General features: G+C 39.3%; 6 protein-coding genes across 10 annotated transcripts in view; 4 read left to right on the top strand and 2 right to left on the bottom strand.

The window, feature by feature from the left end:
- LOC137658566 (mucin-2-like) overlaps nt 1–1,220 on the top strand; it is a 17,287-nt gene extending 16,067 nt beyond the window's left edge. Inside the window, exons 9-10 of the mRNA XM_068393461.1 lie at nt 136–241; nt 1,036–1,220. Coding sequence (XP_068249562.1) covers nt 136–241; nt 1,036–1,148 — 219 coding nt within the window. The 3' untranslated portion in view covers nt 1,149–1,220. The remainder of the gene's footprint in view (nt 1–135; nt 242–1,035) is intronic.
- A 6,257-nt stretch (nt 1,221–7,477) lies between these two features.
- Nucleotides 7,478–18,257, top strand: LOC137658187 (uncharacterized). Its single transcript, XM_068392865.1, has 3 exons — nt 7,478–7,530; nt 16,400–17,192; nt 18,094–18,257. Exons 1-3 carry the CDS (start codon nt 7,509–7,511, stop codon nt 18,173–18,175), a joined length of 897 nt encoding a protein of 298 aa, XP_068248966.1. The 5' UTR covers nt 7,478–7,508; the 3' UTR covers nt 18,176–18,257.
- A 13,935-nt stretch (nt 18,258–32,192) lies between these two features.
- Nucleotides 32,193–35,337, bottom strand: LOC137658941 (uncharacterized). Its single transcript, XM_068394054.1, has 4 exons — nt 35,234–35,337; nt 33,636–33,743; nt 32,730–32,843; nt 32,193–32,347 (listed from the first exon to the last, which is right to left on the bottom strand). The coding sequence occupies exons 2-4, from the start codon at nt 33,730–33,732 to the stop codon at nt 32,193–32,195; spliced, it is 366 nt and encodes a 121-aa protein (XP_068250155.1). The 5' UTR covers nt 33,733–33,743; nt 35,234–35,337.
- A 13,741-nt stretch (nt 35,338–49,078) lies between these two features.
- On the top strand, nt 49,079–106,129 carry LOC137658565 (CXXC-type zinc finger protein 1-like). 2 transcript variants are annotated; one of them, XM_068393460.1, is made up of 12 exons: nt 49,079–49,232; nt 55,634–55,764; nt 56,289–56,379; nt 65,475–65,667; nt 71,717–71,889; nt 72,233–72,481; nt 84,159–84,368; nt 84,525–84,662; nt 92,828–92,995; nt 97,942–98,100; nt 98,229–98,366; nt 105,499–106,129. In XM_068393460.1, exons 2-12 carry the CDS (start codon nt 55,688–55,690, stop codon nt 105,985–105,987), a joined length of 2,085 nt encoding a protein of 694 aa, XP_068249561.1. In that variant the 5' UTR covers nt 49,079–49,232; nt 55,634–55,687; the 3' UTR covers nt 105,988–106,129. The 2 variants fall into 2 exon arrangements, with proteins under 2 accessions (XP_068249561.1, XP_068249559.1); XM_068393458.1 differs by lacking the exon at nt 49,079–49,232 and adding an exon at nt 50,288–50,441.
- A 142-nt stretch (nt 106,130–106,271) lies between these two features.
- Nucleotides 106,272–107,964, top strand: LOC137658940 (serine/arginine-rich splicing factor 7-like). Its single transcript, XM_068394053.1, has 2 exons — nt 106,272–106,308; nt 106,844–107,964. Exons 1-2 carry the CDS (start codon nt 106,272–106,274, stop codon nt 107,962–107,964), a joined length of 1,158 nt encoding a protein of 385 aa, XP_068250154.1.
- A 10,232-nt stretch (nt 107,965–118,196) lies between these two features.
- TrpA1 (Transient receptor potential cation channel A1) overlaps nt 118,197–144,179 on the bottom strand; it is a 279,964-nt gene continuing 253,981 nt past the window's right edge. For all 4 annotated transcript variants that reach the window (XM_068393457.1, XM_068393455.1, XM_068393454.1 and 1 more), the window contains one exon: nt 118,197–121,771. The gene's annotated coding sequence lies outside the window, so the exon portion shown is untranslated. The remainder of the gene's footprint in view (nt 121,772–144,179) is intronic.

Here is a 144,179-nt window from a genome sequence, read left to right as displayed (position 1 = left end):
ATAAAAAATCAAGAGGAAACTGAAGACTTTCTTATTCCGTGAGTCTTTTGACAGTGACGATTTAACGGTAAATGAGCAATACGTGATATGAAACTTTTAATGCACTGAAGAAAAGAAAATGTATTTTCCCTCCAGACTGACCCTTGTGAGGCTAGCCAGAGTAGAAGAGACTTCTTCGACGCCTTATGTAGAGAGCCACTGAGACACCTGGAGAAGACGAAGGACTTCGAACAATACATGGGTAAGTTTGTATTGGCTTATCAGGTTTTGCGTAGGGAAATCTTAAATGTTTGACGTATCGTAGCTTTGTATTGTAGTGTTGAAGTTTAACGTAGCGTAGCTAGATTGTCTAGTCTTTTGAAGTTTTACGCATCGTAGCACGGTATTGTAGTGTTTTAAGATTAACGTATCGTAGCACAGTATTGTAGTGTTTTTAAGTTTTACGTATCGTAGCACGGTACTGTAGAGTTGAAGTTTAACGTAGCGTAGCTCAGCATTGTAGTATTTGAAGTTTTACGTATCGTAATTCGGTATTGTAGTGTTTGAAATATTACACATCGTAACTGTGTATCGTAGTGTTTGAGGTTTCACGAATCTTAATTCGGTATTGTAGTGTTTGAAGTTATACGTATCATAGCTCAGCATTGTGTATCGCTTGGTGTATCGTAGCAAAGCACTGTAGTGTTTGAAGTTTACGTATCGTAATTCGGTAATGTAGTGTTTGCAATATTACGTAACGTAATTCGGTATTGTAGTGTTTTTGAAATATTACGTATCGTAGCTCGGTATTGTAGTGTTTGAAGTTTTACGCATCGTAGCTCGGTATTGTAATGCTTGAGTTTTACGCATCAGTTAGAGAAATAATCAGCAGTTCTGTATTATAGCGTTTGAAGTTTATCGTATCAATGTAAACTTGCGATTTTCTTATAAAGTAAAGCAAAAGCTGTCAGATTGTAAGTGATCATCTTTATTAGTACATGAGCACCATTAATCCCTATTTGAAAATCAGCTCCATTAATCCCTATTTCTTTGCAGAAACATGTGCTTTCGACCTGTGTGCCATCTACCAGTACGGTGGCACAGATACAGACGCCAGAGAATGGGTTCGAGAAGTGGGGAGATTGGTGGAAGTAGTCAAGGATTTCTGATTTAAGTTATAACGCCAGCAGAAACCTAAGCGGCGGCTAAAATAAGAAAATTAAAACAGATAATAAATAATTTTCAAGTTTCTTAAACCTAAAAATACTAGTTTTACCCTATACAGGTTTAAATTCCAAGTAAAGTTTATTTACCAAATCGATACTCTCAAATAGTCAATAGACAAAAGCTATGAAAATAAGAATAATTAGTATACAGATTTTTCCCAAATTATATAAATGAAATATGCATAAATGAAATATGCACATAAGAGGAATATATTTTTCAAAACCGGTGAACTACGCATATTTGAAAATTGATGAAAATGTATTTAAAAGACCTTAACATTGCTGCAAAGGATTATTTTCTGAACGCTGAATATAATCCCTCTTAAATTTTCCCAATGATCAATTTCCTAACCTTTTGAAAGTTTACAAATTTACTTTTAAAATTTTCATGTGTTGAGCACCCATGCCAAAAATAAAGTATAACGACTTAACTTCTATTTCATTCTGGCCTTGGGCCTTACCCTGCGCATCCCATGCACTTTGTAGGGTCCTAACTGCACCCACTCTTCATCCTTCGGACGAACCTAGTTTCCTCTTACTCTTCTTATCAAAAATCTTTCGCTGAATGGATTTGATGACCCCAGGCCCCAATTCTAAATTTATAAACCCATCCACAATTTGGCGCACAAATGGTTTTTTGTCTATGCTATCAAGGTGATTAGGTTATGCAATCCAAACAAATTCTTAGTTAAAAAATTAAGATCAAACTTCAATTTCTCAGACCTTGTCAATCTCTCAGACCTTGTTCATCTTGAAAGGTCAGTAGTTAGAATAACCATATTCCTACTTGTTGGAAATATACTCGGAATCCACTGATCTTTGTCTGAGGACCAGGTTATTAGTTGGTGTCTAAACGTCTGTAATAGTTTAAAGATAGATCATGAATGATAGAGGCAAGAACAATGTCCTAGACTGACCAAATATATGATCAGCGTCCAAGCCCACTCTCCTAGGACCAGGGAGGCTCGGGAAACAGCTGCTGATAAGACAGGTAGAGCTGTAAGCCCCCCCCCCCCCCCCCCCCCCGCGCCCCCACCCCCACCCCACAAAGCCCCATCCTTAGCTCGCAAGGATGGTGTTGTTAGGCACTGGTAGTAACAATCGAGCTTGAGCGAAACTCCCGTCCAACAGACTGCTAAGCAGGGACGTTTCCAATAGGCGATTAGTTTAGTTTCTATATTTCATTTAGGTTAGGTTTAGGCCCTAAATTCCACTGGCTTTACCAATGCTGGCGAGGAAGCCCATACTAAAACCATTCTAATGAAAATTAAATCAATCTGGTTTGATAAACTTCGACTAGTTGTTATGACACGGTTTGCAGGATGATGTGGTTGACGACAACGGATCAGATTCAACCTCGTGAGTAACCATAAACTGATTAACATTGCTGTAACGGGTGACTTTTAACTAAGGTTAATAAAATTACAAACTACCATTTAAAATTGTCAGTTGTGCTAAGATATCATGGAATGGAAGAGTAAAGCAAAAAAAAAAAAAAACGGTAACGAGCTAAAACTTTTAAGAACCTTTCAATAGACTATAGACTATTTCAAGCAGGTCAACGAACTTTGTTTCACAGTCAGAAGCGTATAAGCAGCGAACAAATTTTTGTATAGTTTTAGCATGATTACTGAAGTAACGTGAGCTGTACTCGTTGGTGGTTAAAGATTTGGGAGAAGTCGTTGCCTGATGTGCTTAGTTAAGTTTTTAACTACCGCCTATGGATGTACTTTATCATTTCTGCATCCTCCTCTTAACTTTTAACATCAACAAATTTTATTGGTCCCGTAGACAACTTTACTTTACATTACTTTGATGGCTGCCTTTCCGGTCCCATACGGCAGGGGAACCCCACTCTTTACAAGGCATCCAGTGTCGTTTTACCTTGTTCGTTCAGAGTATTTAACGTTTCATATCGCGTGTTGTTCATTTACTGTTAAATCGTCACTGCTGTATGACTGTTGAAATAAGTCAATTTAGCTTCCTCTTGAAAACCTTTGAACTGGAGTTTTATAAACATCCATTCAGCCTTTGGGATTTGAGGGTCTATGTTTATAGTGATCGCCATGTCAGGGTTGCAGAAATTTCTGTAGTAACTTGGGACCTTAATATTAATAATGTTATTTTAGAGGTGAAGCAAAAATTAGCACTAATCAGCAGTCTATATTGACAAGAAATGCAGCAAATTAGCAAGTCTTAGAAATCTCTTAAGACTAAATAATTTCTGAAAGTTTAGTGTATAATTTAGGTATCAGAAAGTTTCGTGTATAATTTAGATTTCTGAAAGTTTCGTGTATAATTTTATACTAATTCTGCTTGGAAATCCTTGATAGGGGTTAAGAGTTTACTGGTTTCAGTTTAATTAGATTAGATGCTCTCCAAACAGTCAGCTGGACGAGCCCCACACTCCCTCCCCCCAACTCTGTGGTACCCAACCACAACTGTGGCCTCTCCAGTAAACAAGGTAAACTCACGGTCCCTGGTGGGGATCGATCTTCTGCCCTGCGAATGCTAGGCAAACACTTTACCACTGTACTAGTTGATAGCTAAAGTAATGTTGCCTGTAATAGGAGTCCAGCAGAAAAAAATCTTATACAATTATTGTTCGTTCGTTACACATTGCCCAGAGCTTGCGCTCCGGAGAATACTATTAGGTGACTATAGGTTCCAGTTTTGAGTTAAGATTGTAAAATTTATTTGCACCCAATCATGTAATTTATGAAATCTAGTTCTGATTTGCTTTGCAACTCCCATGCTAGTGTAACGTAACTTGCCAAATCTTCTTGCTTTGCATCAGATCATCTTTTTTTCTAGCACACACAGCAGTAACAATACACGATAATTTTTTTATGCGTAGGACTGTCCATTTTCTCGTCTCTTGTACATCAATCATTCTTGCTGTTGTCACCAGACTCTTAATAGTCAACTGTCATCGTTTGGACGCATGCATAAAGACCTTTACCGAACACTGTTCGGTGAGAAACAAAGCTCGCCTAATGTTCTGTCTTGTGGACGGAGCCTTGCATGCCTTGACTACTGCAAATCATAAAAGGCAAGGAATATGGCAAATCGCGCCGGTATTAGACAACACTAACACCAGATTCCTTTAGGCCCTGGCTACATAAACTTTACTCTACTCCTTCCTTTTTTGATGCCAGAAAACTCTCTAATCAATTCTCCCTTTCTATCCTTCAACCATAACTCCACTAAATAGACTTGGTAGTGCAATTAAGGGGGTCCCCCTCCTCAATTTATTTGGAGGCTGATTGACCTTCCAGGCTCTAACGATGGGATACAAAGCTCAAATTCTGGAATCAACCCATCCATATGCGAAAAGTTATCTGAATTAATCCGCCCTCTACAGTGTTTTCTACCTCTTACCACATCTTTTACAGTATATGCATACCATATATAAAAGTATATTTTATGTCTTCCATTTCCAAAGGATAGTTCTTGATATATTAATCCATATACAAATTAATGACTTGGACACCTTGCACGTCTAAAATGTCGACCTAACCACGCCAGGACTTCTCGCTGCTGGGAGGAAGGATGCCGGTGACTTAAGATATACGCATATATTTTTTTAGACTTTGGTGACTGATACATCACATCACAATACGCTACCGAGTCTAAGCGAAGTCGGGCAGGACACCCGATCGGGACTACGGTCTACCCCAAAAGACAAACCAAAGCCAAGTTCTTCCAAAGAAGGCAAACGTGCTTACCTCGTGCAAATGGGGAAAAAGCACTTTAATATAAGAATGACCTTGAATGTATGAATCATAAGTCTTCATAAGCTCCAGGAATTGTTAAAGTAATTTAGATGTAACCATATCACCGATGGAGTAAATTTGAATATAAGTGAAACTTTTTCTTTTTCCTAAAGAGACTTTTCAGAATTGGCTCGTAACAAGAGGTTTAAGAATGATAAAACAAACTGAAAATTACACAAACGTTGGATATGTACTACTCATTCTCAAACGAATGGGTTCAAAGTGCTCATGAACTACAGGGGCAAGGGTACCACCAAAAATTCGTACAAATCCAAAAAACCCTTCTCCACTCAAGTTAGGCCCAGGGAAGACCAGGTTATGGCACGAAAGCCTATCGGTTCAAAACCAACCACTAACAATCTCCGCTTGAATGTGTAAGATTTCAATGATTTGTCAGCAACAATATACATATAAAATTGGCCCAAAAAATCATGCTTAAAAGTTATCTTCAGATCAAATGTAAAATTAAAACTACTCTCCCTGGCATCTCAACATATTTCATTGGCATTGAATAATAATTCTCTTAATCCTATAGAAATTAAGAATTCTGGTAATGCCGTTTGATAAATTTACTCGAACTTTACATTTTCGTTGTTTAAAAGAAAGAACTTCAATGTTACAATCTTATATCCATAATTGAAATTCATAATCCAACACAGTATTTTGGGCTTCTAATCACCAATTTACAATTGCAACTGCAACAAATCGCAATTAAACTGCAATTTAGCAACATTGCAAGCAAAAATTTTTTTGCCAAAATTCCTAAGAACACGACCATTTTTATAAGAACTGAACCTCAATGGCTGACTAAATGCAAATTCGATGACCGTGACACAGTATGAAGTTGTGTAGACTGACATTAGATTAGATACATATTCAAAGGCCACCCAGAAAGAGATTAAAATAAAAAATTTTCCTAAAAGTATAACCACAACTAGACACCATCGGCTAACTTAATAAATATTATAATCTAACGCATGTGAAATGTTCTCTAATCTAACAGACGACTCGGAAACTGGATTATAGGCCACAAACAATACAAACTAGAGTCTTGAGGGGCACTCGGTAGAGCGCAGACTTCCGCCGCGGCATTTTTTCTCGACCTTTTGCTCGACCTTGACCTTTGACCTTAGCATGTATTAACTGGCATGGATTTTCATATACTCGAATATGAACAGAGTTTTAAGTCTCTGTGATAACGATGTCCAAACTTATGGCTGATTACGTGAATTGGACATTTTGCTTGACCGTGAGCTTTGACATTGACCTTCCAAAATTCAATCATTTCCAGCATTTTACATGAGTTAATCTTTGCCAATTTTCATTACAATTGATATTGTGGCCAGGAAGCTGTTCACAAACAAACACACAAACAGGGGCGAGAACATTACCTCCTTCACACTTCGTTGGCGGAGGTAAATGTGCCATAAGGGTCGTAATCCTTAAAAGCAAGTTTAGAAGCTCCATAACCGACATAGAGACTGCATATTATCAAGTAAATTAATCTGAAAGCAATTTGGAAAAAAAAAATGCCACAAAAAGAATTATTCTCTCGATATTTTTCCTTATTGAAGTATAAATGACAAAGGTTACAATACAATCTCTTGAAAGCAGTTGATTAAACTTTTATGAAACTTTAACGGAACTAGATTTTCTTAGATTAATTCATGTGAATGTTGAATCAACATTTATATATATATATATATATATATATATATATATATATATATATATATATATATATATATATATATAATATATATATATATATATGTGTGTGTGTGTGTGTGTGTGTATATATATACACACACACACACACACACACACATATATATATATATATATATATATATATATATATATATATATATATATATATATATATATATATATATTCTAATTCTTCCTCTCAGGTCTGTAACTGTAACCCTAGTACTAGAAAAGGTCACCTTCATAAAAGAGAGAGAGAGAGAGAGAGAGAGAGAGAGAGAGAGAGAGAGAGAGAGAGAGAGAGAGAGAGAGAGAATTCCATTGAAGTTATGTAAGCAAACCAGGAAACATCTGAACCCAAAACCTAACCACCGACTCAAATGATACGAACCCCATAAAAAATCTATTAATTTTCCAGTTTTGTATGACTGAGATAATACACAGTAAGGACATTTCCCAACAAGGTTAGGCTTTTAGTAATCAAAAAAGGAACTACTATCCAAAACAGCCATCTTATAGATCTAAAGACCATGGCTTAGGATTATCCCAAAAGAATTTGAACCAGATAAAACGCAAAAGAGCCCTGGCATACAAAAAAAAAAAAAAAAAAAAATATTGGTTCGTGGGTATCCTTACCCATAATAAAAAATAATAATAATAATCAACCAATAGGAGACGTCGTAGCATCAAGATGACCAATAGGAACAGCCCTACCATTGCAGGATTGGTTAGCAACATTTAACCTTGGCTTCATCGGGGCCTGAAAAGCTGACTGAAGCCAGAGAAGACGTCACTTCGCTTCCAGAACTCGACAACGATGGAGATTCGCACTATGCTCGGTAAGTCAAGGCAATCTTCCTCTTTTTGATGATCCCTTGTTGTGACTTAATGAGATTCCCTTTTTAAGTTCTTTATATATTCCTTGCATTGAGGATTGTGTTTTTTACTGATATTTATTTATAAACAATGCAAGCTATTATTGTTTTTTCATCAGTGCGATCCATGATATTGTTCGTAATATGTACTTAAAATTACGTAATGCATTTCTATGGAATTAATATACCCAGAACAAACTAAGGCATTCTAGGGGTCTCCATGAGTAAGTGCCCAACGTGTAGAGTGATTTAAATCTCCTGGCGTGACACAAAACTACACACCAGGAAAATTAGTTAATATTACCTTCCACTAAAGGAATAAAATTTCATTCTCTCGGATAAAGTTAGAATTGTTGTTGTTGTTGTCGGCTCATGTGAAACAACACTGAAGCAGGGAAGGCTATTTATAACCGAGTTCCAACTCTGAGTCAAACCTACTTGCAATATAATGTAGAATTTAAGTAGCAGCACATAAATAAATCTTATTTTATCAATCACACTAAAATAAAGAGAGCTCGCAAAAGATGGGTCACTACTTATATCAACTTCTCCACTAATGTACTTGACCCCTTCACTGTAACTATTACTAAACACTTAGTTTCATCTAATTATATTATGCAAGGAAAGGATCAGTTAAATATGCGAAGTCTACTCGATCTGCAAAACAGAGTGCTCTTATATGATACAAGACGTAAAATAATTATTATCATACAAGACGTAAAATACACTTATTACAGCAAATAGTAAAAGCTCCTTTAGTAAGCAGATGAAATTATGAAACTTTGTTAGCAAAAATACGAAAATTCCTCAGTCCTCCACAACATTCAAAACGAACTCGTCACCGTAATGGGTATTGCAATCAATGCACTGTATGAATTACATTACGACATACGCAATCTCCCTTCAGTTCCAAATTGAATTAAAATTGTTTAGCCTTATTAACCACTATCCTATCTTTCCCCGTAGGTGGGCAGTGCTTTCAGTGCAGGCATGACTATTGTGTCTTTAGTCTTTAGTGTTCTTAGTCCTCTATCTGCATTAATTCTATATCGTTCTGCTTTATTTCTGTTCCTGCTTCATTTTCCTTTCTTGCTGCCCATCCTCTTCTAAACTTCTACACTATTACTTCTATTTGGGTGCTGAATGGCCTCAAGGTCCCAGCACCTGGTTATATAGACCAAAACTACAAATGCAAGCCATCCCTTTTCCTTCCTTTCATTTTTCTGTTCAACAATATCAAACTTCTACTAAATATTGCAACTGCGGTGTCCCCACCAGTCACGCTGTACCTCCTGACCCAAAATCAGAGATCCGACCTTCCCCAAAGGTCAAACCACACCACACTGATAAAGGCAATCTTTTAAGAAACAAGAACTTGTTCTTACTTTCATTTATACAGGTATCTCTACTATAGCATTGCCAGCTCCAGTTCAACTTTTTCCCCTATTTATCACGTCCTTCATCTGTTGTTCTTAACTTACTTCTTGACCTTCCCGTCCACAACAACAACCATTTGGCATACACAAAAAACATGGTCAATTTGAGTCATTCAACAATGGGTGTTTCATTGCAGGTCTAGCTTAATTCTAAGGCAGAAAATCCATAGTAAATTAGTTTTTTTTTTTTTTTTTTGGTGGAATTACCACATAATACACTACAATGGTTTCCCCTTTATTTGGTAAAATCATATCTGGTCTGTTCAATGTTTCAAGAATATATTAATCTTTTCTTTTTTCCTAAAGGTATTGCATTGATCATCTTTAGCTTTTTTTAGTTTTTCTAACTGGTATTACATTTTGTACATACAATAAATAAAACATCACAAACATTATTTGAAACATAATCAAACAGAAGGTCCTTAACTTACAAACTTAACTGATTCCAAGAAGCTGTTTGTAAGTCGAATTGTTTGTAAGTTGAATTGTGTTAAATTTTGTCCTAGGAGAGGCCTTACTTGACTCCCACGCCTATGATTTCCAGCTACAAAAGTAACAAATAGTCGGGTTTCATATGAAATAGATATCAAGTTATAAGAAATATTGTTTTTCTACTGTATTAAATGATATAATATTAAGTTATTACAGGATTTCTTTATATTATCTTCGTTATTTTCAGTTGGATTTGTATTTATATCTCTGAATGTTTGTAAGTTGAGGACCTCCTTTTTTTCAAGTTAATAACTTTTATAAATTAACAAACGTCTTAAAAAATGTTTCCAATTCTTTTCTTTCTTTATCTTCACTTTCCCGGACCCTTAGATTTTAGGCCTTTGAAACCGTATGCCCAGCCTAAGGTAATTACATACAAGAAACTTGACCTTGTGTGCGTATTGATAATTAAGATTAAAAAAAGGACACTTCATTCATTTTTCTATGCAATTCTCATTTTGGATCTTCGCATAAGAATTTATTTATAAAGTTTTTTTATAAGATTAAAATTAGTTTTTGTAATATTCATACCTAGTTTTCACATAATTATTTTTTATATCTATAGTTAGTTTTTTTAATATATCTAATTAGTTTTTATATTTATAATTAGTTTTTATAATCTTCATAATTAATATCTATAATTATAATTATATTCATAATAATATAATTAATTACGGACCACTCTTGTTGATAACAGACAACGCACATACATTGTATAGGTTAAAATGACTCTTCATTGTCGGAAGGTATTGCCATAAGTGTACTCCAGGCGGTGCACTGTAAGCATTACTAACAAGTCTTTAAAAGAGGCTTTCTTTTGGCCCCTAGCTGCACTCACTTTTTAGCCTCTCAATATACCCCGTCCCTTTTCTTTCATTTTAGCTTTTCCCACCTATTCACGTGTTTCAATGTTTAAAGGCCGCTCATGAATGGCAGAGGCAAGGGAAAGTGACATTGTCCTATCAAGCAGAACAATGCCCTAGAGACTGACTATATATACTTATGATCAGCGCCCAAGCCCCCTTTCCACCTAAGCTATGGCTGCTGATGACTCAGCAGGTAAACCTATAGGCTCCCCCAAACCTCCCCAACCTTAGCTCACAAGGATGGTGAGGTTGCAGCGACCAAAGGACCTAACGAGTTTGGGCGGGACTCGAACCCCAATCTGGCAATTACCAGGCAAGGACGCTACCACCAGGCCACCATGCCCTGTGACGGACCATTGTGGTCCAAATTTGTAAATCAATCGTAAATACAAAATTACGAAATATGGTATTTATACCTCGTCAATTAAATAAAAACACTTAGTCAATGAAAACATATATGATCGTAATATATGAATCAACATAAAAGTGATAACAGCTAAGATTATTGTTTTATGGATTAGAAATAAGTACCCTCCCTCCATATCGCATAATAATAAGTTATAAAAACACATACGAAAGTACTACAGGAACCACTGAAAACTATATTAGGATATATACGAACCTACTACAGGAATCAAGCAACAGCCAATATTATTGTTTTCTGGATTAGATATAAATAAGCAGCATAATATAAAAAAGTTATAACTCCAATTCTAGGTGAACAAGTTTCCTATCGCCACACATCTACTTTCCCAGCCTAAATAGATTATTTATTACGTCCATTTTTATAGTAAGAACTCATACACCTTTCATTTTAATCATCTGATTGCCTTGCCTCGCCCATGTGCGAGCAGGGTAGGGCAGGGGAGGGACACAGTTTCAGTTCGTTTCGTCATGGTATGCAACAAGTTGGTATTTATTAACCTAGCCACGCACGGGTGAGAGAGAGAGAGAGAGAGAGAGAGAGAGAGAGAGAGAGAGAGAGAGAGAGAGAGAGAATAATTCAGGTTTCAATCTGCTGATAACTATCACTCGGTCACTCACAATGCACTGAATGCTTACAACACCCATACAAGTGTTTTGCAACAAGCATGGTTTATATATATATATATATATATATATATATATATATATATATATATATATATATATATATAATATATAATTTATATTTATATATGTATATATTACAAGCTAAGCTACAACCCTAGTTGGAAAAGCAACATGCTATAAGCCTAAGGGCTCCACCAGGGAAAATAGCCCAGCGAGGATAGGATATAAGGAAATAAATAAACGATATGGAAAGTAATAAACAATCAAAATAAAATATTTTACAAACAGTAGTAACATTAAAATAGATATTTTATATATAAACTATAAAAAAGACCTATTTGAACCTGTTGAACAGAGTAACATTAAACAGAATGGAACCCAAAATAGTTAAAAAAAAAAAAAAAAAGGAATAAAGTTCTTTCCTCTATATAATTTCACACCAATCCCCCTCTTAAGTATAACAACCCATCAATTTCCTTCAATATGAAGTCCACATCAGTAACTTTATAAAAAAAAAAACATATTCCAGATGATAGGCCACTCTTACCAAAGGCAAAAGAAAAGAGGAAGAAAAGTATGCCATTCATTCAACACAAGACGATACTAAGGATATTCTAATATATATATATATATATATATATATATATATATATATATATATATATATATATATATATATATATATATATATATATACATATGTATATATATAGATAGATAGATAGATATATATATATATATATATATATATATATATATATATATATATATATATATATATACAGTATATATATATGTATATATACAGAAATAGATATATAGATATATATATATATATATATATATATTTATATATATATATATATATATTTATATATATATATATATATATATATATATATATATATATATATATATATATTTATATATATATATATATTTATATATATATATATATATATATATATATTATATATATATATATATATATATATATATATATATATATATATATATATATATATATATATATATATATATATATATATAGATATAAATGTGTGTGTATTTATGTATGTATAGATATATACTTTTCATACAAAAGTATATACATATATATATATAATATATATATATATATATATATATATATATATATATATATATATATATATATATATATATATATACTGTATATATACATAATGTATATCCCAAACCATACAAACATATAAATAACCAAAACACTAAGTACAAAGATGAACTATGAACTATACACTAACATTTGTTATATAAATGCATGAAAGTTCGAAAGTTCAAAGGAAAAATAAATTAATTCTGAAATAAACTTTGATCAGTTTTTGTGGTCTTGCAAGTCCCAAAGCGACTGCAAACCACAAATTACAAACCAGACCACTTTTTTTGGGAATATATTAGACCAAATGTTGAAAGATTATATCATTTTCAAAATATTATTCATTAAATAATAAATACAAATATTTATTTACATGTAGCCGTATGTATGAAAAATATATAGAGAATACCTAAGCATACATATATACATAAATAAACATATACATACATATATATAAATATATATATTATAATATATATATATATATATATATATATATATATATATATATATATATATATATATATATATATATATATATATATATATATATATATATATATATATATATATATATATATATATATATATATATATATATAGACTGCATATACATATTTCCTAAACATATTTATGTTTAGGAAAGTTTTTATTTACATATCGATGCCCTTTGTACCCTGCTTCATTCAAGGCTTCATAAAAAATAACAACAGGCACCCAAAATCACCCGTGCACAAGGTCACTATACCCTTTTTTATGTCTACAGATGACAGTTCGAAAAAACTAGTTCATCTTGTTGCAAATTGATATTTCTCTGACCTTTCCTCCTAAATGCTGACGCCATCTATTGGCAGAAAAAACAATTATATCATGAGGCTTTGGCGATAGTTTGTCGGGCGAAATGACTTAGTTGATCTTATTCAGTTTGATTTCACGTAGAAGATGAAGACATTTTTATATTGATTATTTAAAGGTGAATGTAAACTGGCAACATTACAAAAATGTCTTGTCTTAATCCAAACAGACGGATAGTCAGTCCTGAGAAGGACAGGAATGTAATATCTATTGGCCGGACTTTTGATAACATCGTGATCGTAATTCTTATAGTAAAACACTGTCCTTTAAAACTTCAGACATAATAGAATCACATCGAACTGATCTAAGATATTAAAAACATAGAAGTTATATTTCCTGATTACCTCGACGAGTATAATTTGGTCATATTATAACCATTTCAGTTGATTTCACAGCAAAGAAGCCCCTGGACCCAACGCCCTATGAGAAGTTGAACATTTTTCAGTGTTCTTTACTTTACGATAGCAAACATAATTGGATCTTTTCCTTAAAGACTCATTAAAAGTTGAACTTGACTGATTCCAATAAAAACATATATGGTTCTTTCCCTATATGAATAGGTATAAATGTGACTTTGTCCCAAGTTTCTTATGTGGCACTCTCGTGTTTTTTTTAATAATTTGACTCGAATATTTCCTACTTATGTGGCACTCTCCTCATTCAATATAAATAATGCCTCTTTCCCATATTTCTTACTTATGCGACACTCTCCACATTTGAAAAAAAAAAAATAATATGACTTTCTATATTTCTTACTCATGTGGCTCTACATTTTCTTAAATAAACATACGCGGTCTTTATCCCTACAGCAATACGAACGTATGTGACACTCCCTCTCGGAATATGAACACAAAACGAAAATACGTGGCTCTTTCAATACGAACATGACATATAGATCACATATTTTGAAAATTATTATTATTATTACTATCATTATTATTATTATTAGCCAAGCTACAACCCTAGTTGGAAAAGCAAGATGCTATAAACCCAAGGGCTCCAATGGGGAAAAATAGCCCAGTGAGGAAAGGAAATAAATAAATGATGAGAACAAATTAACAATAAATCATTCTAAAAACAGTAACAACGTCAAAATAGATATGTCATATATAAACTATAAAAACTCATGTCAGCCTGGTCAACATAAAAACATTTGCTCCAAATTTGAACTTTTGAAGTTCTACAGATATGGGACGAAATACCCCACAAAACAATACAATCTATTACGGAACGGCCAGTTGGAAAGGTCAATGCAAATAAAACGGATGAATTCACCCTTTAAAACAAAATAAATAAATAAATAAATAAATAAAAAAGTCTGGGTCAATGGCCTAGACAACTGACGTTACATTTTCCTTGTACAAGGAAAAGGCTTCGAAAATCTCATGAGGAGAAGCAACATTTTCATTTATTTTCACTTTTCAAATTTAATTTTAGTATGTAAATAAAATTACATTATTGTTGTGAGTACCAATAAGGTATAAGTTTATCATCATCATCATCATCATAATAATAATAATAATAATAATAATAATAATAATAATAATAATAATAATAATAATAATAATAATTAGTTATAATCTTGTACATTTCAAGTATAATTTGGTTAACTTGCATCCAAATAAAACAAAATCGATAAACACAAAACACTGAAAAATTTAACACAAGTTGACCTTGAGTTACGTAAACAGTTGAGTGGAATCCAGAAATACATTTCCAGTATAAAAAGTATATAACACGTATAGTCTTCCTGTTTTGGATAATCCAACTCAGCTCTTACGTACCTGGTGCACACCTAACCTTTTTCAGTCAAAAAGTAATTGATTTATCCTTCAAAACAAAGTTAGCCAGGTGGTGACTAGGTCTCTCTCTCTCTCTCTCTCTCTCTCTCTCTCTCTCTCTCTCTCTCTCTCTCTCTCTCTCTCGTTTGACTGGTATGAATATGAATACATTTGAAACATTAATGCCTTTACTTCTAAATACTGAACGGTGTGAAAATTTAGTAGAAGCTATTTTGACATATATATATATATATATATATATATATATATATATATATATATATATATATATATATATATGTATATATATATATATATATATATATATATATATATATATATATATATATATATATATATATATATATATATCTCAGTCCCTTAATATAAAAAAACAGCGAAAAGGTTTTATCAGGTATGACGACATATGCAACGCGTAAAAAAAAAAACTTGCAAGGTTACCCACGTCAAGGTTACGTAACCTCAAACACAATAAGGAAAACTGGGCAGAAATTAGAGAAACAGAGGGCGGTTTTTTTTGTTTTTTTTTTTTATTATTACCTGCTGGAGATGATATAATGGATGTGCATGTTAATCTATAAGAAACCATTAAAATAATCCTGTATTGGATTTTGAGGTTTGAATATCGAATGCGCTGAGTATATCCACGATATATATTTTTTCTTTTATATTTATTTATATTTATATATATATATATGTGTGTGTTTATATCTAAACAAATGTATACAGTATATATATATATATATATATATATATATATATATATATATATATATATATATATAACACACACACATATATATATATATATGTGTGTGTGTGTGTGTGTGTGTGTGTGTATGTGTGTATATGTGAGTGCACATTACACCCACCCACACGCCCACACTCACTCACACACACGCATATATATATATATATATATATATATATATATATATATATATATATATATATATATGTATATATATATGTATATATATGTATATATATATATATATATATATATATATATATATATATATACATATATATATATATATATATATATATATATATATATATATATATATATATATATATTTCACGTCCATGTTTAGTTTATGTTTACCACATAGGCGTAAATGGATGCTGAGTTCGTTACAATTTTGAAACCTTCCAATATATCCAACCTACAATTTTTTTTTTCCATTACAGTTCTCTTGCTGGGATGCTGCTCATCAGCTGTTCTGACAGAGGGACAGTCAATTCCAGGAGATTTTGAAATTGCATCGTTGCCAGCGTACGAGGAAGGCTATTACCTCAACAGGCAATTCCAAGAGAAACCGGCTACTGATTTGCTGAGATCAGCAGGAGCCTCTGAACAAAACAGCGAGCGGAAAGTAGTCGATTCCAGAGGCCGCGAGTGGGTCGTTGCAGAGCCGGTGGCCCACCAACCTGGATTTTACTATAACCGCCATGTGCAGAAGGACTCGCAACAGAAGCCAAAGAAAAACCTGAACAGGGTCTTCCTCGTTAAAAAGAACATAGAGACTAACGATAAAAAAATCATCGAAGTGGAGCCTGTAACAAAAAAATTACCAGATGCTATGCCCAACATCTTCAAGGTCTTCCCTGGGCTGGCCGATACGCGCCAGGCGCCAGTACAGGCAGGACTCACCATAGGAGACGTGAAGAATGTTTTTGTTTCTACGGTTACAAGAACTGAATCTCCATCATCCGCAGATGGTCAGACAGTTACCAATACAAAAGATACAGTAGAACCAAGTGCTACATATGATAAAGTAACAAACCCTATCACTGTAATCGGACATCCACCACAGGTACAGCCATCATCAAACCAGAAAACTGACGAACAAGTCGGAGGCGCGTTCTCCTGTGATGGGAAAGAGTTTGGCTACTATTCCGATATAGAGAGTAACTGTCAACAGTACCACGTTTGTAATCCAGTTAGCTTCGGAAACGGTTTCGTCAAATATTATAAATACAGGTAAGCTTTCAAATATCGACAGAAAGTTGCTATGACAAAACAAAACAATTTAATATTCATTTTAACAATTTTTTTTTTTTTTAAGAATTTAAGGATTTGGGTTACCCTTTAAATCTCGTCAGTGGTATCACACTGGATCATATTACAAATTTAATCAAGTTTATAGAGTAATTAACGCCTTTTTATCAGTATTTATCAAGCAAATATGGTCAAGGTCATTATACTGTATGTTGACTAACTGCTCCGTATAATAACTCATGACACAATTTATTGATTATTTAAGCCTCCTTTATTGTAAGTATAATATGCAACGTTAACTCATTACCTTTATCCATATCTTCAAGTCACTAAATATGATCACCCTGCAATTACTCGTACAATTTGTAGTCTCTTATCGAAGTCTAACCCCTTTATTACGAATACAGTTGGACACAGGAATTTCTGGTACACCTCGCTCTGAAGAAGTGCACCCAGGAACACCCTTGCTGCACGGCAAGTTCCTGCGTTAAGCCCCGCCCAACAATTCTACCATCAAATAAGGGTGGTAGAGGGTATACTTCTTCGGAGCAAAGTGTGCTACGTTTTTCTGTGTCCAACTGTACACAAAGAATCAACATATCACAATTACCCGACCCTCTTATAATAACTAAATCAAGTATTACTCTCTATCTATTACCTTTTTCCCCATGGAGTTATTTATCCCATCAGTGAATCTTATATTTCAACCATTTAACCGTTAGCAGCACCCACTTTTTACCCTTTCATTCCACCTACGTTCCCCTTTCTCTAATTTCATCTAGTAGTCCAACCTCTTAACTTTGATTTCCCCAAGCCACATTCTGTAACTGAATGACCCTCCCCGACCCCAACGCCGGACCTAATTCGTGTATTATCTTTCCAGCTTCACCTGCGGCCAGAACACGCGTTGGGATGCCGTCTCGAAGATCTGCGCTCCCCTGGCTATGAACTTGCCATGCCAGTAGTTCCACGGGGTGCCAGGAAAATAACGCAAATATTTTTCTTGCAACATATTATGTTCAACTCCCAAAAGGACTATCGGCGTCGTAAGTTTGGCGTTACTTAAATAAAAAAAATGTGTTGCTTAAAAAAAGTAAAAGTTATTAACATAATGCTACACAGTACGCAACGTTATGGAATATGAATAGTAGAATATTGGTAACGAGGCCGTAACACAAAACAATATCCACCGGGAATAAAATCTATGACAGTAGCTATTGTTTTCATTCCTGTAATCAAATTGTTTAAGGTAGCACTGGCTGACTTATGAAAACTGACGTACCAACATCTATTTTTTTTTTCATTAATACCGATATTGTTATATCTCCCGTAAATAAACAAATAAATTCACCATAGATAAAATCTAGATTAATAAAAAGGGTGTTTACATTTCCATCCATACAAATATAGTACAATACATAAATGTACCAACTATCATGCAAAATGTAATATTGCTCGGCTTACAGAAAACAAAAAGAGATGAACCATCTTAGTGAAAATCAAATCTTTAAGGGGAAATATATTAAACGTTTATATGATTATCGAAAAGATTTAAAAATGAAATGCAAATGGTAGCAGGAATTTCCCCCCTACGAAAATCCCCAAATCATACTTCTAAAATAATTTTGTTATGGCATACTGCACATTTTTAAAATAATTTTATAACGTACTGTGTGTTTTTTAAATCATGTTATGACATACTGCGAGCTATTAAAGTCATGTTATGGCATACTGCGTTTTTAAAACAATGTTTTGACATACTGGGTGTTTTTAATTCATGTTATGACATACTGCGTGTTTTTATTATGTTATAACACACTGCGTGTTTTTAAAATCATGTTATGACATACTGCGTGTTTTTCAATTATGTTATAACATGCGTGTTTTCAAATCATGTTATGACACACTACGTGTTTTTATAAATGTCCAGCTAAGCAAAAGGTAAAGTAACTTGATGGCAATATACAAAATGTATATCAATGTGTCAATGAATATACCGACATATTTCTGTTAACAGAATTTTGAACAATGAAACAATGACAAAGCAATATGTAAAAAGAACAATATACGTCAAAAACACAATGAAATTGAATGTGCAGAACAAAATAACGGAAATAATTGTTAAAGAACACTGGCTTTATATACATGAAAATGGCGAGTTTCAAGACAAAAAAAAAATTCTTATAAACATAGATGAAAACAGAATTAATAAACTCGCAAACAAAAACATTAATAAACAATAATTACTTCGAACACCAATATCAAACTAAAAATTCTACTTCAATTGTGCTTATATGATTCATAGATATGGCAGGTAAACAGAAAATTTCATAGTAAATAAACATCTTATTGAAACAACCAAGACCTTACCTGTAAGGTGGAGTTTTAGTATTGTGTTGTCTTCAATTCGAGAATATCAGCTCCACCCAAACGACCTTTGCCATTTTCTTTCCACGAAGATAACGCCGCTCTCCTCCGTTAATAAAAGTTACTTTCACGCCTCCGTTGAATAATGCAAAAACCTTATCACAGTCGAATGAATAATACCGGTTTTGTAATTCATTAATCGCGTCTATAACGCAGCAAATGCGTACCTTGTATATGTGGATTCAAGATCTTTAGATTTCGGTTGGATTCTGGTCTGTAATGGCGGCGGCCGAAAGCAATACTTATGTCTATCGTGTCATTATCTTAGACATCAATCATTCCACAAATTGCTATTGGTCATTTATTTCATCTCGTCAACAGTTCTTCAGATTGAGATTATGACACCAGGTAAATGAATGAATGAATCATCTAACCGAGCTTCACATTTTATATCATGGTGCAATATTAGGTACAAAGCGCTAACCATCCCCTTGTCAATCCCTTGTTTCACATCCGACGTTAGTTACATCCTGAATCTTGTTCTTGTTTCTTTTTCACAACTGGGAAGATTTGACTCTTGTTGTGATCAGCCATTCTTTTTTTTTTCATAATTCATACAATTAACATGACGAGCTGTTTTTACAACATAAAATTACACCTCTGACAAGATAGGTCCGGCGAACTGTAACTTATAGATCTCGTATGTCAAACAGCAGAAGTCCAAATATTCCAATACATTTCCTAATCTAAATTTGAAAATCAAATTTCAGTGACGACACCGTAAATGTATAATAGAATCATGTTAGCTTTGTCACCAAATAACACATGCTTTTAAGCCTACGCATAAATGTCTACATATTCGATAAGCAATCACATAAAACCTAATACCTAATAGAATGGTTACTCAGACCTGCCTACAAAAACAAATTTTGTTCAAGAGCTACTTAATATTATTAAAATACCATGAATTAACTTACCATAATCGTAAAAGAAAATGATAACTCCTATGTAAACCACACATTATAAAAATGTTAGAATAGATTCTTTTACAAACAAAAACCTGTTCTACAACGCAAAATAATCATATGAATCAATCAATTCAACGTTGAAAACACGACGCCATCTCTTAATTAGAATGGGAGCCTTGGCGTTGTTGCACCTGTTAATTGGGACTTGGCACTTACCTTTCCTCCTTGGGGAATACCTGAAAGAGAAGAATATACCAGATCAGAATCATGATAAAAATAATTTTAACTTGAGAGAGAGAGAGAGAGAGAGAGAGAGAGAGAGAGAGAGAGAGAGAGAGAGAGAGAGAGAGAGAGAGAGAGAGAGAGAGAGAGACCATGGAGCAATGAACTGATGAAAATTTGATATGTTAAAAGTAAAGGGCTGGTTTAGATTCGTAAATATCTTGGGGCTCTCTATGCTCTCCCATTACCTCTTTCTATTCCTCAAAATTACAACTTTTCAATTGAAAACAAAATAATAATGTAAACATCTATGCAAAAAATAAGCTGCAATCTTCCCATATGAATGAATGAAATAATTGCTCCATCGAACATTACTGGCCACGGTGTGCGAGCAACTTGGTCACCCAACCGGAATCGAATGGGTACTATCGTATCTCGCTCTCCTAATGACCATTAAACTAAGGACTATTATCATGATCATTATTACTAGCTAAGCTACAACCCTAGTTGGAAAAGCAGGCTATTATCCCAAGGGCTCCACTTCCTTGGGTTAGAGTTCTCTTGCTTGAGGGTACACTCTGGCACACTATTCTATCGTATTTCTCTTCCTCTTGTTTTGTTAAAGTTTTTATAGTTTATATAGGAGATATTTATTCTAATATTGTTACTTTTATTAAAATATTTAAATTTCCTTTTTTCCTTTTCTCACTGGGCTATTTTCCCTGTTGGAGCCCTTAGGTTTATAGCATCTTGCTTTTCCAACTAGGGTTGTAGCTTAACAAGTAATAATAATAGTAATAATAATAATAATAATAATAACAGGGAAAAATAGCCCAGTGAGGAAAGGAAATAATGAAATAAATAACCTATATGAGAAGTAAAGAACAATTAAAATAGAATATTTTAAGAGCAGTAACAACATTAAAACAGATTTTTTCATACATAAACTATAAAAAGAGACTTATGTCAGAAAGTTCAACATACAAACATTTGCTGCAAGTTTAAACTTTCGAAGTTCTATCGATTCAACTACCCCATTAGGAAGATCACACCAAATGCAATTTACCAAGAGTTTTAGAGATCAGCAAGATGAATTGTGACAGCAAACATGGGAACCGAGCTTTAATAAATTTCATCATAGTAAACTCTTAGGATGTCCAGATCTAAGGACAGAAATTTTAGTAACTTCAACTAAATAACACATAAAATTCTCAAGTTCTTGACCCAACCAGAAGCTTTGATCTTCAGTGTATTATTATTATCATTATTACTAGCTAAGCTACAACACTATTTGGAAAACCAAGTCGCTCTAAACCCAAAGGGATCCAACAGGGAAAAATAGCCCAGTGAGTAAATGAAATAGGGAAATAAATAAACTACAACAGAATAATGAACAATATAAAATGTTTTAAGAACAGTAATAAGATTAAAATAGATCTTTCATATTTAACTATAAAAACTTAAAATAACAAGAGGAAGAGAAATAAGGCAGAAAGTGTGCCCCAGTGTAACCTCAAGCAAGAGAACTGTAACCCAAGACCGTGCAAGACCATGGTACAGAGGCTATGGCACTACCCAAGACTAGAGAATATAGGTTGGATTTTGGAGTGCCCTCCTAGAAGAGCTGCTTACCATAGCTAAAGAGTCTCTTCTACCCTTACCAAAGTAATCATCACCCATACCGTGTGGAACCAGATAGATCTGGAACATATCCTTACTTTGAAAATACTTGTGAGAACCTAGAGTAACCCATAATACGGTACCATAATCATTCATTTGAAATAAAGCCCTTTAACATCATTTCCATATGCTTCCACACCCATGGTAGTTTTTTATCACCTTAGATTAAATAAATAAACCATGAATCTATCATGATGAATTTAGAAATAAGCAAACCCTTGTGATTAGCCCATGAGACTTTAATAAGGAACTAAAAGTATATGATCACTTGACTATTTAAAGAAGCTAACTAATCTAGTTCATTCTCTATTAGTGAATAAATAAAAAAAAATAAAGAAAGAACCCAATAATTGTCATAAAACTCAAAATGACTATCTTGAACAAAGACAAGAATATCTGATGGAAATAGGGAATCAAGCCATCATGAATGACAAAGATCTTCAATTCTAATCAATTCATGAAAGAAGGCTATAATCTGAAACTAAGATAAAAGATCCTTAAAGATATCATCACTGTATTAGATTACAATTTAATTGAAGTATCTTTGGAGAAAAAATATTATGAGTCTAAAACTGATTTTTAAGATGCACCCAAAAATATTACCTTTAATGTTTGCAGCAACATGAGATGCCCTAAGCCCCTGCCTCCTCATCAATATTTTTATAATTTCAAAAACTCACTCTTTGAAGATAATATTATTATTATTATTATTGTTGTTGTTGTTGTTGTTACTAGCTAAGCTACTACCGTAGGTGGAAAAGAAAGGTGTGATAAGCCCAAGGGCTCCAACAGGGAAAATAGTTCAATGAGATGAGGAGAGGAAATAAGCAAAGTGAAGTAGTAAAGAATTAAAATACAATATTCTAAGAACAGTAACAACATTAAAATAGATCTTTCATATAAAAAACTATAAAACTTCAAAAAAAAAAAACATGACGAGAAAGAAGATAGAATAGTGTGCCTGAGTGTACCCTCAAGCAAGAGAACTCTAACAAAAGATAGTGGAAGACCATGGTACAGAGGCTATGGCACTATCCAAAACTATTATTATTATTACTTGCTAAGCTACTACCCTAATTGGAAAAGCAGGATGCTATAACCCAAGGGGGCCCAACAGGGGAAAAATAGCTCAGTGAGGAAAGGAAACGAGGAAAAACCAAAATATTTTACGAGCAGTAACATTAAAATAAATATTTCCTATATAAACTATAAAAATTTTAATAAAACAAGAGGAAGAGAAATTAGATAGAATAGTGTGCCCAAGTGTACTCTCAAGCAAGACAACTAACCCTAACCCAAGACAGTGGAAGACCATGGTACAGAGGCTATGCCACTACCCAAGACTAGAGAACAATGATTTGATTTTGGAGTATCCTCCTCCTAGAAGAGCTGCTTACCATAGCTAAAGTCTCTCTTCTACCCTTACCAAGAGAAAAGTAGCCACCGAACAATTACAGTGCAGTCGTTAACACCTTGGGTGAAGAACTGATTGGTAATCTCAGTGTTGTCAGGTGTATGAGGACAGAGGAGAATATGTAAAGAATAGGCCAGACTATTCGGTGCATGTAGGCAAAGGGAAAGTGAACCATAACCAGAGAGATTAGACAAAGGGAAAGTGAACCATAACCAGAGAGAAGGATCCAATGTAGTATTGTCTGGTCAGTCAAGGGACCCAATAACTCTCTAGCCATAGTATCTCAACGGGTGGCTGGTGCCCTGGCCAACCTACTACTCGTTTGTTCAGCCCTGTTAACTTATCATACAAACTTCTAATGTACATACTGTATTTAGTCTCAGACTACCTTACCAGAAGAGTTACTGATAATGCACGAAAAGGTAATTCAGAATAGTGGTACTAACGCAGTACAACAACTATGAATAAAAATTAACTTTACCTGTTCAACAGAATGAAAAATAGTTACTGTATGATAAGAGTTAAAGACACAATCAGATCATGATCTCCTATAATGATGGAGTCAGTCATGTTCTTGCAGGGTAATTATTGTGGTGTATACTAGAGGTGTTTGGTTTCATTTCAAGTTTCATAAGAAAAGATGCTCACCAGAACGTCAGCCTGGCAAGCCAAACCCCCACTGTGGTACCTAACCTCAGTCGTTGCCTGCCCAGTAAATAGTTTAAACTCAGGGTCCCGGGCGGGGATCAATCTGCTGCCATGAAATTGCTACACGAACAGGTTACTACTGTACTAGCCAGGAAACTAGTACAGTGCAATTATTCTAAAAATGGATTAATTTACTTGAAAAAAGGACACAAAAACAATCACGAAATCCTCGGAGTAAGCTTAGTTCTTCCAAGAATTAGCACGGGTCAGAAATTTCATCGAATGTGTTCACAACTTACAATAGACGTAGGTTTACTTTAAAGACTAACTACAACTGTACTGTCATAGGATATACAAAGGATCAAATTTTAGCCTATTCATCATCAGCATCATCCTCTCCTCCTACGCCTATTGATGCAAAAGGCCTCAGAGGATTCATTGGCTGGGTTCATCAAAAGATAGCCAGTTCCTTGTGATGAGCAGTGCCTATCTAACTATGGCAAGTGACCCCCTCTGGTCCATACTAATTCCAGTAAGATCATCTGCCAGGCATAAGGAGTAGAAACCGAAGAGACAGCTTGTCTATTATATCACAAATAAAGTTTTTTTTTACTCTACAGTATACCAAGGTAGAGAATAAAATACCAATATAGATTATTTTATAATAATGTAAATAAATAAAAGATTATAAAATAGCATAATAAAAAAATAAGGTCAAGTGCTTTACATAATGCTTAATGTTTATACTATATTCCAATTATAATCAGAACATTGGCCATTCAGTTGTAACACTAAAATAAGTACAGGTACTGTATTAAAATAAATCAATATGTAAACATATACATGCCTACTTTACCTATCATTTAACATGTATTTCATATATGATTATAAAAAAAGGGGATGTAAAGTATTGTATCTTGAAAAATACCATGTAAAATAATAACACCAAAAGTAATAATTTCTCTACAGTATTACTATACAAAAGGTGAAAATAGAATACTGTACTGTACAGTATATCATTATACAGTAGATGCATTAAAAAAAATTTCCAAACTATAGCAAATTATGCTATTTCACACCACCACAACTATGGCAATTGCTATCAAAAAACAATTTACATTACAAAAAACATAAACTCAACTTGAAATCAATTTCATATCATACCATGCGAGCTCTGCAAGCCTAATTTATCAAATCTAACGATGGGAAAATTGAAAGTACAAATTTAATTATTCTCAGTACTGTACATTACAGAATTTACAGTACCAGTACAGTAGAGAAAATGTGGTCATCTATCTTCTTACATACCAACGGGCGAGGAATTGTATTAATTCGCAACAAGAAAGGATACACCAATAACCCACTTTTCATCAACCCCCGTCATGATGCAAAGTATCCTATCACATAGAAATGTGCGTAGTTCATTATTATCTTAATAGATTGCTAATCGGTACATTTTTTAATGATATAAGGGAAATAAATCATAACAAATACTATTCCAAGGTACAAATATGCCCTAGAGACTGACCATATACACATATGATCAGTATCCACGTCCTCTCTCCATCCAAGCTAGGACCAACCTTAGCTCCCAAGGATGGTGAGGTTCCAGCAACCAATGGAACTAACGAGTTTGAGCGGGCCTCAAACACAAGTCTGGCGATCACCAGTCAGGGACATTACCAAATAGGACCACCACAACCCTAAACCTAGTAAGACTCACACAGATGACCATGACCAGCGCAACGGACTTCAGTTACGAGAAATGACAGAAGCAGATTATTTTATAGTTGAGCAGTATACCAATTTTCCAAGAGGACTTGGCAGGTAATTCTAAAACTAAGCTTCACTGGAATGATATCAACATCCTTTGACATGGATGGGTAACAGTTTTCATTTATGCACTATACAGGTAACTGCTGGAGTTTTCCAATAAAAATTAACAGAATATTGTATTAAGCATAAGTTTGTAACCTACAGTAGCTTATAAAATGTTGAACTTATCACTAAAAAGTTAGATAAAAGCCATTTAGAACAATAATGGTGTAAAAACACTAGCTGATATGACTTTTAGTCAAAATAGCCCCAGTCTAGAAGCAACCTCTACGTTGTAATTGTTGTTGAAGATTGCTTGGCACTTGCGGCCAAGCAGAACTCTTGCAACAATGCACCCCAAAAAGCTCTGCACAATCTTCAACAAATGAGCAGGTTATTCCTCAACATTTGGTGCTAAAAGACCTTGTGGCAAACCAAACAAAATTATAACTCGCTTTACGTGGCTTAAGCTAACCTAACATAGGGTGCTGAATCATATCTGTCAAATAGGCAAATGGTTGCTCCTACTGTTTCTCTTTACCACTACCTTTTAATTGTTACTACTGTTGCACCGTTACTACAGCTATAAAAACTTGCTTAACAACTAATAGCCTAAATAATTAGCTTAAATACCAGCTTATCTATAGGATATACTGCAGCCTATTTGCTATGGCCTAAAACAATTAAAAAACACCCAAACCTGTAACAGTTCAATTAATGTATTACAAACAGAAAGAATGGAATTTGAAACCCCCTTAAGAAAACCGTGTAATCTCACTACATACCTAGACAGGCCTATGGCATTATGCTTCATTTACAAACCCGGTGCACGGGTAAAGGTATCTCAAAATTCCCGTCTTATAGACTAGGCTAGTTAAGATTTAAATGACGGGTAGGGTTACGCTAGTTCGTAATATAGGAACTTTATATACTTTAGCTTTTGTAAATTTTATTTAACCTTATTGTCCACGTCTCACATGAAATACACTACTGCATAATGTTTCCGATACTCAATACGATTCCACTCATCTCAAGCTATAGGCCTAGCTTACTTGATTAAACATATTTAATAAAAAAAATAATTTCCAAACTAACCTGCATGACATGAGTGGCCGTAAAACCTAGAAATCAACGATAAATTAAACGACGTTAAATAACATTGCACTAAAACCGTACATAACGACACATAATTAACAGACCAAGACACTATGACTCTATTCACAATCAGGCAGAAAACGTACACTAAACAAACAACTCAATTTACTCAACTCAAAGAAAACATTACCCCAGTGCATGTTCTCGATAGGTTACATAACTATCAATTTCATTCTAAAGGGGCATCATCAACATATTCAGACAATATTCTATGAAATATAATAAATTGATAAACTCAAACATTTGTATACGATTATGTTAGAAAAATTTGATTTTTTTTTCTTTTGCCACTGACTTGAAGCAATGTTTTGACGATAAAGGAAAACACATTAAGAATATTTCTTTCTCGACCAACCACACGTTTAATTGTGTACATAATCATGACTATTACATATTAGAAAAGTTTTCACAGAGAAAATAACTTGGGTCCAGTTTATTTTCTTTTTTTTCTACCAAGTGGCCATTCTATTTGGATTCCCCTTTTTGTGTAATGTCTAAACCAGCATCACTTATGCATTCATTGAACCAATATCTGCTGTTATTTCCTGTTTTAAAATAAGTCACAGATGGCAAAGGCAAGGGGCAGGACAATGTCCTAGACCTAGGGACTGACAATATATACATATAATCAGCGCCTAAGCATCCTCTCCATCAAGTAGGACCAGGAAGGTCCGGGCAATGGCTGCTGATGACTCAGCAGGTAGATCTACAGCCTCCGCCAAACCACCCATCCCTAGCTAACAAGGATGTTTAGGCACTACTACAAACTATCAAAGCTTGGGTGGGTCTCGAACTCTCATCTAGCAGGTTGACAGGCGGGGACATTTCAAATTAGTTACCACAACTAGTTGGCTGTTACATTTGTGGTGGATATTTTGTACAAGAGTGAATGTCACATCACACTTTGTCTAATAAAATTAATGACTTAAACTGAAGATACTTGCGAATTCAAATGTAGATCTCATGGCCAGTCTTAACCATAGGGTTGACTGCAGTATTCAATGTCTATGGACCTTGACAGTATTGTTTGGAGATTATAGCCCAAGTATGAATGATAGAAGTAAGGGATAGATCAAAACGAATGAATACACAGTCTACAATCAGTAGCTCCCACCATACCCATACAAAATAGGACCAGGAAGGACTTTGAGAAATTGAGTGGGACAAGGCTATGGTTTTAGATTCAACAGGTAGACTTAGCGGTCCCCTATAATATGTTCTGATTAAAAGAAGAGTTAAACCATTTCACGGACTCGCAACTTTTCTATTCATTAGCAAAATATTCAAAACGCTGCCTTTAATTAAAAGGATCGTCAAGACGCCTTTCAATCTTTCAACCAAGAAAATATATAGTCTTTTACTAACGCACCAATATCATTCATAAATCTTAATCTGCCTCTAACTTCACCATCTTTATATTGCCAAATATTGATATGCACTTCTTTAGTGAAACATTTTCAGACGAACCTTACCAAATTCAAGCTAAGTCACAATAACCCAAAAGTGCCCTCAGGAACACTAGATCAACTACAGTAGTGTTCTTCTCATACGATCTTTGCAATTAAAGACCCAAGGTGTGTGTGTGTGTGTGTGTGTGTGTGTGTGTGTGTGTGTGTGTGTGTGTGTGTGTGTGTGTGTGTGTGTGTGATTTTTGTAAGTTTTCATGAAATGAGTCTGGTAACCTTACAAACACTTGAATCAGATCACAATTTTTACTTCTTAATATCTATTAGCTGGTATATCCCCACACACAAGCTTTCTTTTAAGCTTGTCAATACACCGTTTAGATAAAAAAAAAAATACATGATGCAAAACAAACTGACAGAACAGTGGGCTTGACCGCAGTAAAAGAACTCTAACCGAAGAAAGTGGTATAGAAGCTTAAGCCCTTAAAACACAAAGAGACTACTGGTTTGATTTCATTGATTTTCTCATAGAAGACCCGCTTGTCCTTAGATAAAGAATCTCTTCTACCTTTTCTATGTAGGAAAATGGCTCCTGAACACTTACAGCAGCTCCAGAACCAAAGAATTTCTTCTACTTTTATCACGTAGAAAATAGTCTCTGGACACTTACAGGAGCTTCAGAGCCAAAAAAATCTCTTCTACCTTTGCCACGTAGAAAATAGTCCCTGAACACTTACAACAACTACCCACTTAAAGGGGAAATGCTAAATTATCCTCTACGACCTGAAATAGAGATCTCACTTTCTTCTCCCGACGAGAGAGGCAATTAAGTCCTGCTCCTTTCCCACTAGAGGTAATCCATGGACGTTCGTATTGTTGTTTTCGAGAATGGAGGTCACATTGGACAGGGCTTCGACTAGGCAATACGTATATGGAAAAGCCTGTAAAATATTATTATTATTATTATTATTATTATTATTATTATTATTATTATTATTATTATTATTATTATTATTATTATTATAATTATTATTATTATTATTAGCTATGCTACAATCCTAGTTAGAAAAGCAGGATGCTATAAGCCCAAAGGGCTCTAACAGGGAGAAATAGCCCAGTGATGAAGGGAAATAATGAAACAAATAAACTACGAGAGAAGTAATGAACAATTAACATAAAATATTCTAAGAACAGTAACAACATTAAAATAGATCTTTCATATATAACCTATAAAAACTTAAAAAAAAAAATAACAAGGAGATAAGATAGAAAAGTGTGTACAAGGATACCCTAAACCAAGAGAACTTAACCCAAGATAGTGGAAGAGCATGGTACAGAAGCTATGGCACTTGGCACTACCTAAGACTAGAGAACAACAGTTTAATATAATAGTTTTTGCCCACACTGCCAAAATCCACACTCTCTTCCAATGTATTTTCCGCCTTAGGCTGAGCCCCTACACCAGCCCCAGATCCTAAATAATATATGAAACATTTTGACATAATTAAAATGCCTAAAAACCCATAGTATCCTATAATTACAAAGTATGTTAAGAACCACACATTTAACATCAGTTACATCCCTGGCTACAAGAGGTCATCTTCCTTATGGCAATCTATTATTGTTTTTTAACACGTGACTCTCCTTAATAAGAAACACGTTGTAATCAGTTAGCAAAATGGGTTGCAATTACAGAAAACGAATATTGAACTATGAATATATTTCTAAATTACATGGTTATTAAAAAAAAAAACCGTGACTGACAAAAAAGAATAAAGAAGTAATTGATAAACGGCATTGAAGACGCTGTATGACTTAAGCGGGGTTTACACGATCGAACGGTTCGTCGAACCCGGTAGACGAACCTGCTTGTTAAACGGATTGAAGAGGTGGAGTCAACCATAAATGCATAAGGTTTGTGGACAATGAAGCCCCGCCCACAAGAGCCAAGCGAGAACAGACTTTCTTCGAACCACTTGTCTGTCAAACCGCGTTCGACGAACCGTTCAACCGAGTAAACCCGCCTTCACACTATACAATAAGCCCTGTAATTACTGGAAAAACTTCTCAAGATTTTCTTTTTACCACAAAATAATGTAGAAAAGGCTCTAACCCAAAATCGAGAGAAGAACTACCAAAAAAAATTCAAAGATCAACAAGACGGGTATGTTTTTGAAATGGCAAAGCTATGCAAAATGAAATACCACAACTGGCAACTTACCTTAAAGTCTTTAGATTCGGTTGGACAGGATACCAAAGACTTTATTAATATATCTCTGATCCACTCTTGGTTTTTAAAGGGAAAAGCTGCAACGATGGTTCTGATGAGGAAATTCCTCAATCCAGCAACATTCCATTGCTCAGTTCCGTTTACCTGCAAGTTGAATTATTTCAACATATATAATCTATCATGAGATGGCTTTCAAATGTTCAAGGCAAAATTCATAAAAATTGTATCATCAAATATAATTTACTAATTAAATATTTAGATACTGTAGATATCCACACACCACCCATGCACACACAATGCCCTCCCCCTTTCTTAACTACAATTGGCTGGTTCGGAAATTTGTGGGAGAGTGTAATTTTCGAGTGTATCTCATAGGGCCCGGCCAGACCAAGCGCGGCTAGCGGCGAGGTTAGCGGCAAGAGGTTCCCGCGGTAAATTGAAACCTTAGGTATCTTATGTAGATGGCCAGATAGGAGACGCGGGAAGCCTCAAGCCGCTGCTTGCCGCCCGAGTCATGCCGTTAACCTCGCCGCTCATCGCGCTTGGTCTGGCCGAGTCCTTAGGGTAACCCTTCTCACCAGGGTATGACAACTCCCTATCCTCGTGCGTGACAATATATATATATATATATATATATATATATATATATATATATATATATATATATATATATATATATATATATATATATATATATATAAAGAGAGAGAGAGAGAGAGAGAGAGAGAGAGAGAGAGAGAGAGAGACGTGCTCTTTATTTCATAGGGATTATGGGATGGCTGTTAAATATTCAAGACACGATTCATACAAATCAAGATGATAAAACATCATGTAAAGACTCATATCAGAATATTTCATTTTTGTTTTTATGGGAGAAGTTCACTTTGGTAAAAAAATCATACGTAACCTTTACACCTTCTCTTGTACAGGTTAAGGTAAGCCATGACTATAAAAGTAATATCATATGGAACGTACAGATAAGATCATACAATATTCAGTCTATGAAAAGGGTATTTCTATGTAAATATTTCTAAAAGCCATGTTCGTGCTTTTTATAGTGTATGCCTCAAGATCACACTAACAACTACGCTGAAGAACACCAGAACGTTCGAAATAACTTACTGTTATTACGTGACCAGCTTTCCTGCCAACGCACTTCAACAACTCTTCGTTGTTGATATTATGAACGCGGTAGAGGAGGCATACTTCGTCGTCGATTGGTGAGGTGGCTCCTGTTGATAACAATAATAGTACATTTAATTCACATCTCCTTTTTAATTGTATCATTAGTTTTATTATCAATTACACATTCTTTCTAACTCTAACTAAGAATGAAGGTTGTCCTAGGCCTGCTCTCAACTATTAGCCTCAACCAACATTAATATCATGACATTCTTCTTCTTCTTCTTCTTCTTCTTAGTGTTATTTATTAATAATATTACATTTTTTCTAACTCTAACTAGAGTGAAGGCTACCCTAGATCCAAACTTAACTACTAGCCTACTACCAATATGAATATCATTATATTAACTACATAAAAAATAAAAATGTATTATCAATCTTTCAAGTATGCACCATTAGCAAACACTACCAATGATGACTTGAACAACATACCTTCAGAAAAGTCGTGAGTGATTCCGAATTCGCTAATACATTGCGTTATTCGCTTGGCTGCTCTGTACACGAATTCATTAAATACAGATTTGCATTCGCACAGACGTCCGTCATCTGTAAATAGATATATATTTGAAATCTTATATTCAGAGTAGTTTTCCTGCTTAATTTGCATCGTAAAGTAAGAGACATCTTTCTGTAATAAGAGAAAGGATGAGATGAATTGTCTAGAATAAATTTAAAAGTTTAGAGGTTACAAGTGACTGCAGAAGCATGCGGGCTACTTTGATAGCAATATTCGTGCTGATTTAAAGACCAGCTACACTGAATCCCTTTCTATTTGCGGCTCATTTTTTACTTTGCCCATACATACACCAAATAGTCTGACCTGGTCTTTACACATTAATATTTCCTCATATACCTGACAACACAAAGATAATAAGAAAAAATTCTTTTTCACTCAAGGGGTTAACTACTGCACTGTAATTGTTCAGTGGCTTCTTTCCTCATATACCTGACAACACAAAGATGATAAAAAAAATTCTTGTACACTCAAGGGGTTAACTACTGCACTGTAATTGTTCAGTGGCTTCTTTCCTCTTGGTTAGGGTAGAAGAGACTCTTTATCTATGATAAGCAGCTCTTCTAGGAGAACACCCCAAAAATCAAACCACTGTTTTCTAATCTTAGGTAGTGCCATAGCCTCTGTACCATGGTCTTCCACTGTCTTGAGTTAAAGTTCTTTTGCTTGAGGGTACACCCAGGCACACTATTCTATCAGTTTTCTTACTTCCTTTCCTCGATGGGCTATTTTCCCTGTTGGAGCCCTTAGTCTTATAGTATCCTGCTTTTCCAACTAAGGTTGTAGCTTGGAAAATAATAATAATAATAATAATAAGTACTTACGACAAGGTTCTTCTTCTTGACCGTCAGCACTAGGCCTAACCAAAGGCAGGAGAAGAACTACTAATATGACGGCCAATGACATAATTTTCATCGTCATGTATGGATTCCCTGCAGAGAAGGAACGAAAACTATATATAAATAAAAAAGATAGTTCTACAGTGTAACAAACTATTTTCTTTTTCTATATAATTTTCTTCTTAAAACAGAAATAAAGAATTGTACAATAATTTTAAAATGAGATTAGATTTGAAATTATTCGTATTTTTTTTTAACAGGGTAATGAATAAACGTTTGTTTTAATTATGGTGCCCTTTAATATATGGAAATATTTAGAATCTTCTGACCTCATAATTAAAGAGAGAGTGTTATTAAACAATGGTACTAAGTTCTGACATTCTAAAGATCTATTACTATTCTTGGTTTTCATATAAACAAAGACAGGGAATCTCCCAAAGAGAAAACATTTCATGAATTTTAATGATTAAATTTTTAATGAATTTTAATGAATAAACTTTTCATGAATTTTAATGAATGAACTTTCCATGAATTTTGATTAATTAAATTTTCATGGAATAAACTTTTCATGATTTTTATTGAATAAACTTTTCATGATTTTTATTAACTAAATTTTCATGATTTTCATTGAATAAACTTTCCATGAATTTTAAAAAATTGAATTTTCATGATTTTCATTGAATAAACTTTTCATGATTTTTTTATTAATGGCCAGATACAAAGCTAAAATTGAACATGAAAAAATATAGGTTTCTTCGTTTAATTAAACATTATTTTTTGCATAACAGAACTGTCAATAAATTGTAAGAAAAAAAAAAGAACTGTAAAAATAAATAATTGTATTTGTGCTGATTTTCAACAAACACACACACACACACACACACACACACACACACACACACACACATATATATATATATATATATATATATATATATATATATATATATATATATATATATATATATATGCATATATATGTATATACACACACAAATAGTGCATGCGACCTGTCAAAATTAACAGCTAAATATTTAGATAGATATGCACACCACACACATGCAACCCATTCCCCCAGGGTATGACTACTCTCTCTCCCTCATACCCGAGAGATGGGAAACATGAGCATGACCGTTATATATATATATATATATATATATATATATATATATATATATATATATATATATATATATATATATATGCACACACTTATTATATTTACTCCTAAACATCTAGACAAATTGTTTGTTATTCTTCAACAAACCACAGGTATAAAAACACTCCCGAGCTCACACATATATTGATATGTATACAGTATACTGTATTATAATGAGAAATGAATGTAAATGAATTGTCTAAGAGCTGTTATGCATACACTATGCCACTGATATCTGTCTTTCGAATGACAGCGCAAGTCTTAACAAATCAAAACTCCTTTGACGTTGATTAAATAACATATTAAACCAATTTCCTAAAAAGAAAAAAAAATATTAACACTAAACATTACAATTATGACAGCTCTGTATTTTATAATTCAATCACTGAGTACAATATTAATGGAAAATTAAGATAAAACTTACCCCAAACTATTGTTAGAAGATGGATTTGGCTAACTGATGCAATTTGCTAAGGCAAAACAAAACAACAGAGCTACAGTGCGCTCCTCCTGGCCAGGGAAGTGGCCGGTCAGCTCGGAGTCAAGATCAGCTTCTGTGAAGAACTTCTGGTTGTCTGACAAAATGTCTGTCATTTCGAGTGTTTTATATACTCATAAAGACATCCTGGTGATATGAACGAACGTCCAAGATGTATGCTGTCCCCCTCGGCCGTTACGGGGAACGGGTTGGGTAATTTTGTAGGTTGCTGAAGCAAGTCGTAATTGTAAACAAATGTAGTCACATGCACTCTTTTCGGGGATTTCCCGTCCAGAGACCAGTGCACGGTCTAGTGAATACCTAGAAAGTTGATAAGAGACGTTTTTATTTGACTATTTTCGTAACAATGCCTATATCCACCTCTCCACCCAAGCTAGGCCTAGGGAGGACTAGGCAGTGGCTACTGATGACTCGACAGGTAGATCTATAGGCTCCTCCAAAACCCCTATCCTTAGCTCACAAGGATGGTGAGGTTGCAGGCACTGCAAAAAACTATCGGACTTGAGCGGAGCTCGAACCCCAGTCCGGCGGATTGCCAGGCAATGACGTTTCCAAATAGGCCACCGCTAACAGTAACCAGTAGCAACAAGTTCTCAAGTACGACCGATATCAATTGGCAAGGGTCACGTGTCATTATGAATTAATATGTCCGATAAGAATATTAAAAAATGCAAGAAATATGAAATAAATAAAATGATTAAATCCTTTTAAAGAAGCTAAAACGAACTAAGCAATTATCCTTCTAGTTCATTCTTCATAAAATTGCTGAATCTTAAGGCGGGTTTATGCGGTCGAACGGCTCGTCGAACGCAGTTCGACAGACAAGTGTTTGAAGTGATATTCGAACGTGTAATTTGGTTGCTGAACACGTTCGTCGAACGGTTTGAAGAAAGTCTGTTCTCACCTGACTTGTGTAGGCGGGGCTTCATTGTCCACAAACCTTATGCATTTGTGGCTAATTCCACCTCTTCGAACCGTTCGACAAGCAGGTTCGTCAACCGAGTTCGACGAACCGTTCCATCGTGTAAACCCCGCTTTAGACTGCAAATTACATGCATTAAATGTCGTCATAGCTCACACATTTTGGCTCCTACTTCCTAAAGCTTCCTAAAGACATTTCCTTCTTCTTCTTCTTCTTCTTAGCGTAAACCCATCAAGCAGAACAGAGGAAGCCAGCGGAAGAAGACGAGAATCAAGTGGAGGTGGGTGGCTATTGCGCGAGGTGGTGAAATTTCGGGAACGTCCCTCAGGAACGAGCTGACCATAGGGTAAATTTTGCGTATTTGATACAGATGTGTGTGTATAACACAGTATCTGTGTACACGGCTCAGTGAATATTACTTTCATTATTTTCAGTTTAAAGTCGCTCATGAATAACAGAAACAATGGACAGTGACCATGCCCTAGCAGTACAATACCCTAGAGACTGACCATATTTGTATATGATCAATGCCCAAGCCCCTTTTTAGTGAGGCAAAACTACACAACAATTGCGGGAGTGTCGTTCTAGCTCGGATAGGTTTCTTAATAGCAAATTGGTCGGAAAAAGTACTTCCGACCAATCAGCTGTTGGGAAACTTTTCCGAGCAAAACGGGTACCCATATGAGCCGGTGCAAATCTGCCTCACTAAAAATAATTGACTATAGGACCTTGGAAGGTCAGGTAATGGCTGCTAATGGCTAAGCAGGTAGACTGGTTTCTTCTGACCTGGGTTGGAAAAAGACATTGGGTTCACCGTCATATTGTTCTTTGTTCTTTGCGGAAAAAGATAAATGGGAGACTTGCAGCTGCTTCTAACTATACAATGCAAGAGAATTATACAGGGGTTCATTTCATATGGGACCATACAGACGACTCTCTCTCTCTCTCTCTCTCTCTCTCTCTCTCTCTCTCTCTCTCTCTCTCTCTCTCTCTCTCCATTTATATATGAAATGAGAAACCTGTGCCATTTACTATTTCATTTACCAACAAAGGACCAAGATATAAAGTGGATCAAAGTGTTAGTGTAAGAAAGTAAAATCTTATCTTTGGCACATGATAAAAACACCTTTGCCTATGGTCGTTTCAAGATGTAATTTGAATAAAATGGAGTTTACCACAACAATAAGAAAATTCCCCAGAATTTCCCTTCAATGCTCAACAGAACAAAAAATTGACAGGAAGATCGTATTACATTGCAACTAATTTACGGGTGTTTCCCCGAGGCGTGTCAAATCAGCCCCTCGACTAACTAGCCTCCAGAAGAAGGGGAATTGCATGGATGGCCAATGTTGTGAAAACTATGAATTTAACGAAGATGGACAATAGTTTCCCAAAGTTATCATGAAATGTATTCACTTGAAAGAAGTTTGTCTGAGCCGAATCGATGCTAAGAATTTATGAATAACGTATCATCTTTCATGAATTTTGGGATATTTATAACCGGATCGCCTTACATCGATGCCAGATAGTGTTCGACGACTTTAGCGGTATCAACGATGCCAGCAGGGTTGCTAGATTATTTTGACTGGATTATCGTACATAAGACTTAAAATTGTCGTATTTTAACCAAAATTATCGTACTCAGTTTCAATACAATTATTAAGGAGTTACATGATTGACTTATTTCAAAATATTTTAGTATAATTGTTTAATTAAACACACACATTTATATACCTAAGGTATGTATCGTACATCGTACTGGACCTAAAATAATCGTACATGTACGATAATTATCGTACGAATGGCACCCCTGGATGCCAGTTAGTGTTTTTTGGCGGGAAGCCGGGAACACGATATAGATGTCTATATTGTTCGCCGTTTTTAATGGAGAATAGCGTCAAAGCATAAATGGATTTGAATCGATGGTGAGTCTTATTCAGTTTTTTTTTTCATAAGCGAATACAAATTCTAATACATACCAAATAAACCATTAGGATCTACATCTCCATAAGTATCAAGGTCCATTAATAGAGCTTTAATTTCACGAGATCGAAAAGCTAAGCTAATTAGTTTAGTCTCAGGAAAACAGGAATGAGGAAGTTCAAGTTTCTCATTACTCTGTTTACTGTCAAACACATCAGCCAAAAGGGTTGCCTTTTCCTTTGGACAGTGAGTGACTGAGCCATCTGGTTTAAGTAAAGAAGAAACTGTTGCCTCTACACCAAAGAGTACAGATTTAAGGGTAGACCACCACTTATGTTCCTGAGTTGTACCAGAGAGGGTTTCTTTTATGATTGAATTGTATTCCTTTTCAGTTGAAGCATAAATTCTCTGAGCAAAAGCTCTAAGCTGAGTATAGTTATTCCAGGTCAAATCTGATCTGTTACCCTTCCAAAGATGATAGGCCTCCTGCTTCTCCAAATAAGCACGTCTACAATCATCATTGAACCACGGTTTGTCCTTCACTCGGTACCTTAGCACACAAGAAGGGATACGCCTACCAATTATGTTAACTAGATTCTCATTCAAGGGGACAACACGATTAACACTACTATATAATTGTGACCAATTCAAGCCCAAAAGATCATGCAAAATCCCATTCCAGTATGCTTGAGTTTTCATATAAATTTTACATGAGTATGACACATCAGGGACAGACTGCTCATTCTTCACTACTAATGAAATCAAGGCATGATTAGATGTCCCAACTGGAGAACCAACCTTACTTGTTATAACGCCAGGGGAATCAGTGTATACGAGGTCCAAGCAATTACCAGACCTGTGAGTAGCTTCACTTATGACTTACTCACAGCCTGATTCAGAGGCAAAGTCTAAAGCTCTTAAGCCATGGCGATCGGTAGGAGAAACAGAACTTAACCACTCCCTATGGTGAGCAGTGAAATCACCAACAAAGACAAAAGAAGCCTTTCTATCATCTTGTATCTTAGCCATAATGGTAAGAAGACAATAGAAGATAGAATCCTCCATGTCTGGATTCCGGTAGATCGAACACAAATAGAAGTTGTTATGCCTGCCACAAACTTTTATTACCTGAATCTCATGACATCCACATTGATAGCAGGACTTATGAGAAGCAGGGTACTCAGTCATAATATACACCGCCATTCCCCTGGCCCTAGGGATGGCATCACGTTTCAACATTATGCCTTCTTAAAACCAGTTATAAGGAGCTCAGATGAGTGCCTCATATCAAAAACCAAAGTTTCTGAGCACAAAAGAATATAATGCTCTCTGGACGCAACTGTAAGGTCTTGAATATTTGTATGAAGACCACGAATATTGCAATACAGTAGACGACATTGACGAAATCTAGGACGTACTGGTCCCAGATTACGCTCAATGTCTCCAGAGAGCATAAGAATTAATTATAATAAAAAGAGACATCATACTTATAAAAACTAGAGTAACAAGAATCATAACAAAAACAATATGTACAGAAATATAAATAAAGTGATTGATCAAACCCATAGACTATAAAAAAAAGTCAGAAAAACTGGTCAACATGGAGGAGCCGATACAACATGCAAGGCTAAATACCATCCAGGATAGCCACTCAATTGAAGGGAGTACAGTAATGATGGTTTTTAGAAGAAAAAAAATCAGCTAGGGAAGAGACAACCTCTTGATAAACTACCAGGCATCCATGACCCTTCTATTAAGCCTGCCCAACAAACCACTTAAAAAACAAGAGGAAGAAAAAAAGAAATAAGATAGAATAGTGTGGCCGAGTGTGCCCTCAAGCAAGAGAACTCTGACCCCAGATAGTGGAAGACCATGGTACAGAGGCCATGGCACTACCCAAGACGAGAGAACAACGGTTTGATTTTGGAGTGTCCTTCTCCTAGAAGAGCTGCTCACCATAGCTAAAGAGTCTCTTCTACCTTTACCAAGAGGAACTGAACTGAACAATTACAGTACAGTAATTAGCCCCTTGAACGAAGAAGTGTTTGGTAATCTCAGTGTTGTCAAGTGTATGAGGAAAGACGAGAATCTGTAAAGAATATGCCAGACTATTCGGTGTATGTGTAGGCAAAGAAAAAATGAGCCGTAACCAGAGAGAGGGATCCAATGCATTAATGTCTGGCCAGTCAAAGGATCCAATAACTCTCTAACAGGTAGTATCTCAATGGGCCAACCTCCTACCTGTTCAGTTCAGTTCCTCTTGGTAAAGGTAGAAGAGACTCTTTAGCTATGGTGAGCAGCTCTTCTAGGAGAAGGACACTCCAAAATCAAACCGTTGTTCTCTCGTCTTGGGTAGTGCCATGGCCTCTGTACCATGGTCTTCCACTATCTGGGGTCAGAGTTCTCTTGCTTGAGGGCACACTCGGCCACACTATTCTATCTTATTTCTTTTTTTCTTCCTCTTGTTTTTTAAGTGGTTTGTTGGGCAGGCTTAATAGAAGGGTCATGGATGCCTGGTAGTTTATCAAGAGGTTGTCTCTTCCCTAGCTGATTTTTTTTCTTCTAAAAACCATCATTACTGTACTCCCTTCAATTGAGTGGCTATCCTGGATGGTATTTAGCCTTGCATGTTGTATCGGCTCCTCCATGTTGACCAGTTTTTCTGACTTTTTTTTATAGTCTATGGGTTTGATCAATCACTTTATTTATATTTCTGTACATATTGTTTTTGTTATGATTCTTGTTACTCTAGTTTTTATAAGTATGATGTCTCTTTTTATTATAATTAATTCTTATGCTCTCTGGAGACATTGAGCGTAATCTGGGACCAGTACGTCCTAGATTTCGTCAATGTCGTCTACTGTATTGCAATATTCGTGGTCTTCATACAAATATTCAAGACCTTACAGTTGCGTCCAGAGAGCATTATATTCTTTTGTGCTCAGAAACTTTGGTTTTTGATATGAGGCACTCATCTGAGCTCCTTATAACTGGTTTTAAGAAGGCATAATGTTGAAACGTGATGCCATCCCTAGGGCCAGGGGAATGGCGGTGTATATTATGACTGAGTACCCTGCTTCTCATAAGTCCTGCTATCAATGTGGATGTCATGAGATTCAGGTAATAAAAGTTTGTGGCAGGCATAACAACTTCTATTTGTGTTCGATCTACCGGAATCCAGACATGGAGGATTCTATCTTCTATTGTCTTCTTACCATTATGGCTAAGATACAAGATGATAGAAAGGCTTCTTTTGTCTTTGTTGGTGATTTCACTGCTCACCATAGGGAGTGGTTAAGTTCTGTTTCTCCTACCGATCGCCATGGCTTAAGAGCTTTAGACTTTGCCTCTGAATCAGGCTGTGAGTAAGTCATAAGTGAAGCTACTCACAGGTCTGGTAATTGCTTGGACCTCGTATACACTGATTCCCCTGGCGTTATAACAAGTAAGGTTGGTTCTCCAGTTGGGACATCTAATCATGCCTTGATTTCATTAGTAGTGAAGAATGAGCAGTCTGTCCCTGATGTGTCATACTCATGTAAAATTTATATGAAAACTCAAGCATACTGGAATGGGATTTTGCATGATCTTTTGGGCTTGAATTGGTCACAATTATATAGTAGTGTTAATCGTGTTGTCCCCTTGAATGAGAATCTAGTTAACATAATTGGTAGGCGTATCCCTTCTTGTGTGCTAAGGTACCGAGTGAAGGACAAACCGTGGTTCAATGATGATTGTAGACGTGCTTATTTGGAGAAGCAGGAGGCCTATCATCTTTGGAAGGGTAACAGATCAGATTTGACCTGGAATAACTATACTCAGCTTAGAGCTTTTGCTCAGAGAATTTATGCTTCAACTGAAAAGGAATACAATTCAATCATAAAAGAAACCCTCTCTGGTACAACTCAGGAACATAAGTGGTGGTCTACCCTTAAATCTGTACTCTTTGGTGTAGAGGCAACAGTTTCTTCTTTACTTAAACCAGATGGCTCAGTCACTCACTGTCCAAAGGAAAAGGCAACCCTTTTGGCTGATGTGTTTGACAGTAAACAGAGTAATGAGAAACTTGAACTTCCTCATTCCTGTTTTCCTGAGACTAAACTAATTAGCTTAGCTTTTCGATCTCGTGAAATTAAAGCTCTATTAATGGACCTTGATACTTATGGAGATGTAGATCCTAATGGTATTTTTCCTTTGTTTTTTATAAACACTGCAGATTTCTTAGCTCCAAAGTTATCTGTTATTTTGCGCTAATTAGCAAGAAGAGGAACTTTTAGCACTTGTTGGAGAATTGGTAATGTTACTCCTCTATGTAAATGTGTTTGTGGTAGCTCAAGTCCAACTGATTACCACCCAATTTCCATAACTCCCATATTATCTAAAGTTTTTGAACGTCTTCTGGCAAAACGTCTTAATAGGTTTGCTGAAAGTAATCATCTATTCCCTGGTTTGCAATTTGGTTATCGTAAAGGCCTTGGAGCATGTGATGCTCTTCTTACAATCTCCAATGCTGTTCAGAAATCCCTTGATTGTGGTCAGGAAGTTCGTATGATTGGCCTTGATTTTAGTGCTGCCTTTGACCGTGTTAATCATGAGGCCCTTATTTTCAAACTCAAAGTTAGGAGTGGCTGGGTCGTTTCTTAGCATTATTATTGAATTTTTAAGTAAAAGATCTCAAAGAATTGTTGTTGGTGGGCACCATAGTGAGTATAGGAATGAGATACCTGGTGTTCCACAGAGTAGTGTTTTTGGCCCATTACTTTTCATACTATATACACATGACATGTGGTTTGGCCTAGAAAACAAGTTTGTTGCATATGTAGATGATGCTACTCTCTTTGCATCAATTCCATATCCTGAATGTAGACCTTAGGTTGCTGAATCCCCAAAAAGAGATCTAACTAAAATTAGTGCATGGTGCAAATTATGGGGTATGAAGTTGAATCCTAATAAAACTCAAAGTATGATTGTAAGTAGGTCAATAACAGTGGCTCCTCAACATCCGTATCTCAGCATTGATGATGTTTCTTTAACTTTGTATGACTTAAAATTTTAGGTATGATTCTTGACAGCAAATTTACTTTTGAGAAACACGTTAGGTCTTTGTCTTCTTCAATTGCACAAAAAATTGGCTTATTGAGAAAGTCTTTTAAAATTTTCGGTGATCAATCTATTCTGAAGAAGTGTTTTAATTATTTCATTCTACCTTGTTTCGAGTATTGCTCTCCTGTCTGGTCTTCAGCTGCTGATTCTCGTCTTAATTTGTTGGACAGAAACTTACGGTGTATTAAATTTCTTATTCCTGATCTAGATATCAATCTCTGGCACAGTCGTTCAATTAGTTCATTATGCATGTTGCATAAGATTTTTCATAACTCTGACCATCCTTTACATTCAGATCTTCCTGGACAGTTCCATCCTGTTCGTAATACTAGGCAGGCAGTTAATTCTAATAGTCAGGCCTTCTCCATCATGAGGCTCAATACTATAAAGTATTCTAGAAGTTTTATTCCAGCTGTGACCAAGTTATGGAATGATCTTCCTAATCGGGTAGTTGAATCAGTAGAACTTCAAAAGTTCAAAGTTTCAGCAAATGTTTTTATGTTGAACAGGCTGACATAAGTCTTTTTATAGTTTATATGACGTATCTGTTTTGATGTTGTTACTGGTTTTTAGAATGATTTGTTGTTAATTATTTCTCATCGTTTATTTATTTCCTTATTTCCTTTCCTTACTGAGCTATTTTTCCTTGTTGGACCCCTTGGGCTTATAGCATCTTGTTTTTCCAACTAGGTTTGTAGCTTGGCTAGTAATAATAATAATAATAATAATAATAATAATAATATATGCATACATACACATATTGTGCGTAAATATGTATGCATAAATTTCAAGTACGGTCATTCACAACTATCCGTCTATTCTTTGTGCTATAGATAGCAGTAATCACCAGGATAAAATGATACTAAAAGTTCCAGTTGGTCTGCTAATGCCGTCAGCTGCGGTTTGTCTCGGAAACGTGGGCCATGTTGCAAGTTTAGATATAGATTATGGTGAGTTGGATCTAATACAATATTTTAGTCTTATAGTTTATATACACATGCGAGGTATATAATTTCATAAATATTTGTTTTTGTTTAGATGAAAGCCTAAAGCTACTAAATTTTCTTCTGTTGAAAACCAAACAATTATAAATTTTCTTCTGTGCTAAAATCGGTAAGCTATATCACAAATGTTTTTTTTGGGCGGAGGGGGTGGGTTGAAGTATGTTTATACATCTGCAAACCTTAAACAGTTGTACCCACGTGTCTACGTTATTATTATTATCACTAGCCAAGCTACAACCAGATTGGTAACGTCTCTGCCTGGTGATCGCCATACGGGGCTTCAAATCCCGCTCAGACTCGTTAGTTGGTGGGTTTGGGGGAGCCTTTAGGTCTATCTGCTGAGTCATCAGCAGCCATTGCTTGGCCCTCTCTGGTCCTAGCTTGGCACTGACCATATGATATATGGTCACCTCTAGGGCATTGTCCTGCTTACTATGACAATGTTACTGTCCCTTATTCGGCCATTCATGAGTGGCCTTTAAACCTTTAAAAGCAGAATGCTAAAAGCCCAAGAACTTAAACGGGGAAAGTAGCCTTGTTATTAAAAAAAAGTAATTAAATGGCAAGTGAAATAGCGTACATATAAGTAATAAAAGAAAAATACAGAATATTGTAAGATCAGTAACAACATTAATATAGGAAGGTCTTGGATAGCGCCATAGCCTTTGTACCATGGTCTTCTACTGTTTTCTTGCTTGGGAGTACACTCAGGCACACTATTCGGTTTTTCCTATTTCCTTTCCTCGCTGCGGTATTTTGCCTGTTGGAGCCAATGAGCTTATAGCACCCAGCTTTTCCAACTATGGTTGTAGCTTGGCTAATAATAATACTAATAATAATAATAATAATAATAATAATATGATCGTCTCCATTCATCAAAGCAACGAGAATGATACGCTTAAAGGAATTCATTCTGGGCGAGGAGACTGATTTTCCTTCGGTCATGCTGAGGCTTGGGGTGTGTGTGGGGGGGGGGGGGGGGGGCGCCTCTATGACAAAACTGTAATTTAACGACTTGTTTCTTTGTATATGTTTCTCCCTTTACAGATACAGTATATCGAAGTGAATGTTTTACCGTTTTTTAAACATTTTAAATCATGATTTATATAAAGACATCCTTGTGTGAATAATGACAATAATAATTTTCCTCCGGTCATGCTGAGGCTTGTGGGGGTGGGGTGTGGGGGGTGGCTCTATGATAAAACTGCAATTTAACGATTTTTTTTCTTTGTATATATTCCTCCCTTTACAGATACAGTATATCGAAGTGAATGTTTTACCGTTTTTTAAACATTTTAAATCATGATTTATATAAAGACATCCTTGTGTGAATAATGACAATAATAATTTTCCTCCGGTCATGCTGAGGCTTGTGGGGGTGGGGTGTGGGGGGTGGCTCTATGATAAAACTGCAATTTAACGATTTTTTTTCTTTGTATATATTCCTCCCTTTACAGATACAGTATATCGAAGTGAATGTTTTACCGTTTTTTAAACATTTTAAATCATGATTTTTATAAAGACATCCTTGTGTGAATAATGACAATAATAACGTTGATAAAAATTATGATAGCAAAAATAATTCTGTTGTGTAGTTAAAATACACATGTGATTACATCAAACATAAACAAGAAACCCCAGAGCAGCATAATGCGACTGTTGATATACGAGAGGCAACTATGAAATGATTGAAGTACAAGTATAATTATTGACATGCCAGATACAATTATAATAATAACTTCTACCACGTACCAGTTATGCTTCTGCACTCCATATCAAGCTTTGATGGCCAGGCTATCCAACGAGCCATCAGTCACACTGCAATAAATTAAAACTGTTATTACTACAAACCAAGTTTCTCTAATATGAATAAACAGGAGAATGTGAAATATAATATAGGCCTAAAAGCGAAATCATGAAATTATAACGACGATTTTGAAAATGAAAAACATAGATGAAGGTAAAGAAAAAAAAAAGATAAGGAAAAGGCAAATCTTGATATACCAACAGTCATCTATTACGCCCGTCCAATATATTGTTTAGAAAATAAAATAGGAATGAAGAGCATATTGGTACAAAGAAATACGCGTGAATGTACAGTACTTTCAAACAATTCTTCACCCAATGGGTTAACTACTGCACTGTAATTGTTCAGTGGCCACTTTCCTCTTGGTAAGAGTAGAAGAGACTCTTTAGCTATGATAAGCAGCTCTTCTAAGAGAAGGTCACTCCAAAATCAAACCATTGTTCTCTAGTCTTGGGTAGTGCCATAGCCTTTGTACCATGGTCTGCCACTGTCTTGGATTAGAGTTCTCTTACTTGAGGATACACTCGGGCACACTGTTCTGTCTAGTTTCTCTTCCTCTTGTTTTGCTAAAGTTTTTATAGTTTATATAGGAAATATTTATTTTAATGTTACTATTCTTAAGATATTTTATTCTTCCTTGTTTCCTTTCCTCACTGGGCTATTTTCCATGTTGATGCCCCTGGGCTTATAGCATCCTGCTTTTCCAACTAGGGTTGTAGCTCAGCATTTAATACTAATAATAATAATAATAATAATGATAATAATAATATGAGGTTTATGTAAATTACTTTGTGTAAATTCGAAATTATTTATGTCGAATGTGTTTTCATTTGTAAAAACTTGTAACTAAATGTATTTTAATGGTTTATATAAATTATTACTGGGTTTTACCTTTGTACTTACCTTTTGTTCATTTATGTAAATTAAAGAAAGAGTGGGCTGTCTAGCAAAGCTAACAGCTCCTCTTGACGTCCCCCCCCCCTTTTCCCTTTTTTTTTCGTCCATAAATTGTTTGCATTTGAATATTAGATCCAAGATGTAGTACTTCAGTCGTAAGTTCGAGAGCTTTGAAATATGAGACCCAAGCCTATATAACAAGCTCCAACTAGACATCCGAAAAAGACTGAAGATAATTAGGCTTTCAAAAGGAAACTGAAGATTTTCTTGTTCTCTAAGTACTTTGATAATGTGGATCTGACAATTAACGTTATTTGATACTCTAAATCCATAAGAATGTTTATAAAAAAAAAAAAAAAAAAAAAAAAAAAAAAAAAAAAAAAAAAAAAAAAAAAAAACTCGCCAGATTATTTGGTGCAGTGTATGCCTTGTCGAAGTAAAGATTTATTTGACCCCATAGCTCCTAAATCAAACTACCTGCCATTAAAAGATCCAGTAACTTTCAACCCACTAATAGGGCAAATATTTACTAGTGCAGTAGGCCTACTAGCCAATAGGCATTACTTCTAACTAAAAGTATTGATCAGAAAACGCATTGAATATAAAACTGATCACAACAACAACGATAAACTTATTAACAATAGTAACTAAAACCTAAAATACAATTTATGTGAAATATAGAGGCCCATGTTGTAAGCAGTGCAGTTGATTAACTACATCCAAAATTGTTTTAAAATAATCTCAATACCTACCAAAATTATGTCTGTGCCTAGAAGTACAGCCTGGGTATAACAACCTTTACTCACCTCCACTAGTTAAATGTTCACGTGGCATTTTACCATGCTTTTCCGGTCCTCACAGCAGGGGAACCCCGCTCTCTACAGTACATCCACTGTCGTTTTACCCTTTTCGTTCAGAGTATTTAACGTTTGATATCTCGTATTGTTCATTTACTGTTAAATCGTCACTGTCAAAGGACTCATGAAATAAGAAAGTCTTCAGTTTCCTCTTGAAAGCCTTAATGTCTTCAATCATTCGAATGTTTCGTGTAAGCTTGTTATATAGTCTCGGGGCCGCATATTTAAAGGCTCTGGAGCCTAAAGTAGACATAAATCTAGGCTCCAACAGTTTGAAGCCATCTGTAACTATTCTCGTGTCGACACGATTTGTTGGCTGCGCAATATGTAGCAATTCTCTTAAGTATTTTGGACGCCCGGTTCTGATAACTTGGTGGGTTATTGTACACATTTTAAATTTGATTCTCGCTTTAATAGGCAGCCAGTGTAAATCGATTAGTATAGGGGTGATCCTTTCTGTAGGTGGGACACCTTTTATCAGTCTTGCTCCTCAGTTTATTCTGTTTTGTAAGTTCTTAAGTTGTACTTTCGGTTAATTGTAATAAATAGAGTTGTAGTAGTCAATCTTGTAATAACACAGTTTATCACAAGTTACCTTACAGGATGTTTCTTTCAGGCACTTTTTTTTTATAAACGTTATATTTCTTAGATGATAACCAGCAGTTTATATTACATTATTTATTTTGGGCATTTAGAGACAGGTTGCAGTCAATAAATACACCTACAGTAGATCTCGAACTTTACTAGATATCGGCACCGAGGGATTATTTATGTTCATTTGAATATCACCTAAGTTTCTCACGCTGTTTCTCTTGCCCACCACCATGAATTCAGTTTTGTTCTCATTTAATTTTAGTTGCTTAAATGTCATCCATTCTCTAACACGATCAAGGATTCGGTTTAGAGTTTCAGTAGTGTCATGTATATCATTTATGGAGAAGTAAAATTGTGTGTCATCTGCAAATAGTTTGAACTTCACGCCACGCCTTTGTAGTATTTTCGATAGACCAGTAGTATAGATGCAGAATAAGATTGTGCCAAGTACACTCCCCTGGAGTACCCCTCCGTATAAGGGTTCATATGATGAATAAGTTTCCGATTTGTACCGAAATTTCTACCAACTACCAGCATATCCCAAGGCTTTGCGAAGCCCGTTTATTAGATTTACCGCTAGATATCATGCAAGACGTGGGCAAATCGTCAAGTAAATAAATAATACAAAAAAAAAAAAAAATGCTGAGTAACACCTGTAAACAAAACAAAGATTGTGTGTTCGGGTATCATGCTCAAGCAGCTGATCAGCTCAAGCGTAGTGAGCCAGTGTGTGTAGTACTGTACATGCCTGCCAGGACTATCAACTGCTTGACTTCGTAGGAAGATTTCGTAACTTTACTAAGAGTTGCTATTATTGGTGAGTAGCGTATAAATTGAATATAGTAGTGATTATAACGCTTTTCATATTTTCCTTCATTTACCTCATTGCAATCCATAGTAAATTCGCTTTGTTTGTGTATGAAGGCAATCGCGTGGCTTAGTTTGAAGTAAACATTGTGTTTAACTTTATACACACAGTATACACCATGTTCACTGTGACAGAAGTGTGTGGGTTTAGCCGTGTAGTTACACATTACATTATGTTTCTGTACAATCAACAGTAAAGTTGGTGTCTTATTGATCGTGTACTTAATTACCTCCACGGATTTAAATTATGTAAAAGAAGCATGTCTGGTTAAGAATAAAAGGTCAATTTAGACCATAACGTTGTCTGTGTCTGTCTACTAAGTCTCAGTCTAAAGATTTTTATTTATGTTTATGTTCAAACTTTTTATCTTTCCTGGTAAGTCTTTTAATCATTAGATTCTGCAAGTTTTATCCTGATTACAGTATGAGTAATTTTCTTTCATTGTTGCAATTTCTTGAAATGCTTTCAGCCTTGCCTATATATTTCAAGGGAAAGCCCTTAGAAATGAGCCATAATATCGTGACGCAGAAATATAAATTTGTATATCATTAGGTAAAATATTGTCGGTAAAAATGATTGCCACGAATTTTTCCTTGATTATGCCACGTAACTTGCTACAAAAGATGTCTATTTTACTCTTTAAATAGACTTAAGATGCCCTCTTATTTTAGCTATCTTTTATCACAGATCTAAATGGAAGGTAGTCTACATATATTTCATTTTCAATATTAAAATCGAACAAATAGACAAGACCCTAAATTTTTAATTCAAGGTGCTTCTCTTGAAGCTCTTGTCGTAATGTTTGGAAAGACATGGTAACAACACCTTCACAAATCCATTGATATTGCTATTTCTACTCAACCATTAATATCTTTTATTGTAGTCATAAAGATGATAAATATGTCCCAATATATTTAGAACACATTACAGCTTAATATCAAAGAGAATATTCTTCTAGTTTATTTACATCATTTGATAAGAGTAGTTCCTGAAACTTGGCTGACATTCAACAGTGATGCTGCTGTGTTTTGTGGTGTTGTTTACATTTTGCTGGTGACGTTATTATTACCTCGGGATTTGATTTATCGATGCTGAGGAGATAATTGTTTATTTCATCTTGAATACCGAGGCTATTGTGTGTATTTCAGGATGTCAAAAGTAAGTCGTGTTTAAATGATGACAGTAAAATAGGCATAATAAATATGCTTAATCTGTAGCCATTTTTGGTCGGCCCTACTACTATCCTTTTCTTTTAAAGGAATATGTGATACTATAGTTTCTCGCTAAGTACATGGAATGGGTTTAAAGAGAGTCTATCGGATAGTACAGCTTTAGGCTTATGTGATAATAATGATGGCCTACCAGTTATCAAAAAAACTATTAATCTATGGTAGGCTTTTCATTTATCTTTTGACAGCAAATCACCAGGTCTAAGGTTAGGTTAGGTCTAGACACTCTTCTTAATACTTAGATAAATCAAATGTGAAGCCTCAGAGTGGCTTAGATGATTCCACTATGGCAGGCTTGTAGGTTGACAGAAATTTATGGAAAAATCATGAGGCATACCAACCCGTACCGTTTTGCTTTGCGGGCAAACATTGTGGAGCCTGTCTATGTCAGCAGCCAGTTCCTCATGAGTTCATTAAAAATAGACGAACTAACCTAAACTTTTCCCCCCTAACCTAACCTACAAGGCGTGACCTTACCTACTTACCTAAGGGGGGGAGCGCTGCGACACCCCTACACAGCCGTATTCCAAGTTAGCCATAATAGTACATACAGGTGGCTGCTATCATACATACACCCCAGCAGTGTTCTAGAATTCCTGTGAAGGTTTGTTTGCCTGAGATCAATGGTAGACTTAGGGGGTGAATGTAGTTCGTTGGGATAGAGTAAGCTACGAATACGGTCGTGTAAGGAGGGGTTGCAGGGGGTGTAGCCCCCTGGCAGGTAAAGGTATGGCTCCTAGGTTAGGTTAGGTGGTGTTTTTGTGTCTGGTTACCTTGTAAAATATGGTTTTACATTCTGCCCCAACAGAGTACAAAGTCTCCAGCCTTTGTAGTTTGTTGGGACTGACCGTGGGTAAAATTTCAAAAGTGTTGACTGACAAACCACACTTTAAAATGGAAACAAACACAAGAAGCTCGGATAACATAAGGTTTTCCACCTCACCTAACGTAGAAGCTGCATCCTTATTATGAACCCCCCCCCCTTCAGACTGCCACCTTCTTGACTTACCCTAATATTAAGTATTAACAATGTGTTTGCTTCTCAAAGGGCTTCACTCATGGCAAGGTAACACTGAATCATAAAACTAACTTCATATCATATTTCAGACCAAGATAAACAACAATTTCCTCTTAAATAAAACCAGTTTGACAAGTAATAAGAAAGTTTATGTCTGTCCCAGTCAGCTACATTCACCTCTAGAAATAGGTAACAAGAATTTTAATCCTATTTTCTACAGTATATTGTCTATGGTTGCTCCTGCGTATGTTTAATGAAACCAAAGAGTCATATCCCAACCTAAGGTGGCCTCCTAGCCTTACTTATGCTGGTGGTGATTAACAGTGTGTGACTGCCCCCCCCCCCCTTTAGTTCCTCTACTGTGACTTCAAATATCATGGTCATTGTTGCATGTGCTATGGCCTTCATAAAAGTAAATCACAGGGATGTGGGCCAAATCTAAGGTACCCCCACCTAAGGCAAGTTAGCAGGTGAGTGCAATTGTACAAAATTCCAAACTCCTCCACCAATAGGTTATCATGCAATTTATGCTTTTGTTACCATTATTGTTGGTGCAATAATGGAAGAATACCTGTAGCCAACTGTGTTTTTGAGTGGAGAAACTGGAAAAAAAAACAAGATTGTTATTCTATGAATGGAAAACAGATGCGCATAAATCTCACCTAAACCAGTTGGAAAAATACATAGCCTTTGTGTATTTCATGGGAAAGTGTAGTTTTTGACAAAGAATACATAGAACAAGTGGAATACAAGGATACATCTTGATCTAATACCTAAATCAAAATAAGTACTTTGTCTTCATTTCTTACTTATGGAAGCGTCTTAGACCCTCCTATGATACTCCCATGTTTACTAATCTAATTTGTGGTGCCTTATCACTTAATGAACCTTTATTGAGATATATCTGTAATTTCCTTTTACCTTAAACAGTATACCCTAATAGATTCTGGAACTTCAGCTTAAATATTTTGAAAGTTTTAATTGTTTCAAAATGTTTGGTAATTATTATTATTATTGCTGGTACAGTATTATTATTGCTACTACTACTACCATTTTCTAACTACCTGTATATAGGTTGTCTTACAATAGTTCTTGCTCAAACATGAAATAAAATGTTTATTACTTTATCTTGTTACCAGTAAAGATGCAACAATGCATAATGAAGGACATGGCTTCAAAATTTACTGTAGGGTAAGTTAAGAAACACAAGTTTTGATGCTATCGATGGCCGGTGAAAGGGCAAATATTTACTCTGCAATCAGGTGAAGTATATATACTTAGCTATTTTCCCTACAATTTTTCTTGTTTATGTTGTGGAACTTTTTTGGGGCATGAACTTACCATTGCATTCAACATATAATTTATCTATAATGTAACTAACATTTATTTGTTAGTCAGAGAAAGTCATTGCTCTTATTTTGAGGTTGTTACATGCCTACTGCGACCCTTAGAATTTTCACATGATCTCGTCATATTTTAAATCCTTTTATTCATGCTACAACATTTAATATTCCTTAGCCCTATTAATATTGAATTAGGAGGAACCCTTCTGGCAATTTTTTTTTATGCCTCCGACAATTTTTTTATGCCTCTGACAATTAGCCTAATGTGGTTATCAGCTGTCGGTAATTCTTTTGTCAACTCATGTTCCTTGGTTATATTTTTTTTTATTTAAGATTAAATTTGATGATGATAAGTAATGAAATGAGAATTATGTAAACCTACTTTACAAAAAGTGGTAGTACCATGCTCAAAATTCTGAACTTCCGGCGATTCAACTATGTTAATAAGAAAATTCCAGGTCATATCTTGGGTTTGCAGAAATCAGTGTCATAGAGCTGTTAACAATCTTGCTTTGAGATTAGTTAGGGTTTAACTTTATCCTTCATAATTTGAGCTATGTACAAATTTTAGCAATATCTCCTTTAAGAGATTCTTTCGATTGATTGATTGAGAGTTTTCTGGCATCCTGACATTTAAGGTCATTGATGCCGATCTACACTGAAGAAAATAACATCATGTGCATAAGTAACATTCTTGTTTTCAAGGCCAAAACACACGTTTATACTGTATAAGAAATAAAGGGGCAAGAACTCCGCCTTAGGATGCCCATCAACATTTACTCATTAAAATATTTTAGTTAAAAAGTCAGCCTTGTTACAGGGTACTAAGAAACTATCTACATGTTTCCCTATGTTCAAATTTTTCAAATGTGATGTGAGCAGAATGTAGGTTTGTAGGATATCTGTACAACACTGGGAATTGTAACAAGAACATCATAACAAATGCCCCTTCAAATGCCAAACTGGGGGATGCTTGTTACTCCATGGGGCAATGTGGCAGTGATAGGAATTGGAAAACTGGTTCATGTCCTTTGAGATGGTTACTGACTTCCCTTCCTAGAATGAAGTCCTCCCTTTCTTCTCATAGCCATCCAGTCTCCAAATTTCTCGCTTGGGTCTATGAGATCTTAATCTTTCTCAGCGGTGGTCAAAAATAGTGTTTAGAAAGACAGGCTAGAATCTGCAGTCATAGTAGGCTACAGGAGGTAGAAGACCAATCATTGCTCTTTCATCTAAACAGGCTCCTTTGCTTATTCCTGTTTAGGTGGAAACCAACTACACGCTGTTGACTTTAAGAGGGTAACTTCATTCTTTCAGTATAAACCTTAAGGATACATATCCATTTAATCTCTTGGGAGTGCCTCAGTTTCTTTTGCAGTGGGCAGTCTACCAGTTCAAAGCCATGGGCTTCAAAGAGAAGCTCATTCTGTGCTGGAGGATTCAACTTTGATCTTTTCAGTAGCTGTTGAAAATGTTTTGGGCCATCTGTCAAATCTTCATTCCTTGTTTCACTTAGTCAGTAAGTTAGGGATGATGTGACTTGATGGATGAATGACTGGAACTTGTTAGAGGCAATTCCACTGAATCCCCCCTTCCAGATTTACTCTGTTTTTCAGATGCATTAGTAGATGCTCTCGCCTGAATGGCATGCTCATCTCTAGGATGGGGATTTCAGGTTGCTTTCAATCGCACATAAAAATTCTCATGAGGATTACATTACTTTTGGCTCTTAATTGATTCATGCATCAGATGGTAGGCCACTTGCTTGTGCTGATAAGTGACATGACTGAAGTTGGAGATAGTAACAAGCAATGATGAAGAACTTCCATACTCCCTTATGAATTGCGAGACAGGTGTGAGAGTGGGTGGTTTGTCAGGCTCTTGCACTATCAACCAGATTTATTTCATAATGGGAAACCTTACTGGCAGATCAGCTCGGTTTTATGTGGGGTAGCAATAGAATGGTTTCTGGACCGACACTGTCATGAAGGATTTTCTAGGTCTGGGGAACTCTAGTGATTGACCTATTTATCACATGGGTAGACAGGGAGTGCCCAGTGTTTTCCTTTGCCAGACCCATTGGCTGCAATGGACGATGCATTTCAGTACCGTAGGGGCAGTCTGGATGCACACCTCTTTGCTCCATCCAGCCTGCTCTCAGGATGACCCTGATGGCTTCTCGTTGGCAAGAAGTCAAGTTGTATCATAATCTGTTGAGTTATCTCATCTAGGTGCTGAGAGAGTTGAGTATTTTGTTCAATGGTGTTTCATTAGAATAGTAACACAGTCTAAATCACCACTAGTCCATTGAGCTCCTTACTCTTAAAATTAGGGAACATTTCGCTTCTGAAATAGTAATGACTTGTCGGTTTTTCTCTCTTACTGTCTTTTCACTGACAGCCAAAGGCCTTATAATGGCTGGACAGAACAGATGTAGATGGTTTAATGAAAAGAACATCCTGCTTCCAAACAATTTAGACTTGAAAATACTGCTCCTTCCGCTTTTCCCTTTACAAGTTGCTTTGGGGGCTAGAGCAGATGATAGGTCATATGTCTGGGAATTGTATGGTTAGGTTAAGTTTATAAAAAAGTTTTTAAAATAATGTTTCTTTATAAACTTTTTCAGAAACTTTTGAGCATTGGAAATTCTTGTATAGTACTAAGATACATATTCTTTAGTTCTTCATTTTTTATCTTTCATGAAACTGTTTATTCCTTGACTTTACCATAACTAACACAGTGATTTTATTTTATTTTCAGTCGGATATTGCCCGGCAGTTTGACCTGCCCGAGCGTCAGAGCAAACTAAATACAATGCTAAGAGAAGAGGGCTTAAAAGATGAACAAGTATACTGTGTATGCCGTACTTCAGATGTGTCCAGGTTTATGATGTAAGTTGGAAGTGCGCTCTATTTTTATGTGCAGAATTATAAATACGATGTATAACAGCACACATAAACTTACCTTACAACTGTTTCCTTGTATGTTTATACTGTGTTTGATTATTGAGTGACCGGGAAGGTATTCAAGTACATTATGATTTTGAAAGGTCATTTTACTGTTTTCAATGTGAGATATGTTTTGACCTCCGTGTTAAGTTTCTATTTTTACTTTTTATTGTTATGATAACTAATATATAAAATATTATTGTGTAGTGTATTTTAATCTGTTGTCCGAAGTATTTTAAGATATTTTACAGGTTTGTACTAAAGTATATGGTGACTTCTAATATAAGTCATGTTTCATTTTCACATAATTTTATAAATTGCCAATATGAGTATATTTATTTTTGTTTTATATTTAAAGTTTGAATCAAACTGTTAAGGTAAAGGTTGATATTTCATCATATTATTTTATATTCCACCTATAATATATGCTTATTAGATCTGCTTTTAAAATTTATGCAATTTTTCAGAGGATGTGACAAGTGTGAGGAGTGGTACCACGGTGATTGCATTAATGTTACAGAAATAGAAGCAAACAAGATAAAAAAGTTCTTTTGCAATGTAAGTCTTGTCTTTTTTATTTAAAAAAAAAAATCCCATTAAGACATTTCCTATAACTGTTAGTTTAGTGATTGCTTTGATGCTCGGACAACTAAAACATAAGCCACTTCATATACATTTGTGGAATGGTCATTAGTACTCTAGTGCTGATTGATTTGTTAGCTTTACATCCTCAACAATCACTTTCATATAATGTTTTATATTTATAGTAATATTGTTAAATCTTGCATAATTCTATTCTACTGTAATCTTTCATTCCTTTTAGGGGAAAAAGGGTTCTCAACTCTCTCCTGTGACATTTTTCCTTATCTTCAATCTCATCTATTCTTTCATTTATACTGTACAGTATACAATTAGGCACTACTTTGGAACTGCAGTATACTTCAAAAGAATTTTTTTCCTCACAAAATCTCTCTTTTGAAACTTATGCCATTGCTCTTATCTGTCTCTGTACCTCTAAGTACTATTTCCATATGACCTTGATTTTAGTCCATTCATCGTCCAAATATTTCATAATGGATTGCTATAATTTTTTCTTAATTAAAATTGTATAGAATACATTTATTGCAAGGTTTACATTATATAGCCACATGTCACCCAAAATTGTTCAGATGTTAAAGTTATCAGGCTTCATATATTGTGTGATTTATATATTTTCAATATTTAACTTAGCCGGTGATTATAATAGCTGCAACTCTGTTGCTCGACAGAAAACTCTAAGGTAAAATTCGCCAGCGATTGCTACACAGGTTGCGGGTGTGCCCAACAGCGCCATCTGTCGCCCAGATACCCAGTACTCAATGTAAACAAAGAACTCAATTTTCTCTCTGTCGTGCTACCGACAAGACGTACTTATTCGCTGTTGCTAAACTGGATTTGTTTTCACAACTAATTGGTGAAGTACATTATTCTAGTTTTGAGCTTTCGCTGTGCAGGCTTTCTCTTCACAAATCCTTGAACTCTTTTTGATTACGGATTCTTTGTTGATGACTTTTTGATAGTTTTTGAATTCCCCTTTGACCAATTCAAAATGGCTGACCCTTCACAAGTCCCAAAATTTAGGAAGTGCAATGCTAGGGACTGTTCAAGGCGTCTTCCGAAGGCCTCTATCGACCCTCACACTGTTTGTTCCAATTGTCGGGATAAAACCTGTCAATTGGAAGATCGATGTGAGGAGTGCGTTGGGCTTTCGGAATTCGATTTTATCGAATTCCAAAAGTATACACGTAGGCTAGAGAGAGATAGAGTTAGGAGAAGTTCCTCTCGTTCTATTGACATTTCCTCTCCTCATGCCCCACAACCTATTCCTTCCCCTGTAGTGGTTGCTCCTAATCCCCCTTCTGGCACTCAGGAACCTTCGATGGCTGATATGATGCGTGCCATCCAAGCTCTGGGTGAGAGAGTTGAGTCCCTTGCTAGTGACCGTAATCAGCTCATGGCGGATGTGAAGGAGCTGAAGTGTAAAAGTGCAGTGGGAAGTGTTAAAGTGAGTGATAGTGTTGTGGATAGTGTTGCGCTTGAGGGTTCGTCTGTTCGTGCCTGTCGTCCTCCTAGTCCGGGACCTCTTGCAAGCTCCCAAGTCCAGGGGAGAAGCAATGTCGTACGACAAATGGGTTCGAGAGGCTTTAATCAGCGAACAGACGTTCCCTCCGTGGTATCGGGCATATCTACCCAAGATCGCCCCTGCCTAACAAAGACGAGAGAGCCCATTTATACCTCGTCTTCGGAAGGGGTTTCTCGCAAGAAACCATGGACCAAGGTCTCACGACCGTTAAAGCGCAAGTCGGTCCCTTCCGCGCAAGTCCAACGGCCCAGCTGTAGCCACTGGGTCAGTTCGGACTCGCTGCAGTCATCCGATGACTGCTCACCTCCTAAGAGAGGCAAAGCGGTACCGCTTCAGACAGTTACACCGTCTGTCGCCGCACCTGCTCCTGTAGACCCTAAGTGGTCTTTACTGCAAGACATGCAGTCTCAACTAACGTCGCTTATGCAGGACTTTCGTGCGGAGAAGGTTGCTGCCGCACCAGCAGCTAGTGCAGCTCCTTGCCTACAACCACTCACACGTTCGGTTGTGCGTCCTGGGGACGCTGAGGTAACCTTCTCACGCACTCCAGTTGAGAGAGTTCCGCCACCCATGCGTTCCAGTGTGATCTGCCAGCCGCATGTTGACGTTCAGCGACGCACGGAGGTATCCGTTGACGTCCGTGAGGTTCAACAACCGTCAGAGTTGTTTTGTTTTGACGCGGTGCGTCAACCTCCGCAACCCAGTGTGGTTGCCACTGCTCACCCACATCAGTCTAGACAGTCTGGAGTAGACGCTGTGCGTCCCCGCGCTGCTATGGTTGTTGCCAGCTCACAGACTGGGCAACAGTTCCATGACGTTGCGTCCGGCTCAGTCACGCATGCACCCGTGCGACCGGACTCAGCTAACCAGCTGTTACCCACTCCGTTGCCGCTTCCTCATCAATACTCGGATGAGGGACTTTCTGATGATGATGGTGCTGCACACGTAGATGAACCGCATTCAGAACTGGACGAGCCTAAGTCTACGCAACCCTCTTTGGACTTTAGGAAAGTTTTGGCCCTGTTCAAAGAGATGTTTCCGGACCAGTTTGTGTCTGTGGCTCCGCGCTCTCCTCCGTCAGAGTTTGTGTTAGGCATGCCGTCAACCACTCCTGCCTTTACTAGACTCGTCCTCGCACGCTCGTCCAAGAGAGCTTTACGAGTGATTGGAGAATGGCTGCAGTCCAAAAAGAGTTTAGGGAAGACAGCCTTTACGTTTCCCCCTGCTAGACTCTCTTCTAGATCGAGCGTCTGGTTTGCCACGGGAGACGTTCTCGGCTTGGGAGTTCCTGCCTCTGCCCAGGGCGACTTCTCAAGTCTTGTAGACTCTCCCCGCCGCCTAGCCATGAGACGCTCAAAGATATGTTGGTCATCTTCGGACCTGGACCACCTTTTGAAAGGTATATTTAGAGCCTTCGAGGTTTTTAACTTTTTAGACTGGTGTCTAGGAGCTCTAAGCAGAAAGATCTCTCCGACAGAGAAGGAGACTTCCTTGCTCATTTTGTCCTGCATGGACAAGGCCGTACGTGATGGGTCTAATGAGCTTGCTGCATCTTTTGTGTCCGGAGTCCTTAAGAAGCGTGAGAACCTATGCTCATTCCTTTCTGCTGGAGTTACACCATGCCAGAGATCCGAACTTCTGTTTGCTCCTCTTTCCAAGTGCCTTTTCCCAGAGGACCTGATTAAGGAGATTGCCGCTTCTTTGATACAGAAGGATACTCACGATCTTGTTGCGTCCTCTGCTCGCAAAGCCACCCCTTTGCCTACCTTGTCAGCTAGACCAAGGATGGACACTCCAGCATCCCGTTTTATTCCGCCCTTTCGTGGCAGAGCCTCCAGCAGAGGAGGTGCTCGTGCCGAAGGGAGACGTGGAAAGAAGAAAGGAACCAAGTCCTTTAAGGGCAGAGTCTGACTGCCAGCTTCTTCAGACAGCAGTGGGAGCCAGACTCAAGAACTTCTGGCAGACCTGGGAAAAGAGAGGCGCAGATGCACAATCTGTGAAGTTGCTCAGAGAGGGGTACAAGATCCCGTTTGTACGAAAACCCCCTCTAGCAACGTCTCCCATCGATCTCTCTCCCAGGTACAGAGAGGAAGACAAGAGACGAGCATTGAAACAGGAAGTGTCTCTCTTACTAGAGAAGGGAGCGGTAGTCAAAGTCCTGGACCATCAAACCCCGGGATTCTACAACCGTCTCTTCTTGGTGTCAAAGAAGACAGGAGGGTGGAGGCCGGTGCTAGACGTCAGTGCGCTGAATGTCTTTGTTACAAAGCAGACGTTCTCCATGGAGACCACAAAGTCGGTTCTAGCAGCGGTCAGAAGGGAAGACTGGATGGTCTCGTTAGACCTAAGGGACGCCTACTTCCACGTCCCCATCCACCCGGACTCCCAACCTTTTCTGAGATTCGTTTTCGAAAAGGTTGTCTACCAGTTTCAAGCCCTGTGCTTTGGCCTAAGCACAGCTCCTCTTGTGTTTACGAGGCTGATGAGGAATGTAGCCAAATTCCTTCATTTAGCGGACATCCGAGCCTCCCTCTATTTGGACGACTGGCTTCTCAGAGCTTCTTCCAGTCGTCGCTGTCTGAAGGATCTAAAGTGGACTCTAGATCTGACCAAGGAATTGGGTCTCCTTGTCAATATGGAAAAGTCACAAGTGGTCCCATCCCAAACTATTGTATATTTAGGGATGGAGATTCACAGTCTAGCTTTTCGGGCTTTTCCGTCGGCCCCCAGAACAAGCCAAGCCCAGTTATGCATCCAGAACATGCTGAAGAAGGAACGATGTTCAGTCAGGAAGTGGATGAGTCTGATAGGGACGCTATCATCCCTGGAACAGTTCGTGTCATTAGGAAGACTACACCTCCGTCCTCTTCAATATCACCTAGCATTTCACTGGAAAAAGGACAAGACGCTAGAAGCGGTCTCGATCCCCATTTCCGAGAAGATGAAGTCTTGCCTGACATGGTGGAAGGACAGTATCAGCCTCAGAGAGGGTCTGCCCCTGGCTGTTCAGACTCCCAACCACGTTCTCTTCTCGGACGCATTGGACGTAGGCTGGGGCGCGACTTTAGACGGTCGGGAATGCTCGGGAATATGGAACTCGAGTCAAAGGACAATGCATATCAACTGCAAGGAGCTACTGGCAGTACATCTGGCCTTGAAAAGCTTCAAGTCTCTCCTTCAAGGCAAAGTGGTGGAGGTGAACTCGGACAACACCACGGCTTTGGCGTACATCTCCAAGCAAGGAGGGACCCACTCACTGACGTTGTACGAGATCGCAAGGGACCTCCTCACCTGGTCAAAAGGTCTAAACATTTCGCTAGTAACGAGGTTCATCCAAGGCAACTTGAATGTCATGGCAGATTGTCTCAGTCGGAAGGGACAAATCATTCCAACAGAATGGACCCTCCACAAGGATGTATGCGAGAGACTTTGGGCCACCTGGGGCCAGCCAACCATAGATCTCTTCGCAACCTCGATGACCAAGAGGCTCCCAATATATTGCTCACCAATCCCGGACCCAGCAGCAGTTCATATATAGTAGATGCCTTTCTCCTAGATTGGTCACATCTAGACCTATATGCATTCCCTCCGTTCAAGATTGTCAACAAGGTACTGCAGAAGTTCGCCTCTCACGAAGGGACAAGGTTGACGCTAGTTGCTCCCCTCTGGCCCGCGAGAGAATGGTTCACCGAGGTACTTCGATGGCTAGTAGACGTTCCCAGAACTCTTCCTCTAAGGGTGGACCTTCTACGTCAGCCACACGTAAAGAAGGTACACCAAGGCCTCCACGCTCTTCGTCTGACTGCCTTCAGACTATCGAAAGACTCTCGAGAGCTAGAGGCTTTTCGAAGGAGGCAGCCAGAGCGATTGCTAGAGCAAGGAGAGCATCCACCCTTAGAGTCTACCAATCGAAGTGGGAAGTCTTCCAAAACTGGTGCAAGTCAGTATCTGTATCCTCGACCAGTACCTCTGTAACTCAAATAGCTGACTTCCTCTTATACCTGAGGAAAGAACGATCTCTTTCAGCTCCCACTATCAAGGGTTACAGAAGCATGTTGGCATCAGTCTTCCGTCACAGAGGCTTAGATCTTTCCAACAATAAAGATCTACAGGACCTCCTTAAGTCTTTTGAGACCACGAAGGAGCGTTGTTTGGTTACACCTGGTTGGAATTTAGACGTGGTACTAAGATTCCTCATGTCAGACAGGTTCGAGCCGCTACAATCAGCCTCCCTAAAAGATCTCACCTTAAAGACTCTTTTCCTGGTATGCTTAGCCACAGCTAAAAGAGTCAGTGAGATTCATGCCTTCAGCAAGAACATCGGATTTTCATCTGAAACGGCTACATGTTCTCTACAACTTGGTTTTCTAGCCAAAAAAGAGCTGCCTTCTCGACCTTGGCCGAAATCGTTCGATATTCCAAGCTTATCGAATATGGTTGGAAATGAACTAGAAAGAGTCTTATGCCCTGTGAGAGCTCTTAAGTTCTATTTAAAACGAACTAAACCTTTACGAGGCCTGTCTGAAGCTTTATGGTGTTCAGTTAAGAAACCATCCTTGCCTATGTCAAAGAATGCTTTATCCTATTTTATCAGACTGTTAATACGAGAAGCTCATTCCCATCTGAGTGAGGAAGACCAAGCTTTGCTGAAGGTAAGGACACACGAAGTTAGAGCTGTCGCAACTTCCGTGGCCTTTAAACAAAATAGATCTCTGCGAAGTATAATGGACGCAACCTATTGGAGAAGCAAGTCAGTGTTCGCGTCTTTTTATCTTAAGGATGTCCAGTCTCTTTACGAGGACTGCTACACTCTGGGACCATTCGTAGCAGCGAGTGCAGTAGTGGGTGAGGGCTCAACCACTACAATTCCCTAATTCCATAACCTTTTTAATCTTTCTCTTGAAATGTTTTTATTGTTGTTTTTGGGTTGTCCGGAAGGCTAAGAAGCCTTTCGCATCCTGGTTGATTTGGCGGGTGGTCAAAGTCATTTCTTGAGAAGCGCCTAGATTAGGGGTTTTGATGAGGTCCTGTTGTATGGGTTGCAACCCTTGATACTTCAGATCCTAGGGGTCGATCAGCATCCTAAGAGGATTGCGAGGCTCAGTAAGGAAGACGTACTTAAAAAGGCAGAGTGGTTGTTCAAGTCGACTTCCTTACCAGGTACCTATTTATTTTGTTTTTGTTATTTTGATAACTTCTAAAATGAAATAAAAATTCTTAGCTCATAATAATGTAAACATATTTTGCTGGTCTCTACCCACCCCCCTGGGTGTGAATCAGCTATTATAATCACCGGCTAAGTTAAATATTGAAAAATGTTATTTTGATAATAAAATAAATTTTTGAATATACTTACCCGGTGATTATAAATTAAAGGACCCTCCCTTCCTCCCCAATAGAGACGCAGTGGAACGAGGAGAAAATTGAGTTCTTTGTTTACAATGAGTACTGGGTATCTGGACGACAGATGGCGCTGTTGGGCACACCCGCAACCTGTGTAGCGATCGCTGGCGAATTTTGCCTTAGAGTTTTCTGTCGAGCAACAGAGTTGCAGCTATTATAATCACCGGGTAAGTATATTCAAAAATTTATTTTATTATCAAAATAACATATTTCATTTGTTCTTACATATATACATACAAACCTCTTGTCTTTTGAAATAGGGATAATGTATGTTTCCAGTGGCGCTGGAATGGCTGTTGTATTGTTAACAAGGTAGTTGGTTAATGACAGGTGGCACCAGGTGGAAGCCCTGCCCACACATCTCACAGAATAGCCAATTTTTTCTTTGGCTGCGACGGGTGCAGATACACTTCGCTCCTCTCTCGACTGTTGGATCTTTCCCTACCTTCTTTTGTGAGCACTATCGATTGTAAGCGGAAGTTCACCATAAGGTAAGCATGTGATGAAGTGAATTTTGTTCCTATGTGGCTACGTACAACCTTCTAATACCCTTGTGATTTGTAGTTTTTTGAAGGGTGACCATAAGCACCCCTCCACATTGTGAATGTTGTTCTTGGTCTTTTAATCGGGAAGAATATGAGCTCTGTGCTTACCTCATCCCACTTCAGGTAATTTTTCTGCCCCAGGAAGGAGTTACCCATTTCAAAGTGATTTAAGCACTACTACCTGAATCCCTGATAGTTAGCACTTTTTTTGGCTGGATTGCCTTAAGCTGACATTGTTCCCCTGTGTTACAGTGATAGTAAGTATTCCTAGTGCTCCCTTTATGACAAAGCCCCCTTTTGCAGTTGTTTGTACTGTGTCAGAGGAAGCTCTTATTGCTTCTGCCTAAAGAGCATTCTCTGTAAATCTTGAGGAGAGATAGAATGACCGGCTCATTTATCTCTTTCTTGTCTCTCTCTTGATGGGAGGCAGCAGCTGCAACTTTTACATGGTAGTGAGTTACATCTATCAAGAAGCAACCCCTCCATCCTTCTGCCAATGGTGAGGGGTTGGAAGCAACCCCTCCATCCTTCTGCCAATGGCGAGGGTTGGTACCAAACACTTCTCTTAATGTGCTTGGTTTAACGCTGGTGATGCCATCTTTCTTTTAGGAAAATAGTGTTTTTATGGGGGTTCTTAGCACTAGCTTCTTTTTAAGCCAGGACTGGCCAAGGCCCTGATAGCATTTCAATCCCTATAATTAGCTGTTGGGAGGTTGTTTCAGTAGCCTTCCTCAGTCTTGTATAGATCCTTGAAAGATGTTATGTCGAGGGAGGAAAGAATCTTCCAGTTTGTCTCCCTATTATAAAGGACAGTAGAGTTGTATGCATGTAAGAACAAACAAACCTCACCCACCACACTTAATCTTAGGCCTAAGATAAAAGTGGCCACAGTATTCAGTGACAGGTAGGGGTGGGGATTTCCCCCAGGACCACCTGCCCTTAACCAATTACAGTACAGTACCATTTTAACGATTCAGTGGCCGCTGAAGACATGTCCCTATTTTAGAGAACTCAGGTTTATGTAGCTAGAAAAAAGACAAAATACTTTTAAAATCTGTCATTTTGATTCTGTTCTGGTAATTTGATTCTGTTCTGGTAATTTATGGTTTAAAGCAGAGTCTAAAAAAGCAAGAGTTCAGTTTCACTTGAGTTGACAATTCTTTTTTCGTTTATCTTACCAAGGATTATAATTTTACGTATGGTATTGCCACCTTTGTGTTTTGGTGGATTTTTTTATTTCCTTTGAATATCTAGATGTCCTTGACATGAATTCTTAATTTCCTTTGTATGTCTTTGATGTGAATTTTTAATTTCCTTTGAATATCTTTGAATGTCTTTGATGTGAATTTTTAATTTCCTTTGAAAATCTTTAAATGTCTTTGACATGAATTTTTCATTTCCTTTTAATATCTTTGAATGTCTTTGACATGAATTTTTCATTTCCTTTTACTATCTTTGAATGCCTTTGACATGAAATTTTCATTTCCTTTGAATACCTATGAATGTCTGAATTTTTCATTTCCATGCAATATCTGAAAATGTCTTTGAAGAATTTCTCATTTTTCCTTTTGTTCTTCTTATAGAGATGTAGACTTAAGGATTCCTCTTTAGAAATCAAATATAAGCAGAAGAAACCTCACCACCATCATCATGAAGACAACAAGCATTACAAGGACAGTGAGAAGAGGGATAAAGAGAGCAAAGAGAAGAGAGATAAGGAAAAGAATGACAAAGTTAAGAAAGAAAAAGACAAACATCGATCTGACAAGCACTCTTGTGAGTAGCAATTGTTTAGTTTTTCATTTTAGAATACTGCTTATTTAAATATAAAGGTCATTACAAATAGTGACCTATGTAATATTTAAAATTGATTATTAGCATTGCCAGCTTTGGCTGGGATAAAAAGATTTTTAAAGTATAGCATTACACTACAAAAGATGTAAGGTTTCTTAAAGAGGAGCATTTGGCAATTATGAAGCCAGTTCACTCTTACCACCAGATGGCTCTCTCAGAGGGATTTGTTATCTGCCCCTGGTGGTGAATATATGTACTTAGGGTTTCAGTTTTCATAAATTCATAGTCTGAATAGGTGATTTATTTTTCTGTGGTTTGATTTTGTTCTTAGTTATTATTTACTTGGTAAGATTACTCTTAGTGCAATGTTTTGTATCCAATTTTGTAGACCAATACTAGGAGTACTGTTTATGTGCAGTATAGTATAGACTTTAAAGGCACAATTCAGTGCTCAATAAGGACTACCTAGATATAGGGAATTTTTTCCATACATTTATGAATGAAAATTAATAGTACAATAAGGTATAGTAGTTTGTTTATAATGTTTGTAAATGCAACTTCCAGAGCATCTGTAGGTTACTGTAGCCATAGATTATACATTCAGTTATGGGTTAGGTCAAGTACTGGACCTCAGTGGGAGGATCCTATTTAACTGATGATTATTGTGCTAACCTTTGCCCATAGAATCTCAAATCAAACCAAACTAAAGAAAAATCCGGGATAAATTTAAAGTTTATATCAAGAGTTGGATTTGAGATTTTTAAGACATTACTAGGCCTATGCATAGTACATTACTGTACTGTGTCAAATGAATCTTAACTTCGTTCATTTTAGAGATGAGTAGTTTGAGATACAAGACTACCATGTAGAACAAGAAGAATTGGAGATCATATTGGCAAATATGGCTGTGTAGACGGGGAATCACTGAACGAGTAAAATATAGGTGTGCTGTCTAACCTAACCTAGTACACCAGATCCTCCTTTATAGGATGGGTATTTTTTCCTGCGATCCCCATATCCTATACAGTACTGACCTGCGACGCCGTAGCGCATTGAAATCCTTCCTTAAACTTCTATGCACCTAGGCTAGGCCTATTAACCTGACTTTACTCAGAGTAAGAAGTTGCAGATAATGAATCACATTGATGTTGTGCACGTTTCATCTGCTTTTGGAAGCACAAACTATATATACTCGTCATTTTCTGTAAATGTACTGATACACATTGAAAAACTAAAAACATTACTTTGATCTAGTTGCCACAAAAAGCTAGTAACACTTTGCTTCGATAGATTAAATGTAGTAAAAGATTTACCGAAGTATGAACGGTCCAGAGAACACAGTTCAAACTTTAAGTTTTAGCCATTGGGCAAAAGCTATTTTTTTTTTTTTAATTACGTTAAAATTTTAAAATATAAAGTAATTGGATAAGCTTAAACCAGAAAGAATTGAGTTTCAGCAATATCCTAGCTCACGTAACTTGATGTGAAAAAGCAATCTCAAATTTTATTACTCGTAATACGTTGCCATTAAACAGATAATAATCGTGAGCCCATTGGATGACATCATTCAGGTCTCATTTAGAAGAAATCCCTGTTAATAATATTATACATTGGCAAATACTTCAGTAATTTTTAATAGATTTCTGTATATGTTTGGTATTGATGTGCTGTTTGGTTTCCAGTGAACTTTTCTTTTGAAGGATATAACACATAATCAAATACCTGTATGGCAAAAAAATACTGTTCCAAAGTAATACTGCCTTTGCTGCTTCACGGGCACATTGTATCAATGTGCATAGTTCAAACTTGGTAAGTGTAAGGGAAACCCACGGGTTTAGGCTCTATTAAATTCGTCGTAGCACCTCTAATGCTGAAGTACGGCAAACAAACGATGACACATCATTGAGAACTAGTACTAATTACTGGAGACAATACTGCATGTAATGCTGGTTGCGCCTATCTTTCATCTATCTATTTCGTTGGGCATAGTAGGCAGAGATATTTTTCTGCATGCTCATAGTATCAGAATCTTCCTCAATGTTTGTGTTAACTACAGGTGATTAACCACTGACTTTGTTATCCATTTTTCCTAGGAATAGTATTAACGTAATAAAGGTTCTAAATTATTCGTTTTCAGTTGTTTTTACTTTTAAATTTGTTACTCGCTGTATTATACCATTTATTTGTAGTTTTCATGACAGCATTGGAAACTTTAGCTTTAAAAGTTCAGCCCCTCTCTACTTAATTTAGAGCATTAACAGATTTGCATATTGTTAACCTAGCCTTAGTCATGGTACAGCACTTAGTTTTAGGCTAGTGTAGCCTAAAATTGTTAAAATTTTCAGCATTCGACGTTAATACAGTTTTCTGACTTTTCTCATGTTGATTTGACAAGTGGTTAGGGTTAGTATTTTATCACCACTTTGCTTCTTATAAATTTTATCACACTTTGATATATTCTATTAGCCTATTCTAAGTCTCGACCTACGTGCTAAGTATTCAGGCTAATTAGCACATTCATTTACAGCATCAGTGTAAATGCCTTTACAACCTATGCTGTAGTGACTACATGTGAGTGGTTAGGTTGAAGTATTTTGTTACTTTATCTCCTTTGGTTGTGAGTTTTTATACTCAATGGATAGCAACCTTGCATTTCCTTTGTAGAGACTGATTTTTTATGTTAATGTGAGGTACAAATATTTTGTCTTGTGGCTTGTTAAACTAACCCAAGTCATGATTTATATGTCCATATATGTATCATATATAGGCCTAGTCATGGTGGTGGTCTAATAACACATTCTTACCCCAAACAAATCAGGGCCATGAATGACCACGTACATATGGTGCAGTATTGGTAAACTTGTATTAATATGCTTTTGTACACCTTAGTAGACCGACATTATTACATAAACATTTATGCGCACATCCTAGGTCTAGTTGTGTTTAACCTCGGTTAGGTCAGGTAGGGGGTGTGGAGTTTTTGTTCTTGAACATGTACAGTAATTAACACGCATCAATAGGTTATGTGGGTAGTTATCCACTTGAATGATAATATTGAACATCCTATAAGCAGTAGCACCTCAGTTTATGAGTAACTTTGGAAATGTCTTTTAGCTCGCAAATTCTCATCAATTCTCCTGAAATCAAATACTGTACTTCTTATGCATGAGGCCCAAGATGCTCGAGGCTTATCACACAGACGAAAGACTTTTTGTGTCTCATGGATTATAAAGAGACCTCTCTGGTGCTGCTAAAAGACCAATTTAAAATATCGCTGCTTAACTATGGCAAAGCTATCTGGTTCAGCCAAGGAATTCATGGGCTTTTAGAGCAACCTAGGTCATCTTATTGAGTGCTGATTTGTTACTAGGATATAGAAATCTGTCCTCATGATTTGGTCTACTTGTTTCCTCTTTGCAGGGAATAATGACAATCCTTGTGATTCTATAGCTTCAGCTCTGTGTTTTCTTCAGAGTTGTCATTACAATGTAAATGCCTCTGGTAAATGTTTGGACTTTCTGACTTTTGAAGGCATAATGGACACTTTTTGCAGTGAGGACTGCTAAAGTAAAAATTATTCCAACATTTAACATCATTTCAGGATCTCTGGGTATTTTTTCTTAAAATTATGTCTTGGTTTTCAAATGTTATGGATAGATTCATGCTTATGAGGGAATTTTAAGGTGTGTATTCCTTTTAACATCTTATAGTAGAATGTTAATGGAAACTTAACTCTAGAAGTATTGATTAATTTGCTATTTTATATCTATCGAACAACAATGGGCTAGACCAGGGGTGGGGAACCCTTGTTTGGATGAAGGCCATCTTGCAATTCCTCAATGCTCCTTGAGGCTGCATAGAATTTTGTTGGTTATTTTGTCCTCCAAGTAATTTATTAGTAATCAAAAGAAAGTGACAGGTTTATAAAAATCTAAAGCATTACAATTTCAAATATTTGAATTAAGTACTTTTTATACAAGTAATCAGTAAATGAATTATATTGAAAACTAAATTTTAAAATATTTCATTCAAGTTTGGGTAGTTTTCAAACTACTGTAAGTAAATGAATAATAAATATTGAAAGCAAACCATTTTCAAATTACTTTAGTTAAGCAAGTAGGTTCTTTGTATTGAAGTGATAAATAAAATAATATTAATCTTTTGGAAAAGATAGCTTATAAATATCAATAATATAACCTTTTCAAATATTTTATATTACCAAGTAGGTACTTTTTAAACAATCACATCTCATAAAAATGCAACATCCTAGTAAAAAATAGTATCTGTTTAAACACACTTAGCTGTTTTCATTAAAAAAGAAAATCAATTATTTGCTTTCTTAAGATGTTCAATAAATCCCTAGTTTTTATCCATCATAGCTGGAACACCATCAGTGCATAACTTATTATAATAAGGAAGTAAAATTTAGTCCTCCTTTGTGACATTGCATATTGAAGGTGTTAAAATGTCTGTTCCTCTTGTCCTTGCATTAAGGTTACCTAAGGGAAGCTGTTTTTCATACAATCAAAACTCATCAGTGAAAGCACATATAAAATATTTTTATGCCAAAAATCTGGAACCTGTTGTCATCTTAAACTAACATAGATCACAGTGAGGAGATGGACAAAACAGGAAGTCTCTCGTCCATCATACGTTAAATCACTCACCCACTGCAATTAGCAGTTTTTCTTTATCAGCTACAACAGCTGTTGCAGCTGACAAGGAAAAATTGCTAGTTGTATTAAGTTAGGATTCATTGAATTCAAGGAAAAATTGCTTCCATTCTCTGAACACAACTTTCCTATTGTCTGTATGTACATATTTGTATGTGTGTACATACATTAGAATGATTTCAAACACACAATATTCAGTGTCAAAGCAGAAATATACTACACATACTGTACATATATCAAAGGCCGTAGAAGGCCGCACGTGATGCTCCAGAAGGCCATATACGGCCTTGAGGCCGCAGGTTCCCTATCCCTGGGCTAGACATACTGGAACATGGGGCTATGGTGAAAACTTGTACATTTTGCAAGCATATCAATTAGACATCTGTTGCTGAAAATGAAATACTTAATTTTTTAGGTCTTTAATATGCACAGCTATATAGAGAGGCCAATGTTTGGCTATTTAGTTTTACTGGGCAGAAAGAAAGCAAATGGAATAAAGGGGATAAATACATCTTTTAAACTTTTGTCTTGGGAAGAGGTCATTATTGCCACACAGTAGTTGTATTGCAGTTCTTCTCTGTGTGTTTGAGTATGTTCTTTGTGATTCTAAAGAAACCTTTGTTTGCAGACCTTTTTATTTTAATTCATTATCTACTCATATCATGAATGGTACAGTATTTATTGTACTGTCACATTCCATGTCAGTATTGTGTGGCAGTAGGAAAATGTTGGTCACTGGGAAAACTTTTATATACTGTAAGTTGTTGCTGTGAATTTTACAGTTATGATTTGCTTTCCTTAGGATAATTACCACTCTCTCTCAATCCAGATCAGTTTGGTAGTCATATTACAAGTCCTGTTAAGGGTCATTGTTGGAATTGCTTTTTGGGTCTCATATTTTTTATGAAAGAACTAATGATTCATTCAGGATGGTGAGGCAGCTAGTTAAGCCACAATGGCATGTGTTGGCTGTTGCTAGATTGGTGTTATCACAGTGCAAGGGAAAAATTTGTGTTGTGCACTACTGTTGTTAATTAAGGAACTGGCAGGTTTGATAGAAAACCTATGTCAAAAACATTAGTGTGTACAGTGCAACAATCTATTACTTTTATTGTATTCCAGTAATGATTGTTTAGGTCTCATAGTTAGATTACCCCAAATTTAAATAAATTTATCTTTAAAGGGAACTACTGTTTATGTACTGTAAAAGTACAATATTTTTCAACCTTGAACTATGAGTTCAGTATTTCCTGTACTATTATAAAGATATAATGTAATAACTCAGTATTTCCTGTACTATGATAAAGATGTAATATAATTTCTTTAATTTTTTTGGATGTAAAAAACTTTTTTTGCAGCCTCCAAAAGCAAAAGCAGTGGGAGGAGTAGCAGTAGTCATCGATGTGGTGCTTGTGAGGCTTGCTATCAACGTGAAGATTGTGGTCGGTGTGAGAATTGCAAGGATATGGCAAAGTTTGGAGGACCTCATAAACTTCGACAAAAGTGCAAGAAGAGGCAGTGCCACAACTTTGTAAGTTATTAGCATTGTTTCTAAAACTATTTCTACGATATGTTTATATTATTTTTAATGCTATATCAATGAAAATTTTTATTAATATTTTTAACATTGGCATTCCCATCTAGAAAGTTAGACGTAATTTGAGAGCTGTTCGTCGTCTAGTTTTGCTGTTCTAAGTGTTAGAATTTTTTTTTCAATTATGAATACAGGTATAGTGAATTCCCATCTGGGAGCTAGCATCTCATTTCGTATTACAAAATGGCATTCCAATTGCTTTTGGCTTTGAAGTACTGTACAGTAATTACAGGGAGAAGTTTTCTGTAATATTCTGGTACAGTATTCATTTTTTTTATAGGTTCAGTTGGCTCAAAAAAACAAAAACAACAACAGTAGCATTAAGAAGCACCATGAATATAAGATGGAAAAGCCTGCGAACTCTCTCCCACGACCTATGGATTTTGTTGGCGACCATGTGACAGTTTTGAAAGACAAGAATGAGATTAGTGATGAGGAGTTGTGGGAACCGAAAAAATCTAAAGAAGTTCCACCCTTCCTGGATCGTAACAAAAACAAGGAGAAAGAGAGCAAGGCCCACATCCAGAAGGTAAGTGAATAGCTTACATAAGCAAGCTAAAAGTAACTCCATCAGCATCACTGAGTGTATTGTCTCATTGAATTTAAAATGCTGATGACATCTGGGTTCAGTGGTTGAAGTTTATCTCAAGGTATGATATAGCATTTATTGTGTTATACCTTCAAGAAGGTGTTCATCTATTTGCTCATTGATGAGGTTATCAGTAGTTTTGGATTTGCAACAGTCTACTTTTTGCTGTTAAAAGAAATATAAATTTACTAAACTCAAAAGGAATGGTACTAACAATATATTAAAAGGATAACAGATTATTTTTTGCAAGTAATCCAGCATGACACTCCTTGCTGCGGAGAAATTGTCATTATTATTATTATTATTATTTAAAAAAAAAGAGAAGCAGAAGCTACTGTTGTTTGGGAAAACTATAATCCTGTTGGCAAAGACATTCATGCTGGTAAGCCTTCCAATGTGGAGGTTATGGTCTGAAATTAATCCTTTATTCTTATTTCATATATTTGTATGTAAATGAATTGACCTCTTCTACTATTAGGGGCCGCTACTCAGTCCCCATCAAAACAATGTTATTTTGGGGTCATTTTAAACTTGGTATACATTTTATTTTTTAAAGAGGTTTTCATAATTTATAAACCATTTTAAAGATAATTAAAAAGAAAATAGGTGTTTTCTTATCAAGCCTCATTTTTCATGTTTTTTTTTCCAAACCTACTAGCATTAATAGTAAAGATAGCTATTTTTCTTATATAAGTTTTTATAATTTTCTAAAACCCTTATAAACTTTTTAGAGCATAAAATTTCTTATTTCTTCATGTTTTAATGGCAAATATTGGTCAACAAATAAAAGTCGTTCAATTTTTCTTTGAAAATTTCATGTTTTGGGAAAACAGCCATCAGTTTTTTTTTATAGAAATTGTCTGATTACTTTATTATGGTTAAGTATGGGCTTTTAGCAGTAATTATACCTCATCACTAGGGATCATAAGGAAAGGATCATCATATTTCAGGGTTATTTACTAAACAGGGATGAGCCCCATCCCTCAAATCCAGAACTATGTACGTTACATGTCGGAAATGCCTGCACGGGTAAGATGATGCTAGCACACTATGTCCTCGTTAGCGTATTTTCTGGGCAAATTTTATGCCATAGTTCTATTTGGTAACTGTCCCTGACACTGCATTTTTTATCATGACCATAACATAAATATTGTAAGCATATGAACGAGCAAACAGAAATATGATGAATATAACTTGGAAAAATGGGCAACAAAAGTTTAGCTTACGATGATATAAAAAACATTATTAATGGGAAACTAATATGAATATCGGTATCTCAAACTCGAGGAGAAAGTGAATAAATGGTCAGAAAATGGTTGCATAAGGGACCGGTTGCGCTTACGTAAATATAAGAAAGGTATGTTTTATTGATAAAATTGTTTTCCTTTAAAACAATATTTGGAGCATGAATTATAGACAATCTCTAAGCCAAAATTGCAGTAATCTGAATTTCCAAAATTCCAAGCAGAGGTCATGAGTCGTGCCCATATCCCTCTTTATGTTTTCACTCGCCTAGGTGTAGATATTGGAGTATTTCAGACTTCAGTCGTCACTCTAGTTTACTAGCTTCATGATCTTTACCGAAAACCTCCAGAATTATATTAAGTATTTCTTTCACCTTTGGTAAAGTTCCAAGTACTCGACATATACTGTATTATACTTTTATGTTAAAATTTTGTTCTTATACATGTAGCCTTATGCTACTTTCAGTGTAGAATATAGCAGCATGTGATATTGATGGGATAGTTATTTTTTACTTAGATCAATATTGACAGAGAACTGCTTTAGTTATGCAGTAACTTATGGCTTCGTTGCTACTCCCAAGCTCATCTTTCTCCTTTAAAGAGTTTATCATCATTGGAGTGAGATTGGTTCCTTTGCTGGCAGTTTGCTGTTTATTCTTCTGCGTACAGTGTTTGATTTTGATTGCTGAACGAATTAGGTCCATACATAAAGGAGTTTGTCAATGTCAGAACTGGATTAATGTTAAGAGCAACCAGTACCTGGAACACCTTTTGTTGTTGTGCATGACAAATGGTTAACACTGAATCAACCTTTATGAGAGTGCTGATGCGGCATAGTGCTGGAACATGACCAGCTTTCAACCCACAAATATTTAGAGTATTTGACACGTCAAGTTTCATCCTAGAGTCTATTTAAGTAATTTTAACCCTTTTACCCACAGGCTATTTGGAAATTTCCAACCATTAACCCCCAGGGGTTATTTTTTTTCAAGCACATTTTGCAGTATATTTTTTTTAAATTGCTCTAACAGCCTTAATTTTCAATATTAAACTTAGCCGGTGATTATATAAGCTGCAACTCTGTTGCTCGACAGAAAACTCTACGTTAAAAATCCGCCAGCGATCGCAATGCAGGTAGGGGGTGTACTTCAACAGCGCCATCTGTCGTGCAGGTACTCAGTACTCAATGTAAACACAGAACTCAATTTTCTCTCTGTCGGGCTACCGGCAAGACCTACTAATTCGCTGTTACTAACTGGATTTGTTTTCACAACTATTTGGTGAAGTACACTATTCTAGTTTTGAGCTTTCGCTATGCAGGTGTTTTATCTTCATCTCAAAACTTGAACTCGTTTTGGATAGAATTAATTATGGTGACAAAGAGAGTATGGACTCTCTTTCACTTTTAAATGGCCGACCCTTCCCTTAGACGGAAGTGTGTTTAGGTTTTTAGTAATTTTGCTTAACACGTTATAGATCTATATATTTTATATCTCTCCGCCTTTATTAGGCCTCTTCGATTAACTTTCCATTTATTATAAACATATAAAAATAAATTTTTATGTTTTGTTTATATGCGACCTTTCCTGATAGTAGGCGGTCCTAACTTGGAACCGAAGTTAATCAACGTTGAGCCCGTTATATCGTATTTAGCCTTTAAAGAATTTAAAACTTTTTAAATGTAATGTTTTATGAAAGAATTTCTTTGATAGTCTTCGTACTGTTTTCAAAGATGAACTAACGTTTAGACTACGCAGTTGTTGACGTTCAGGACGTTCAACATGCGCTCTATCGTTACGATAGAGAGAGAGTGTATCACGGTTTCACTTTGCAGTAAGAGTAAATCGATTCTGACGTTTTGTTCATTCTTTCTTAGCTTAAATGTTTTAAATTCTAAATTAAAGGAACTTTTTATTTGGAAAACCTTTCAGTTTTTTCCTTTAGTCAAATAACATGTTTTTTTGACGATATATAATTGGGCTCTTCTCTTCTCTTAGGTGCGAAATCAAGAGAGAAAGAGAGAGAGAGATAGAGACGGAGGGAGAGAGAGGAGAGAAAACGTTCCGTTCAAGCGGGTAACGTTGTTCTCGTGTTACTCTCGTCCCTAGTCTCTGTACGGGGAGGAAGGTAAAACGTTTCTAGGTTTTTATTCTTGTCCCCAGGCTATGTGCGGTGAGAGATTGAAAACGTAGTTTATATGAACTAGCGTTTAGTCTCTTTCCCAGCCACTGAATTTTTTATCTTAATATATGTTTTCTGTTTTTTTGCTAGTATTAATGAGCTGCATTTTACGACTGATTTCGCAATTACTACCTTTTAATGAAGGGTAGAATTGCGTGTTTCAGGTAGAAATCAGTAAAAGTTTCGATTTCAGTGAAATAAGTGCAAAACAGAAAATCGATAAAGTGATATGCGCAAAGTGTTACAGTGTTGCGTCCGAGGGTTCGTCTGTTCGTGCCTGTCGTTCACCTAGTCCGGGACCTCTTGCAAGCTCCCAAGCCCAGGGGAGAAGTAATGTCGAACGACTTGTGGGTTCGAGAGGCCTTGATCAACGAACAGACGTTTTCCCTCTGTGGTTTCGGGCGTATCTACCCAAGATCGCCCCACCCACTCTAAGACGAGAGAGCCCATTTATTCCTCGTCTGCGGAAGAGGTTTCTCGTAAGAAACCATGGACCAAGGTCTCGCGGCTTATTAAGCGCAAGTCGGTCCCTTCCGCGCAAGTCCAACGGCCCAGTTGTAGCCACTGGGTCAGTTCGGACTCGCTGCAGTCTTCCGACGACTGCTCACCTCCTAAGAGAGGCAAAGCGGTACCGCATCAGGCAGTCACACCGTCTGTTGCCGCACCTGCTCCTGTAGACCCTAAGTGGTCTTTGCTGCAGACCATGCAGTCTCAGTTAACGTCATTGATGCAGGACTTTCGTGCGGAGAAGGTTGACACTGCACACAGGTCAACTTCTCAGAGGGATGGTAAACGGTTCCGCCTCAGTCGCTAACCCTGTCTGTTGCCACACCTGCTCCCGTAGACCCTAAATGGGCTTTGCTGCAAGACATGCAGTCCAAGCTTGCGTCCTTGATAGAGGACTTAAATGCGGAGAAGAACCTTCTGGCCAACAACCTTCCAACCGGTCGGTTGTGCGCCCTGTTGACGCTGAGGTAACCTACTCGCGTCTGCCAGTTGAGGTGGTTCCTCCTTCTGGCCAACAACCTTCCAACCGGTCGGTTGTGCGCCCTGTTGACGCTGAGGTAACCTACTCGCGTCTGCCAGTTGAGGTGGTTCCTCCACCGATGCGACCCAGTGTGGGTTGCCAGCCGCACGTTGACGTTAAGCGACGCTCGGAGGTGGTTGTTGACGTTCAGGACGTTCAACAACCAGCAGAGGTGACTTGTTGTGACGCAGTGCGTCAACCTCAGCAACCCGGTAGGGTGTTGACTGCACAACCCAGACGGTCTAGACAGTTTCGGGTTGACGCTGTACTTCCTCGCGCACCCATGGTTGTTGACAGTTCACAGACTGTGCAGCAGTTCCATGATATTGCGTCCGGCTCCGTCACGCATCCACCAGTGCGACCGGATTCAGCGAGTCAGACGTTGCCTACTCCGTTGCCGTTTCCTCATCAGTTTCGGATGAGGAACCCTCTGATGAGGACGTTGCTGAACAAGACGATCAGCCCCCAGCCCTGCTATCCATCCAGAAGATGCTGAAGAAGGAACGCTGCTCAGTCAGGCTGTGGATGAGTCTGGTAGGGACACTGTCATCCGTGGATCAATTACACTAGGAAGTCTACACCTCCGTCCTCTTCTATACCATCTAGCTTTTCACTGGAAAAAGGACAAGACGCTAGAAGCGGTCTCGATCCCGGTTTCCGGAAAGATAAAGTCTTGTCTGACTTGGTGAAAGGACTATATCAACCTAAGAGAGGGTCTTCCCCTGACTGTTCAGACTCCCAACAACGTTCTCTTCTCGGACGCATCGGACGTAGGCTGGGGTGCGACATTAGACGGTCGGGAATGCTCGGGATTATGGAACTCGATTCAAAGGACAATGCATTTCAACTGCAAGGAGCTACTGGCAGTACGTCTGGCCTGGAAAAGCTTCAGGTCTCTCCTTCAAAGCAAAGTGGTGGAGGTGAACTCGGACAACACCACGGCTTTGGCGTACATCTCCTAGCAAGGAGGGACCTACTCTCTGACGTTGTACGAGATCGCAAGGGACCTCCTCACCTGGTCAAAAGGTCTAGACATATCACTAGTAACGAGGTTCATCCAAGGCAACTTGAATGTCATGGCAGATTGTCTCAGTCGGAAGGGACAAATAATTCCAACAGAATGGACCCTCCACAAGGATGTATGCAAGAGACTTTGGGCCACCTGGGGCCAGCCAACCATAGATCTCTTCGCAACCTCGATGACCAAGAGGCTCCCAATATTTTGCTCACCAATCCCGGACCCAGCAGCAGTTCATATAGATGCCTTTCTCCTAGATTGGTCACATCTAGATCTATATGCATTCCCTCCGTTCAAGATTGTCAACAAGGTACTGCAGAAGTTCGCCTCTCACGAAGGGACAAGGTTGACGCTAGTTGCTTCCCTCTGGCCCGCGAGAGAATGGTTCACCGAGGTACTTCGATGGCTAGTAGACGTTCCCAGAACACTTCCCCCAAGGGTGGACCTTCTACGTCAGCCACGCGTAAAGAAGGTACACCAAGGCCTCCACGCTCTTCGTCTGACTGCCTTCAGACTATCGAAAGACTCTCGAGAGCTAGAGGCTTTTCGAAGGAGGCAGCCAGAGCGATTGCTAGAGCAAGGAGAACATCCACCCTTAGAGTCTACCAATCGAAGTGGGAAATCTTCCGAAACTGGTGCAAGTCAGTATCCGTATCCTCGACCAGTACCTCTGTAACTCAAATAGCTGACTTCCTCTTATATCTGAGGAAAGAACGATCTCTTTCAGCTCCCTCTATCAAGGGTTACAGAAGCATGTTGGCATCAGTCTTCCGTCACAGAGGCTTAGATCTTTCCAACAATAAAGATCTACAGGACCTCCTTAAGTCTTTTGAGACCACGAAGGAGCGTCGTTTGGTTACACCTGGTTGGAATTTAGACGTGGTACTAAGATTCCTTATGTCAGACAGGTTCGAACCGCTACAATCAGCCTCCCTGAAAGATCTCACCTTAAAGACTCTTTTCCTGGTATGCTTAGCCACAGCTAAAAGAGTCAGTGAGATTCATGCCTTCAGCTAGAACATCGGATTCTCATCCGAAACGGCTACATGTTCTACAACTTGGTTTTCTAGCCAAAAACGAGCTGCCTTCTCGGCCTTGGCCAATATCGTTCGATATTCCAAACTTATCGTATGGTTGGAAATGAACTAGAAAGAGTCTTATGCCCTGTAAGAGCTCTTAAGTTCTATTTAAAACGAACTAAACCTTTACGAGGCCCGTCTGAAGCTTTATGGTGTTCAGTTAAGAAACCATCTTTGCCTAGTCAAAGAATGCTTTATCCTATTTTATCAGACTGTTAACCCTGGATAGGTACGGTGGGTCGTACGCGACCCCGAGCGTCAAAAAAAAAAGAGGTTTTTCTCACGTGACTCACCCCCGTGACTGAATTTGTGGGTGATCGACCTGCAGGAGGTGTCTCCCCTACACGCTCTAGTAGTGTCCAGATGTGCATTGCTGTAGCTGTACTCCTTCCCCGATTTCTGAGACGCGTCGGGGTTGAGCGCGACCGAGTTTACCCTTCTAAGGTAATTTGCATAATTATCAAAGTTATTACGTATTATGAAATTGCCGTAGAATGGTAAAACTTGTATAGGTTATCAGTTGTGGAAAGTCTTGGTGGATTGTTTGGCTACCATGTGCATGATTTTTTTTTTAGTTAAAATGTCGTTCATCACCACGAGGACCATTTTACCGCGAGTGCCCCTTTTTCAATTTTTTTCATTTTTTTGCCAAGTCATTTTTCCGTAAGATATTGCCAAATAGTGTCGTGAAACTTTTGCTTGTTTAGTGTTGGAAAGTGTGTCTAGATGATCTGGCTACCCATGCGTGACTTTGTTTTTGTCAGATACGACGTAGTTATTGGTATATTGGGTATTTAACTGCGGTTGCCAATTTCTGTTTTTTTTTCAATATTTGTAAAAATTTTTACGTAGTAATGAATTGCCATATATTATTCATTTTTTTTTCATGTTTATGTGTTAGAAAGTGTGCCTTGATGGTTGGGCTAACACGTGCATGTCTTTTTTTTTTATCTGAGATGCCGTATATTAGAATGTTGGGCATTTTACCGCGAGTGCCCCTTTTTAATTTTTTTTAATTTTTTTGCCAAGTCATTTTTCCGTAAGATATTGCCAAATAGTGTCGTAAAACTTTAGCTTTTTTAGTGTTGGAAAGTGTGTCTAGATGATCTGGCTACCCATGCGTGACTTTGTTTTTGTCAGATACGACGTATTTATTGGTATATTGGGTATTTAACTGCGGTTGCCAATTTCTGTTTTTTTTCAATATTTGTAAAAATTTACTACGTAGTAAGGAATTGCCGTATATTATTGATTTTTTTTCATGTTTATGTGTTAGAAAGTGTGCCTTGATGGTTGGGCTAACACGTGCATGTCTTTTTTTTTATCTGAGATGCCGTATATTAGAATGTTGGGCATTTTTCCGCGAGTGCCCCTTTTTATTTGTTTTGCATTTTTTTGCTTAGTCATGTTACCGTAAGGAATTGGCAAGTAGTGTCGCAAAACTTATATTTTTATAGTGTTGGAAAGTGTTTCTAGATGATCTGGCTACCCATGCCTATCTTTTTTTTAGCCAGATATGGCGTATATATAGGTATGTGTTCGATTTTCCGGTGATTGCCATTTTTTCGTTTTTTCCCAATTCTTTCAAAATTACTACGTACTAAGGAACTATCACAGAGTAATGATTCATTTATATGTTTATTTGTCGGAAAATGTGCCTTGATGGTTTGCCTAGCACGTGGCTGAAATTTTTTTTTCTGAAATGCCGTATATTAGAATGGCCATTTTTCCGCGAGTGCCCCCTTTTATTTGTTTTGCATTTTTTTTGCTTAGTCATGTTACCGTAAGGAATTGGCAAGTAGTGTCGCAAAACTTATAATTTTATAGTGTTGGAAAGTGTTTCTAGATGATCTGGCTACCCATGCCTATCTTTTTTTTTTAGCCAGATATGGCGTATATATAGGTATGTGTTCGATTTTCCTGTGATTGCCATTTTTTCATTTTTTCCCATTTCTTTCAAAATTACTACGTACAGTACTAAGGAACTATCACAGAGTAATGATTCATTTAGATGTTTATTTGTCGGATAATGTGCCTTGATGGTTTGCCTAGCACGTGGCTGAATTTTTTTTTTCTGAAATGCCGTATATTAGAATGTTAGCCATTTTTCCGCGAGTGCCCCTTTTTATTTGTTTTGCATTTTTTTGCTTAGTCATGTTACCGTAAGGAATTGGCAAGTAGTGTCGCAAAACTTATATTTTAATAGTGTTGGAAAGTGTTTCTAGATGATCTGGCTACCCATGCCTATCTTTTTTTTAGCCAGATATGGCGTATATATAGGTATCTGTTCGATTTTCCGGTGATTGCCATTTTTTCGTTTTTTCCCATTTCTTTCAAAATTACTACGTACTAAGGAACTATCACAGAGTAATGATTCCTCTAGATGTTTATTTGTCGGAAAATTTTGTTTACTTCTTTTTTGATTGAATATCATCAAATTTTTTTAGCTAAAATATTATATTGTTTCACATTTTTGTTTTTTTTTCGATTTTATTTCCCTTCAAAAAAATTTTTTTGGGTCAGAATTTTAATTTTATAGCCGTAAAATAATCGACAATTATCCAGCAACCCACCATACAATTTTTATGCATATCCAATAATAATTAGATTAGTAAATAACACCTTGAAATTGACATACCCTTCCTACATTTCAAGTGGCAGATTAGGGAGTCTGATTCAGTGTGGTTGGCGGCCATTTTGTGGACATATCTGAAGCGTAAGTTGCCCTATCTATATATATTCTTGTTCCCTATAGAATTTGTGATATTTTGGTATATTTTTACCTGCATAAATATCATATTATATATTAAATATATGTATTTTTTTACGAAATTTCTAAGTACTCAAAAAATTACCTTTAGATATGGCCCCTGATATAAATGTAATTTACAAAATAAAGAAGATTTTTTTACATATTTCTATTTTAGGATGACATATGTTTATTCCCTAAAAAAATTAGCCACTTCCTATTTCATTTGGGTACCCAAAAAAATTCATGAAATTTGGACAAATTTTTTGGCCAAAAAAAGTTCCCCTTTTTTTCTCATTTCAGATCTTAACCTCCATGGGTCTGACTTCATCCAAAATACATCAAGATGTGTCCTAAACATTCAAGAATCAATTCCTAAAAGGATTTGTAAATATATGTATAAACTTTTTTTTATGAATTTTTGTCAGGTCTTTTTTTTTCTAAATTTTTTAAAATATTTATAATAAATAGTTTTTCTGCAGATGAGTAGTATTTATCTTTACAGTTGTTTTAAGCATTCATTGAAGTTTTTTTTGGCAAAAGAAAAAAAGAGGTTACTGCAAAAACTGATTTTTCAAGAATTTTTTTTGGCGTCGGGGTCGTTCGCGTCCGAGTATACCCTTAAAGGGGTGTCCGAGGAGCGTACCTATCCAGGGTTAATACGAGAAGCTCATTCCCATCTGAATGAGGAAGACCAAGCTTTGCTGAAGGTAAGGACACACGAAGTTAGAGCTGTCGCAACTTCCGTGGCCTTTAAACAAAATAGATCTCTGCAAAGTATAATCGACGCAACCTATTGGAAAAGCAAGTCAGTGTTCGCGTCTTTTTATCTTAAGAATGTCCAGTCTCTTTACGAGAACTGCTATTCTCTGGGACCATTCGTAGCAACGAGTGTAGTAGTGGGTGAGGGCTCAACCACTACAATTCCCTAATTCCATAACCTTTTTAATCTTTCTCTTGAAATGTTTTATTATTGTTTTTGGGTTGTCCGGAAGGCTAAGAAGCCTTTCGCATCCTACTTGATTTGGAGGGTGGTCAAAGTCATTTCTTGAGAAGCGCCTAGATTAGAGGTTTTGATGAGGTCCTGTTGTATGGGTTGCAACCCTTGATACTTCAGCTCCTAGGGGTCGCTCAGCATCCTAAGAGGATCGCGAGGCTCCGTAAGGAAGACGTACTTAAAAAGGCAGAGTAATTGTTCAAGTCGACTTCCTTACCAGGTACTTATTTATTTTATGTTTGTTATTTTGAATAACTGCTAAAATGAAATAAAAAATCCTTAGCTCATAATAATGTAAACAATTATTGCTGGTCTCTACCCACCCCCCTGGGTGTGAATCAGCTTATATAATCACCGGCTAAGTTTAATATTGAAAAATGTTATTTTTATAATAAAATAAATTTTTGAATATACTTACCCGGTGATTATATATTAAAGGACCCTCCCTTCCTCCCCAATAGAGACCCAGTGGACCGAGGAGAAAATTGAGTTCTGTGTTTACATTGAGTACTGAGTACCTGCACGACAGATGGCGCTGTTGAAGTACACCCCCTACCTGCATTGCGATCGCTGGCGTATTTTGAACGTAGAGTTTTCTGTCGAGCAACAGAGTTGCAGCTTATATAATCACCGGGTAAGTATATTCAAAAATTTATTTTATTATAAAAATAACATTTTTCATCATAGAGAGGTCAGGTTGGTCTCATTCTCTTGGAAAATGCCTGAAGTTTCTCAAAAAATTATCAAAAATATGCAAAAAAAATTTAAATAGCAGTTTTTTGCAAGGACGTATCGGTACGTCCATGGGGGTAAAGGGATGAGTTTTGTGAAACGTACCAGTACTGTACGTCCTTTGGGGGTAAAAGGGTTAAACAAATCCAATTAAGAAAATACGTTGGATTCTCGAACATATCATATTAAGTAAAAGCGAACCACGTAAGGCAATCTTTAAAGAAAATCAGTGGTCAGGTAAAACTATCTGTGAATAATGATTATCTTGAAATAACATCACCTCTTCCTTTCCTCCTGTGCATTCTGCCTTGATAGTGTGCAATTTCCAAAAATGAGATCATGGAGGTTATAGTAAATTAATATTTCTTTAGAATATGATTTTTAAAGATTGTTCAAAGGAAGCATGGCAGTGTTATTTAGACAGAAGACAGGAATAAAAGGATCATATACTCATGACAAATATATTGCTGTGTATCTCGGGGGCAAATGTATTACTGTACATCTCAAAATGTATTACTGTGTATCTCATAAAAAATTTTTGAGGGAAATTTAAACAAGCTCATTGCAGTATTTTGTCTTTTCTTTGACAGCGTAAAGAACAGAACATAGTTTCAAAAAAGAGAAAAGGTCGGCATGATCAGCCTTCTTCAGATTCGGATTCGGATGGAGGATGGCCAAGAGGAGAAAATAGCGTTAATAAACAGTGTTTTGGACCACAGTGTGTAAAACCTTGTCGTCCCAGCAGCAAATACTGCAGCGAGGAATGTGGTTTAAAGTTAGCTGAGGGTAGAATATTCTCGGTAATTAAATGTTTCCTGTTTTGTTTTCCTTTTATACACAAATAAATTGCTTTTTATTATTAATAGTTTTGGAGTACTTTAAGTAACATAATCATAGTTCTGTTTTGTATGATATAAAATCAATTTATTAAAGAATTGCTTGTATTTTATACCAAGGTCCTGCCACAGCGAATTCAAGAATGGAAGATGAGTGAATGTGAGGCTGAAAAACTTGACATTAGACAGTTAGAAAAAATAAGAAGGCAACAACTTGAAGCTCGAGAAGTATTACAGCAACTGGATCACCGACATTTGGTATGGTTATATTTTTTTTTATAATTTTATCAGTAATTGTTTGTGGGTACCAGCAGAGATTATCATGTATTCCCATGTGACTGTTTCCTCTCTGTGGACCTGAACAATTGTTGGTGAGGTTAGGTACCAGACACTAGGAAAAGCTGAAAAACTACAGATAACTCCTACACCCTTAATTACACTCTTAGACCTCCTATATCATTATATAACAAGAAAATATATGTGTCAGCCTTGGAGAAAAGAAAAAAGTACAGTAATAGTATTTATAGTTTCTGTATGTAACTCTAAATACAGGAAACCATCTGTAATTATATAACACCAAGCACTTTTATATAGAAGTATCAATTTCAACATACTCCCTGCTGATATTTTTCTATTAAGGCCTGTTCTGTATTTGTGCAATTTATTAAGTACCAATAGATATTACTTTATGAAATTCCAGGGCCTTTATCTGAATATCAAATACGCAAATAGTAAGGCCGGGCCATTTCTTCCTTTGATCACAAAGCACTTTATGAAAGTGATTTTTTGTGTCTTTGAATTGGTCACACTTGCTTGTCTTTAGGGTATTTTATGAATTGACCAACAGTTTCTAATAAGGGTTGAACACTAAGGTTTGAATATTTTGTCAATTGTTCCATCTTCAAGCAACAAATATCAAGTTTTGGAACTAATTCCTTGTGTAGAAGTTTATCAAATAAGATCCAACTTATTTTGATTTTAAGGACAATCAATTCCTGTAAATTCTATAAAAATCAAGAATATTATTGTCCAGTGATATTATCTTATACTGAAATAATAATCAGCTTAAATTTCTGGATGGGCCAAGTGTTTGTCTAGAACCTTTTTATTACTATTTTCTGGCACTCTCTCTTGATTGGCTCTATGCCACATCCATATTTACATATCAGAGTAATTGCTTTTCAATCTCCCTTCTCTCTTTTTTTTTTTTTTGTACGAACTACTCTACTTACAGTTGTACGAAGTGATATTAATCACTGGATCCTTATATTTGTGCATTTACCTGACAATTGGTTTATTGAAATTGATATTTATATATGTGATAAGTAGAAAGTGTTTGGAAATGTTGTTTGCATTTTACTCTAGGTATTATTTATCTGTTTTGGTGACAGAAATTCTCTTTTTGGGAAGAGTTTTATGAGGCATGGTTATTTAAACATATAATTTTCAATATTAAACTTAGCCGGTGATTATATAAGCTGCAACTCTGTTGCTCGACAGAAAACTCTACGTTCAAAATACGCCAGCGATCGCTACGCAGGTAGGGGGTGTACATCAACAGCGCCATCTGTCGAGCAGGTACTCAGTACTCAATGTAAACACAGAACCAATTTTCTCTCTGTCGGGCTACCGGCAAGACCTACTAATTCGCTGTTACTAACTGGATTTGTTTTCACAACTATTTGGTGAAGTACACTATTCTAGTTTTGAGCTTTCGCTATGCAGGTGTTTTATCTTCATCTCAAAACTTGAACTCGTTTTGGATAGATTTAATTATGGTGACAAAGAGAGTATGGACTCTCTTTCACTTTTAAATGGCCGACCCTTCCCTTAGACGGAAGTGTGTTTAGGTTTTTAGTAATTTTGCTTAACACGTTATAGATCTATACATTTTATATCTCTCCGCCTTTAGTAGGCCTCTTCGATTAACTTTCCATTTATTATAAACATATAAAAATAAATTTTTATGTTTTGTTTATATGCGACCTTTCCTGATAGTAGGCGGTCCTAACTTGGAACCGAAGTTAATCAACGTTGAGCCCGTTATATCGTATTTAGCCTTTAAAGAATTTAAAACTTTTTAAATTTAATGTTTTATGAAAGAATTTCTTTGATAGTCTTCGTACTGTTTTCAAAGATGAACTACGTTTAGTTTTTTAGACTACGCAGTTGTTTACGTTCAGGACGTTCAACTTGCGCTCTATCGTTACGATAGAGAGAGAGTGTATCACGGTTTCACTTTGCAGTAAGAGTAAATCGATTCTGACGTTTTGTTCTTTCTTTCTTAGCTTAAATGTTTTAAATTCTAAATTAAAGGAACTTTTTATTTGGAAAACCTTTCAGTTTTTTCCTTTAGTCAAATAACATGTTTTTTTGACGATATATAATTGGGCTCTTCTCTTAGGTGCGAAATCAAGAGAGAAAGAGAGAGAGAGATAGAGACGGAGGGAGAGAGAGGAGAGAAAACGTTCCGTTCAAGCGGGTAACGTTGTTCTCGTGTTACTCTCGTCCCTAGTCTCTGTACGGGGAGGAAGGTAAAACGTTTCTAGGTTTTTATTCTTGTCCCCAGGCTATGTGCGGTGAGAGATTGTAAACACAGTTTATTTGAACTAGTGTTTAGTCTCTTTCCCAGCCACTGAATTTTTTTTTTTTATCTTTATATATGTTTTCTGTTTTTTGCTAGTATTAATGAGCTGCATTTTACGACTGATTTTGCAATTACTACCTTTTAATGAAGGGCAGAATTGCGTGTTTCAGGTAGAAATCAGTAAAAGTTTCGATTTCAGTGAAATAAGTGCAAAACAGAAAATCGATACAGTGATATGCGCAAAGTGTTACAGTGTTGCGTCCGAGGGTTCGTCTGTTCGTGCCTGTCGTTCACCTAGTCCGGGACCTCTTGCAAGCTCCCAAGCCCAGGGGAGAAGTAATGTCAAACGACTTATGGGTTCGAGAGGCCTTGATCAACGAACAGATGTTTTTCCCTCCGTGGTTTCGGGCGTATCTACCCAAGATCGCCCCACCCACACAAAGACGAGAGAGCCCATTTATTTCTCGTCTGCGGAAGAGGTTTCTCGTAAGAAACTATGGACCAAGGTCTCGCGGCTTATTAAGCGCAAGTCGGTCCCTTCCGCGCAAGTCCAACAGCCCAGTTGTAGCCACTGGGTCAGTTCGGACTCGCTGCAGTCTTCCGACGACTGCTCACCTCCTAAGAGAGGCAAAGCGGTACCGCATCAGGCAGTCACACCGTCTGTTGCCGCACCTGCTCCTGTAGACCCTAAGTGGTCTTTGCTGCAGACCATGCAGTCTCAGTTAACGTCATTGATGCGGGACTTTCGTGCGGAGAAGGTTGACACTGCACCAACCTCTAGCCTACAACCAACCACGGTTGTCTGAGGCGACCTTCTGCCGCACTCCAGCTGAGAGAGTCCCGCCACCCATGCGTTCCAGTGTACCCTGCCAGCCGCATGTTGACGTTCAGTAACGCACGGAACCTTCCGTTGACGTTTGCGAGGTACAACAACAGTCTAAGTTGTTTTGTTTTGACGCGGTGCGTCAACCTCCGCATTCTAGAGTTGTTTTGACTGCTCAGTCTAGACAGTCAAAGCAGTCTCGAGTGGACACTGTATGTCCTCACGCACCTGTTGTGGTTGACAGTTCAGTTGTTGACAGTTCACAGACTGTCAAGCAGTTACATGACGTTGCCTTCTGGTCTGCTACTAATGCACCAGTGAGAGACTCACTGAGGTAACCTAGCTTTTATCGGACAAGGTTCCTGTAGATGAGGAAGTTGCTGTTCTCCCTCCTTCTGATATTCCCTTGAGGACTCTGTCATTTGGAGAGGAGTCTTAAGCTGCTTAGCCTCCTATGGACTTTAATTAAATCATGATGATTTTTTAAGGATCTTCATCCGGATCTTGTAACTGCTGCTCCTCGTTCGCCTAAACGTCAGAACTTACACTAGGCCTAGCTACTTCGAAGCCGTTGTTTTTAAGCTAGTGCTCTCTCGCTCTCCTAGAGAGCGTTACGTTGGCTAGGCGACTGGTTTTTGCACCAGGAGGAGTTTTAGGGATACAGCCTTTGATTTCCCTTCTTTTAAACTGGCTTATAGAGCGAGAGTCTGATAGGACACGAGAGAAGTTCTCGGCTTGGGAGTTCATGCCTCTGCCCAGATAGACTTCTCAATTCTGGTAGACTCGCCCTGGCGCCTAGCCAGGAGACGCTCCAAGTTGTTTACAGGTCAACTTCTCAACTTTTGTCGAGCCTTTGAAGTTTTGCTGTACTATTATGTCACACATAACAAGGCTTTCAGGGATGGTAAATGGTTCCGCCTCAGTCGCTAACCCCCGTTTGTTGCCACACCTGCTCCCGTAGACCCTAAATGGGCTTTGCTGCAAGACATGCAGTCCAAGCTTGCGTCCTTGATAGAGGACTTAAATGCGGAGAAGAACCTTCTGGCCAACAACCTTCCAACCGGTCGGTTGTGCGCCCTGTTGACGCTGAGGTAACCTACTCGCGTCTGCCAGTTGAGGTGGTTCCTCCTTCTGGCCAACAACCTTCCAACCGGTTGGTTGTGCGCCCTGTTGATGCTGAGGTAACCTACTCGCGTCTGCCAGTTGAGGTGGTTCCTCCTTCTGGCCAACAACCTTCCAACCGGTCGGTTGTGCGCCCTGTTGACGCTGAGGTAACCTACTCGCGTCTGCCAGTTGAGGTGGTTCCTCCACCGATGCGACCCAGTGTGGGTTGCCAGTCGCACGTTGACGTTAAGCGACGCTCGGAGGTGGTTGTTGACGTTCAGGACGTTCAACAACCAGCAGAGGTGACTTGTTGTGACGCAGTGCGTCAACCTCAGCAACCCGGTAGGGTGTTGACTGCACAACCCAGACAGTCTAGACAGTTTCGGGTTGACGCTGTACTTCCTCGCGCACCCATGGTTGTTGACAGTTCACAGACTGTGCAGCAGTTCCATGATATTGCGTCCGGCTCCGTCACGCATCCACCAGTGCGACCGGATTCAGCGAGTCAGACGTTGCCCACTCCGTTGCCGTTTCCTCATCAGTTTCGGATGAGGAACCCTCTGATGAGGACGTTGCTTAACAAGACGATCAGCCCCCAGCCCTGCTATCCATCCAGAAGATGCTGAAGAAGGAACGCTGCCCAGTCAGGCTGTGGATGAGTCTGGTAGGGACACTGTCATCCGTGGATCAATTTGTGTCACTAGGAAGACTACACCTCCGTCCTCTTCTATACCATCTAGCTTTTCACTGGAAAAAGGACAAGACGCTAGAAGCGGTCTCGATCCCGGTTTCCGGAAAGATAAAGTCTTGTCTGACTTGGTGAAAGGACTATATCAACCTTAGAGAGGGTCTTCCCCTGACTGTTCAGACTCCCAACCACGTTCTCTTCTCGGACGCATCGGACGTAGGCTGGGGTGCGACATTAGACGGTCGGGAATGCTCGGGATTATGGAACTCGAGTCAAAGGACAATGCATTTCAACTGCAAGGAGCTACTGGCAGTACGTCTGACCTGGAAAAGCTTCAGGTCTCTCCTTCAAGGCAAAGTGGTGGAGGTGAACTCGGACAACACCACGGCTTTGGCGTACATCTCCAAGCAAGGAGGGACCTACTCTCTGACATTGTACGAGATCGCAAGGGACCTCCTCACCTGGTCAAAAGGTCTAGACATATCACTAGTAACGAGGTTCATCCAAGGCAACTTGAATGTCATGGCAGATTGTCTCAGTCGGAAGGGACAAATAATTCCAACAGAATGGACCTTCCACAAGGATGTATGCAAGAGACTTTGGGCCACCTGGGGCCAGCCAACCATAGATCTCTTCGCAACCTCGATGACCAAGAGGCTCCCAATATTTTGCTCACCAATCCCGGACCCAGCAGCAGTTCATATAGATGCCTTTCTACTAGATTGGTCACATCTAGATCTATATGCATTCCCTCCGTTCAAGATTGTCAACAAGGTACTGCAGAAGTTCGCCTCTCACGAAGGGACAAGGTTGACGCTAGTTGCTTCCCTCTGGCCCGCAAGAGAATGGTTCACCGAGGTACTTCGATGGCTAGTAGACGTTCCCAGAACACTTCCCCTAAGGGTGGACCTTCTACGTCAGCCACGCGTAAAGAAGGTACACCAAGGCCTCCACGCTCTTCGTCTGACTGCCTTCAGACTATCGAAAGACTCTCGAGAGCTAGAGGCTTTTCGAAGGAGGCAGCCAGAGCGATTGCTAGAGCAAGGAGAACATCCACCCTTAGAGTCTACCAATCGAAGTGGGAAATCTTCCGAAACTGGTGCAAGTCAGTATCCGTATCCTCGACCAGTACCTCTGTAACTCAAATAGCTGACTTCCTCTTATATCTGAGGAAAGAACGATCTTTTTCAGCTCCCACTATCAAGGGTTACAGAAGCATGTTGGCATCAGTCTTCCGTCACAGAGGCTTAGATCTTTCCAACAATAAAGATCTACAGGACCTCCTTAAGTCTTTTGAGACCACGAAGGAGCGTCGTTTGGTTACACCTGGTTGGAATTTAGACGTGGTACTAAGATTCCTTATGTCAGACAGGTTCGAACCGCTACAATCAGCCTCCCTGAAAGATCTCACCTTAAAGACACTTTTCCTGGTATGCTTAGCCACAGCTAAAAGAGTCAGTGAGATTCATGCCTTCAGCAAGAACATCGGATTCTCATCCGAAACGGCTACATGTTCTACAACTTGGTTTTCTAGCCAAAAACGAGCTGCCTTCTCGGCCTTGGCCAATATCGTTCGATATTCCAAACTTATCGTATGGTTGGAAATGAACTAGAAAGAGTCTTATGTCCTGTAAGAGCTCTTAAGTTCTATTTAAAACGAACTAAACCTTTACGAGGCCCGTCTGAAGCTTTATGGTGTTTAGTTAAGAAACCATCTTTGCCTATGTCAAAGAATGCTTTATCCTATTTTATCAGACTGTTAATACGAGAAGCTCATTCCCATCTGAATGAGGAAGACCAAGCTTTGCTGAAGGTAAGGACACACGAAGTTAGAGCTGTCGCAACTTCCGTGGCCTTTAAACAAAATAGATCTCTGCAAAGTATAATCGACGCAACCTATTGGAAAAGCAAGTCAGTGTTCGCGTCTTTTTATCTTAAGAATGTCCAGTCTCTTTACGAGAACTGCTACACTCTGGGACCATTCGTAGCAACGAGTGCAGTAGTGGGTGAGGGCTCAACCACTACAATTCCCTAATTCCATAACCTTTTTAATCTTTCTCTTGAAATGTTTTATTATTGTTTTTTGGGTTGTCCGGAAGGCTAAGAAGCCTTTCGCATCCTACTTGATTTGGCGGGTGGTCAAAGTCATTTCTTGAGAAGCGCCTAGATTAGAGGTTTTGATGAGGTCCTGTTGTATGGGTTGCAACCCTTGATACTTCAGATCCTAGGGGTCGCTCAGCATCCTAAGAGGATCGCGAGGCTCCGTAAGGAAGACGTACTTAAAAAGGCAGAGTAATTGTTCAAGTCGACTTCCTTACCAGGTACTTATTTATTTTATGTTTGTTATTTTGAATAACTGCTAAAATGAAATACAAAATACTTAGCTCATAATAATGTAAACAAGTAATGCTGGTCTCTACCCACCCCCCTGGGTGTGAATCAGCTTATATAATCTCCGGCTAAGTTTAATATTGAAAAATGTTATTTTTATTAATAAAATAAATTTTTGAATATACTTACCCGGTGATTATATATTAAAGGACCCTCCCTTCCTCCCCAATAGAGACCCAGTGGACCGAGGAGAAAATTGAGTTCTGTGTTTACATTGAGTACTGAGTACCTGCTCGACAGATGGCGCTGTTGATGTACACCCCTACCTGCGTAGCGATCGCTGGCGTATTTTGAACGTAGAGTTTTCTGTCGAGCAACAGAGTTGCAGCTTATATAATCACCGGGTGAGTATATTCAAAAATTTATTTTATTAATAAAAATAACATTTTTCACTATTGCATAACCAGTACATCTTTATCCATTGTCTAACCTTGCCCTACAATTAAACTTACTCTTAATTTGAAATTCTTCTTTCTCTTATTGTTGCTATTCTCTAGAATATATCACCACAATAGTAGATACTGGAATGCATGGTTGTATTAACCTAGTAATAATTTTGAAAATACAATACCGTAGTGTGTAGCAATATATCAAAATAACGCTTCAAGTTTTCTTCCCTTATGAAGAATCATTCTCATTTTCCTTGTCATGCTGTAGTGAATTACTTATTCTCTGGTCGCAGTTGATGTGACCTAAACAGGAAAAACATAATGAGATATCATATTTAAATTGGCAGTGTCAGCTATAAGTTAAAAAATAGTGTATGTTGTGATCCTATTTTGTTATACTGTACTGAAGACCTGTTTATATTTATTCTTATTATTTTATAGGAATTGGACAAGCTTCTGGAAAGGGGGAAGAATGAAGTTATAGATCCCCATGCAGATGATGGCAATGATGAAGAGGGCGGTGACGGAGTATACATTTACTGTGTAACTTGTGGTCATGAGGTACAAGCTAGGAGAGCTATAAGGCATCTGGAGAATTGCTTCAATAAGGTTAGTATAGAAGACATGTTTCCTTCATTACAATGGTTAATGATCTCTTTTCTGTTTTAACCCTACATCAAAGATTCTTTCAACTGCTCTTGACTTTGTTTATGGATTTGTTGAGCTATTAATTTAAAATTCACATTGTCGTAATAAAGAAAACTTATCAGCTGGAAGGAAATTTTTTGGCCTTTTTTTAGCTTTTAATTTTTTACCTCCGCCAACGAAGTTGGGAGGAGGTTATGTTTTTGCTCCCGTTTGTCTGTTTGTGAACAACTTCCTGGCCATAATTTTACCCATTGAGTAGTGAATCTTTGCGGGATTAATTTTGTTGTTGAGACGTGGAAGTGATTCAGTTATGAAAGTCCTAGGTCGACCAAATTAACCCTAACCTTATCCCCAAGTTTGCAGATGATTGTCACATAGACTTCAAATATCCTTACGGACTAAATTGATTGTGGAAAAGGCCAGCTGGTTTCGAGAAATAAGCTGCTGTGGCGGAGGTCTGCACTCTGAGTGCCTTTCTAGTTTCAATGCTGTTGACTGCCTCGTTTGTGGATTTGTTGCGATATTAATTTGAATTTCACATTGTCGTAGTAAATTAAAAACTTTTATCGTCAGTTGGAGAGGGGAAATTTTTGGTTTTTTTTTATCTTTTAATCTTATTTTACTTTTTTTTTTATTTTGAAATTATTTTTTGTGTGTTTGAAAACGGGGCTTTGTTGAGTGGTATTAAGTTACCAAGGCTTTTCGGATTTGGAAGAGTGAATGAGTGTACTGTAAATGTATTTTCCATTCCTTTTACAAAGTACAGTATGTAAATTACTAAAGAGATGGCAGCATTTCGTTATTAGAGCAGTACAAGTACAAGTTCATCATCAATAGTGTGGCACCTTTGGTTCTAGACTACATCCTTTCTGGATTATGGAAGGTCATTCTACATCACATCTCAGACTGGCCAATACTACACGTCTATATTTTACATACAACTTGTTAATTACACATCCTACTACTAATTATTATTATTATTATTATTATTATTATTATTATTATTATTATTATTATTATTATTATTACTAGCTAAGCTGCAACCCTAGTTAGAAAAGCAGGATGCTATAAGCCCAAGGGCTCCAACAGGAAAAAATAGCACAGTGAGGAACGGAAACAAGGAAATAAACAAACTACAAGAGCAGTGATAACAATCAAAATAAAATATTTGATGATCATTAACAACATTAAATTAGATCTGCAGAATCATATATATACCATAAAAACATCATAAAAACAAGAGGAAGAGAAACAAGGTAGATTAGCATGCCTGAGTCTACCCTCAAGCAAGAGAACTCTTTTCCAAGAGAGTGGAAGGCCATGGTACAGAGGCTATGGCACTACCTAAGACTAGAGAACAATGGTTGCATTTTGGGAGTGTCCTCCTGTTGACAGTATTGTACTATAAGAAACTTAAATAGACATAATTGAATGTAAAGTAACTGAGTTGAATATAGCATTACAAAAAAATTTAAAACTTTGTATTGTATTGCCTACGTGAGTTCTCAAGTCTTGTCTTCAACTGTGAATGAGTAATTAGTTTTTTCCTTTTTTGCTCATCTTGGCTCAATGAAATTAAGGAGCACACATTCCTGCTTTTACAATTTTGAAGTATTTGCTCCCAAAGTAGCTTTATATTATCACAAATAACTATCAATTTGTTTTAAATGAGACCATTGCTAAATAGTCAAAAGGGGTTAGCATAAGTAATTTTGCTTGTCATCTTTTCATTATACTGCATAGTATTGTAGTTGAAAATGAAACAAAGCAATCTATCAATGAAAAGGAATCTTTTAGAGTTTTCCCAGGTTGTAAAAATATTAAAGCTCTCTGGAGCTTTGCAAGGTTAATTTGCCATTATTTCAGTATGTTGAATTTTACCTTATTGAATAATTTTGCTTATTTCAGCTTTCCTGAAATTTTGTTTTTCTGTTATTAAACATTTTAATCCTATCAAAGTACACAACATCTAGCTATCATAGTAACTTTCTATTTTGTTAAATTCAGTAATTTATAACATTCATATTTTATTATGCATGGTACAGATTTTTCTCTATAACACAATATTCAACTACTGGGTAGAAGAAGTAACAAACTTTTACTGTTATAGCAAATGCAAACGTAGGTCAATAACTACAAGTTGAACTATTTGGTACAAAGTTGCTATTGGTGGTTTAGAGTTTCCTGGAGATCGGTTTCAGTCTTAAAATATAAATTTTTAAATAGAAAAGTAAACTTTTAAGTTCAATATATGAAATTTAATTTGCTCAAGATGAAAGGGAATCTGGGTAAAAGTGAAAGAATGTACAAGTAAACTCATATCTGTAAGGATTAAAAGTTTAGTTACAATGAAATACAAAAATTTTATGGTAAACATAAATTTACATTATAACTCAGATGTTTTTCAAAACAAAACAAAATTTATTTGTTGGTGAAAAAGTAATTCTAGTACATACAAAAAAATATCAAAGTAAATTGATGTCAGTGAGGAAATGTTTAAGTAAACTCAGACATGTCGATACACATGTGTTTGAATTGTATGCAGTAATTCATTTGAGTTATTTTAGCTAAACGAAGAAAGTTGTAGAAAAGCCAATATTTTAAGCTTATAATGTGCTATAAAAATAAATATTTAAAACTATTTTTTTTTATGAATAGCATATGTTATTTTATGACTTATGATATGGACAAATGATATAGTATACTGTAAGTAATATGATTTGTATTACTATTTCAATACAATGAGAGTGTTTTGAAAGTATTACCAAGTGACTATAAAAATACAGAGAATTTTATAAAATTCGTTCATCTTGCAGAATAGCATCTCAATCGTGTGGTCTTCTCTTATAAATTTCGTTCATCTTGCAGAATAGCATCTCCAGCGTGTGGTAACATGAGAAAAATAGATGTTGCTATGAATAAAATGTTTATATGAATCACTGCATGAATGTAACGAAAGCAGTTCCAAAGAAGTATGATTAGAGTACAGTGAACCCTCGCTACTTCGCGGTTCGACCATCGCGGATTCACCACTTCGCGGATTTTTTCCATAACCCATATATATACAGTAATATATATATATATATATATATATATATATATATATATATATATATATATATATATATATGCATGTATTTATGTATATATGTATGTATGTAAATATGTAGGTATGTATATGTGTATACATATAAATATATATACTGTATATATATATACACACACACACATATATATATATATATATACAGTATATATAATATATATATATATATATATATATATATATATATATATATATATATCTAAAGTAGGAAGATGTGATGTAGTTCTAAGGGAAAAGTATGAGAAATATGTCTGGGTAATAAGCAAAGCTCTACCTCCAGTTTGTTTCTTCATTATGATCAGAGATAAACGTAAACAAAACATTGGTTGCCATTTTTTATCATGCTTTTTAGCGTGTTTAGGAAACGCATGATATAAAATTGCCTTTAATATTTGTGCCTGTTTTAGTTTAGGGTACTGTAGTACATGCATTAAGTGTTCTGTACATTAAAGGGTAGTTTGTTAACAGTACTACGTACAAGGGAAGGTTTTAAAAGTCTGAATATACATGTTGAATAAATAGGTAAATATGGTGTCACTACTTCGCGGATTTTCACCTATCGCGGCCACGTCTGGAACCTATCTACCGCGATAAACGAGGGTTCACTGTAAATAAATGGCATTTAGTATTAGAATAACTTACTTATGCAGTCATGACATGAGAGAATGTTAAAATTATCTTGAAATGTACATGTAATGAGAGAGGGAATATGCTACCTTCAAACTTTTGCTATGTAGTAAATAAGTGTAACAAGTGAGAGATAAGGGGGAAGCAACGTTGGCTATTGGTATCGTTGAATTCAAGTCCTATAGGTAGTAGGTTAGGTAGGGCTCCAACCACCCATTGAGATACTACTGCTAGAGAATTACTGAGTCTTTTGACTGGCCAGAGAGTACTACATTAGATTCATATTTGTGTTTACGGCTCATTTTTTCTTTGCCTACATATACATTGAATAGTCTGGCCTATTCTTTCCACATTCTTCTCTGTCCTCATACAATTGACAACACTTAATTACCAAACGATTCTTCTTGATTTGAAATGTTAACTACTGCACTATAATTGTTCAGTGGCTACTTTCCTCTTAGTTAGGGTAGAGGAGACTTTAGCTATGGTAAGCAGCTCCTCTAGGAGGACACTCCAGAATCAAACCATTGTTCTTTAATCTTGGATAGTGCCATAGTTTCTGTACCATGGTCTTCAATTGTCGTGGGGTAGAGTTGTCTTGCTTGAGGGTACACTCGGGCACACTTGGGCACACTTTTCTATGTTATTTCTCTTCCTTTTGCTTTTTTCAAGTTTTTATACTCTATAAATGGAAGTACCAGCCAAACTCGGCTTAATCCCTCATCAGGCTGGGACAAGTGGAGAGAGGAAAGGTCCCCTTTTGTTCACTTGTTTGATGGCAGCTACCCTCAAAAATTGGGGTTAGTGCCTTGGTAAATAGAATAGATAAATGGAAGATCTATTTTAATGTTGTTAATGATCTTAATATATTTTATATTGTTCATTATTTCTCTCAGTTTATTTCCTTATTTCCTTTCCTCACTGAGCTATTTTCCCTGTTGTAGCCCTTGGGCTTATAGCATCCTGCTTTGCCAACTAGGGTTGTAGCTTAGCAAGTAATAATAATAATAATCCTCATTATTGTCATAGCATTTATTTTACTTTGTTTCTACCTACTTAAATTTGTGTTACTTTACTTTACAAGCTGTTAGTGACGAGTAAATTATTTTGTATATTTTATTCTTATGTTCTGTCTCAGCTTCATGGATATTAATGTAAATTTTTTTCTTTACAGTTAGAAAGTCAGACTACTTTTGGGTCCATGTACAAAACACGGATAGAAGGCAACAATATGTTTTGTGACTATTACAATTCAAGTACACTTACTTATTGCAAGAGGCTGCGAGTCATGTGTCCAGAACATACCAAAGCACCCACAGTTTCTGATAAAGAAGTAAGTAGTGTTTTGTTACTCTTTTATTACTTTGTTTTTTCTTTAAAGTACTATAGTAGACTTTTAAGAATTTTTTTAGATATTTTTTGTCGACTAATCGCAAATCATTAATTTTTTTCGTGTTGTAGGTTTGTGGAGCACCTTTAACAGCTAATGTGTTCGACGAGACGGGTAAAATATGTCTTGCTTCGAAGAAGAAGTGTTTGCGACATTATTGCTGGGAGAAGATGAGAAGGGCAGAAATCGACATGGAACGAGTCAGGCAGGTAAGGTCTAAGTAGGAATCAAATTTTCACATTGTTGGTGCTTAGTATTTTAAGTGTAGTTTTTATGAATAGTACTTACCTGGCAGTTATATATATATAGCTGATATCTCTAAATCGGCAGAATTTTTCAAAACGAGGCAACCGCCTTGTGTTGGTTGGGAGGTAGGTGATTACACCCGTCACAGGGTGGTACAAGGAATCATTCCCGTGTCCAAGACTTCAGTTCATCTCTGCCGGCTGGATCGAAAACATCGTCGGTCCACCATTGAGAGTTTCTAATCATTTTCCCTTCGCTTTTTTTGGACTTCGTTTGGTGAAGTACTGTACACTGAATTAGGGATTTGGCAATTGTGTTTTGTTGTTATTATTGTACTATTTACTTTGTTTATCATGAGTGAAAACTTAATTTTCGTGTTTGTGCGAGTGATGTATGCAAGGTGAGGTTACCGAAAGTGTCGGTTGATCCTTACAGTTTGTATGCAGGGGTTTTGTTTGTGCACTATATTTTAGGTGCAAAGTTTTTAATCCCGATGACGGAAATACGTTCCGTCAACTCTATGACGTCACAGTCGTGTGACTAATCTTCATTGTATGACTTGCAAATTCTCTTTATTTGTTTTTTCATGTAAAGAATGGGAGGATTTCCACTTATATAAGTTTTTTAACTTTTAATGTAAAATTTTAAAGAAATATTTGTCCATTTAGTATTCGTTCTTTAAATCATCGATCTAATTTCATAAATTAAATAGAACTAGCGTACGGTTAATTTACGCTGTTAGTTCTCGTTACTATCGATGCAGTCCCAACATGCCTTGGTAGCGTTCTTTTCGATATGGGAATTAAAGTGTTGGCTATAATACTCCAACAACAACGATATGGGAATTCTAGTTTTAGTAGTATTTTCATTTATATGTTCCTATTGTTTACATTTATATATATAGATACGTTATTGCTATATCTGTTCTTTTTATCCTTACAACTCGCTTGTTTTTGAAAACCCTTTGAATTAATTGTGGATTACATTTGTTTTCCCATTTTCTGTTCATTTTAATCTTTAACGTATAACTTTCCCGGCGTTTGTATGTAACTACCGGGTAGGTATTTATGACATTTAATTTTACCGGTGGTTATATGTAACTACCGGGTGAGTGTGTTCAACATTTATTTTTAATGTCAACTCTTGCCCGGTGGTTTTTCTTTTTGTGACCGCCGGGTAAGTATGTTTGAAAGTTTATTTTATTATGGAAATGTCAGTTTAATATTTTATAAAAATATTTTGTTACAGTTTATATAGCAAGTACTAGAGACGATATTGCTTTCTCATTCAAGCCCGTGGCAGCAAAATAAGTTCTCTCACAACGGGCAGGACTAATTATGGTCTTTTGTGTAAGAGTTTAATAGTGCAAGTTTCAGTGCTAAATTAGGCATTGGATTCATTCAGCACAGTGGACGTCATTTTCCTAGCCTTAGACCTCTTCCAAGCTCCCCGGCCCATGGGAGAAGGAACGTCGATCGGCGAAAGGAAACGAGAGGCGTTAACTCACGAGCAAACGCCCTCGCGAGCGTTCCTGTTAACGTTCCCAAGAATGCTCGCCCTTGCCATGGGAAAGCAAAGAGCGTTGGACGTTAAGATTCTTACACTGCTTTTAGAGTTTCTCATTGCATCACTTTTGATTTTAATGGCAAAACTATAAGTCATAGATATTCGCTGATAATATCAATGCTTACAAACCATCATTGACTCGGTTTTTGTCCCAGAGCGCCAGTCGGCCTTATGAACCCTCTGGTCGGAACCGAACGTGCCGAGCGGCATAATGAATATCATTTTGCCTTAACGCTCGGCGCTAAGTATTTCAAGACAGGACGATCGGCGCCTCGTCTTTCAGGGCGAGTGCAGCCTCGTCTTCCAGGGCGAGTGCAGCCTGGTCTTCCAGGGCGAGGGCAGCCTGGTCTTCCAGGGCGGGGGCAGCCTGGTCTTCCAGGGCGGGGGCAGCCTGGTCTTTCAGGGCGGGGGCAGCCTGGTCTTCCAGGGCGGGGGCAGCCTGGTCTTCCAGGGCGGGGGCAGCCTGGTCTTCCAGGGCGGGGGCAGCCTGGTCTTCCAGGGCGGGGGCAGCCTGGTCTTCCAGGGCGGGGGCAGCCTGGTCTTCCAGGGCGGGGGCAGCCTGGTCTTCCAGGGCGGGGGCAGCCTGGTCTTCCAGGGCGGGGGCAGCCTGGTCTTCCAGGGCGGGGGCAGCCTGGTCTTCCAGGGCGGGGGCAGCCTGGTCTTCCAGGGCGGGGGCAGCCTGGTCTTCCAGGGCGGGGGCAGCCTGGTCTTCCAGGGCGGGGGCAGCCTGGTCTTCCAGGGCGGGGGCAGCCTCGTCTTTCAGGACGATAGGACGACCGCCGCCTTGTTCTTTCAGGGCGACGCCACGTCTTCTAAGATCTTTGTCAAAGGATGACTTTAGTGATCACTTTTCTCCTGTTGAATTATTTGAGGTTAACAGAAGGAGAAGATCCTAAGTTCTGTTGCTCCATGTTCCCCACCCTCTGAGTTTTCACGTGGTCATTAATGGAGCTTTAAGAATATATTAATTTTTATTTCTTAAAACAGAAACCTATGATGCCAGCTTCCTTATCAGATAGGCCAGGATAGCAAGGGTGGAGGTCTAGCCACGTTTAGGTCGAAGACCTTGTGGTAGCCCCACAGAGATTTTTTACGGCCCCCTTGGTGGATTGCTGAGTCTCTTAAGGAATACTGGCAATGAGGCTGGATAATTTTGAAATCAGAGGTCATAATTAAGGTACGTACTTCTCCTTCTTTTTTTCTCTCTTCTCCCTCAAGAGTTGGTCAAAGACAGGTTTTGGTGTCTTAATCAGCAAGAAATTTTCTGCATGCTTTTTCTCTAACCGAACTAACAACAGTAGGAGCCAGACTTAGCTACTTCTGGCGAGCCTGGGAGAGGAGAGGAGCAGACCTTTGGTCCGTGTTTTTACTAAGGATGGATGCGAAATCTTTTTCCTAGTGAATCCTCCTTTGTTAGTTACTCCGATAAGACTTTTCTGCCTAACTGACTTTGCAACTTCAATGTCTCTCTTTTGGGAGAGGGAGTCTTTTGTCCGGTCCTGGACGTAAATGCTCTTTACGCCTTCGTTCAGAAGTCAAAGTTCTCCATGGAGACATCAAAATCTTTGGAGAAGAGGGGAGCAGACCTTTGGTCAGTACTTCTTCTGAAGGAGGATTACTTTTCCTTATATAGGGAAACCTCCTTTAGTTTTTAGCTACAACGATTCTCTCTCCCAGTTCTAGAGAGGAGTCTAAGTGGCAGGCTATGCAATCAAACCTTATCTGAGGTTTGTTTACAAGAAAGAACGGGTGTAGAATGGGTCAGTTTCGGGCCGTGTGTTTTGGTCTCAGCTCCGCCTCTCTAATGTTCACGTAACTTTTGCTTAATGTAGCAGAATACTGCACTCAGAGAGATCAGAGCGTCCCTGTATCTGGATTTTTAGATAACGTTGAGCCTATCAAATAATTAGGTCTTCCTGTCAACAAGAAGTGTCTCTTCTGACACCAGGACGCTCAGCACCACGTCTTTTAGAACGTTCAGCGTCTCGCTCTGTTAACCTCTCGGCTCCACGTCTTACAGGCTCCACGTCTTACAGGACTTTCGGCACCACGTATTACAGGACTATCGGCGCCACGTCTTACAGGACGATCGGCGCCTCGTCTTACAGGACTATCGGCGCCACGTCTTACAGGACGATCGGCGCCTCGTCTTACAGGACGATCGGTGCCTCGTCTTTCAGGACGCTCGACGTCGAAGTTCTAGCATGAGGCATGACTTTGAACATGAGAATCTAGGACTTCGTGATGACACTAGTCGAATCGTATGTCGAGATCAAGGACGCCCTCGTTCTGATCTTTTGGATCTAGAAAGGTTTGTTCGAGGGCAAGATACATCGGGGCAAACATGCTTAGCAGGAAGAGACTTGTTTTTCCCTCAGAATGGTCTCTCAACCCGCAAGTCTGTCAGTCTCTGGATGTTGTGGGGCAGACCTCTAACAGACCTTTTATGCCTCCAACTGGAAGAAGAGGATCCCCTACTGCTGCTCCCTAGTCCCGGACGAGGAAGCTGTAGTAGTGGACTCCTTGATGGATTGGACGGGGGTGGACATGTTTGTGTTGCCCCCGTTCGAGATCATCAATCTGGTCTTCAGGAAATTCGCTCTCCTCGATTCGGGGCGAATGATCCTAGCGGCTCCATTCTGGCCTGCAAGGGAATGGTTTTCGGAAGTGATGGGCATGTTGATGGACTTCCCAAGAAGACTTCGGCAAGTCCAGATCTTCTCAAACAGCCCCACTTCGAGAGGTATCATCAAACCCCCCCTTGCTCTCAAACTGACTTCCTTCAGACTGACTAGAAGCTTGTCAAATCTCGAGGCTTTTCGGCACAAGCGACGAAAGCTATCGCCAGAGCAAGGAGGATCTCTTCACAAAGAGTCTACCAATCTAAGTGGGAGACCTTTAGAGCTTGGTGCAGGCGGCACAAGTTTTCCTCAACCACTACCTCTCTCAGCCAGATTGCAGACTTCTTGTACCTCAGACAGGATGCTAAAGCTGGCTGTATCTACCATCAATGGATACAGCAGTATGCTCTCGGCCATCTTTAGGCATAGAGGCCTAGAGTTGTCCCAAAATAAAGATTTGCAGGACCTCATTGGGTCTTTTCAGACGACGTAATAGGTACTCTTAAACCTGGATGTGGTGTTTTAAGTTTCTGTGCTCCAAGAAATTTGAACCTATCTCGCTAGCCTCTCTTCGAGTTGTAACGAAGAAAACCCTCTTCCTTATGACTCTAGCGAATGGCAAAAGGTCAGCGAAGTCCAGGCGATTGAGAAGAGGGTGAGCTTCAATTAGGATAGGGCAGTTTGTGCCTTAAGGTTCATCTTTCTCGTAAGGAACGTGAACCCTTCGTAACCCTGTCCTACGACGTTTGATGTCATTAACCTCACGAACCTAGTGGGTCAAGAGAAGGAAAGACCCCTGCCCAGTTAGGTCCCTCAAAGCTTTTTTGGGTCACACTATGAACGTGAGCTGTGCATCCAACTTGTTATGGTGTTCAGTGAAAGATCCACCAAAAACCCCTGTCTAAGAATGCTTTGTCCTTTTTCTTGAGGGAAAAAAAAATTAGGGAAGCCCAACTCTTATGTGAGGAGGAACACTTCGCCCTGTTGAAATTACGGGCTCACGAAGTGAGAGCCTTTGCTACCTCTCTGGCATATCAGGAATATATGTTAGTTAGGCTATTCATGGATGCAATTTTCTGGAGGAGCAACTTTGTCTTCGCTTCTCATTAACTTAGAGAGGTGAGAGTAGACTTTGGCAAGTGCTATACCTTGGGCCCATACATAGCTGCGGTTTCTGTATTAGGCAAAGGAGTTAATAACCCCACTCAACCTTAGTTTATATGCATGTATGAGGGTTTGTGTTTTTATGATAGTCTGAGGACTTCGTCTTGTGGTACGGTTCCCTCAGTCTAGATAGATAGTTATGTCTATGTTGCAGGGTTAGGTGGTTAGTTTTAGCAAGGTTGCAGTTTTTATTATATGGGGCGAAGGTAGTTTCTGAAGTCTAGTCAAGTTGTTGGTCTTATCCCTTTGACAGACTCGATTGAGTTTTTTGCAGCATTGCAGGCTTATTCCTGGATAAACACTCCTAAGGGAAAGCCACTCTAGAGGCTGTACCTTTGAAATCAGCTACCTTAGCAGGTAAGGAATCAAGGTGTTTTTATCTCCTACAACTCTTTTGCTGTTTCCCCAACGATGTTTAATGTCTGTTTCCCTCCTCCAAATGTGTGAATCAGCTATATATATATAACTGCCAGGTAAGTACTATTCATAAAAATGGAGTTTTTATGATAAAACAAAGTTTTATGAATACTTACCTGGCAGTTATATATATATTCGAAGGCCCACCCACCTCCCCTCAGGAGACAGGTCGAGCATAGATGAACTGAAGTCTTGGACACGGGAATGATTCCTTGTACCACCCTGTGACGGGTGTAATCACCTACCTCCCAACCACCACAAGGCGGTTGCCTCGTTTTGAAAAATTCTGCCGATTTAGAGATATCAGCTATATATATATATAACTGCCAGGTAAGTATTCATAAAACTTTGTTTTATCATAAAAACTCCGTTTTAAAGTTTTGAAAAAAGAAAAAATTTATTTCTAAAACTAATTTTTAAGAATGCATACTGTACATAATAAAGTTCAGCTTTCATTAACTTTGCCAGTATCTTTGTAGTGCTTATGTATAATTTGAGAGATTTTATAGTTGTATGGCAATTTCTCATCCCAAAACCTAGGTAAACACTAAGTGAGTCTGACATACTTTATTTGGTGATCACTTTATTTTCCGAACCTTTTGGGGATTGCAATACTGTACCCCTCCTTATAACGGTTCAACATACGTCAGTTCCGACTTTATGGTGCTCATCCTTAAGTATTAAATACAAAAATAAAATGTAAGTTACATAATTTTTCCTCGCCTCACATCTCTTTTTATGTTGTAAAATAATGATAAATTGCTGTACTGTACATTACTGTGCTTCACATGGCAATCTGGTTTTTATAAAGTGATACGTTTTAAATATGTTTTCCTGGTAATTCTTTTCATGAGGCAAATATCTGAACCATGTCAAAAATCGGCTTACATTGGGTCTCTTGGAACCAAATAATGACAAAGGTTGGGGTATTACTGTACTTTACCTGTTATTTCCTGAAGTTAACCTTTCTTTTTTGGAGAAATTTGTAGTACCTGTAGTTTGAATTTAATTTTTCTTAACGGCAATTTTATTTATTTCGACATACTTTTTCTCTTTGAGCTAAAGGTTAAATTTTTGAGTGAGCCATTTATTAGTGTTATCTCTAGAATAATACTGTAGTAGGAATTGGGCAGCACTGTACAGAGTTTCTTAGGGATATTAACAAAAAGATGTCTCAAAACAGATATGTTTGTATTGCAAAGTACTTAGCAATAATTCCGTATTCTGTAACTACTGTATAATTTTTTTCTTCTACTAGAATTATTTTATTTCCTTGAAAACTAAGTTTATTATTTGTATTAAACCATATTTTTTTATTCTTTTGAAGTGGTTGAAGCTCGATGAGCTTTTAGAACAAGAACGTTTAGTGCGTCAGGCGATGACCAATCGGGCAGGTGTTCTTGGACTGATGCTTCACTCAACCTACGACCATGCTTTAGCAGTAAAGCTGCAGCAGTCGCAGCAACAGCAGTACCACCAAAACAACGATCATCAGTATCATTCTGGCCACAAGCATCCCAGAACATCACACAGCAATCATACAAAGTCCTCCTCTAATAACGATAGCTCTAAGGCACAGAATCGTCATCAACACTCCTCGCAACACTACTCTCACAGTGATCATAGGTACCACAACGAAGTTTATCATCAGCAACCGCAGGCACCCCAGCATCATCACGTCGATCATCAGTACCACAATCGTGAGAGGAAACACCATCACTCTGACCACCAGTATCATTCTAGTCGTGAAAAGAAAAATACTGAAGATAGGTTTCATAATGATCATCAGTATTATTCTAGCAAGAAACATAAATAAGGGATTCATTTTTCAATTAGAACAAATATTTTTGTCTAATGAAATCAAGTTTTATGTTATTTATACTCTGTTAGTGGATCTGTATAAAGTTTTCTACATAACGTATTGTAAATCTGTTTATAATATATAAGCGTCAAGTGTATATTTAAATTGTATTATTTTATACCCTTAACCATTGGCAATACATCTCGTTACTGAATAGCAATATTTTGAATTAAATTCTTGTGAATGTATGATCAAGACTGTTCATATCCACAGATAATTTCCTGATTTACTTCAGGGGCATGAGGGTCTTATATGTAGAATATATACAGATTAAAGGTAAGTGGACAGGAACTCCATGCAGTAAATATAATCATGTTTTGGTAGTTTTCTTGTTACTCGTACATTACATTAGTTTCCTTCAGAAAGAAAGCATATAATTGTTAATTGTTCCAACACGAAGGACTTACCTCGAACTACTTTCTTAGGAGTATCTGGTATCTCCTCCCATCTGACCAGAGTTTTGTGTAGTTTACCCTAAACCCATTTTCTATGAGGGGCGACCTCAGGCGGAGTGATACGCGCCCTGAGGCTAACCCCGGGTCAGAGAGCATTCTTGCTTAGGTCTTGACCTCCAGTAAGTTCTCTGGTTGCGTCGCGATATCATCTCGCCGCTCTCCTTATCCCAGTGTGACTTGTGTCCCCGACCCTTTGTGTCCCACGCGCTTCCCACGTGGTCCCTTTGTGCTTTCTCTTTGTGCTTTCTCTGTGCGCGCTTGTGTCTCGTAGTGCTTCTCCTTCATCATGGAGCATCCTCGCCGTTGTCCTGGGCCTATGGCCGGTAAATCGTGTGGAGCGTTCCTTTCGAAACCAGAAGTGGACCCACACTCCTTGTGTTCATCGTGCCGGGGCAGCGTGTGTTCCCCTTTCGACACGTGTCCGGACTGCGAGTCGTGGAACGAGGTGCAGTGGGTGCGGTATAGCACCAAGAAGAAGAAGGCGGCAAAGAAGTCGCCTAAGAAGACCAACGTCCCTTCCCCCCTTGCTTCAACAAGTGCCTCGGCAGTCCGAGCTTCTCTTCCAGCCTCCCCTACCCAGAGTAGGGGACGAGGTAAGTCCGTTGCGGGGAAGAGGCCTGCGGGCCTTCCCCAGGAGTCTGATCTTCCTGACAGTGGGGTTATGGCGTCTTTTCAGGCGAGTGAGGGGCCTGAGGGAGGGGCGGGAGTGTTTTCGGGAGATGGTGACCTGGTGCCTGCTGGTCACGTCTCCTCTGATGACCCCATGTGGGGTAATAATGCTACTAATTTCTCCCCAGCCTCTTGGGCGTGCATTTCAGGTGGTTCAGCAGCCGAGGGCGATGTCGAGAAGGAGCATTCCCCGCCGTCGGGCCCCACTGCTTGGGTTCCCCATAAGATGCCCTTCAGGTCCCCGATGAGGATGGAGGATGACTTCGGGACCTGGGTTCCCACGGGACAGCCTCCTCGCTCCCCCCCAGCGCCGTCGGCTGTCTTCCCAGAGGTTTTTCTGCAGGAGTCGTCGTCCACGGAGCGTCGCAGGAATCCTCCTACATCACCGCGGGAGCCGAGGCCTTCGAAAAGGGCCTATAAGTCGTCGGTCTCATCGATGGAGGATCCTTCCTGCTCTTCGGAGGATGAGGCGCTGAGGAACCTCAGGAGGCAAAAAGGGAAGTCCCGCAGGAAGTTGTCGCGTTCCCGCTCCCCCTCGAGGTCGCGCCACGAGCGTCGGCGCCCAAGATCCCCTAAGAACAACGAATGGGTGATGGTTCACCGAGACAGACTTCTGGAACTAGCTGCGGCGCGGGGCCCCTCAGGTTGGCGTCCGAGGACAGCCTCCCCGGATAGATACTCCTCCGGCAGCAGCGGCACCCGACAGAGGGATTCCTCTTGGCAGGTTCCAGTTGACAGGCATAAGACCGCAAAGGTTCCGACTCCATCCGCCCAGCGGAGAGAGTCGCCCCTTCGGTCTGGCAGCTGAGTCCTGACCTCCAAGGGCCACCTAGCTCGGCACGAGCGCAGCTCTCGGCCTTCCTCAACGAGCAGGCCCGTAGATTCGAAGTCCTCCAGGAGAGACGTTAGGCCCAGGATGGAGGCCCCCGTTCTGACGGAGATGCCCGTCCTTCGTCGGGAGCCCCCACGGGAGCGTCGGTCCAGGACTCCCCCACGTGCGAGGTCCTCCGTCGGGGTACCCTCGTCACTTGCACCAGCACCCCCGTCGGAGGAGCTCGACGACCATGGAGAGGGGTCAGCAGCGGAGGTATCGGCCTATCGGAGGGTGATAGGCCTCATCAGAAGTCACCACAGGCTGGACATACCGGAACCCCCCTCCGAAGATGCTTGGCGTTCTAGCCTAAATAGAATAGTGGACGCCCCAGTCCAGCAGCGACCCTCCTTGGCCCTTCCTCTGGCGAGGGACGTTTATTTGGGTAAAGCTCACGTGGACAGGATAGTGGCCAACCACGCTGAGGTGCCCAAGAGCCAGAGCTCCTCCAAGCTGCTCCAGGGCCTGAAGTCCCAGAGCAGGTTCTACCTCCCAGAGGGACAGCGAGCGGGCGCCTGTGCTCTGGAGCCGGCACTCACCGTACTAGGGCAAGGAGCCTCAGAAGAAAAGGCGTCCACGGCTCCGATCTGCTTCTCTCCTTCGGAGGCGGTCATGATGGAGGAGATGTCGAAGGACCTTGTCAACGTCTCCTCCTGGTTAGACTGGTGGGCCGCCACCCTGGTGGGCGTTCAGTCGTCATACGACCTGTCAGTTCCGTAGACCCAGGCCTTGCTCAAGGAACTCATTAGCTCAGGAGGCAAGGCCCTAAAATTCTTGTCTTACCAGTCGTTAGCCATGTCCGCCAACTGGGTCCTATGAAGGAGGAACACAGTTCTGAGCAAGATATCCGGGAGGCTGCCGGACAGAGAGGCCAGATCTCTGAGGAACCTGACCCTGTGGGACGACTCGATCTTTCCCCCGAAGGCAGCGGAGGCGGCGATGGAGATAATTCGGAGGATGAAGGAGCCGTTCGAGACCAGGCCCCACCCGGTCAGGAGGCCGACGTTTAGAAGACCCTCCGTCGACTTGCCTCGCCCTCCTCGGCCCGCTCCTAACCACCCTAGGAGAGACAACTTGGTGACAACATGGTCCCAGTCGTCTCAGCCCTCCCGTAGGGGATCAGCCCCGAATCAAGCCGCCTATAGACCGTCCTTCTCCGCTTCCAGAAGAGGTCGTTCAGGCCGCTCATCAAGGAGGAGATAGGGAGGGAGGCCCCCTACTCCTGCCGGAGCCTCAGGTGGGGGGATGCCTCAAACTTTTTTGGCAAGCATGGGAAAAACACGGAGCAGACCCGTGGACAGTGACAGTTCTGAAAGAAGGGTACAGATTGCCCTTCCTAGCGGACTCTCCTCCTCTGATACCAGATCAGCAGGCAGAATGGCTAGCCCCCAAGGATCCCTTGAAACGGACAGATCTGCAGGGAGAGGTCTCAGCGATGTTGGGGAAAGGGGCAATGGAACTTGTTTGGGACCCAGGTCCGGGGTTCTACAGCAGGCTATTCCTGGTGGAGAAAGCAACAGGAGGATGGAGACCGGTCATAGATCTCTCAGCCCTCATCAAGTTCGTCTACAAGACGGACTTCAAAATGGACACTCCAAAGTCAGTATTGGCGTCCTTGAGAGAAGGGGACTTCATGATGTCAGTAGATCTCAAGGATGCCTACTTCCAGATCCCGGTTCATCCCTCCAGCAGGAAGTACCTACGTGTGAAATGGGAGAACCAGACGTTGCAGTTCAAAACCCTCTGCTTCGGGCTGTCCACTGCCCCCCCAAGTCTTCACGAGGTTCTTCACAACGGTCTCAGTCTGGGCACATGAACAAGGCATCCGCCTGATTCATTACCTGAACGATTGGTTGCTACTTTCAGCCTCAGAGGAAGTACTGAAGGAGCAAGGCACGAGGTTACTGCAGTTCTGCAACGTTCTGGGGATCACCATCAACCTAAAAAAGTCTCAACTGATTCCCTCCACCAGGACGACCTGCCTCGGGATGGTTCTGGACTCCCGGTTAGTGAAAGCCTTCCCTTCCGCGGACAGACCGGGCAACTTAGACCAGGTCCTCCGCCCCTTCCTGACGGACCAACCCAGGAGGGCAAAGGACTGGCAGAGACTAATAGGTCACCTTGTGTCTCTGGAGAAACTGGTCCCCCAGGCCAGGCTAAGGCTCAGGGAGGTCCAATGGAACCTGAAGGAGAACTGGATCCAAACGGATTCCCCCCACAGAGTGGTCCCGGTGTTTCCGAACACGAAACGGGTCCTGGATTGGTGGAGCTGCAGGACGAACACCCTCAAAGGGATACCCTTTACAGCCGACCCTCCGGAGATGCTCCTGTTCACGGACGCGTCGAAGGAGGGGTGGGGTGCTCATCTCTTAGGGAAATCAGCAAGAGGAAACTGGACAGCCCTAGAAGTCCCAGCACATCAACGTTCTAGAGTTGAGGGCAGCACAAAGAGCGTGCCTGGAGTTTGTACATCTACTCCGGGGAAACACCGTAGCGTTGATGTGCGACAACACCACGGTAGTAGCTTACATAAAGAAGCAGGGAGGCCTAAGGTAGAAGGAGCTGTGCGCCCTCACCTTACAACTTCTGGAATGGGCCGAGGTGGAACAGATAAGAATATCAGCGAGGTTCATCCCAGGGAAAAGGAACGTCCTCGCCGACGGCCTCAGCAGGATGGGACAAGTGGTGGGATCCGAATGGTCCCTACACCCGGAAGTAGCCAGGTCCGTCATTCAGAAATGGGGTTCGCCGGTGATGGACCTCTTCGCAACAAGGCTGAACACGCAGCTCCCCGTGTTCTGTTCTTCTGTTCCAGACCCAAAAGCGGCGTTCGAAGACGCCTTCCTTCCAACATCCGTGGGACAATCTTGACGTGTACGCCTTCCCCCCCTTCGGGATGCTCAGGCAGGTCCTCAACAGGGTGAGAAAGACAAGCAACCTACAGATAACTTTGGTAGCGCCCTGGTGGCCGGAGAGAGAGTGGTTCGTGGACCTAAGGGAGCTAACACAACAGCCGCCCTGGCCCCTTCCGGACAGGCCAGATCTTCTCCGACAACCACACTTCCAAAGGTTCCACGAAAATCCACGGTCCCTCCGCCTTCACATGTGGAGTTTATCGAGCGTCTCTTGAGGAGGGAAGGCTATTCATGGAGTACAGCAACGAGGACGTAGGGCTACCTGAGACAGTCATCAACAGCTGTATATCAGGGTAAGTGGGCCACCTTTACCAAATGGTGCGCCACTAGGAACATTAAGCCCGTGAAGATCTCCATTCCGCAGGTAGCAGACTTCCTAGTTTACCTCAGAGACGTGATCAACATGTCCATTCCAGCCATCAAGGGAGTCCACGCGGCCTTGGGCCAAGTTTTTCTCCTGAAGGGCATAGACCTGGGTAATTCCAGACATATCTCAATGCTCATTAAGAGCTTTGAGCAATCATGCCCCCCGCAAACTGTGAAGGTGCCACAATGGGACGTGGCAAGGGTCCTGAAGATGTTATCCGAGCTTCTGTTCGAGCCCTTGAAGGACATCGTGGACAAGGACCTCACTCTCAAGACAGTTTTCTTGCTGGCGTTAGCTTCAGCTAAACGGGTAAGCGAGATTCATGGTCTGTCCTACGAAGTTGCTCACTCGAAAGGTTGGCGAGAGGTCACATTCAAGTTCGTTCCCTCCTTCGTAGCTAAGACCCAGAACCCTGCTGTATGGGACCCCAGGTTTGAGGGCTTCACTATTCCAGCAATCCCCCGGTCAGACGACGTGAAGGATTTGCTCTTATGTCCCGTCAGGGCAGTTAGGAAATACTTGGAAAGAACAGCAAAACTCCGGGCCGGGATCAAGAGTCTTTTTGTTTCCACTGGCCTCGTGAAGAAGCCAGTCTCGAAGAATACCATCTCCTTCTGGTTGCGACAGGTCATCATCAGGGCCTACAGTAAGGCGGGAATCCTCCTACTGGGGAAACCCAAGCCCCATGACATTAGGGGCCTGAGTACTACGTTGGCCTTCGAGAAAAATATGGCAGTGGGCCAGATCCTAAGGGCAGGCACCTGGACCAACCTGTCTACCTTCACGGCTCACTATTTGAAGGACTATTCAAGAAGATCCCTGGACGGGTTCTCGATAGGTACCGTCGTTTCAGCGCTCCAAACGGTTTAAAAGCATAGCCTCGGTGATAACCGCGGGTAACAAGCACAAGAGACACAGGTTCGTTCCTTAAACCCCCTTGTACTTCCTTTCCCCCTTTTCTGCTTCAAGTGAGCTCTGTGAGGGCCCTGAGCCAGAGACGAGTACCTCATCAAGAGGAAGACATGTCCCCTAACTTTTCTTGCACAGGTGAATTTCTTAGACACTAAGATGGGTTTTTGTGTAGTTTCCTCTCATTCATTTTCTATGGGTCAACACGACCTAGCCACTTTCTAGGTCTCTGGAGTTTCCTCCGCACGGTCTTAAGAACTTTTTAGGGCCACGCCCACCTCCTTAAGTATAAGTCTCCTAAGAAAGTAGTTCGAGGTAAGTACTTCGTGTTGGAACAAATCACAAATTTTAAGTAATTTGCATTTTTCCTAACAGTACTTACCTCGAACTACTTTCGGGTAATGGCCCACCCTGCCTTCCCCGAGTGTCCCCTGGTTTTCTTAGAGACCTTAGCAACCAAGAACTTACTGGAGGTCGAGACCTAAGCAAGCAGGCTCTCTGACCCGGGGTTAGCCTCAGGGCGCGTATCACTCCGCCTGAGGTCGCTCCTCATAGAAAATGGGTTTAGGGTAAACTACACAAAACTCTGCTCGGATGGGAGGAGATACCAGATACTCCTAAGAAAGTAGTTCGAGGTAAGTAAGTACTGTTAGGAAAAATACAAATTACTTAAAATTTGTGATTTTGATGCAATTATTTAAATAAAAGTATTTGGTATGTTTACTTTTAAAAAAATTTCTTGGTAATCTGCCATTGCTTTATTAATATATTTTAACCTTCTCTTCTATTTACTCAGGTTGATGGTCTAAGTTATAACATGTTCAGTGGTTTTCACTTCACTGGAATTAACTGATAGTTTAAGATGAAAATTTAGTGAAATCAAAAACCATATTTGAGCAGCCAACATTCCAGCAAACGAGTAGTAATCTTCTTGGATAGAATTATTGCTCAAGACCCTGATACTTGCACTACGGTATCTACAAAGATATAGAAGGAAAGTCGAACAAGGTTTGTACTTCTTTTTGTGTCATTATTTCAATGTCCCTCATCTGAAATTCACATTGCTGGTACCTTTGAAAAAAGTGTGTCTCGACCTTAATAAAAAACATAATCTCTCCTTTTACCACAGTAAAGGATCCCCCTGCAGCATGTGACGCTGATCACCAGACTGCTTCCATGGCTAAGCCACTGCTATTACTGTATTGCTATCTTGGTATCCTTTGCATTGATGGGTGCATTGAAATGTGCCTTTACTGTCTCTATCTTAGTGTTTTCCAGCTCTATCGTTGCTTGGTTTGGTGTTTAGTATTCTTATTTTTGGATATCCCAGTTATGTTTTCAAAATTTACTATAGCTTGCTATTGCTTGAATTTCAAATTTAATGTACTTTAACTAGCAAGCATTGATCCAAGTACCCATACCATATCTGTAGTAGTAGATAAGGCAATTTGGTGAATACATGTGTGCACTGTTCTCTTGATGCTAGGATGATGTTCTTTCTGAAGCTAGGATGATGAAGTTTTAGAAATCTTAATGTTGAAGAATGATATATATAGATTATAAGGGGAGAAAGAAGGGAAATAATGCTGGTAATTCAGATCTGGTTTCTGCTGTGTTGCTTTATTCCTTGTGGTCTCATTGTGTATCTTTTGTGTCCAAGGTACGTGAGGTAGTGGAGATTGAGTGATATTGGTGGTAAGTTTTCTTTATGTGGAGGAATTGATATAAAGTTGAATTTGAAATTAATGCACTGATATCGGAGGCGTCTTTCTTGTGGACAGCTGCAGGCTAATATGTCTTAAGTTTATGAGTCCATCTGGCCCTGTACATGAATGTGCAATTTAACTAAATCATAGCATCACTTTATAGGGTCCTTGTCCTGAAGAGAGATTTTGATTAGGAAATCTCGTGAAAAACCTGATTTTGTTAATTTTACTAATGTTAGGAAGATGAAGAGAGACTTGAGACCCTCTTCTAATGAAGAGTGTCTCTTCTCTTTCATGTTCTTCCTCCTTGTACAAAGATATTTGCCGTATTGTCAATGGCTTCTACTTTTTATGCCTGTTGTAGTGTCTACTATTGCACCTATTACTGTTACCCCAGTGGTATCTATTACAGTAATGAGACTCCTGTACTGTAGTTGCTTGTATGCTGGTTGAAATTGAATAAATTGGAAGTAGTGAGGAGGCATGTCTTACCAAATAGCATCAGAATTTTCATCTATCACCTGCTTTGTCAACCCCACTTGCAGAGGTACCACAATTCAGTGACATTCCTGTCACTTCATGGATGAAACAATCTATTATCTCTTCTGAGCAAAGGCTTTTCACAAAACACTCCTAGTAAAATGTGCCATATTCTGTGATTGGTGTCGTAGAAGGGATACTTTTATGATCGGATCCTCTGTAACTAATGCTGATTTCCTCTCGGTAGTAAAAGGCTATCCCTCAACCTTCAGCCAGGTCTTTAGACTAAAGGACATAGACCTTTTCTCTTCATGGAAGTTGTCGATGCTCGTGAGGAGCTTCTAGCAGTCTTGTCCTAGAGAACTGGAATGTCACCCGAGTTCTTAGGTTCTTTGAGGCTGTTGTCAGATAAGGATTCGACACTGAAGACTTTCTTTCCTCCTTGCCTTGTACTTGGCAAAGCAAGTTAGCAAATTACAGGTCATGCAGGATGGCATTAGTTATAGTGAGGGACCAAGGAAGACCTCTTACACCATTCCAGAGTTTATTGCAAAGATGCAGAACCTTTCTTTCCACGACCTCAAGTTTCAATTCTTCTCCACCTCCATTCTTAAAGCTTTGACCAATTATCTAGATGGATTTACTTCTGTGTCCTGAAATGGCTATACAGCACTACCTGAATCTGACTCAGGCCTTCAGATAGGTTTTAAAGAAGACCTCTAAGAACACCATATCCTTCTGGCTTTGGGAAACCATCAGGGGAGCATATCCACCATCAGCTGAGGATCTTGAGTGATCCATGCAAGTGTGCACTTACGAAGTCTGAGTGATATGGCTAACTTTAGCCTTTAAGGAGAATAGGTCAGTGGCACAAGTTTTAAAAGCTGGAGTCTGGAAATCCCAGATAACCTTCATGGTCCACTAGACACGTTTTCTCTTGGTAGTTACTTAGAAGGATGTGTAGTGATCCTAGCTCCTTCACATACTAAGAAACATATAGTTACCTCTGCCAATGAAGTTGGAAGGTTGTTTAACCCCCTGTTTATGTTTGTTTGTTTGTGAAGAGCTTTCTGGCCACAATTTTAATTATAGAGTAATGAAACTTGCTGGGATTAACTGTTATTTAAAAAGCTGGAAGTTATTGAATTTTTGAAGGTTATGGTCAAATGTCAAGGTCATAGTCAAGCAAATGTCTAATGCATGTAATAAGCCATAAGTTTGGACATTGTTGTCACAGACTTCAACTTGGTTCATATTTGAGTGTATGAAAATCTACGCCAATTAATACGTTAAGGTTGAGCAAAAGGTTGAGAAATAAGCTGCTGTGGTGTAGATATGCGATCTACTGAGTGCCCCGCTAGTTTAAGATAGTGATCGTGATGTCTCTTCTTTCCTCTATCTTTGGGTGCAGTGTTTGTGCCATTATTTGCAGGATCAGATATTGATGCAAGTAAACTTTTGTACTGAGCAACCTTTCTGAGCATTTAAGTATAGAAATCGCTCTCCCCATCGCCCTTGGAAAAGGAAGGATGGATAGAATATATGCACCCCCTATCTTTTAATTAGCCATATATTTCAGATATCATATCCTATATTGATATAGGTTCCTTCTTGGCCGTTTGTCTACTTGACGAAACCTAGCCTATCACCTGTTTCTCGGGAGGTGAACAGGAGTCACCACTTTTGCACCTCTACAGCTCCAAGTGTTTTGACATCCCTGGATTTTAAACCAGCCAACTTGATTATAGGAGCTGCTTCTCTTCTAAGGATGTCGCCTTTTAAAGATTGAGGGATTGTATTCATGTAGGAACAAATTGCGATGTTTTAAGGTTATCGGTATTTTTACTAACTATACAAACCCAAGTCCTGTAAGTTACACTTCCTACCTCAACCACCTTGCAAGTCTTAGGGGAAGGACAAAGAGCTACTCAGTGGACTGGCGACGGGCCGGGGGTTACCTGCTGCCAGCGAGTAACTATCTACACCTTGTTATATATTTTACCAGCAGAGTTCCACCTTCGCCTTGATTATGCTTTCATTAAAGGACTCCAGTTTATATACAGTTGTTAGGATAAATACAAATTACTCAAAAAAAAAAAAATTGTATTCAGTATTACTGTAGTGCACCAGAGCAAAAATCAAAGGTCTCGGCACTCACCCTTGATGTTCATCAACATTAATCTCTGATTCCTCTTATACACTTGCTGCTGCCTTTTGTGTAGATCTACTATGATGATAGTGTAACATCACCACATTAGTAGTATTTTTAGTATCCTTTGCTTTTCTAATTACCATTCATTTATTTATCTCTACTCTACAAGATCCACACGTATGTGGTAAGATTTCTACTGCCTGGAACTTTCATAGCTGACTCATTTTAAGTACTGCATGAGTCCAAACAGAAATTTATTGATTCCAACCATTTTTCTTATTCTTTAATTGAGCAGCTTTTCTAATATTTTTGTGACTCAATGGAGCTGTCTTAATCCTTAGCAATTTCTACACTGCAGAGCATCCCATATTCCTTTGTATACCATGACTGTGAGGTTCTTTTCTCACTCTTCAGCTTTTATCTCTTCCGTAATCAGGTTTTCAAGTCTCGTTGTTCTGGACAGTCCCGTGGATTTTCTAATAACCAAGTTTTTGTGTTCAATGTTTGGAACTAAGCTTTTGTATTCTATATTGGTCCTTTTATTATTCCACCATCCTCCAGTTTCAAGTATATTTTCTTCATTTTGAAGCTTTACAAATTTAAAAATTCTTGGACTTATCTCCATTATTCCTGTATTTATTTTAAACATATACTCCATTTTCATCTTGTCAGGTACCATAGCTCATATATCTTTCACGTACCATAGCTCTTAATCTTTACTTAGCCGCCTTTGCTCTTTGCCCTTACTTTTCAGCCTCCCTCCCTCTTTTCCTGGTGTGTATGTCTATCCTCGTCTGTGCCTGCCCAACAATTTTATTACAAAACCTTAACTCTTATCTCCCCTATAATCGTTCCTCTGTTTCACCCAGTGACTTTTCACTTTGTCGGTTGTTAATGCCATCAGTCTTGAGTTATTACTGAATGATCTTAGTAGTGTCCTCTCAGCCCATAGCTACATTAACTGTTTAGGCTTTACTATGCCCCCGTTCCGTTTCTTTCTTCAATCATGCTTTCTTACTCTTATTTCCTTCACACTGGAACTGTATCATTTTCCTCATTGCACATGGGTGAAGCTCCATTACTGCGCCTTCTGGTCCAAATTCATAAATCCTATATACTTCTGTTGGCTTTTGGACTGGATTATAAAATTGTGACCAGAAGCCAGGCCCTGAAACCAGTGAGGACAATCGTGCTAACCTTTTTTTATTCTTATATAATTTGTAGGTATTTCTGTTTTGTTATAAGCATCAACTATTTTTTTTTAGTTACCATGATTTTACTGTATTCATTTGACTTGTTCTTTTTGCTAACTTTGCAGGTATATTAACTGACAGCACATTCTTTTCAATATTTTCCTTCAATTCCAGCATTATTTGGTTTGTATAATCCCTTTATTATTTACTATTGTTACATTTTATTAGTAGAGTATCTTATGTTTTAATCTTCAGTACTTATTCCTTGGGTACATAATTTTATGTAGAGATTTCCAGTTATAGCAATCAGTTAGAGCTTATGCATAGAGATATATTATTTTTACAATTATGTCTAGGTACTGTAAGGAAAATAGCGTGTCATATATGAAGAGGTGAAGGAAACCAAGAAGTTATGCTAATTGATACACATTTATTTTCACAGTGATAAACAAATTAGACATCATGAGACTAAGCAGTAATTCTTCCTGTCACTAAAACATTTTTCTTATATGAAATAGACACTATTGCACATTTATAAAACATTGTCTATTCTTATTTTATTGTCGTATTATGTGAATATCTAAGATTTTGAAAAAAGTTTTAATCTTTTATATTCTCATTTTACATGTGCTCAATCTGGTAGTAAGGAGTGATCCAGCCCATCTACAACAGATAGAGCGGCTGTGGTGGTGCCAATGATGGCTACTGGAATTGTTTGATACAAGATACTTTAAAGGAGGGTTGGTAATTATTCTCTTATAAGTTTTAAGATGAGGCCAAAGAATATACAAAAAGTGAAATGCAGAAAGTGATGTAACTGGAGAACCAAAAGGATACAGCAATATTATTTCTATTAAAGAAATAATTTAACTAGACCACCTGCAGGGTGTGTTTTTAATTATTCTGTTACAACATTTATACTAAAACTTACATCTTATTTGATATACAGTATTACAATTTTTTAATATTTAATGATTGAGTAATACCAACAATTTACAACTTTGGGCATAGTGTAAGGCTGTACACCCACTAAAGGTACATAATAGTAACCAAAGTTTGTAGCTCCCTTTGTAAACTTTTTTCCATTTCAGTAGTCTATTTCACTACTTACTAACAGGTTAATGCACAAGTTAAAAAAAAACTAATTCAAGAGTGAAGGAACAACAACTAAATACAAAAACTATTTGGTGTTATGTGACGGTTACATATTCAGGGAAACAACAACAAATCTTTTTCAAGGGTCTGGAAGCGTACACACAAAAACAATTACAGTAATCTTATCATCATAACTTTAATTGAATAAAATTTGATTGTATGCGTTCATTATAAACTCTACAGTTGCATTAGTTTACATGATATCCACGCACTAATTTTTACATGAGGGCTCAGGATTGTAATTCTGTTCGTAATACCTTTACTAATAGCTTATTGGAAATAATAGGATGATGACTAGGTTTGAGCTTTATGCATGATTACATCTTTTTAACCTTCTGTACTAATCCATCTCATTATCTAAAGAATTTGACCCTAGAGACTGCTATGATCTTCATGTTTGAACAGTTGGACCCTTTAATTATTTCTATGAAACACCCCTAAAGTTTATAGAACTTCTCTCTCGAAGGTGTTTAAATGCTGACATTGCTGACATCTACCTACCCCTAAAATTAAAAATTTCCCGTTTCCTCTCCTTGCAAAATTTCTCCCCCTCCCCCTAGTTTAAACTTGGATTAATCTGGAGGTTAATGGCAACTATCTCAGGTTTGGGTACGCCATAGTTCCTTTGTCTGTACAGCTCTCTTGTCGTGTTTACAAGTGTTTGTCGTATTTATCTCTCCTACCCACGATCTAGATTGGGTTTATATTTGTGATTTTGGATGTGTTGTTCTGGTGCTCCTATGAATGCCACTTTGAGTGATTCAAGCAACTTAGTAAAAACTTTCCAGTCACACAATTGTTTTGAGGAATGTGGTTTTCTAACTATTCCTGTACTTAAATCAAGATTAAAGTTCAGCTGATACTGACCACTTTAATTGTTCGAAATGTAAAAGTAAAATAAAATTTTTGTGGGAAAATCCATAGAAGACTAGGCTAGGTCATCCAAGCTATTTTTTTAGCTTTCTGGGGTCAATAATTGTGAGCTTTTAATACATTCACTTTGCTTATGAATCTTACAAAGCCTCTAAGCCTTCAGGAAAGGCAGTGCTCAAGGCCTAACTACAGGTTAACTCCTAGTTTTGCCCAACAGTTATAGTATACCAGGTAGTAGTGTTCTGGAGGTACACAACCAATTAGTCAGCTGCCTCTCAGAGCCTTGCCTTCTCAATTACTTCAGGTCCTTCTATTGCGTAACCCTCATATTTCTATGATGTAGTGTTCTCTATCCAACCACTGGATTCTGATAGAAACCAAACTGGTAGCTGCATCTTGTATCCCTGCCTCCCCCCTTCAGTAAGCACTCATGAGAAAAACTTTTATACATTTATTTATGATATGGCATATTGTATGGTTCTGGTAGAATAAGGAAACAGATTTACGTAATTCCTCATCTTTCAATCCTTCCTTGTGAAAAGGGAGCCACAGCCTATTCTAGTCTAGGTTATCTAAACCATTCTGCAAATGCCAATTTTTTGTAGTAATGATTGTTAAACTTCTAGAGTAGATTGTGGTAGAGGAGGTTTTTACATCGGATCAGCATTTAAACAGGTTTACAGTTCTCACAAGTTTTTGATTGAAAAACCCTCACCAGTCCTGGAGGCGGCGAGGATAGGATTTTGGATTTTTTTTTCAACAGTCTGGACAGGTGCATGCTTATTCATTTGAATTCTTCAGAAATCTAAGAAACTTTGGTTTATAAACGGTTAAAAAATTATCCTATGCTGGGCCTGTGTTTCGGCCTCAGTACGAGTCCTCACATACTGGTTAGGATGTCTCTCGTCCTGATTGTGTGGGATTTCTGTGCAAAAGATTTATGGAAACTGGCTGTTTTTTAACACATCTTTAGAAGTTACCAGAAGGTGGAGAGTCAGAATCACTTTAGAGAAGTTTCTTCTTAGTCCAACTCAGAAGATACTTTCTTTGGGAATGAAATGGGACAGTTCTTTTCCAGGCTTATTCAGAGAGGCTCTTTTCTTTGAGTTACTTGAAGATGAGGGATTTCCAGTGAAACCTCAATTAGTATTAGAACAACACCTTTGCTCTCTGGCCTTGATTTGTATTCCAGTATATCTAGTATTTTATGTATTACAGATGCAAAACTAATTTCAACTAGTTAAATGGTGGGATGAACCTTGCCATTTATCCCAGTGCATGTCCTTGGAAGTAGGGGTTCCAGAGATATCTCTTCATGAATGCTTTCCAGCTTTATTCAAAAGAAAATAGTTTTCCTTTTAAAAATTACTGGATATTGGGTGCTGCAGCAATTGTGGGGGCTGTAGTGTAAAAAGGAATTTATTATTAATTTGCTTAAATATGGTTTAAATTATGCTTTTTTTTTAAATTTTATGGTAGACGTCAGTATTTAAATGGCTTTGAGAGATAAGCATTATGAACATCAGGTGAATATACAAATAATAATGTATAAAAATAAATTTCATTAATAAAATTACTTTTTCAGGTTTTCCAAGGTATAATATTATCTAATACTGTAATTTTCAGCACTATAAAACTATTACGCTTCCATTTTCCCAAAAAGAAAAATTGATGACATGCCAGCCTATCATTTTATACTGTACTGTAAGCTATCTTATAACGCTAGGCTTAGAGAGAAAATATTAGCCAAAAGGTTTTACCTAACATATCTGTCGATGTCTGTGCATTACACATAAATGTCCCAGTAGATTTTCTGGGGGTGAATAATCAACTTTCTTGTAAAAATGGGCACCTCAAAATCACTTACAGCAATTTCTCTCTTACACCACGTTTTTTCCAACTTCCTTTTAGATTCTAATTTCTCTCAAAAGCTCTAATTGAGCACTCACCACTGAGACTTTTTTCGAAGGCAGATTTAACAAAACCCTCAAGATCTGAAATTAAGAGAAAATAAGTTTCTGCATCACAGGTTAATTTGGGAGGTTATTTCTTGTACAAAACTAATTAAAAGTATGAATATAAAACTGGAAAGAATAATGGAATTCTAAATAAAATTTATTATTTCTATACCAACCCGATGTTCGGAGTGCTTCTCACTGAAGGCTTAGTTACTCTAAAACTAAAATATTTCTTTAGGGTTTTCTTTCTTTGTAATAGGTCTACCCACTCGTTAAGTACCAAGTTAATCTGGCAGTTAATGGCAATTACCCAAGTGTGGGTAATCCATAATTCTTCCTTTTCTCTTTTAAAATCTCTCCTTGCACTTGCTTGATTTAGACTGCTTGCTCAATATCTAGATTTTTTTTTTTTTTTTTTGAGGGAGGTGTGGTTTCCTATTTCCACCAAGCAAAATATAATTATAAAATATAAAATTGTTCCGACGCGATATACAAAACTCTTAATCATTTAATACAGGAATTTGCTTCAGCTCAGCTGAAACAGCCGAAGAGAAAAAAAACCAGGCAGTTGTGCTGAATGGTTGGCTAGCGGTAAACCCCCCCCCACTGCCAGCCTGCTTTCCTCATTTCACTCGCTTCAGCTCAACGTAGATGATTGTTCTACTCTCCGCTCTCTACGCTGCAGCCCTTTGCCTTCTCTTGTACTTATGTACTAGTGATTGTGTGATTATTATGGAGGAGAAAGTTACTCGTAAGATGCGATGTTGTGTGGGCAGTGGCGGGCGCTGCAGTAGGTGGCTTTCGTCACCTTCTGTAGACCAACACATGCTCTGCCCAACATGCAGGGGAAAACCTTGCTCTCAAAGTTCTCCCTGTCGTGAGTGTGAATCCTGGCCGCCCTTGCAGAGGCAAGCTTTCGAGAATCGACACAAATATCGCCGGATCCCTAAAACTGTTTCTGCTTCGGAGAGCTTGCCTCTTTTGAAGAAGAAGAAGAAGGGGGAGCCGGTGCAAAGTGTGTTGTCTCGAGACAACAAGGTTCGAACAAGCTTCTCCCTCAACCACTCCAGTGACAGAAGAGGTACTATGTCACAGAGTCTTTTGTGCCTTGTCCTCTCCCTCTCGACCCTGCGGTCGGAGCGCTTACTGGGGGTTCCTCGGTCGAGAGTTTGAAATCTCAGAGTGTTTCCTTCTCGGCCTCTGAGATTTCAACTATGGAGTCCATCTCTGTAGCTGCTCTCCATGCTGCTTCGTGGCTCGGCCACTGGTGTGGTACGGTCAGTGTTCGCGCGGGACACCAAGCTCGCTACCCCCGAACACATGGAGCAGTACAGGAACCTGGCTTTCTCTGGTGGGAAAGCTGTTGCTTTTCTCTTGGACCAGCTTCCTACCCAGTATGCCAATCTGATCCTCAAAAAGCGCGAGCCAGTAGCTGCTCGTTTGGCGAGACAGATTGGTTCAGGAGAGGTCCTGGCACTTGGGAACGCTCCTATTACAGCTGCAACTTCTCTCTTTCCACCAGAGGAAGTTTGGGCTGCGCGGGATAAATGGCGCCTCAACTCAAAAGGACTCCATTATCCACCAGGCGCAGGCTGCGAGTTTCAAGGGACCTGGTCCCGCGAAATCGTCCGCGTCCAGGCCGAATCAGGCCAAGTCCACGGGAAGTAGCAAGGGTACCGCTGGTCGTGCTCCTGCTGCTCCTGTGCAGCTGAGACCTGCTCCTGTTCAGAAGGCAGTATGACTTCATGCTTTCGATAGACTTGAAGGATGCGTACTTTAGAGTACCAGTTCATTGGTCGTCTCGAAAGTACCTCCGATTCACCTTCCAGGGCACGGTGTACCAGTTCAAAGTCCTGTGCTTCAGACTGTGCACAGCTCCCCAAGTGTTCACGCGAATGTTCATGACTGTAGTAGCTTGGGCCCACTCGAGGGGCATCCGCCTACTGATGTACCTCGGTGACTGGCTGATTCTCGCTCCCTCACAGGACCAGTTGATTCAGGACCGAGACTCGCTTCTGGCAGTTTGTCTCGATCTGGGGATCGTGTTGAATTATGAGAAGTTGAACCTCATTCCCAAGCAGAAGGTGAAGTATCTGGGAATGCTGATCAACTCGGCAGCAGCTCGCATTCTTCCCTCGGAAGAACGGATCAGCAGACTCAGAGAGGTTGCGCAGCCGTTACTGTCGCAGGAACAACTAACAGCCCTTGAGTGGCAAGCTCTTCTAGCTCACCTCTCCTCGCTGGAGAAGCTCGTTCCTTTCGTGCAAATCCATCTCCGCTCCCTTCAGTGGTGTCTGAAGGAGCAGTGGTCGGCAGCCACCGATCCTCCCTCGTCCAGTCCTCATAGATCGCGATGTAAGGGAGGATCTCCTTTGGTGGCTAAGTGGCTAAATGAGGAGAACCTCATGAGAGGGTTTCTCATAAACCCTACTCCACCTCAGTTTCGTTTGTTCACAGACGTGTCCACGCAAGGTTGGGGTTCACACCTGGACGACTTAGTCATGTCAGGTGTGTGATCGGAAGAGGAGAAACACCTGCATATCAACGTGCTGGAAATGATGGCAGTCTTGAGAGCACTCATTCATTTCCAGGCCCGTTTGTAAGATCACTCGATAGTGCTGGTGAGCGACAACACGTCCGTGGTCGCGTACGTCAACAAGCAAGGGGGCACGCTCTCACGTCCTTCGCAGCAGTTGATGAGGCAGATGTTTCTGTGGGCAGAGAGTCAACATATAACCATGTCAGCCAGGTACATTCCAGGCAAGAGAAATGTTCTGGCAGATGCCCTAAGTCGCAGAAACCAGGTACTAATAGGGGCAGAATGGTCTCTTCACCCTTGGGTAGCGAGTCGAGTACTCGACTTCTGGGGAGAACCATGCATTGACCTATTTGCAACACGGCACAACGCCAATCTTCCCGTGTGTTGCTCTCCAGTAACAGATCCCGCGGCTGCGTTCGAGGATGCACTGCAACATCCTTGGGATCGACTTAATTGCTACGCGTTTCCCCCCTTTTGCTTGCTTCTCGCAGTCCTGTTTTGGGTCTAAGTAACCCCAGGACTCAGGATGACTCTCATTGCTCCACTATGGCCTCACATGGAGTGGTTCCCCGATCTGTTTTCGCTCCTGGTCGAGGCACCGAGAGAGCTACCACACTGGCCAATCGCCCAATCTCCTTCGGCAACCCTTGTTGAGCATGTACCACCAGGCGGTGCAGTTGCTCTGACTTCAGGCGTGGAGATTATCCAGCATCTCCTCAGAACACAAGGCTTTTCGCGAATCGCTCCCAGAGAGATGTCAGGGTACCTTATTAGATCCTCCTCCTCAGTCTATCAGGGTTGGTCTTCGGTGATTAGTGTAGTGGAAGGGGTATCTCTCCAGTAGGAGCCTCTCAGACTCAGATTGCAGATTTCCTAGTCTTTCTTCGCAGAGATAAGCTCCTTTCGGTTTCTGCCATTGAAGGGTATAGGTCTGCCCTTGCAATGGTAATGGTGTTCTGTCTGAAGGGCATAGATATCTCCAACGCCCTGGAGATTTTTATGCTCATTAAGAGCTGCAAAGTCGTGTCCCCCGAGGGAACTTCAAGTTCCCCAGTGGGATGTCACTCTAGTTCTAGGGTCTTTTACTCGTGCTCCGTATGAACCCTCGAGCCGTGCCTCGGACAGGCACTTGACCCTTAAGACTGTTTTTCTGCTAGTCTTAGCATCGGCGAAGAGAGTCGGAGAGTTACACGGCCTCTCTTGTAATGTCACTCACGCAGAGGGTTGGAAGGAGATCTCCTTGAGTCTTGTGCCAGAGTTCGTGGCCAAGACTCAGAACCCAGCAATCCACGATCCCAGGTTCGAGGCCTTCACTATTCCTTCCTTACCGGATGCGGCGAGTGGCGGTTCAGGTGAGAGGCTTCTCTGTCCCGTCAGGTGTCTCCGGCGCTATCTTAAGCGAACTCCGCATCTCAGACCTGAATGTCGACGACTTCGTTAGCACTGGCAGAGCCAAGAAGGTGGTGTCAAGGAACACGATATCCTTCTGGATCCATGAAACCATCCGCAAAGCGTATGAGACTTCCTCAAGAGTCCAAGCACCAGCGAGGGTTAAAGCTCACAAGATCAGGGGCATTGCCCCCACACTCGCTTTCAAGAAAAATCTTGCAGTGGGTCAAGTGCTGAAGGCTGGCGTTTGGAAACACCAGACCACCTTTACGGCCTTTAACTTGAGGGAGTTTACACACAAGTCCTTGGACACCTTTGTTCTTGGCCCGGTGGTAGCGGCTCAAGCTTTTGTCTGACCTCTCAAGTTCCTCTGGGACAGGGAAGTCTCTTGTCTTAATTTTTATGGTATGTTTGGCAGTGTGAAAGCAGTCTGCATGTGATCCGCCTTTCTCTCTGTCTCCTTCCTTGGAGTTCCATACATCAAGACAAGTCTTCCCAGGTAAGATTGCTAGAGTTTGATACAGGTATTCTCCCCCCATCTTCTGCTAGGCAGGGAAGATGGTGGATGTATAAACCCTTTTCCTTTTGGTTATGGACGTTCATCCAGTCACTGTGACCCCAGGGTCGAAGGTCTCTTGCATTTGTGCTCAGATGGTCGCGAGATGCTCTTACCCATCGCACGACCCGGCTCCCAGTCTCTCAGACCCCACCATCATCATGTGGGGTCAAGAGACATGGATGGGTGGATTTAGTCCTCTGCTCTCATTCGAGATCAGGTCTATATCCGGCCAGTTAGCTGTTTACAAGCAGCAAAGGCAGACCTCCCACCAACCAGTAAGTCTTCCTATATTAAATGATTACGAGGTTTGTATATTGCGTCGGAACAACTGACAATTTGTCCTAAATTGTATTTTGTCTAGCTATACAAACCTGTAATCATTTATTATAAATGCCGGCCTCTACTACCCCTCTCATGTACCACATTGAGCCTAAAGCGTTTGAATGAGGAAAGCGGGCTGGCCAACCATTCAGCACAACTGCCTGGTTTTCTTTCTCTTCGGCTGTTTCAGCTGAGCTGAAGCGAATTCCTATATTAGATGATTACAGGTTTGTATAGCTAGGAAAAATACAATTTAAGACAAATTGTCATATTCCTTTAACAATTTTCTTTGTTCACTTACATGAAATATTAAATTGTCATGAATGTACTGTAACATAACTGAAGCACAGAATCACATGAGAAACTGTATCTTTAGACAACTTTTTCACTCTATTGTCCAAAGCTGTCATTAGAATAAGTCCAAATATGAACCCAAATTTTCTCACATTTTCGCAAGGAAAGAATGTGATAAATTTTGAATTTTTGGGTAGACGTCGACATAAAAGGTTCAAGAAAAATGAAATAACATCAGATGGGTAAATAATAAAATAATAAATTTTATATTTATAATTAAAATTCTATTTTTCACAGACGGGATAAATTATTTAAGAAGTCTTGATTGGATAAATTATTTAAGCACAATCTTATCAAGTTAAGTAAAATAATTTTATGGATAGAAAATCTAGCTCAGATAAACATTTCTGCAGTAGCATATCCTAAATGTAATAGCTGGAAACCAATTTTGTCATAAATTGATGTTATACCTTATTTAAATTAATTTTTTGGGCTCAAGCCATGTCGTCCTTATGGAAGTTCCTAATGTAGCTTCCTAAGGGATATATGTTACTACAGTGATATTCCCAGAGAATTAAACCTTTAGGTCCCAGAATTCTAACTCCTGGAGCGAATATCCTTAAAATTTCTCTCAAGGATATCGCATAATATCAGAGGATGTATTCTTGACACGCCACATAGCAATCTGCACCCCTAATAGCGTTTACGCTTCGAGGGGGGCGTATCAAGGTTACCCCTGTTCACGTACTACTATTGACCACCACCACAGCGCCATTCCCAAGATGGCGGACATTCCTAATTTTGTAGCGATTTCACTCAGTGGTGTTCCCTGTTGATCTAACATTTCGATCGATTTGCAAGGATTTTTATTATGCATTCTCCAACTTCTTTCGCCTTCGGAAAGTTGAGTATTGGGTCTTTACAATGAATAATTTTTAGCTCCTGTTTCACAGTGAAATTAGAGTAATTTATTGTGTTTAGAGCTAGCCTATACCGGAGGCGCTATGGGCGCCATCGTTCGTTAGGCATGTTATTTAGTTAGGAGAACGACTCCCGGTTTTTAAATAGCATTAATTAATTATTTAATTATGTAAGCTATTTAGGCAACTATTCTTGTAAAGATATTTATAATGTGCATAATTTTCCTTTCCATGTCGATCGTATAGTTAGTTTCGGTGAGTGAGGTAACCGAGATCTCGTCTCTCCTAGGTAACCTAACCTAGGCGTTTTATTATACGTTTAGACATTCCCCGGTTACCCTTGTGTAATGTGATTTCAATTATGCAGAGATAGTTATCTCTTAGAATTGGGTGAAACATTACACGTCTCCAAAAAGGAGATTTAAGGGTAATCCCTCTTCCCTCTGAGCGTAGCCTTAGGCTACAACCTTAGTGGGTCGGCCTCGAATTTTCAATTCAGGCACGACTATCCTACGGTTTTTTCTGCCCTTTCCTGTAACCGCAGATGCAGGTTTTTTGGGTTTAGTCTGGTCGGTAGCTGACTGGCAAGATGAATAGAATTCTTTTGCTAGGTTAGGCTGCAGACATAGGAGGCTAGACCTCCCTAGGCCACTCCTGAAGGGTCTGTACGATATGACCCTTCTCCCTGTGACCTAGCTGACTAGTCCTGTGTTAGTTGACCCTAGGCTGAAGAATAGAATTCTTCTACTGCTTAGGGGACACTGGCACTAGAACCACGTTTCCTTACCGTTTAGAGGTGGTGGCGAGGGTGCTTCCAACCTCTTTATTGTATTAATCTAACCCTAGGCTAAGGAATAGAATTCTTTAGCAAGCAACATGGGATAGTTCTAATACTGGAACGGAGTTTTGTTAGGTAAAGCAGGACAGGCTACAGCCGGCTCCTGCTGTACCTTTCACAGGACCCTCTTTTCCCTTCCCTTCTATCCCTTTATGTTGGCAAATCCCGGCAACCTTACTGTTGCCGGTGGGTTGCCGGGATCGACCAGATTCCCTCTCTTGAGCAGTTGACAACTGCCGGCCGGCAGTCATGACAGCTGCCGGCCGGCGGTCATGACAGCTGCCGGCCGGCGGTCATGACAGCTGCCGGCCGGTGATCATGACATCTATCGGCCGGCAGTAATGACAGCTGCAGGCTGCCGGCCATGACAGCTGCCGGCCGGCAGTCATGGTGGCTGCTGGCAGGCAACCAGGGCAGCTGCTGGCCATGTTGGCTGTGAGTGGGAAGTCCCTTGGGAAGTCCCTTCTGTTACCAAAGGTTCTTCAGTTCTCCCTTGAACTGCTAGCAACAGTGGCTGCTGCCTACCAGGCCGGCACAGATTGGTGCTGACTCAACCGGCAGCACGCCGACTGTACTGATGGGGCGGGCGGCAGGGTATAGACAGGACCTTGCCGGCTACAGTACTGTAGTTGGATGGAAGCTTGAATGTTACATTCTCCCCTTCCATTTGAACCTTCTTTCTGGAGACAGGTAGTAAAGTTAGACTTATATATCCTTTTTTACTGTATATATACACAGTATTGGGTAGTCTGTTCTCCATGCTATCTCTCTCTCTTTTAGCTAGCAGGCTGGATGTGCCGGCGTTAGCTAGCTATGCCGACGACATGCCGGCTGAACTACAGTATATGTTTATACAGGTAGTTAGTATATTTGCAATATAGGATATACTGCAAATAGAAAGCTTCTGTATATATTATACTAGTAGTATTTTTTCCAATATATTTTGAGTATCCTACCCAAATATTTGTGGAACCCAATCTTATATTTAAAGAATTTAATTTCTTCAATATTCTGATTAGAAATCAGTCTTCAGATTACCCTGCAATATTAAAATTTTTTAAGGACTGGAGGTTACACTCCATCCCTTAAAGGGTAGAGCCCTTATCCTCGAGTCTCCATGATCAGGAAACTCTGTTTTAATTTTGTAAGGGAGGTCACAACAAATAGGTTGGGTGTGATACACAAATATATGTCTTTCATTTTCCCCAGTCCAGTTGGCATCATGCCAGCTGGACTGAACAGTCAGTTGCTTGCCATAAAGGCAACACATTGGCTGGATCACACTAAATATAATAATACAGTAGCCAGTAAATTGCAATATAGTGCATACTGCAAATAGAAAACTACAGTTATGATTATACAGTAATTATTTCTAACATATTTTGGGTACCCTCATGCGAGCTTATGCTGCCGCCGCTCTTATATTGAAGGAATAGTGTTTCTTCATTAAGCTGATTGAGAAATCAGTCATCCGTACCCCACAGTATCTAGAATGAAAGGGACAGTGAAGTATACACTTCCCTATCCCTAGGGGTTAGAAAAACCCCTTTTTCAGTTGGAGTTCCTTTGATAAGGGAATTCCTCACATTTAATACTGAGGGGAGGTATCAGCATTTGCTTGCAGAGGATACACAAGTATGTGTCTCCTACTATCCCTTTATAGCTTGCTATCCTAAGCTATTCTGTTAAGATATGACTTTTGATATATTGGTTATCAGTGAGAATTGTATACTCATTCTGTTTTCCTTTCTTTACAGGAGGAACACCAGATGTCATGCATTGCAGTCTTCTGCAAAACTAAGAGTAAGTGTTTTTACGGACATAATGCATGCAGGTTTCATGCCCCCTGCAGTATTGGAGCCTGCAAAGTATGACGGGCCCTATTGTCCAAGGGTTTCAAGAATCCCAAGTCGGTGGAGACTAGGGATGCAGCTCGTTTCAAGCTACGCAACTGGGTGAGAGGCTTTCAGAAAATCTCTCCGGGACCTTACCTACCTAATGACAAGATGTGTAGGTTACTATTTCCAACAGCAAGTAAGGAAATAGTGGTACCCCAGGCATGAGGTACATCTTCCGACGGCCAGATAACCTTTGGGAAGGAGGTCAGAAAGCGCCCACGGGAAGAAGGGGAGAATGTCGGGTTGGAATTGTCTCCATCAAAACCGGCTCTAGAGCCAGCGACATCGATATCTCCGCCTTCTATCCCTCTATTAGATGGAATGGACCAGTTATGGGCCCAAGTGAGGAATCTAGTAGGAAACTTGTGCAAACAGAGCGCAAAGCAGGAAGCGAAATGCAATGTAGAGCCTTGTAAAGCTCCACTTGTTGCTCCTCAGGGGTCGTACAAACGACCCATAGATCAAGACCTTCCGACATGCTCCAAAACCAATCCCTGGAGGTTTACGGGGCTGATGCCGATTTTAAACGGCAAACTCTACATCTCGGAGAAGATGGGTGCTGTTCCTCTGGACAAAATTCAGTTTTGGCCAAGCTTTGACGCTTTCCCGAACTGTTTCATTAGACTGAAGGATGAACCAAGGTCAGGAAAAGGAACGGAATCAAAGGAGGTTATGATTCTCGACCATGATAAAGCACAGGCTATCTTATCAAGTAGCATAGAAAAGGCGGGTTACTTGATGTCGAAGGTATTCACACCAGGTAACAGGCACTCTTCCTTTCTTGCTCCTGCTTCAATTTCATTACCCTTTACGGAGAAGGCATTTAAATAGGTCACCGAGGCAGTAGAGGCAGGTAAACCGTGTCCTACACTCATGGAGTGCGAGCCTCTGTCACTAGCCTTTCCCAGACAGGAGAAGAACTGGAAGGAAGCCCATTTAACCTTTTCAGTAGGAAGACTTGAGGCGGATGTCGCCAGTCAACAATTTAAGGAAAATCTCCCTAAATTATCTGAGTTTCTCTTACAGGATGAACAAGAAACAAAGAGACTTGCAGCCTCCCTATCTCTACAAAACTACATAAGAGTTCTGTTCAGCTCATCAAGATACCCCAGACATGCTCAAGGTCTTAGCCAAAATACATATGGCTACATTGATACATTGGTAAAAGACCTTTATGCCTTTATAAAGGCTAGAAGAACGTGTAGGGAGCTTGTGTTAGCTAACGCGACAACGAAACAAGGAAGCTAGTATCTTCCAACATCTGGGGTAAAGACCTCTTTCCAGACGAGGTAGTCAGGAAAGTGATTAAGACCGCCACCACGGAGAAACCAGGACTTCTCCAAAAGTGGGACATCCTTTCAAAAAGAGAATCTTCCAAGGTTGTGGGTCCCTAACCTAAGAGGAAGATGGAAAGGTCTAGAAATCTATTTCGAGCTGTCCAACAACATTCCACAGCTGTTGTGACTGCGCTACCACAGGCAGGTGGTTGAAAATATATTACTACTGATCAGTCGAAGCATAGAAATGCTTCTAGTAGGAGGGAGGTTCCTTTAGGATCGCTGGACCTTCGATCCTTGGGTCATTGGCCTAATCAAGATGGGACTAAGATGAGAGGTGATGTCTCTACCACCATTTCCTCAACTCCTCCTATAATCCAAAACCCTCCTGGAGGAGTTTACCTGAGAGCTCTAGAGCATACAGGTGGTAAGGAAACTATAGTCCACCGAATTCCAGGGAAGACCGTTGTGTGTCTATGAGAAGGACTTGTCGCCACTCAACAAGTCCAAATAAAACGAGTTCAGAATGTTTATCCTCATGAACATAAGGACCCTGTTGCAAAAAAGGGTGCCTGTAGTCTTACCAGACCTGAAAGTCATCTATTGGCAACTTCCAGTCAATCACCCTCTCCCCTCCTATCTAGGATTCAAGTTACACAAAGTAACGTACTTCCTAGGAAAGATACTCGTCAGACTAGACACAGTCCTAGATATCTTCATAAATTGGCAGACACAGTCACGCAATAATTAAGCCTAGGAAAGGTTCAGGCAACAATGTTCTTGGACGAGAGGCTGGGGTGGGCAGCACCCAAGGTGGCTGGTCTATGAACATCCAAGGAAATGATCCGGTCCCCGGAACACCGCGGATGCAAGATAAGCTTCAAGAAGTCTCGATTCTCTCCAGCTCAAAGGTTGCAATGGCGAAAAAGCCATTGAAGCCGGTGGTCACACCAACTCTCCTTTCCTTGTGACCAACTCTCCTTTCCTTTGGGAATGTAAAAGGAGATGGCAAGGTCTGTCAAGAGAGACTGGTAATCAGTCAGATTCCCAAAACGCGAATAGGGAGGCCCTCTGATCTCTCTCCAGTTCGCAATAGAGACAGGCCCAGTGCTAAGAGCACTGATGCAAGATGCGTTGAGAGTCTGGAGAAAACAAGCATCAAACGCTTGAAGAGGTCTAAAAAGACCGATATTGGTCCTTCCTTAATCGCTTCCCTAACAAAGGTCAAAGTCCGAAAGTCCCAAGACCATGTTGGTCCAGTCATGAGTGGGGAAACTCTCTCCAGACAGATTAGATTGTCTACGGCTGATCTGGGACTCTGAAGCGATAACGAGACGCTGCAATCGACGATGCTAGAGAACGTCTCGTACAGTCTAGGTGTAGTTAACCATCCCTTATCTAAAGGGAGGGCACCTGTCAGCAGTTTATATACAACCGATCCGCAATGTGACAAAGGATGCTCTAATCGGGCTCAAGCCGATAGAGTTGGAATGGTCCACGGACGCAGACCTATTCTCTCCCAGATGGGAGCAAGTCCCCGAACTGCAGTCCGACCTCTTCATTACGAGCGTTGTCAAGGAACTACCTCGATACGTAGCCCCATACGAGGATCCTCTAATAAAAATGATAGACATCATGTCTCTGAAATGGAAGGGATAGACTTAGGATTTCCAGTTCATCCCATCCAATCACCGGCTGAGAGTCCTCAACATGCTGAGATCCTTCCAGGCAGGAGTAGCTCTGTTGGCTCCCAGGTAGCCCAAGGGCAATCTGTCCTTCTTGAGGAAGGAACGGAGGCTGAGGCTGTCCCTAGCTCTGAACCCAGGACGACTTCGGAAGGTTCAGAGATTAATTGCCTTCGATTTATCACAAAGAACCCGAACCCTTCATTGCATGATTTTCTTGCCCTAGCGGTTAAGAAAAGGTTTTGGATCTCAAAAGGCAATATAGAATTCTTAGAAGAATACAAGTCTAAGTCAACTAGAAGACCATATGAGTCATCATGGAAAAAGTGGGTTGCTTTCGTAAAAGCAAAAGGACCGAAAGAGATTTCAATGAACTTCTGTATGTCCTTCTTTATCCATCTTTATAACCAAGGTTTGGCGGCCAACACGATAGCTACGTGCAAGTCAGCCTTGACTAAACCTCTTCTATATGCCTTTCACGTGGACTTGGCGAATGAGATCTTTAATAAGATCCTGAAGGCATGTGCAAGAGACAGTGAAAGATGGAAATGGAAGGTTGTTAAAAGGAGAGGAGGCAAGGAAAAGGTGGGCGGAATATTTTGAAAGGTTGCTGAATGTTGAGGATGATAGGGAGGCAGATATAATTGCTGTTCCAGGTGTTGAGGTGCCAGTGATGGGAGATGAGAATGAGAGAGAGATTACAATAGAGGAAGTGAGGAGAGCACTAGATGAAACGAGAGTAGGAAAAGCATCTGGTATGGATGGTGTGAAAGCTGAGATGTTGAAGGAAGGGGGTGTGACTGTACTTGAATGGTTGGTGAGATTGTTTAATGTGTGTTTTGTGTTGTCTATGGTACCAGTAGATTGGGTCTGTGCATGTATTGTACCACTATATAAGGGTAAGGGAGATGTGCATGAGTGTTGTAATTCAAGAGGTATTAGTTTGTTGAGTGTAGTTGGAAAAGTGTATGGTAGAGTACTGATTAATAGGATTAAGGATAAAACAGAGAATGCAATCTTGGAAGTACAGGGTGGTTTTAGAAGAGGTAGGGGTTGTATGAATCAGATTTTTACAGTTAGGCAGATATGCGAGAAATATTTAGCAAAAGGTAAGGAGGTGTATGTTGCGTTTATGGATCTGGAGAAAGCATATGATAGAGTTGATAGGGAAGCAATGTGGAATGTGATGAGGTTATATGGAGTTGGTGGAAGGTTGTTGCAAGCAGTGAAAAGTTTCTACAAAGGTAGTAAAGCATGTGTTAGAATAGGAAATGAAGTGAGCGATTGGTTTCCGGTGAGAGTGGGGCTGAGACAGGGATGTGTGATGTCGCCGTGGTTGTTTAACTTGTATGTTGATGGAGTGGTGAGAGAGGTGAATGCTCGAGTGCTTGGACGAGGATTAAAACTGGTAGGCGAGAATGATCATGAATGGGAGGTAAATCAGTTGTTGTTTGCGGATGATACTGTACTGGTAGCAGACACAGAAGAGAAGCTTGACCGACTAGTGACAGAATTTGGAAGGGTGTGTGAGAGAAGGAAGTTGAGAGTTAATGTGGGTAAGAGTAAGGTTATGAGATGTACGAGAAGGGAAGGTGGTGCAAGGTTGAATGTCATGTTGAATGGAGAGTTACTTGAGGAGGTGGATCAGTTTAAGTACTTGGGGTCTGTTGTTGCAGAAAATGGTGGAGTGGAAGCAGATGTACGTCAGAGAGTCAATGAAGGTTGCAAAGTGTTGGGGGCAGTTAAGGGAGTAGTAAAAAATAGAGGGTTGGGCATGAATGTAAAGAGAGTTCTATATGAGAAAGTGATTGTACCAACTGTGATGTATGGATCGGAGTTGTGGGGAATGAAAGTGATGGAGAGACAGAAATTGAATGTGTTTGAGATGAAGTGTCTAAGGAGTATGGCTGGTGTATCTCGAGTAGATAGGGTTAGGAACGAAGTGGTGAGGGTGAGAACGGGTGTAAGAAATGAGTTAGCGGCTAGAGTGGATATGAATGTGTTGAGGTGGTTTGGCCATGTTGAGAGAATGGAAAATGGCTGTCTGCTAAAGAAGGTGATGAATGCAAGAGTTGATGGGAGAAGTACAAGAGGAAGGCCAAGGTTTGGGTGGATGGATGGTGTGAAGAAAGCTCTGGGTGATAGGAGGATAGATGTGAGAGAGGCAAGAGAGCGTGCTAGAAATAGGAATGAATGGCGAGCGATTGTGACGCAGTTCTGGTAGGCCCTGCTGCTTCCTCCGGTGCCTTAGATGACCGCGGAGGTAGCAGCAGTAGGGGACTCAGCAGTATGAAGCTTCATCTGTGGTGGAAATGTGGGAGGTTGGGCTGTGCCACCCTAGCAGATCCAGCTGAACTCGGCTGAGTCCCTGGTTAGGCTGGAGGAACGTAGAGAGTAGAGGTCCCCTTTTTTGTTTTGTTTCTTGTTGATGTCGGCTACCCCCCAAAATTGGGGGAAGTGCCTTTGGTATATGTATGTATGATGAAGGCATGTGCAAGGCTTAGGCCTGCAGCACCACCAAATCCATCTCTTGGTCTTTGGACAAGGTCCTACATTATGCCTCATCCATGAACAATGAAGATTTTTCGCTTAAGGATCTAACCCAAAAGGTTATTTTTCTGTTCGCTATACCCTCAGGGGCTAAAGTTAGTGAAATAGTGGCCCTATCTAGAGATGAGGGCCACATTCAGTTCGCAGAAACAGGAGAACTGAATCTCTTCCCTGATCCATCCTTTCTCGCTAAGAATGAGCTACCCACTAAAAGGTGGGGTCCCTGGAGAATCTGCTCTCGGAAGGAAGATGTCTCTCTGTGTCCGGTAGTGTGTTTAAAGGTCTATCTTCGTAGAACTTCAGACTTCAGGGGACGACAGCTCTTTAACCCTTTTACCCCCAAAGGACGTACTGGTCATACATATACCAAAGGCACTTCCCCCCATTTTGGGGGGTAGCCGACATCAACAAGAAACAAAACAAAAAAGGGGACCTCTACTCTCTACGTTCCTCCAGCCTAACCAGGGACTCAGCCGAGTTCAGCTGGTACTGCTAGGGTGCCACAGCCCAACCTCCCACATTTCCACCACAGATGAAGCTTCATACTGCTGAGTCCCCTACTGCTGCTACCTCCGCGGTCATCTAAGGCACCGGAGGAAGCAGCAGGGCCTACTGGAACTGCGTCACAATCGCTCGCCATTCATTCCTATTTCTAGCACGCTCTCTTGCCTCTCTCACATCTATCCTCCTATCACCCAGAGCTTTCTTCACACCATCCATCCACCCAAACCTTGGCCTTCCTCTTGTACTTCTCCCATCAACTCTTGCATTCATCACCTTCTTTAGCAGACAGCCATTTTCCATTCTCTCAACATGGCCAAACCACCTCAACACATTCATATCCACTCTAGCCGCTAACTCATTTCTTACACCCGTTCTCACCATCACCACTTCGTTCCTAACCCTATCAACTCGAGATACACCAGCCATACTCCTCAGACACTTCATCTCAAACACATTCAATTTCTGTCTCTCCATCACTTTCATTCCCCACAACTCCGATCCATCCATCACAGTTGGTACAATCACTTTCTCATATAGAACTCTCTTTACATTCATGCCCAACCCTCTATTTTTTACTACTCCCTTAACTGCCCCCAACACTTTGCAACCTTCATTGACTCTCTGACGTACATCTGCTTCCACTCCACCATTTGCTGCAACAACAGACCCCAAGTACTTAAACTGATCCACCTCCTCAAGTAACTCTCCATTCAACATGACATTCAACCTTGCACCACCTTCCCTTCTCGTACATCTCATAACCTTACTCTTACCCACATTAACTCTCAACTTCCTTCTCTCACACACCCTTCCAAATTCTGTCACTAGTCGGTCAAGCTTCTCTTCTGTGTCTGCTACCAGTACAGTATCATCCGCAAACAACAACTGATTTACCTCCCATTCATGATCATTCTCGCCTACCAGTTTTAATCCTCGTCCAAGCACTCGAGCATTCACCTCTCTCACCACTCAATCAACATACAAGTTAAACAACCACGGCGACATCACACATCCCTGTCTCAGCCCCACTCTCACCGGAAACCAATCGCTCACTTCATTTCCTATTCTAACACATGCTTTACTACCTTTGTAGAAACTTTTCACTGCTTGCAACAACCTTCCACCAACTCCATATAACCTAATCACATTCCACATTGCTTCCCTATCAACTCTATCATATGCTTTCTCCAGATCCATAAACGCAACATACACCTCCTTACCTTTTGCTAAATATTTCTCGCATATCTGCCTAACTGTAAAAATCTGATTCATACAACCCCTACCTCTTCTAAAACCACCCTGTACTTCCAAGATTGCATTCTCTGTTTTATCCTTAATCCTATTAATCAGTACTCTACCATACACTTTTCCAACTACACTCAACAAACTAATACCTCTTGAATTACAACACTCATGCACATCTCCCTTACCCTTATATAGTGGTACAATACATGTACAGACCCAATCTACTGGTACCATTGACAACACAAAACACACATTAAACAATCTCACCAACCATTCAAGTACAGTTACACCCCCTTCCTTCAACATCTCAGCTTTCACACCATCCATACCAGATGCTTTTCCTACTCTCGTTTCATCTAGTGCTCTCCTCACTTCCTCTATTGTAATCTCTCTCTCATTCTCATCTCCCATCACTGGCACCTCAACACCTGGAACAGCAATTATATCTGCCTCCCTATCATCCTCAACATTCAGCAAACTTTCAAAATATTCCGCCCACCTTTTCCTTGCCTCCTCTCCTTTTAACAACCTTCCATTTCCATCTTTCACTGTCTCTTCAATTCTTGCGCCGGCCTTCCTTACTCTCTTCACTTCTTTCCAAAACTTCTTCTTATTCTCTTCATATGACTGACCCAGTCCCTGACCCCACCTCAGGTCAGCTGCCCTCTTTGCCTCACGTACCTTGCGCTTTACTTCCACCTTTTTCTCTCTATATTTTTCATACTTCTCTATACTATTACTCTGCAGCCATTCTTCAAAAGCCCTCTTTTTCTCTTCCACTGTTACCCCCATGGACGTACCGGTACGTCCTTGCAAAAAAATGCTATAAAAATTTGTTTTTTATATTTTTTGATAATTCTTTGAGAAAATACAGGCATTTTCCAAAAGAATGAGACCAACCTGACCTCTCTATGACCAAAATTAAGGCTGTCAGAGCAATTTAAAAAAAATATACTGCAAAATGTCCTGGGAAAAAAATAACCCCTTGGGGGTTAAGGGTTGGAAATTTCCAAATACCCCGGGGGTAAAAGGGTTAAAGGAGAAACCTCTGGATCAAACTTATCCCTAAAACAACTGAGGGCGAAGCTCACCTACTTTATTTGCAGAGCGGATCCTGACAGTACTCCCGCAGGTCATGATCCGAGAAAGATTGCTTCATCACTGAACTTCTTTCAGTATATGGACTTTGAGCGTCTTCGTTCATACACCGGATGGAAATCATCCAGAGTGACTTACAAACACTATGCGAAACAGGTCCACGAACTGAAGCACTATGTAGTGGCGGCAGGTAGTGTATTAAAACCTGCCCCCTAATTACTGTCATAAACAGATAATTGCTGCGGACTTTGAATGTCCTCGCACATATACTGGATGAGAATCATCCAGAGTGTTCTACAAACACTATGCTAAGCAAGTCCATGAACTGAAGTAGTATGTGGTGACGTCGGGTAGAGTATTTAACCTGCCGTCTAATTCTACGATGAACAGCTAATTGACTGGGACTGTCAATTAAAGGGAGAAGGGGTCATCCCTCTTAGTGTGACCTCCTTTGAATAAGTGTTACCATGGTGACACTAGCTCTGTTCAAAATCCTAGGTGTGAAATTATACAGATAGCACTAGTGCCGTGTGTACGTAGTACACAGTGCCGATAGAAGTAACTAGTACAGGAATTATGAAGAGAAATTGTATAATAAATTTTCTTCAATCTGAGAGTGGCACTCATCATTCCTTTCTTCCCAAGAAAGAAAGATAATCTCTGTACATGTTACATGTATAGTTCCGTTATCATGCTACATTCGTTTTACTTGCTACTTTACTTAGTCATTTATTGAAAATAAATGTCTATTAGAATGTAATTGCGTCCTAATTCGCCCGATAATTGCATGATTAAAAGTCCAGAGTATGTACTCTTCATATATTTGTATGCTCACAAACAATGGATATAAGAAACACTGATAAGTATTTGGTAATACCTGTATTCACAAACTACGAGACGGTTTGTATATCCAGTGTATACTTATGTTTGTTCATACAATATATGCTAACCTTGAGACCCCTTTTTCTACTGTCTAGAATGACTCTTCCCTGTAGGGGGCAGGAAGCACTAACATCGTGTATGATTAATGATAATGACGGATAACGGTAACGTCATTTGTCTCGATTGATGCAAATGATCATAGAGAGGTTGTCCCAAGGTTAAGGCACTGATGAATATCCACAGATACATTGATGCTCTGGTAAGCTTCCATCAGGACGACATGGCTTGAGCCCAAAAAACGGATTTTGAGCGAAGCGAAAAATCAATTTTTGGGTGAGATCGTCATGTTGTCCTGATGGACCCACCCTTCTTTTCTAAAAAGAAAAGATCTTCACAGTTTCCCTCCCTGAGGCACTGTATCTGTAGCACCACGCTCAATGCTACAAGGAATGTCCGCCATCTTGGGAATGGCACTGTGGTGGTGGTCAATAGTAGTACGTGAACGGGGGTAACCTCGATACGGCCCCCCTTCTATTCTGCCACGTCCCCCTCGAAGCGTCAACGCTATTAGGGGTGCAGATTGCTATGTGGCGTGTCAAGAATACGACATCTGATATTATGCGATATCCTTGAGAGAAATATGTTATTTTCCTTAGTAAAATAAATTTTTGAATATACTTACCCGATGATCATATAGCTGTCAGCTCTGCTGCCCGACAGAAAAAACCTACGGGCGGAATACGCCAGCGATCGCTATACAGGTGGGGGTGTACATCAACAGCGCCATCTGTCAAGTAGGTACTTAAGTACTCGATGTCAACATAGAACCAATTTTCTCCTCTGTCCACTGGGTCTCTATTGGGGAGGAAGGGTGGGTCCTTTAATTTATGATCATCGGGTAAGTATATTCAAAAATTTATTTTACTAAGGAAAATAACATTTTTCAATATTAAACTTACCCGATGATCATATAGCTGATTCACACCCAGGGGGGTGGGTAGAGACCAGCATTACATGTTGACATTATTATGAGCTAAGTATTCCGTATTTCATTTTAGCAGTTATTCAAAATAACAAGCATAAAATAAATAAGTACCTGGTAAGGAAGACGACTTGAACAATTACTCTGCCTTTTTAAGTACGTCTTCCTTACTGAGCCTCGCGATCCTCATAGGATGCTGAGCGACTCCTAGGAGCTGAAGTATGAAGGGTTGCAACCCATACTAAAGGTCCTCATCAAAACCTCTAATCTAGGCGCTTCTCAAGAAATGACTTTGACCACCCGCCAAATCAAGTAGGATGCGAAAGGCTTCTTAGCCTTCCGGACAACCCACAAATATTTCAAGAGAAAGATTAAAAAGGTTCTGGAATTAGGGAATTGTAGTGGTGGAGCCCCCACCACTACTGCACTCGTTGCTACGAATGGTCCCAGAGTGTAGCAGTTCTCGTAAAGAGACTGGACATTCTTAAGATAAAAGACGCGAACACTGATTTGCTTTTCCAATAGGTTGCGTCGAATATACTTTGCAGAGATCTAGGTTAAGTTTTAGATTCAACCAAATTGGGAAATGTATTATATTAATATATTTTCCTAGTAAAGCACGTGATAACAAAACAAAAAAAATATTTCAGGAATTGAAGGTCTTGACTTTTTCTAAGTTTAGTGTTTATCTTTCCATGGGCACGCAAGGTAGCTCTTGTTCGTTTGTATGTCTGTTTTCATCTTACTTGGCTCCGCCCCATTGCGTAATGTGACAATATTTACTTGAATGCGCATTTGCTCCTCCCACTAATGTCGCTCCTCCAATCTAAATACTACTGGGTTCTTTTCAAGGGTTATTATTGGACGATTCATTGGTCTCTCAGTCTTGTTTCAAGGATCTGTTTTTCGTGCAATATAACATTGTAAACGATAGTATTCTGTTTTTTTCCCTATTTCATTATGGGAGAAACCCGTGATTGTCGTTTGTTTTCGGTTTTCAAAAGTTCCGGTTTCTATATTTTCATCACACGTCATTTAACTGTCATGGATCCTCCGGTACGGTTGTGTGAAATATGTCGTTATTCCTATTTTGATGTGATCGGCCGATTTCATGGGAATTATAATGGAACTCCTGAAGTAGTGAATCGTTTTCTAAGGGAGCATTCCGTATTACCTTTAAGTGTCCAGTGTGGTAAATGTGATTCGCCTTTACATTTTCGTGAGGATAGACATGTGTGGTATTGTACCAAATCTGAACGTATTCCAGTACTTGATGATTCAGAAGAGGGTCAACCACAACCTTCCACATCTTCATCGTCATCTTCCGTTTAAGGTAAGAAGTGATTTAACAAAATATATATATTCAAATTTACCCCTGGTTAAAGGGGGGGTCGCAGGGGGGGCGAAGCCCCCCCCCCCCCCCCCCCCCCCGGTAGGGGTACAGGGCCCCTAGGTTAGGTCAGGTGGGTTTGTTAGGTTCTGTGGTGCCCTGAAAATTACTGTGGCCTTAAGGGGGGGTCGCAGGGGGGGCGAAGCCCCCCCCGGTAGGGGTACAGGGCCCCTAGGTTAGGTTAGGTGGGTTTGTTAGGTTCTGTGGTGCCCTGAAAATTACTGTGGCCTTAAGGGGGGGTCGCAGGGGGGGCGAAGCCCCCCCGGTAGGGGTACAGGGCCCCTAGGTTAGGTTAGGTGGGTTTGTTAGGTTCTGTGGTGCCTTGAAAATTACTTTGGCCATAAGGGGGGGTCCGCAGGGGGGGCGAAGCCTCCCCCGGTAGGGGTACAGGGCCCCTAGGTTAGGTTAGGTGGGTTTGTTAGGTTCTGTGGTGCCCTGAAAATTACTGTGGCTTTAAGGGGGGTCGCGGGGGGGCCCTACCCCCTCCCCCCGGTAGGCCTAGTTAGGGGTATGGGGGAGGGGTGCTGGAACATTAATTATTCATTTATTGCAAATATCATCCAATGCCCCAACACCCTCCCCCCCCTTCCCCCCACCCAAAACCCCGGTTCCCAAAGGGTGTCCCCCATAATTGGTGGGATGAACTAGGGTATACATAGTAAATCTCTAAATCGGTTGGTTTGCAGTCAAAATAAACGTTAAATTCATTGAAACCACACTATTTCTGATGCAACAAATATATTTTTATTGCATTTTTCCAAATTTGGCTGAAACTAAAAATTTACCGAGATCTATTTTGTTTAAAGGCCACGGAAGTTGCGACAGCTCTAACTTCGTGTGTCCTTACCTTCAGCCAAGCTTGGTCTTCCTCATTCAGAAGGGAATGAGCTTCTCGTATTAACAGTCTGATAAAATAGGATAAAGAATTCTCTGACATAGGCAAAGATGGATTCTTAACTGAACACCATAAAGCTTCAGACGGGCCTCGTAAAGGTTTTTAAAAAAGAACTTAAGAGCTCTTACAGGACATAATACTCTTTCTAGTTCATTTCCAACCATACGATAAGTTTGGAATATCGAACGATATTGGTCAAGGCCGAGAAGGCAGCTCGTGTTTGGCTAGAAAACCAAGTTGTAGAACAGGTAGCTGTTTCGGATGAGAATCCGATGTTCTTACTGAAGGTATGAATCTCACTGACTCTTTTAGCTGTGGTTAAGCATATCAGGAAAAGAGTCTTAAAGGTGAGATCTTTAAGGGAGGCTGATTGAAGCGGTTCGAACCTGTCTGACATAAGGAATCTTAGAACCACGTCTAAATTCCAACCAGGTGTAACCAAACGACGCTCCTTCGTGGTCTCAAAAGACTTAAGGAGGTCCTGTAGATCTTTATTGTTGGAAAGATCTAAGCCTCTGTGACGGAAGACTGATGCCAACATGCTTCTGTAACCCTTGATAGTGGGAGCTGAAAGAGATCGTTCTTTCCTCAGATATAAGAGGAAGTCAGCTATTTGAGTTACAGAGGTACTGGTCGAGGATACGGATACTGACTTGCACCAGTTTCGGAAGATTTCCCACTTCGATTGGTAGACTCTAAGGGTGGATGTTCTCCTTGCTCTAGCAATCGCTCTGGTTGCCCTCCTTCGAAAAACCTCTAGTTCTCGAGAGTCTTTCGATAGTCTGAAGGCAGTCAGACGAAGAGCGTGGAGGCCTTGGAGTACCTTCTTTACGCGTGGCAGACGTAGCAGGTCCACCCTTAGGGGAAGTGTTCTGGGAACGTCTACTAGCCATCGAAGTACCTCGGTGAGTTATTCTCTCGCGGGCCAGAGGGAAGCAACTAGCGTCAACTTTGTCCCTTCGTGAGAGGCGAACTTCTGCAGTACCTTGTTGACAATCTAGAACGGAGGGAATGCATATAGATCTAGATGTGACCAATCTAGTAGAAAGGCATCTATATGAACTACTGCTGGGTCCGGGATAGGTGAGCAAAGTATTGGGAGCCTCTTGGTCATCGAGGTTGCGAAGAGATCTATGGTTGGCTGGCCCCAGGTGGCCCAAAGTCTCTTGCATACATCC

The sequence above is a fragment of the Palaemon carinicauda genome, chromosome 19 (assembly GCF_036898095.1).
Source record: "Palaemon carinicauda isolate YSFRI2023 chromosome 19, ASM3689809v2, whole genome shotgun sequence".
Taxonomy (NCBI): domain Eukaryota; kingdom Metazoa; phylum Arthropoda; class Malacostraca; order Decapoda; family Palaemonidae; genus Palaemon; species Palaemon carinicauda.
This window is presented reverse-complemented; position numbering and strand designations above follow the sequence as displayed.

What these genes read in the sequence shown, in the direction of transcription:
- LOC137658187 (XM_068392865.1), top strand. Translation starts at nt 7,509, where the DNA reads ATGGAGATTCGCACTATGCTCG. An exon ending in GGAGATTCGCACTATGCTCG is followed by an intron (nt 7,531 to 16,399) that starts GTAAGTCAAGGC and finishes TTTCCATTACAG; the next exon opens with TTCTCTTGCTGGGATGCTGC. An exon ending in GTCAAATATTATAAATACAG is followed by an intron (nt 17,193 to 18,093) that starts GTAAGCTTTCAA and finishes TTATCTTTCCAG; the next exon opens with CTTCACCTGCGGCCAGAACA.
- LOC137658941 (XM_068394054.1), bottom strand. Translation starts at nt 33,732, where the DNA reads ATGACGATGAAAATTATGTCATTGGCCGTCATATTAGTAGTTCTTCTC. An exon ending in TCAAGAAGAAGAACCTTGTC is followed by an intron (nt 32,844 to 33,635) that starts GTAAGTACTTAT and finishes ATCTATTTACAG; the next exon opens with ATGACGGACGTCTGTGCGAA. An exon ending in CACTCACGACTTTTCTGAAG is followed by an intron (nt 32,348 to 32,729) that starts GTATGTTGTTCA and finishes TGTTATCAACAG; the next exon opens with GAGCCACCTCACCAATCGAC.
- LOC137658565 (XM_068393458.1), top strand. An exon ending in TAAAAAAGTTCTTTTGCAAT is followed by an intron (nt 56,380 to 65,474) that starts GTAAGTCTTGTC and finishes TTCTTCTTATAG; the next exon opens with AGATGTAGACTTAAGGATTC. An exon ending in TGGAGAATTGCTTCAATAAG is followed by an intron (nt 92,996 to 97,941) that starts GTTAGTATAGAA and finishes TTTTCTTTACAG; the next exon opens with TTAGAAAGTCAGACTACTTT.
- LOC137658940 (XM_068394053.1), top strand. Translation starts at nt 106,272, where the DNA reads ATGAGGGTCTTATATGTAGAATATATACAGATTAAAG. An exon ending in AGAATATATACAGATTAAAG is followed by an intron (nt 106,309 to 106,843) that starts GTAAGTGGACAG and finishes TTTCGAAACCAG; the next exon opens with AAGTGGACCCACACTCCTTG.